The 118925-nt window shown below is 39.1% G+C and overlaps 7 protein-coding genes and 1 long non-coding RNA gene across 9 annotated transcripts; 2 read left to right on the top strand and 6 right to left on the bottom strand.

The window, feature by feature from the left end:
* The first annotated feature begins 5215 nt into the window (after positions 1 to 5215).
* elmo3 (engulfment and cell motility 3) lies at positions 5216 to 33424 on the top strand. The gene is made up of 21 exons (XM_086163591.1): positions 5216 to 5408; positions 11722 to 11828; positions 16105 to 16145; positions 16287 to 16359; positions 16578 to 16628; positions 17129 to 17298; positions 20927 to 21026; positions 21151 to 21302; positions 22471 to 22549; positions 23127 to 23177; positions 23266 to 23388; positions 24000 to 24122; positions 24243 to 24347; positions 24616 to 24724; positions 24826 to 24962; positions 27876 to 28039; positions 30838 to 30950; positions 31034 to 31138; positions 31305 to 31384; positions 31470 to 31550; positions 31707 to 33424. Exons 2-21 carry the CDS (start codon positions 11751 to 11753, stop codon positions 31917 to 31919), a joined length of 2148 nt encoding a protein of 715 aa, XP_086019717.1. The 5' UTR covers positions 5216 to 5408; positions 11722 to 11750; the 3' UTR covers positions 31920 to 33424.
* Positions 33425 to 38571: 5147 nt separating this feature from the next.
* Positions 38572 to 74159, bottom strand: LOC147224775 (uncharacterized). Its single transcript, XM_086163668.1, is given in 39 exon segments — positions 38572 to 39406; positions 42035 to 42230; positions 42786 to 42932; positions 43025 to 43143; positions 43280 to 43363; positions 45547 to 45644; positions 46605 to 46764; positions 48151 to 48292; positions 48407 to 48529; positions 49144 to 49208; positions 49448 to 49534; positions 49645 to 49695; positions 51038 to 51246; positions 51420 to 51629; positions 52570 to 52724; positions 55094 to 55195; positions 56660 to 56816; positions 57859 to 58150; positions 58152 to 58567; positions 58814 to 58844; positions 59374 to 59591; positions 59781 to 59848; positions 62778 to 62828; positions 62913 to 63062; positions 63786 to 64131; positions 66378 to 66402; positions 66780 to 66849; positions 67053 to 67116; positions 67205 to 67311; positions 67483 to 67576; positions 67772 to 67796; positions 71119 to 71224; positions 71303 to 71322; positions 71926 to 72031; positions 72118 to 72172; positions 72248 to 72269; positions 72411 to 72489; positions 73574 to 73669; positions 74050 to 74159. Coding segments are annotated over 37 exon segments (4584 nt in total). The 5' UTR covers position 72489; positions 73574 to 73669; positions 74050 to 74159; the 3' UTR covers positions 38572 to 39271.
* Positions 74160 to 77122: 2963 nt separating this feature from the next.
* On the bottom strand, positions 77123 to 84651 carry zpd (zona pellucida glycoprotein d). Its single transcript, XM_086163664.1, has 10 exons — positions 84539 to 84651; positions 84254 to 84456; positions 81033 to 81140; positions 79172 to 79380; positions 78907 to 79064; positions 78344 to 78458; positions 78127 to 78254; positions 77867 to 78050; positions 77566 to 77677; positions 77123 to 77481 (listed from the first exon to the last, which is right to left on the bottom strand). The coding sequence occupies exons 1-10, from the start codon at positions 84649 to 84651 to the stop codon at positions 77366 to 77368; spliced, it is 1446 nt and encodes a 481-aa protein (XP_086019790.1). The 3' UTR covers positions 77123 to 77365.
* Positions 84652 to 85696: 1045 nt separating this feature from the next.
* On the bottom strand, positions 85697 to 103029 carry nup93 (nucleoporin 93). Its single transcript, XM_086163456.1, has 22 exons — positions 102901 to 103029; positions 100735 to 100917; positions 99685 to 99802; positions 97550 to 97612; positions 96861 to 96989; positions 95554 to 95628; positions 94446 to 94538; positions 94155 to 94294; positions 93915 to 94047; positions 92683 to 92840; positions 92435 to 92600; positions 92189 to 92282; positions 90964 to 91155; positions 90753 to 90879; positions 90598 to 90670; positions 89760 to 89804; positions 87601 to 87717; positions 87391 to 87509; positions 87200 to 87317; positions 87022 to 87105; positions 86806 to 86934; positions 85697 to 86034 (listed from the first exon to the last, which is right to left on the bottom strand). The coding sequence occupies exons 2-22, from the start codon at positions 100911 to 100913 to the stop codon at positions 85924 to 85926; spliced, it is 2463 nt and encodes an 820-aa protein (XP_086019582.1). The 5' UTR covers positions 100914 to 100917; positions 102901 to 103029; the 3' UTR covers positions 85697 to 85923.
* A 3543-nt stretch (positions 103030 to 106572) lies between these two features.
* On the bottom strand, positions 106573 to 107594 carry steep1 (STING1 ER exit protein 1). Its single transcript, XM_086163289.1, has one exon. The coding sequence runs from the start codon at positions 107559 to 107561 to the stop codon at positions 106884 to 106886; it is 678 nt and encodes a 225-aa protein (XP_086019415.1). The 5' UTR covers positions 107562 to 107594; the 3' UTR covers positions 106573 to 106883.
* A 928-nt stretch (positions 107595 to 108522) lies between these two features.
* On the bottom strand, positions 108523 to 109386 carry mt2 (metallothionein 2). The gene is made up of 3 exons (XM_086163547.1): positions 109238 to 109386; positions 109064 to 109129; positions 108523 to 108726 (listed from the first exon to the last, which is right to left on the bottom strand). Exons 1-3 carry the CDS (start codon positions 109260 to 109262, stop codon positions 108635 to 108637), a joined length of 183 nt encoding a protein of 60 aa, XP_086019673.1. The 5' UTR covers positions 109263 to 109386; the 3' UTR covers positions 108523 to 108634.
* Positions 109387 to 109411: 25 nt separating this feature from the next.
* On the top strand, positions 109412 to 112510 carry LOC147224770 (uncharacterized). Of its 2 annotated transcripts, none has more exons than XR_015107394.1 (2): positions 109412 to 109473; positions 111387 to 112510. It is a non-coding gene; the product is annotated as an uncharacterized LOC147224770 (long non-coding RNA). The 2 variants fall into 2 exon arrangements; XR_015107393.1 differs by having other exon boundaries at positions 109421 to 109470.
* On the bottom strand, positions 111802 to 115622 carry anapc13 (anaphase promoting complex subunit 13). Its single transcript, XM_086163546.1, has 3 exons — positions 115460 to 115622; positions 115016 to 115196; positions 111802 to 113919 (listed from the first exon to the last, which is right to left on the bottom strand). The coding sequence occupies exons 2-3, from the start codon at positions 115112 to 115114 to the stop codon at positions 113794 to 113796; spliced, it is 225 nt and encodes a 74-aa protein (XP_086019672.1). The 5' UTR covers positions 115115 to 115196; positions 115460 to 115622; the 3' UTR covers positions 111802 to 113793.
* Positions 115623 to 118925: the final 3303 nt, after the last annotated feature.

The following is a 118925-nucleotide window of genomic DNA, read 5'->3' as shown; positions in this document are numbered from 1 at the left end:
TGATTATTATGGTTGCCAATATCTCTAAATTTGGCCTGGTCAGAACAGTTCCTCATCACCCCTCTGCCTAATTTAAATTTTGCAGCAATTGTCTTAGATATCTTTGTATTGTGTATCATTGTACCAAGTACAGATTTATGTCAAAGGACTGTATTTTTCTATGAAGTGTCATGAAATCTGTTTTCCCCCCCTTTCTGCCATGTACATTTAGCACAGTTCCCAATTAATAGTTTTTCCATTTTTGCCCTTAAGTTAAAAATGAAATGCTGGCTTGGACAAAATTTCCATGTTTATCTTTATCCACCTGTGATCCCAGTGAGTAATACCACGATGAGCTCATGGACTGTTAATATGCCAATGTGGACACCATATTTCTATTGTTTAAATACATGTTTTTCCTTTGAAACCATGAGTCCTGTATATGTATGCTTGCTAGAATAGTATTTGTTAAACCTTCTGGATTTACATGATTGTCAACAATTCAAAGGAACCTATCCACAAACTGTCGAGGCATCCTGTGTCTTTGTTGCACTTGAATCGCTGAGGACTGGTCACCACTTGCCTAGGTTGTGATCAGCAGCAGTCGTGTTATTTGATCAGTGCTGTAAATTTGCCTTGTCCCTTGATCCAAAAGTGATTTTTTTTTTTTTTTCTTTTTTTTATAAACAATTTTAAATCATGTTTTGGTGGCTGAAGCTCAATCCTGCAGATATTTCAGAAGGCCAACGTTGATCTGTAGTTGTGTAAATCCAATAAACATGTTGGTATTCTTGATATATTTGGTTTCCTTAGGTTCATAGTCCAGCTCAGGCCAGTGTCTCCCTGATCCAGCCTCAGGGGGGCACAAGCCAGTGTCATCCTGAGCTGGTTTCAAGCCCAGATGAATGCAGAAGGTTGCGTCAGGAAGGGAATCCGGCGTAAAACTTTTGCCAAAACCAAACATGCAAATCAAACCAAATCACCTACCTGATGGGTTGAGGCCCAGGTTAACAAGGAGCGCATTGGTACCTACAAGGTACCAACTGAAACTGGGCCACTGTAGATCCAAAAAGGAGAGGAGGAAGGTGTGTTGAGAAGCAGAGAGAGAAGAGGAAAAGCAAGAGTCTGAGACTGAGAGTAGGGACTTTGTATTTTGGGACCATGACAGGGAAAGGTAAGAGAGTTGGTCGACATAATGTAGAGAAGGAAAGTGGATATACTGTGCGTCCAGGAGACCAGGTGGAAAGGTAGTAAGGCTAGAAGCTTTGGAGGAGGCTTTAAGTTGTACTATCATGTTACTGACAAGAAGAGAAATGGAGGAGTTATCTTGAAGGAGGAGTTTGTTAGGAATGTTCTGGAGGTGAAAATGTCAGACAGCTTTTTAGTCTGAAACTTGATGGTGTGATGCTCATTGTTGTTAGTGGCTATGCCCTACGGGTGAGTTTAAGGAGAAAGAACTTCTGGAATGAGCTAGATGAAGTGATGCAGATGAGAGTAGTACTTGGTGCAGACTTCAATAGGCATGTTGGTGCAGGCAATAGAGGGATGAAGAAGTGATGGCCAGATTTGATATACGGGATAGGAACGCAGAGGGAAAGATGGTCGTAGACTTTGCAAAAAGGATGGAAATGGCTGTAGTGAACACTTTTTTCCAAAAAAGACAGAAACATAGGGCAATTTATGAGAGCGGAGGTAGGAGCATGCAGGTAGACTACATCTTGTGTAGATGAGGTAACCTGAAAGAGGTCAGTGACTGCAAAGTAGTTGTAGGTGAGAGTGTAGCCAGACAGCATAAAAATGGTAGATTGTAGGATGACTGCTGACAAGGAAGATCAAGAGGACAAAGTGGTGGAAACTGAAAAGGGAGGGGTTGAGAAAGGCTTTGGGTGGTTGGGGGAGAACTTCCAGATGATTGAATAACAGCTAATGTTAGGGAGACAGGTAGGAGAGAGCTTGGTGTATCATCTGGATGGAAAGTAGATAAGAAGACTTGGTGGTGGAATGAGGAAGTGCAGGAGTGTATACAGAGAAATCGGTTAGCAAAAGAAGTGGGACACTGAGAGGACTGAAGAGAACAGACAGGAGTACAGGGAGATACAACGTAAAGTAAAGGTAGAGGTAGCAAAGGCAAAACAAAGGGCGTACGATGACTTCTATGCGCAGCTTGACAGTAAGGAGGGAGAGAATAATCTCTTCAGGTTGGCGAGAGGAGCGATAAAGATGAGATAAAAACAGAGAGATAAAGATGGAAAGGATGTACAACAGTTCCGGGTGACTAAGGATAGAGAGGGAAATATATTGACAGATGCTAGAGGAGTGATGGGAAGATGGAAAGAGTACTTTGAAAAGCTGATGAATGAAGAAAATGAAAGAGGGGCAAGGGTAAAAGATGTGACTATTGTAGACCATAAAGTAGCAGAGATTAGTAAAAGTGAAGTGATGATATACCTGTGCAAGTGTCTAGGAGAGGCTGCGGTTGTCAGGGTTCACAGCTGATCCCCGTTGTAATCTGCGCCAGCTGCAGCAGATGCCGCTAATCGAGATCCCTATAAAGGGCAGCGGCACTCTCTGCCTGGCGCCGGGGGATTGTGGTCTTCATGGATTACTGTGGGACCCTGCAACGACCCGGACCTCACCCCTGCTATGACCGGACCCCAGGTAGGACCTCCTTTCCTTTCCTTGCCTTTCCTTTCCTGTCCTTTCCTTTCCGTTCCTTTCCTTTCCTTTCCTTTCCTTTCCTTTCCTTTCCTTTCCTTTCCTTTCCTTTCCTTTCCTTTCCTTTCCTTTCCTTTCCTTTCCTTTCCTTTTCCTTTCCTTTCCTTTCCTTTCCTTTCCTTTCCTTTCCTTTCCTTTCCTTTCCTTTCCTTTCCTTTCCTTTCCTTTCCTTTCCTTTCCTTTCCTTTCCCTTTCCTTTTCCTTTCCTTTCCTTTCCTTTCCTTTCCTTTCCTTTCCTTTCCTTTCCTTTCCTTTCCTTTCCTTTCCTTTCCTTTCCTTTCCTTTCCTTTCCTTTCCTTTCCTTTCCACCGAATAAAAGCGCTTTCCACCCATCTCTGTCCCGAAGTGTGGTTCCCTGCTCGAGTCCGCCCCAGCACATCGTGACAGCGGTAGAGTTTCTGACTAGATATTCAACAGGATCTTAGAGAGTGAGAAGATGCCTGAAGAATGTTTGACAAAGTGTGATGGTGCCCATTTTTAAGAATAAGGGGGGTGTACAGAATTGCAGCAACTATAGAGGGATAAAGTTGGTGAGCCATACAATGAAGTTATGGGAAAGAGTAGTGGAAATGAGACTGAGAGCAGAAGTCAGCATTTGTGAAAAGCAGTATGGCTTCATGCCTAGAAAGGGTACTACAGATGCACTGTTTGCTCTGAGAATGATAATAGTACAGAGAAGGCCAGAGGGAGCTGTATTGTGTTTTTGTAGACCTAGAAAAAACACATGACAGGGTGCCTAGAGAGGAGCTCTGGCATTGTATGAGGAAATCTAGAGTGGCAGATAGTATGTTAGACTGGTGCAGGACATGCATGCTAGCTGTGAGACAGTGGTGCGGTGTGCTGGGGGTAACAGAGAAGTTCAAAGTGGAGGTGGGACTCCATCAGGGACCAGCTGAGCCCCTTCTTCTTTGCAGTGGTGATGGATAGGCTGACAGATGAGGTTAGACAGGAATCCCCATGGACCATGATGTTTGCAGATGGCATTGTGATCTGTAGTGAGAGCAGAGAACAGGCTGAGGAAAATGTGGAGATGAAGGTATGTGCTTGAAAGGAGAGGAATGAAAGTTAGTCGCATCAAGACAAGAGTACATGTGTGTGAATGAGAGGAACCCGGGTGGAACGGTGAGGCTACAGGGAGTGGAGATCAAGAAGTTGGAGGACTTCAGGTACTTTGGGTCAACAGTCCAGAGCAACGGAGAGTGTGGAAAAGAGGTGAAGAGACGGGTTCAAGCTGGTTTGAATGGGTGGAGAAAAATGTCAGGGGTTCTATGTGATAGAAGACTATCAGCCAGAATGAAAGGAAAGGTGTACAAGACAGTGGTGAGACCAGCGATGATGTATGGACTAGAAACTGTTACAATCACAAAAAGACAGCAGGCAGAACTAGAGGTTGCAGAGAGGAAGATACTAAGGTTCTCTTTGGGAGTCACCAGGATGGATAGGATCAGGAATGAGTCAGAGGACTGGCTCATGTTCGATGTTTTGGAGAGAAGGTCAGAGAAGCCAGGCTGAGATGGTTCGGTCATGCACAGAGGAGGGATAGTGAATATATTAGTAGATGGATGCTGGAATTGGAGCTTCCAGGCAGGAGGTCCAGAGGAAGACCAATGAGAGGATTCATGAATGCACTGAGAGAGGATACAGGAACCAGGGTTAGACGGAGAAGTGTGATTCGCTGTGGCGACTCTTAAAGGGAAAAGCCAAAAGGAGAAGAAGATTCATAGTTCTTATAGTCAAAAAAGTTTATAGTTTTTGTTCACTTTTTAGTTGGGGAAAAAAATCTGATTTATAATAACTGGTTTTCAATTTTCACAGACATTCAATTCAAAAAGTAATTTTATTTATGCCATTGAAAGGATGTCTCGCAACGGTTTTGTCACAGGAAGTACCCAGAATAAATTAAATGATTAAAATGTTTTATAAACAACCGCCCCCCCCTACACACACACACACACACACACACACACACATACACATACATACACACATACACACACACAAATACCCGCAACGTTCAGAACATATCGGTGACGCAGTTTTTTTTTTTATGGTTGATGTTAACGTCCCAGCTGAACTCGATTGTACAATTTTGTACGTTCAATAAACGTTCTTCTTTAAACTAAAATGTTTAATCAGGTTGTTATTTTATATATATATTATTATATCAAGTAATAGAACGTAATTAATGCAATAGTGGAGGTTCGGTTTGTTCGGCCTTTCTCACAACCATTTCAGAAAAGTTTCTAAATAGAGGCCGGCGTTAACCTACATAAATCAACCATTCACTTAACACTTGGGGGAATTCTGTGTTAAATATCGTAACAGTAACAGTTTTTCCACTTGCATTTCTCCTTTGTTTCAAAATAATAGCCGAAAATACACGCCTTCAAAACAAGTGTGAGTAAGAACTAGATCGTTTGTTTTATTTTTAAAGTCACAATTTCCGGAATATGCCGTTTAACTCTTGATAACTTGATGCCCGCCCCCGTCAGAAGTACAGCTACTTCCACCCACCCGGAACACTACGGGAAACCAGCCATTACCGAAAACTTTTGGCTGTTTATGTTCCTTTTTTTAAAAAACACGTGTGAATTTCAGTGAAATCAACCACTGAATTAAAACCCGAGCTCTCGCCGTGGGGAAGTCGGATAGTTGAAAATATCCCCCACTCCGTGTGCAACGGTTCTTGCCTTCAACTTGTCTTTTCAAGTCAGGTAGGTACGACGAGTAAATCACTAACCATTTTTCTCTCTCGCAGCTGCTATTTACAAAATACTAAGTTTAAATAGCTGAAAAGCTTTTTTTTTTGCATATGCCTAGCGTCTAGTTAGGGTTAAGACTTGTGTTTTATTTATATACTTTTGACAGCCTTTAGCTTCTTTACCAGCTAAACACTGGTGTTATTAGTGAATTATGTAATGCTTGAGCCTTCCGGCAACAGAATTTCCTTTTGGGATTAATAAAGTTCTGTTTTATTCTCATACATTTTGGGCAAAATGAACCGTGTCAGTTCAAACTATACACAGTAATAAATAGTTATAGCGTTTTCATCTTACAATTTCAGCATATTGAAGAGTCCACTAAGTTCGTAAATCAAATGTCAACCTTGCCATTTTAGTCTTATTCTTTGTATGGGGTTTATGAGACACAAGAATGTGTTAGTGGCTTTCGAGCAGGTTTCAATATTTTTCAAATATAATATTTAATAACTTTCTCTGCACTCACTGATTCGCGCATTTTAATACACACACACATATATCATAGAAAAATCTCAAGCAAGGTATTCATAACAAAATTTCTATTTGACTAATTCACTAATATGTTATATTTACAGTCATTTTTTTTTAATAATCCAAAAACGGACTAAATTTCCAAACACCTTTAAACACCTGTTTAAAGATCAATTGGTGATCACCTGTACACTGTCCCTCTGTAAATTGTTTTTTTTTTTTTTTTTTTTTTGAAAATTGCTTATTTATCACATGTCATTACTGCAGTGTTCCATGTCCTTGAGTGTTCCCCAAAGGTGCTTTAAATAAAATGTATTACAATTTTATTGAGATTCAGTGAAGAAAAGGAACAAAATACATAGACCATCTATTTTTGATGCTTGAAAATGATGACGTTGGAGTTTCAACTACTTTCAGGATGATATATTGTCAAAAATGAAAGGGAGTATTTGATGCACCAATGTCCAAAGTATTGTTGCTGAAACAGGTACTAAGTGCATTTGGTATTTCTTCACATATCTCTGGGAATGTTGTTATTTTCACCAATAATTACAATAATGAAGGAATTGTCTTAGACATACAAGGTTCCTACCTAGTGGCAAATACTCTCTGACCTAAAGATTATGCATTACACACAGATAAAGTAGTATCAGTGGAATAAATGGTCATTGAAAAGCCAAACTAAAAAAACTTACTTTGGCAATTGTTGCTTATTTCTGAGAATTTGCCAAAGTGCAATGAATATAGGCATCTTCAAAATGTGAGTGATGGATCAAGAACACACACGCTCAGCTTGACCTTGTCTGCCAACGCATTAAAATGCATATTATTTTTGAATCAGACGTCATACAACCCCAGCAATTCTGACTTCTATTTGGATCCTGCAATGAAGGCTACCATTCTTTGGACCACCAGGTATCTCTTCAGGAGTCCTGGTGCCTGTTTTTTCATGGTTGAAGGAAAAAAAACAAAGGGATACAATTACCCTATATTCAACATACATCTCCTGTAAAGGTTTACAGGTAAATACAAAACAATCAAATGGAAATATATCATAAAAATACTCAAAGTAGTATAAAAATACTAAAAATACTACCATGTTAAGAAATAAAATAGCCTTAACTATCAAACGTCAGAAAAAAAATACATGCAATACAATACAATAAATCCTGTGCTCAAGACTTCTGATCTTTCCTTCTGTGTGTTGGCAAAATTATCATGTATCTGTACTTTGAGTTCGTGTGTGGTCTTCACTCAGACACATGGGGAACAGCAACTGGTCTGAAATGCTACTTTTCCTTGTATGTTTCAGTCACTCACTCAAACATGGGTCCGTAATACAACTCTTGCCAAACATACCTGCATGTTCCACAATACATGCATGAGCTAATGAATTGACATCAGTGAAACAAAACTAACTTTAACCTGAAGTTAGTAGCCAATTTTTACCAAGAGCATGTGGAAAACTTACTGTAAACTTACTGTGAAATTTATGACAAGCTGACTTTCAAGTAACTTTATATGCATATGATATGCTAACGGGACTTGTAACCCACATTCAAAAAAATATCAATGGGATGAGCCTCCAGGTGCCACTTGATGGTATTCTTTCTACCTACTCTGTGGCCACTTCTTCCTTTACAGTGCATTCAAACCCAGAATATCAACTGTCACTTGATGAATCTTAATGCCACGTTCTTTGAAAAAAGAATAGATTGGTCTTTATTTTCACTGAATATTTAATTGGTAGAATATTCTTGGAAAAATGCTTGGACATTTTTACCATGTGGATTCAAATCAGCTCTTTAATACAAAGAGTTTGAAATAGTATGAGATGTTAAATAAGTCAGAAAAAAAGGTTTCAGCAGCTACTTTTGCCATCTAGTTAAAAAACGGACAATCAAACGCTGGCTTTTGCTTATCTTGTTGTACTCAAGGGAGAATGTTCGGCAGCGTCAGTAGTAAAAAGGTGTTACAGTAGGCTTCCAGCATGTATAGACCTGTCATGTTGAATGTAGACCCACAGAACTTTGTCTTCAGCTGTGGAAATTCCAGGCTACAGGATTTTGAAATTATAGCCCATTTCATGGTTTAAGTCTGCTTTGACTAGTGTTACATTGTAAGTCATCCTTATCAACAGACACAACTTAACTTGTATTACATATTGGAGTAATGTTTTTAGCTGTTTCAATTTCACGGCCTGTGTGTATAGGTGTGTATAGAGAGAAAGAACATCTGTTCAGCAAACCAAAAAGTACATATTGAAATTTAACAAAGCTCTTAATTTAGACCAAATAACAGTAATCCAGTAATCCAATGGATTATGTTCCTATTTGTACGGTACTGAGTAGCTATTGAAATATGATTTCTCAGCAAGTCCCTGTCTCTCTTAACAAGTAAGAAGACCACACAGTAGCATAATTGGCTGATTTGATTGTGTTAGTTAGTTGTATTGTCAAGCAGACACGTTTGTGTTACACAGTATGAAACATATATAAAGTTTAAATTATTACAGTGGACAGTGCATGTATACATGAATTATGACAGACTAAAGACCATCCATAGCTACAGCTGTTTCTAGCATTCTTATAGTCTCTCAACTGAACTGACACATGGGCTTAGCTGTACTGGCCAAGTATGTTCACACATACAAGGAATTTGGCTGATTTCGTACGATTTGTCCTGACATGAAAGTAAACAACTGGACAACAGGACATTATAGAGAATACAAAGAGCAATGTAGTAAAAGTGAGTGTACTGGTCAGTATGAACATGAAAAGAGATGAATAAAATCTGAATAAGCATGTCTGTATGGTAAACGGTCTCCACTTTTATCCTATTTTGGTTTGAAAGCAATATACACTGGATTACATTCATCCATCCACAAAAATTTACACACGGATGTCAGCAGAGCCACTATGCATGGCGCTAACCAAACCACCGACAGGAGGAGTCAGGAATTGTAACCACTAACCTTCGGATTGGAGGGACGCCCGCAGTAGCAGTGTGGTGACATGAGATGATGAACAGTGTGCATTTTGATTAAGATGTATCTGTATTAAGGTAGTGATGATCAGGCACAGATATTATTGTTAATGTATGACACAATTTGTGAGGTGGTGTGGCTATTTATTTATGTGTTTACTAGAGTGCTTCTCGTGAATAGGCTGTTCTGGGGAGTGTGGTAGTGCTGGCATACAGTGATCTGTACCTCCTACCTCAGGGATAAATGGTTGTGTGCATGTTTTTTTAGGGGTCTGCAGTGTCGTTTATAGCCTGTATTTCCTGACTGTGGGAGAGTACAGGACCTGAGTAGAGGGCAGTTTGCAACCTAAGAGTCTCCCTGCAGTCCTGATTGTTGTTTCCAATCTGTTTCTGTCCTGTTGAGAGACAGAGGTGCAGAGACTGGATGACAGCAGTATAGAACTGGATCAGCAGCTCCTGAGTAAGTTAGAACTTCCGTAGCTTGTGCTGAAAGTGTATCCTCTGTCGGGCCTTTTTGATCACACCATCTATGTTGACAAACGACTTTCAGTTCCTGGAACATGATGGATCCTAGAAACTTGAAGATTTCTGCATTAGCCACAGTGCTGCTTAGTATGGTGATGGGCTGGAATGTATGGGGGCTCCTCCTGAGGGCCACTGTCAGCTCTACTGTATTAAGTGGGTTCAATTTCAGGTTGTTCTGACTGAATGAGGATAGAATATAAATAGGGATGATACAATTTAACGTAGTTTCATTACAAAGAATGCAGCTGATGTCCTTTACAGAGAGTTTATAACTATTGCTAATTTTTCTACTCTTGTCCTGAGTTGGGGATCCAACAATATAAAATAACATGAGAAGAGTTAAATGATAAGTTAAAAGTTAAATAACTCTGTTAATAGAGCAAAATGAATTCCCTTGGCAGATGATACAGACAAAGGCTCACCGCTAGCAGCTCAATGTCCAGGCTACTGAAGTGTTACTTTACCGTGATGTGTTCGCATTACACCATTTGTTGTCAGCAAACAATGCAACCCCTCCTCCTTTCTTTTTTCAGCTCTTTCCACAATCTCTGTCAGCTCGAACAGTCTGAAATCCAGTAATGGTAGCGTTTTGAGTCTGGAACCCCTTCATGCAACCATGACTCTGGAAAGCAATTATGCTCCACTCACACTATTCTGCTGTCCATCCATCCATCCATCCATCCATCCATCCATCCATCCATCCATCCATCCATCCATCCATCCATCCATCCATCCATCCATCCATCCATCCATCCATCCATCCATCCATCCATCCATCCATCCATCCATCCATCCATCCATCCATCCATCTTCTGCCGCTTATCCTGCACTCACTGTCATAGGGTATGCTGGAGCCTATCCCAACTGTCATCGGGCGAGAGGCTGGGTACACCCTGGGCCACATAGAAAGGCAGACAACCATTCACTTACTCACTCTTTTGGGGCAATTTTCCCAATATTTTCCCAATTAACCTGCTACATGTTTCTGGACTGTGGGAGAAAACCGTAGAACCCAGAGGAAACCCAAGCAGACACAGGGAGAACATGCAAAAACTCTACGCAGAAAGGTCACCTTGTCGGAATCGAACCAGGGTCCTTGGTGCTGTGAGGCAGAAGTGCTTCTTTAAGTAACATTAATCGACACTCAAGGACCACATACAGTTATATACACATACACATACACATACACAGAAGACAGTCTTAAAAGAAACCATTAAAAACAGCAATAAAAGTGACAAAGTGGTTGAAGTAAAAAAATGAAAAATAAAATAAAGGATGTTGCGTAGCACCAAACCCAGCCGCAACAGGCACACCACACCTCAGTGTTCTCCGATGAGGTATTTTAGCCCAACACCGCAAAACCAAGAGAGCGCCAAGAAAGTAATGGCAACAAAACCAGGACACACACCTACACTCCTCATCCAGGCAAACCTTCTTATCTAAAACCTGTCCCTCCAGGCTAAATCTTGACTTCTGAGCAAAAAGAAACTATGTTCTGGAGAGCATAACTTCCAGTTTATATTATTTTAGAGACTTGGTAACAAAAACACAATGAAAGAGGAAAATTCAGTTTTTTAACTTCATATTTAGACTTTTTTTTTTTTTCATGAGCCTCAAGAAGACCATGACACATCTTGCTCTGTTGTTAAGCCACAATAGACACTGATTTCTTTTTGATGCAGTCCTGTCGTGTTTCTGTTGTAAAAATATTGGCAATTTTTCTTTACTCACATAGTTTGCATATTGATCATAACAAACTTTTGCTTCTGTTCTGCCCTCTGGCTCATTATCCCAACCACATGGTTTCATATATAGCTCATGGGATTTGTGAACCTACTAGGTTTAGACTTAAATTTGTCATAATTAAAAGTCTGCGGTTTAATAAAATCATCATATAAAAAGTCAAATCTTAGATGAGAAAGGACATTAAGGAAGTCCAGTTGCCATGCGAAGATTTATCAGAAAAAAACATGAATCACATGACTGACAATTTCTAATCATTAAATAAGGGCCCAAGGACATTAAACTCCCCCTTATTTCTTTTGTATGCTGGTTGAACATTTTTAATGGTCTTTAACCAAATTGCAGTAAAAAGGTCACATTTAACCTTTAAGGTTTTCACTTAAAATGCAAATATAGAACAGTGAACCCTAAGGTCAACAGTAATTCAGTTAAGCATAGCAGAAAGGGTTCATTTGTGTTCAGGGTATGTGTTCCAAGAATCAGATTTCAATGATGTCACTCAAGTTCATGACCAAACATATTTAAATGCCTTATCTTTTAACAGGCATATTGGTGACATCGAGAAGTTCCAAGATGCCACAGCAGAAAGACATTGTGAAGATAGCCATCCAGATGCCAGGGGCTTACCCCCAGCTCATACAACTGGACCAAGTAATATACACGTGCATACACACACACACACACACACACACACACACACACACACACACACACACACACACTCTTATAATGTTGTTACTATGCTACTATTGTATAGTTCCAGTTTGGCTTGACTTAACTCATTTTGGTTTGGTTGGTTTTCATAGCCATCATAGCACAGAAATGCGAAATTGCCATGTAATTATTTTATATGCGACACTGTCCATTGATGTCATGTTTTACTATCCACTTTGCTTGGCTTGGTACTGTCTATTAGGACTTCGCTTAGGGTGCAGTTCTGCAGGGTCAATCTCCAACAGACCTCCAAACTTCATGTGGCCTTCAGATTAGCTCAAGAACAGTGCACAGACAGTTTCATAGAATGGGTTTCCATGGCCGAGCAGCTGCATCCAAACCACACACCACGAACATGAGATGTAGTGGTATAAAGCAGGCCACCAATGGATCCTAGAGCAGTGGAGATGCGGTATCTGGAGTGACAAATCATGCTTCTCCATCTGGCAATCTGATGGATGAGTCTGGGTTTGGCAGTTGCCAGGAGAACGGCACTTGTCTGATTGCATTGCGCCAAGTATGAAATTTGGTAGAGGGAGGATTATGGTGTGGGGTTGTTTTTTTAGGAGCTGGCTTGGCCCCTCAGTTAACTCTGAAAGCTTCAGTATAGAAAGACATTTTGGACAATTCCATACTACCATCTTTGTTGGAATAGTTTGGAGCTGTCCCCTTCCTTTTCCAACATGACTGTGCACCAGTGCACAAAGCAAGGTCCATAAAGACATGTATGACAGTCTGGTGCAGATGAACTTGACTGGCCTGCACAGAGTCCTGACCTCCACCCAATAGAACACCTTTCTCCCCAAAACAAAAATGATTATAACTTATGAGGTACAGCCAGATTTGTATCATTCTTAAATTCAACCAAGAGGCTGAATGTCAGCAAGACCAGGGAGATAGTGGTTGACTTCAGGAGGAAGATGGACACGCCAGCACAGCCTCTACAGATCAGGGTTGAGGTGGTTGAGAACTATAGATTCCTGGGTGTTGTGATTGACAGCAGACTTTTCAACATAGAGTCTGTATACAGGAAAGGAATAAGCAGAGTGTGCTTCCTTAGGAAGCTCAGATCATTTGATGTATGCAGCAAGATGTTAGAGATCATTTATCAGTCTGTCTACAATGTAATATTTTTCGCAGCTGTGTGTTGGGAGCAGCATCAGAGCCAGAGACTCCCGCAGACTAGACGGTGTCATCAGGAGAGCTGGCTCTGTGATTGGTATCAGGATGGAGAACTTTGAGATTGTGGTGGAAAGGAGGACGTTTAAGAAACTGTCGTCCATCATGGACAACCCTGACCTCCATCTCACAATGGATAGACAGCAGAGCAGTTTTTCCAGCCGACTGTTACAGCTCTGTTGTTAAATGGAAAGATACAGGAAATCTTTCCTACCTCATGCAATAACCCTATACATAATTAGTTACTGCGCTACTTCACATTGCCACTTTGCCACATTGCTTATTATTTATTCCTGTATATTGGTAGTATGGAGAAACTCTTTTTAGATTATACTTTTAAACTCCAGAGTTTATTTATTATTTATTTTTCACATGTATTTTTAGCTTTTCTTGTCCTTGTATGTCTTTTTTCTGCTGCGAAGCAATTTCCCAAGCATGGGATCATAAAAGTACATCTCATCTCAAACCTTGCAAAGGTTGCTTGAAGTTTCTAAATGACCTTAGTGCTGGTAGTGGATGGTAGGGGCAACACCTCCAGGAACCGAGAGTAGTACCGGTAGGTGCGACAAGGTAGTTGTTTTTTGTTGTGTTCATGGAGGTCAAGAGCTATTCTTTTCCACAGACGATGGGGCAGTTATACAGTTGAGGGGCTCCTGTTGTTGGTTCTGTTGTTGTTTTTGGCAAGTGTGGTATGATATCACTGTGTGCTTCAGTTCTGTGGAAACTCCTGGTCACCAAACTGATGTGTTTGCCATGTCTCTACACTTCATAAGCCCCTGATGCCCATAAAAGAATTTTGTGTAGGATGTCGGCTCTCAGGGACTGTGAATTGATGAGCCTCCTCCCTCTATGAACAATCAGGCTCTCATTTTTCACCTTCTTATATGCTCTGACCAGCAGTGAGACATTTTCAATGTACTCTGGCCATCCTCTTCTCACAAGTGGGATGAAAGACTGCAGTTCCCAGTCGGCTGCAGTGGCAATTTTTATGCTTTTATGTGGCTACATAGCACTCTAACTCTCTAGGTGTATCAATCACTTCTTTTGTGTAGATTTGTGGGCTTCAGGACAAAGCATCATCGATGAAGAGAGTTTTTCCAGGCATGTATTCAGCCACTGGTTTGTACCTCATGAGCCTCATTAATAGGTGCTGACATCTCTGAGGAACGTTGTAGAAACTCTGGTTGTTAAATGACAGTAGTGGTTTGTGATCCGTCTCAAGTCTGAACGTATCCAAGCCACATAGATACTCATCAAACTTGTTACAGGCCCACACACCTGCTAGACACTCCTCTGTCTGGGCATTACATGTTTCAGCCTCAGATAGACACACCTGGGGCAGTGAGCTATACCTAAGATCCTTTCTTCTGTGTGGAGCTGGAGCAGTACAGCTCCCAGTCCATAACAGCTGGCATTGGCAGACACAGCTATGGGCCTCATGGTGCGATGAAAGGCAAGAACCGGTGCCATCGTAAGCATCCTTTTAATGTTGATTGCTGTGAATGGCCCCAGGTCCAGATATTCTTGGTCTTTAGCAGCTTGATCAGTGGTTGGCCCTTGGTTTCAAGGGCTGGGATGAACCCTCTAAGGTAATTCACCATATCAAGGACTCTCAAGTTTCTGCATGTTTTTAGACGACAGTAGCTGGAGAATAGCCTCAACTTTGTGTGTGTGTGTGTGTGTGTGTGTGTGTGTGTGTGTGTGTGTGTGTGTGTGTGTGTGTGTGTGTGTGTGTGTGTGTGTGTGTGTGTGTGTGTGTGTGTGTGTGTGTGTGTGTGTGTGTGTGTGTGTGTGTGTACTGTATTTATAGCAGAGTATTGTCTGAGGATTTCCTCCTCATTTCAGATCAAACTTCAATCAAATAGGTTTGTTCAGTGTGAAATCAACCAAGTTTAGTTACCATGATGAGGTTTTTCACCAAGTATGTATCAACATTTTAACAACTAACAAAATTTTACTTGAAATTTAATATTTACATTCACACATGAAAGTATTGATTCTTATTGATAAAAATAGTTTTTTTATGTTGTACACTCTTTGATACTTTATAAATCAGAAAGATTAACTCAAAATTCTTGAGATGTTGCTGCTTAAGTGAAAGAGGCTTTTGACAAAATAAATAAGAAATACTGATATCTAGAGTTTTGATAGACAAGAGTTCAGTGTGAAATGAGGGGCATTCACATTCCAGATTTTAATTAAAACATGCCATTTACAGTGTATATGTTGCCAAGACAAAGTTAATGACACAAATCTGCAGTATGTTACGGGGAAGATAGTTTTGGTAAACCACTTTAGGTAATCAAATCTATGACAGTACATAATAAAATATTTAACTGATGTGGAAACACAACACTCATATCAGACTGTCAGGTAACACATTTTGGTAGAAATTCCCATAAGAAATGGCCATCATCATAAAATGTGGCCCCCAAAATTCTGATTTTAAGATTTAGTGAGACATGGATGAGGGGGTTTGTGGTACAAACATATGATCTTTGCACCAACTTGTTAAGTTAGCCTAGAGCAGGGGTCGGCAACCTTTGACTCTCAAAGAGCCATTTGGACCCGGTTTCCACGGAAAAGAAAACACTGGGAGTGTTTTGACATCTAAAATCAAGGTACCACTGAACTGTATATATTGTTTTTTCTCACCTTTACACTTTGTATAAACAACTATATTTTGCCTACCTGGGGTTGAAAGTCTCGACAAATTTAGAACTAAAATTTAAAAAAGGAACTAATAAGATAGATTTCAATTAAATTCTTATAATTTATTTTCCCAAGCCACTTGGAGCCGCAGTGTAAGGATGAAAGAGCGGCAGGATGCCGACCCCTGGCCCAGAGGGAACTCGAGGGTTTTCCTTTTTTCCGCAGAATTACTGTTATACATTCAGATTAGCTGTCAAAATATAACCTATAAAATGTAAGAAATGTGTTTTCAAATCCTTTTGTCAAAATATACGTTATTGTAATGTCACTGTTGTCACTGCCTGTATTAATTAAACCATGTTTTATGCTCTCTATTGAGTAGAAAAAGCCTTTGTCTGCTGTTTTAAAAGAGGTCTGTGATCGGTAAGTAAATGTTTCACAGAAGTGTCTCCTTTGAATTAGTTCATTACTTCATTACCATATTAAGTGTAGTATTTATCTTGGTTGGTCACGTCTGTGTGCATTTCTGTGTATGTGTGTGGACATGTATGTGTATGTTCTCAGCTGGAATCTCCCGGGTCCTGAAAATTATGCCCTGCAGTATGCTGATGGTGTGCAAACGTATATCACTGAATCGGTGAGTAATAAAAATGTATCGATAGTGATCAACTTGATTCTATTTATTGTTTAAATGCATCTTGAAAACTTTAAAAAGCAGTCTGTCCCGAAATGCTGTCAACTTCTGTCAAAATTGTTTGACTATTTGTTAATGATAGCAAGATTTTAACACCTTTTACCTTTGTAGACTGTATAAATATATGTATAAATGTATGTGGCTTTATTAATGTGTTGTAGAATCGCCTGGACATTAAGAATGGCTGCATCCTGCGTTTGACAAAGGCACCGGTGAGTAGAATTAGTAACAATCTTAGTAACGTTTTTCTTTCTTAATTTTCCTTCTGTTATGCTCCTTGAGTTGTTTATATCTCATTATATTATTGTTTTGCCTCCAGCTGTCTTCCTCAACCAAAGTTCAACTTTTTAAATGAGGCAAAACTTTTGCACTCCTGGAAACCAGATGAATCTGGCCACTGTTTCATTCATTCTACTTAACTGTCCATCCCTCATTCTGCCAAGCCAAGTTAACTAAACATGATCAAGAGCATATTCACTCAGAAAAAAAGACGATATGAATTGGTCTGAATGAGCAATTCACCTTGGTCATTTATGTTGCAAAAATTAAAGCTAAGTTTGCACAAATATGGAGCCTATTGCTGAATATGAAAATTTTATGTTGAATGATGGAATTTCCCCACTGTGGGATGACAAAACAAATATTCTATTCTATATGATGTGTGCAATCATTATTCTAATTGCTTGTTTTTTAATGATGCTGGGAAATTCAGGGGCGCTATGCAGAGGACTTGTACAAGGGCATCCAGAGCTTGGACACTGGTGTCCGTTGTGATTCGCTGAAGCAGCTGGCTGGTATTTCCACAGACGTGACTTTTGCTCAGGAGTTCATCAGTCGGAATGGACATCTCTTATTGGTCAAGATTGTACAGGACTGTAAAGAGTGAGTACTTATCTATAAAGAGTATGTATGTATGGACTGAGATGGTTTTGGGGGGAATTGCATGCCAAACAGCAGATCCCACAGTCCAAATATTGCTATTTTCATTTGTTATCGGATAAGTCGGTGGTATTCATGCCTTTGGCTCGTGCATTTACTCTATGCAGGAAAAAATGTTAGGGATCAAACTTTTTGTGAAAAGTGATTATTTTTGCTGCTTTTAAGTTTTTTAGATGATCTTACTTTTGCCTAACATCTACGTTTCCATACTATCACTGATTTTTTTTTGTTTCAGTTTCCTGTCTTCTGTATCCATCCTATTAACATTGCAATTTTCAGCGCTCCTTTTACTCTAGCCCTACTAATGTTAAAAATTCCAGTTCACCAGACCATGCTCACCCCGATCATCCACAGGTGATTACCTTTTGGCTACGCTCTTCTTTTGCTTTTGCCTTCTTCCTGCTCTGAGAATTTTTCTTACTTTGTTAGAATGTCCAGAATGCACTATTTCACTTGCAGTCCTCTAATTACCAAAAGTGAATGCAGATTCAACATTTTGATTAGTTGGTGATTTTTGGGAAAAATGTATCAGTATGTAAGCCTAATTTGATTATTAGTGAACACACGTTACAGTTTGTTCTTTTTTGATAGCACTATACTGTTCTGCTTGTTCTTCAATTTTGAGTACTTGTATTAGTTTTCTTCTTCTCTTTTTGTCATTTCCCTTCAGGGGTTGCCAGAACGAATCAACCTTCTCCATCAAATGCTATTCTCTGTATCCTCCTCTCTCACACAAACTACCTTTATATCCTTTCTCACTACATCCATAAATCTTCTCTTTGGTCTTCTTTTAGACATCCTGCCTGGCAGCTCTCAATTCTAGCATCCGTCTGGCAATATATTCACTAACCATCTCAGCCTGGCTTCTCTGACCTTCTCTTCAAAACATCTAACCTGTGCTGTTCCTCTGTTAGACTCATTCCTGATCCTATCCATCCTGGTCACTCCCAAAGAGAATCTCAACATCTTCATTTCTGCAACCTCTAGCTCTGCCTCCTGTCTTATCGTCATTGTAACTGTTTCTAGGCAACACAGCATTGCTGGTACACTGTCCTGTACACCTTTCCTTTCATTCTGGCTGATAGTCTTCTACCACATAGTGCCCCCGACACTTTTCTCTAAGCATTCCAACCTGCTTGAACCCGTCTCTTCGTCTCTTTTCCACACTCTCCGTTGCTCTGGACTGTTGACCCCAAGTACCTGAAATCCTCCAACTTCTTGATCTCCACTCCCTGTAGCCTCACCGTTCCACCCGGAAGTCATCCTATAAACCACCATCCTATGCTGTCTGGCTACACTCTCACCTACAACTACTTTGCAGTCCCTGATCTCTTTCAGGTTACCTCATCTACTTCTCTCACTCATATCCCACCTGCGGAGCATAGCCACTAACAACCCTGAGCATCACACCTTCAATTTCCAGTTTCAGACTCACAAGTCTATCTGACATTCTTTTCACCTCCAGAACATTCCTAACAAACTCCTCCTTGAAGATAACTCCTCCATTTCTCTTCTTGTCAGTACCATGCTAGTACAACTTAAAGCCTGTTCCTAAGCTTTTAGCCTTAGTACCTTTCCACGTGGTCTCCTGGACAAACAGTATATCCACCTTCCTTCTGTTCATCATGTTGACCAGCTCTCTACCTTTTCCTGTCATATTCAAAGTCGCTACTCTCAGTCCCAGACTCTTGCCTTTCCTCTTCTCTCTCTGCTTCCAAACACACCTTCCTCCTCTCCTTCTTTGACCCACAGTTGCCCAGTTTTCATTGGTAACATGTAGGTCCTCGTTACCAATGGCGGTCATTGGTAATGATGGTAACGACCAATGGCCTTGACCGATCCGGTCTGAGATCATTAGAAATCATTCCCATGTTTGGTTTTGGCAAAAGTTTTACGCCGTATGCCCTTCCTGACGCAACCCTCTGCATTTATCCACGCTTGGGACTGGCTCAGGGAGACATTGGCCCATGCCCCCCCCCCGAGGCTGGCTTAGGAAGACACTGGCCTGTGCTGCCCTGAGGCTGTATTTCTTGTATTAGTCTCCTGTGAGAAATTGTTAAACCTCTGCATTTAACCCATCATGGATGAACCATGAACAGTGCTAAGCCATGGAATAGCACCCCTGGCACCGTTATAGGTTCAGTGTCCTGCTCAACAATACTTTGGCAGGCTAGGTGGCGGTCAAGAGCCAGGAACTTTCTTGTTCCAAGACAAATGCTCTTGGAACACCTGAGCCAGGCTGTTTAGATTTTACAGCTGACTTACATGTTACTTAAATGTTCAACACCTTTTGCTCAGAGCATGTGTATTTCAGCTAACTTCCCTTGGACATGATTGTTTTACCAATCACTCTTGATCAGTGAAGTATTCAAAGCCATAGAGGAATTGATGTTGAATGCTGTTTAAATGCCAAATGTAGATTACTCACATCCTACTCAGCCAAGTGAGAGCTGAGATAACGAAATGACAGATTGTGAGAAAGAAAGGGAATGTGAAAAAGAAATCTTGTACAACCTAAGCAGACAGGGGACCGAACGGTTAATAGAGGATTAGGGTGACGCTGCAAGTAATTAGCTGTTTCCCAGTTGTGTAGCTGTGAGGTGGAAGTACAAAGCTGACAATATGTGGGATTAGAAAATTTTCTAGTAACAGACAATGTGCCAGCAATTTCGAATTTGAAGTTATTTCAATTTGCATTCAAAACCCAAACAGTTTTCATCATGGGAGGTTATTTCAGTGGATGGCCTTCCACAACCCCTTGCAGCAAGCTGATTTAACTGTTTATTGTGTAGAGAAAAGCATATTAGTCCTTTTAGAGCATAAACAGTGTACTTCATTTAAGTCTCAGCCAGATACAGTGTTTTGTCAAACATTATTTTACATTTTGTGAAAATGTTGTATTAATGTATTGTATTTATTATCTATTCATTTTAGGGTCTGCCACTGACTTTCTATAGCTTGTGATGAACAGTAGAAGTTCAGAAGGTCTATCAATCTATCTTATGGCAATTTTTTGACTTGGAAGTTTCCTAGATTTTTCTTTGATTGTATTTTATGTGTAAATTTGGTTGATCACAGTATTGATAAATTCATTTGATGGTACGTTGCAATGTCAAATAACAGATTTTTATGTGTGAGCACAACTTCAAATATCAGCCATTTTATTTAAAATACTAGCAACAGCAGATACTTATAGTAGTGGTCCATGTTTGGCTTCTAATTAAAGATGTTTTTTCTGTAAATTGAAATGATAAGTTATGTTTTTAAATTTACATGAACAAACCATGATCACATGTAAATAAAATTGTGAATACATAGGAAATATTATCACTGAATCAATATCATTATCCAAGTGTAATTTTACCACATATTTCTGATACTGCCTTTGTACTTCAGCTTTAAATATATCACCTCTTAAATATTACAACTTTTTATCAGTCACTTCAGGGTCAGAATCAGCAGTGGTCATGATTCCAGTCACAGATTAAGCCAGAATGTCTGAATAAATGTGTATGAGAGGATTTATCTGCTTGTTACTCACATTTTATGTATGCCTGTCTTGATTGTATAGGATTGCACAGATCATGGCCCACACACTTACTAGCTTTATGGAGCTCATGGATCATGGGATAGTTTCTTGGGAAAACCTCTCATCAATATTCATTGAAAAGGTGGAGTTATATTTTACCTATTGCATGTGAACTGCTTATGTGATTATTAATTTTTAACTATCAAATTTTAACTATCAAAATACTGCTGTTTTTCCAACTTCCTTTCTTTCTTCCTCTTATTTAGATCGCCAGTTTTGTAAACAGTAAGGCAACAGATGTGTCAATCCAGCAGGTGTCCTTAGACATCCTTGAGAGCATGGTTCTGAGCAGCCACAGTCTCTTCCTACAGGTCAAACAAGAGGTCACCATGGAGAGGCTCGTTGCTCATCTTCAGATGTAAGAAATCAGTGGGCTTTTGAGGCCAATAATTATTCTGTTGAATATTGAAGAGGTTCACAGTTAAATTGGCCAATGAGAAGCACTACGCATTCCAGAGCAACCCAAGGCATGATCTTTTGAAAAATTTAACCAAAGGTGTTTTTTTAAACCTTTACTTAACTGAAAAACACGTAATACATCTGGCACGCACCGCATACAGGAAAACCCAGATTCCAAAAAATGTTATTTATACTATTGAAATTTTTTTTTTTTTTTAAAGACCATAGAATCATTTTTGCAGTTCGATTCAAGAAAATAAATCTAATTTCTTCCCGTATTACCGTTATTTTTTTCATTAAATTTATGTCGATATTCATCCCATGTTGTTCATGTCCAAAGAATTAGGTATGAACAACAAAATACTTGGAGCCTACTGAAATGCTCAGAATACTCATTTAAGGAAGTTCACTACTTCTATATAAGATTGTTCATTATGTTATTGTGAGAAATTCACAAATTCAAAGAGATTTCAATATCTAAAGGTTCATGCTAGTCGCTAAAGTGTCATAGCATTAGAACAAACTGTATGTAAGGGACAAGTGTGAAATCCACCACAAAAAGCAATATCCCTTTTAACCTTCCGGCAACATCGCATTATAAACTAGTATGATTCAATAAGGATAAACTTACTTGCCTTAATACTTGATCTTAACTCATTACTACCTAGGCTTAAGGGTATTGTTGACACTTTGTGTTTATTGTTTAGTGCCCATGTCGTGGGCAATTTGCACTTTTGTGAAAGCATTATTATGATTAAAGTTCGGTTCTGGTTTCAGAAACAGTTTTTATACCGTCAGATGTCTTTTTTGGGACTGTTATTTCTTATTCCAGAAAGACAATGAGAGGTCACATTTTGCTTAACTTCAACAGTGTGATATTGTAAGAGAAGTTTGTTGGTAGTAGTCTGAGCAACATGCAGTCAATTTTTAACTGTCATTCATCGTAGCACATAATAAGACACAAAACAGGAATGTTGAGACGTGTTTGGTAACCCAGTTCGTATGCAATGTCTCTGCAACAGAGTTTATAACATTCTTATGTATAATGTTAAGATAATTTCAGACATGAATGATTTTTTTGACAAAAAATTGTCACATAAGTTGTGTGTGTTAACTCTGCCCATCAGGACAAATCAGCAGCTCCAGACCAAAGCCATGGCATTACTTTTGGCATTGCTACAGACAGCTGGGGACTCAGACAGACAGGTTCTTCCCTGTTTTGCTTTTACAAATCCAAATGCCTTACTTTGGTTTCTAGTAACAACATGTGGACAATAAGTAGTAGTATTCTGGTTTTTTTTCATAAGTGGTATTCTTATAGTGAATTTTTTATTCCATTCAATTCCATTTTTTTTTTTACGTTTTAATTCCTGACTATAGAATAAGTGACCACCAAGGGAAGCAAACAATACCTTATGTGACTGGTATGCATGAAGTTTTGGTCAGAGGGGGATTATTTGTAACATGTAGATAGCAGTTTAAATGCTGCAGACATGGCTTCTTAGAGGCAGTTAACAATGTCTGCTCATTTTCACTGGCCATACAGTGGAGCCTATCTCTAAGGGTGTTCTCCTCCTTTCCCTTCATTTCTTCATAAATGATTTTATGTCTCTTTTTTCTTACGTACAGACTACACACTTTAGTGATTGAATTTTCATAAAGAAGACTTTTTATTAATGCAATTTCCAGTAAAAGTCAAGGCAAAAAATATCTGTTCTCACGTAATTTTTTATGGCCCACAATCGCCAGCCATGTAACATTTTCATTCTCTTTTTGTTCCCAGGAAATGTTTGCTTTCCTGAATAAGAAGAATGTCCGTCAGTACATTTATAAAGTAAATTCATCACTACATTAAAATGTAACATTACATAAAAAAAGCCCTTCGTGGTATGAATGTTAATCCACATGTTGGCCAATTACAGAACATCATTCATAGTTCTGGTTCAGTCCAAGATGAGATGGCCCACTACCTCTACGTCCTACAGTCAATTACCTTGAATGATCTTGAGGCTCGGATGAGGACACCACTGGACTGCTTTAGCCAGGTAAGGTATTAATCAGAATCAGAATAGCCTCCAAATTTTCTCTTTCGTATCAAGGTGCACAGAGTACTGCCAAACTTACTTCGTATTTTCATAATGGATTGGTCTTACTGGTGGTTAATGTCAAGATGGCTGAAAGGAAATGTATTATTGTGGTCTTATTGTTATTTGCAAATGGAGTAGGGGTTAGATGTTAAAACTGAATTAAATTTGTTGGTTGAACTTGGTGTGGATATTCATTCATTAATTCATTTATTCATCATATTTAAACAGATAGATAACAGGCTGACTTCTGTAAAGACACACACGCTCAAAATAATTTTGACCTTTCAAAAAAGGTGGGCTTCTGGGAATGAACACGGAGCACTTCATATTGTTTCAAGTATCAAAACCAACCTAAGCAATCCTGCCAGTCCTGTATTAACATAGAATACTTCATTTCTGGAACACTTTATGTGATTTCTGATTTCAGTGAGGACCAATTTTAAATTTTGGGCAACATTGTCATGGGCAATTGCACCACAAATAATAAAGGTTTTTATTCTAGGTGGTTATATTTAAATATAGCATTCATAAAACACTCAGATTTGTCATATTCCCCCCCACCATTCCAGGACCATAGAGACATTCTTCATAGTTTGCGACAAGCAGCATTTGAGACAGAAAGTGACCACAATCTGAGCCACGAAAGACGACGTTCGCTCTGTGCCAAGGAATTCAAGAAATTGGGCTTCTCTGTATGTGTTATCTCCAAGAGCTTTCATGCAATACTTTATTTTCAATTCACCATATTGTCTGATTATAATACATTTTAGTCAGTTGTTTTTTTTCTTTTACTTTTTCTTTTTTTTCCCCAGAACAACAGCAATCCTGGTCAAGACCTGTTGCGAACACCACCAGGACTTGTAGCAATGGACACAATGTCTTATTTTGCCACACGTTATCCTGATGCCTACAGCAGGGTAGGTATATGTTTGATTTCATGATATATAGTCTTTGCGGAATGAAAGTTGTTCCGTTTCTGTACTTGAAAGTATGTGCCTTGGGTTGAAGGTACATAAGAAGGTTGGGGAAGATTGAGGATGACATAAAATAATATAATTGTTTGACTTTAACTACATTTTCAGAAATATCTTAAAGCTGCTTGAATATAAGTATTTCTCTGCTATTTGTACCAGGAAAAGATTAACTATGTAGTTGCATCCCACCCCCCCACCCCCCTTTGCTTAGTTTGTCTTGGAGAACAGCAGTAGAGAAGACAAACATGAATGTCCATTTGCCAGGAGCAGCATCCAGCTGACGCTCATCTTGTGTGAAATCCTTCGTATTGGAGAGACCCGTGAGTTTTTCACAAATACAGCACTCCAACTTTTTGTACAAACTGTGCAAATAAGAGCTACACAGCAACTTAAGTGATTTACTCTTCTGTTGTGTAAACAGCCTCAGAGACCGGATCTGACTACCATCCAATCTTCTTCAGCCAGGATCGGCTAATGGAAGAGCTGTTTTGTGTTTGTATTCAGCTGCTCAACAAGACCTGGAAAGAGATGAGAGCCACACAGGAGGACTTCGACAAGGTACAGCAGCCAAATCAGCAAACGCAAAAAAAAGGTCGTCTGGTAGTGAATTACAAGCCCTACAGCATGCCTTGCCGAAACGGACCTTCTGCAAGCCCAAATGCCTTGGATCTTTTTCATTCATTTATTCACTCATTCATTCTCTATACCGCTTTTCCTGCACTCAGGGTCTTGGGGGGCTGGAGGCTATTCCAGCAGGTGAGAGGCAGGGCACACCCTGACCTGTTGCCAGTCGATAAGAGGGAGGGCCACATACATAAAAATACAACGGTTCACTCCCTCATGGACATGTCAGATGAATTCTCCAGTTCACCTCCTGCATGTTTTTGGTTTGTGGGAGGAACCCAAGCAGATGATAAAAGCCACAGTTCTCAAATACCTTTTTTAAATTTGAAAAGCCAAACTGTGACTGTTATTTGCATACCCGATTCAATGACAGTTGCTGCATTGTGGGTTGGTCAAGCATAGTGCATGCACGTCCTCAGCAGACAACTGTTTTTTGTCAAGCAGATATATTTACAGTAGATGCCTTGAATAATCACTTCTATATCTTGCACCAAACTTAAAAAAATTTAATTCACCACAAGGCACCACACATGTTGTTCTTTTTATTTGTGATTATTTTTTGAACATGTCACACAGAAAATACTTGCGGCTTCAATATCTGCACAGTTTTATATTGCAGGGCTTTGAATCTTCCTCTTTTGCCTTTTGGCTGTTCCCTTCAGGGGTTGCCACAGCGAATCATGTGCCTAACACTCAACTCTGGATCCTCTTCTCTCACACTAACTAACTTCATGTCCTCTCTCACTACATCCATAAATCTCCTCTTTGTTTTTTCCTGTAGGGCTCTTGCCTGGCAGTTCAAGCCTCAGCATCCTCTTACCAATAGATTCACTATCCATCCTCTGTACATGTACAAACTATCTCAGCCTGGCGTGTCTGACTACATTTCAAAAACCTGTAACATATACTGTCACTCTGATGGACTCATTCCAAATCCTTGGGACTTTCAATGAGAACCTCAACATTTTCATCTCTGCTACCTCAACCTCTGCCTCCCCCCTTTTCCTTTGTGGCACTGTCTCTAAACCACACAATATCACTGGTCTCACCACTATGTTGTACACTTGTCCTTTCAATCCGGCTGATTCTCTTTTGTCACACTTCACACATGATGCTTTTCTCCACAGTTTCCAACCTGCTTGCACACATCTCCTTACTTCTTTTCTTTTGTATTTTGCTCTGGACTACTGACACCAAGTACTTAAAATCTTCCACCTTCTTTATCTCTACTTTCTGTAACCTAACCATTCTACTTGGTTCCCATTTTATTTACACACATGTATTCTGTCTTGCCACAGCCAGTCATTCCTCTTGTTTCCAGCGCAGGCCTCCACCTGCACCACCTCTCATGCACCTCTACTGCTACTTGCCTCTCTCTATGGACAGATCTTCCTTCCCTCCTTCTCTGACCCAAACTACACCACTACTCACAAGTACTCTCTAAGTTATCTGTTCCGCTTGCAGTTGATGTTAACCCGGGCCACGACCCATCTGGTATGCAAGCCGTATGTTTGATTTGCATGTTTAGTTTGATAGGGTTGTTATATCAGACGCCTTCCCTGACACAACCCTCTGCATTTATCTGGGCTTGGAACTGCCACCAGGGCTTGTGCACTCTTATGGCTACATTATTGCTGGGCTTTTAATAACTTTTTATTATTATTTATTTTTAATTTTATTTTGAAGTTTAAATGTGACCTGCAATCCAAGCCTTACCGCAAGACTGAGTATTCATCAGTAGTTTTTGTGTGTTTTAGAATCTAAACCATTGGTTATTTGAATTCCGTTGTTAAGACTCAAGCAGTTTTTGCTCCTGAAATCTGTTTTGTAGAGCTAATTGATGTTTGCATTTTAAATTCAATTATTTTTTTCGATTTTTCATTAAGCCATGAAGTATTTTAAGTTTGTTTGTACATAAGGAATATTTTACCCCAAAATTTTCTTATTCACTTACTCACATTCCTTGAGAATTGGCGAAATTTGGTTTGCAAACATAAGTTTGAATCATATACTTGGCCATTCAGTCGGGAGATGGCACTAAGATCTTTTTGTTTTATTGTGAGTTTTTTAAGTTTTTGACAATCTCAAGATTTTTTAGTGTGACAGATTATGACTCAAATGAGGACACAAATGTTGTAATTGCCGATGACAAAAAAGTAAAATAAGTGAATACCACCCAAAAGGCACCATTCAGCTTGTAAACATTTAAATAATGTTCTAACAGGCACACAATTTCAATAACTTCTCTCTTGCCTTTTTGTATTAATCTGCAAAATCTTTTAACTTGTGATGTGGGAATAGATCCAGTAAAATAGGTATCATTACTGATTGAGGTAATTTTCTGTGACCAACTGGTAATTATTCAATCACTTCATATTTGGAGGTAACTTATGCCAAAGTTGGTTTATGACAGCTTTGTTCTTGCTGACTGGTTTGAAATAGGAGCCTAGCAGTTTATTCCTGTCCTAAAGAAAAGTTAAAAATATTAAGTTAGAAGCATTTGCTGACCCAAATGGAACAAATTTCAATTTTATAATATTGTTGCTTTGTCCCTGTTTGTTAATAGGACATGCTGTCCTCAGAGTGTGAATTATTCAATCACTTTTATTTTAAAATACCCTAATCCATGAACACATCTCAATGCAAAGCCACATGAGTGGAATACACAAACAAAAAGTTATTAATAATAAACCTAAATCAATTTGCCAGACTCGTTTACTTAATTTTTTCGTTACCTTGTTGATGCAATGCAATGTTACTGCACTGCGGGACAAAAGCTCTCATAAGTGGACCTATTTCTTATATGACAGTGGATGGATTCTATGTTTTAATTTCTTCATGTCCTAGGTAATGCAGGTGGTGAAGGAGCAGATAACCAGGACGTTGTCCAGTAAGCCAACTTCTCTGGAACTCTTCAAAAACAAAATAAATGCTCTCAACTACAGTGAAATCCTCAAACTGCGGCAGACAGAACGGCTACATCAGGAAGAGACTCTTGCTCCTCCAGTACTGTGAGTTGAAGGGTCAGGAGAGGCTTGATGAAAATCAATCATACATTTGGTACATTTTGTGCCCTTAATATTTTTGAATTATAGATTTTAGCTACATGGCACCTGTCCCTTAATTCAGAGTCTTATACTGAAAATCTACAGAAATATCAAAATTGTATTTTATGGAAACAAATCGAGTATACAGCCACATTACTGCAGGGGATGGGAATGGGCAGTGATCGAAATTGAATGGGATATGTAAATAAGTGTGCTGTTGTGCAGGAATAAGGTTAAATGGGGTAATGTTAATGTATGCATTTGAAGTAAGTCACCTGGGTTATAATCTCAATAGGTAATTGTAAGGCCAATGTGTGAATAGGTCGGGAAATAAAAGAAGTCTGTTAGTTCACTTGAGCTAGAACTTGGATGGGTGTGGCCAGGGCCTGGTGTGGCTTGTAGGGTGCAGATGGATTTGCATGTATGCTTGTTGATCTGTCTTGGTACTGATCTCAGCACAGTTGTTTATAAGTGAAAGATTGTTTTCAAAGGCCCCCTCCTCTGCTCAGTGAAGGTCTACCCATCTTGACAGACGTGGCTTCTTTGACTCCTCAGGAGAACAAAGAAGCCATCTTTACTGAAGAGAGGATGGGGCCCTCGACTCAACCTTTTGAGAAATTCTGAATCAGAAAAAACTTCCAACATAGGTGGGGGCGCCAAATTCCTTTTTTTCCCCAAACAACACACACATAACAATAAACACATTAAGATGACAAACCCCATTCATTAAATTTATATTTAATGAAAATTCTCAAAAATTGTTTCTGAACTGAAGGAGCACATTTTCTAGGAAAGAAATTACAGGTCAATAAGAATCTGATTCCCTTGTGATTTTGCAAGTTCTCCCACTCAGAAATCATGGAGGGATCTAAAATTTTCATCGCTGGTGCATTTCCGTTGTGAGAGACAGAAGCAAACAAACCAAAAAAATTACACAATCAAATAAGTATTTGCTCCCTTTAATCAAACAAATTTAATATTTGATACAGAAGCCTTTGATAACAATTACGGAGGTAAAAATTTTCCTGTAGGTTTTCAGTAGGTTTGCACACACTGCAGCAAGGATTTTGGCCCACTCCTTCACACAGATCTTCTCTAGATCTCTCAGGTTTCGGGGTTGTCGCCGAGCAACATGGAGTTCCAGCTCCCTCCAAAGATATCCTATCGGATTTAGGTCTGGAGACTGGCTGGGCCTCTCCAAAACCTAGATATGCTTCTTACAAAGCCACACCCGGGTTTTCCTGGCTGTGTGCTTCGGGTCATTGTCATATTGGGAGACCCAAACACGATCCACCTTCAATGCTCTGGCTGAGAGAAGGAGGCTTTTGCCCATTATCACACGATACATGGCCCCGTTCATCCTCTCCTTCATACAGTGCAGTCGTCCTGCCCCCTGTGCTGAAAGACACCCCCGGAGCAAGATGCTTACACCCCCATTTGTCACTGTAGGTATGGTATTATTGGGATGATTCTCATCCTTCTTCTTCCTCCAAACACGGCAAATGGATTTAAGACCAAAAAGTTCTATTTTGGTCTCATCTGACACCAAAACTTTCTTCCACGAGTCCTCTGGATCATCCAGATAGTCCCGAGCAAACTTCAGACAGGCCTTGACACGGGCTGACTAAAGCAGGGGAACCTTCTGAACGATGCATGATTTTAAACCATTACATCTCAGTGTAACACTGATAGTAGTCTTGGAAACGGTGGTCCCCGCTGTCTTCAGGTCATTGACCAGCCCCTCCCGTGTAGTTCTGGGCTGATTCTTCACCTTTCTTAGCATCACTGATACCCCATGAGAAGAGATGTTCTGTGGGGCCCCAGTCTGAGGGACACTGACAATCATCATTAGCCTCTTCCATTTTCTGACAATGGCTCCAACAGTTGTTCTTTCTTTACCAAGCTGCTTGGCAATTGCTCTGTAGCCCTTTCCGGCTTTGTGAAGATCAACAATTTTGACTCCTGTGTCTTTGACAGCTCTTTAGTTTACTCAATGTTGGCTGCTACCCTTTTGACAGATTGTGGGGTGCACAGGTGTCTTTAAGAAAGCTAACAACCTCAAATAGGTGCTTGTCAATTAGAATGATGAGCAGAGTGTAGTTGGACTCTTTAAAAGTAGAGGAACAGGTCTTTTGTGGGTCAGACATTTGTCTGATAAGCAAGGGATCAAATACTTTTTAGAACCTGTAATTTACAAATAGATTGTTAAAAAAAATGATCATATAATGTGATTCCCAATTTATTTTTTTTGGCTTGTCTCTCACAGTGGAAATGCACCAATGATGAAAATTTTAGACTCCTCCATGATTTATATTTGGGAGAACTTGTAAAATCACAGGGGGATCAAATACTTCTTGACCCGACTATAAGTTGCTGCAAAACTTATACTATACTGAAAAATGACACATTTGATGCTTTGAAATTTCTCTCCATTATTTATAACAAACAACATCAAGTCAAAAACAGTTTAGCACATTTACCCTCTACTAAGCAATGTCTGCTAAACAACATGCTCAGACGCTGTATTGACTACTCATCTCCCACATTCGTATCTACCCTGATGGCGAGTCAGCAGCCTTTTGCACATCTCACCAAACTATTTTGTGATTGGAATTTTGTAAAATGTAAGGGGCAGCCAGGCATTCATTTGTATTCTTGGCCAAGTGACAGTGTAGCCATCCTTATTTAATCTTACAGTTGAAACAATGATGATGTTAAAACAATGTGATTAAGCATTCCCCTGTGTATTTTCTTCTCTTCAGTGAGCTCAAAGAACGCTTGAAGCCAGAGCTCCTTAAGTTGATCCGCCAGCAAAGACTCAACAGGCTGTGTCAGGGGACAAAGTTCAGAAAGATTAGCAGCCGACGTAGGCAGGGTGAGACAACACCGTATATATACACACTATAATGTCACAGGTCTGCTTTTGGAAGCTACCATAAGTAACTTTCTTATTGACAGATAAATTATGGTACTGCCGGTTGTCACCAAATTACAAGATGCTTCACTATGGAGATGTGGAGGAAGATGTAGACAGTCCCCCGATTGAAACACTACCAGAAAAAAGTAAGTTGAGTGCTAGCGTCAATGCAGCATTGGAACAACCTTTCTGTTAATTAAGATAAGCAGAATTTAGTGAACATTTCTACAGTCAGATACGTTGATTTAATTAAGCAATGCATCTGTCTTGGCTAATTTGCTCGCTATTTTTATTTTCTTTTTTTCCTTTCAGTCCCAGTAGCAGATATCAAGAGCTTGCTGACAGGGAAAGATTGCCCTCACATGAAGGAGAATAAAGGCAAACAGAACAAGGTTGACAACTCTCCTTTCATTGTGTTTATTAGGAAATAATGATATTTATATCTACATAATATTTTGCCTTTTTGTGTCTCCATAGGAGGTTTTGGACCTGGCATTTAGCATCTCATATGATGTAGAAGAGTACACCCTCAACTTTATTGCCCCTTCCAGAAGTGAAGTGAGTGCATAGGTTTTATATTAAGTTCTGTTTTGCAGTATACTCATTATATATCCATTGCAATAGGCTAAGCACGTTTTTCCTTGCACAAATGTTTTCTTTTGATTTTTCTGAGCATTTTAATATACATGAACAATGTATCATATTGTGTTACAGTTCTGCCTCTGGACGGATGGATTGAGTGTCCTGTTGGGCCGGGAGATGAGTAGTGAGTGCATGCGCAGTGAACTGGAGATCCTCCTCTCAATGGAGATAAAACTTCGACTTCTTGACCTTGAGAACGTCACAATTCCTGACAGTGCACCAGTCATTCCCAAATTACCCAGTAACTACAACTTCTGCTATGACTTAAGTCAGACCGAGCAGTAGCAAAGCTGTATATCAGTACGCTTGAGTATTTGTATCTGATAAATCCAACTTTGTGCCTGCTTTCACTTATTTCTCACATGCAACTTGCACAGAATTCATTGTGGCCTCATCACAAATATTCACAAAACATAAAAAAATGTGACATCTGCAATGAACTAGATGGGGTGATATGTAGACGGCATCCAAAAAATTAGTTGACTAGTAAGCAAGCTTGATGAAAAAGACATTTGTAGTTCTCAATCAATGGCTCAGTGCTCAGGTAACAATTGTTTTATTGATCATTTCTCCTCACCTTTTGATTATAGTTGCACAGCTTCACAAGCAATAGACACCATAGTTGAACATGAGTGAGGAAATTAAGCATCAAGAAACAGCTTTATGAGCTATGAGACAGGAATACCAAAGTAAACTGCCAGCCTTGCCTTTAACTACACATCCACATGAGCAGGCAGAACAGATCATTCAGCCATTCAGCCAGTACAACCCCAAAGAAGGTTGCAGTCGATGCAAGAACAGTGAGGATGCAGAGGAGCATACTAAAAGAGACTGACAGTCAAATATGTGTTCTCGCTAAGCTGCATGTATTCTATCCAGTGTATCTTGACATCTCGGCCTCATCATCATTCTGTAAAACATATGGACACATAGCAAACACTTAGATCCTGAGAGCAAGATAAGTGGTATTGATAATGACTGAATAATTCTCTATCATGCACAGTGGGCTCCAGACCCAGTTTCAAAGTTGTTTTAATTTGCTTTGTAATCATATATTTAATGAATTGTATGTCTAAAGCTTGTAACTGAGGCTGTTAATGCTCAATCTCAGAAAGCTGGTTCCCACTCATTTCAGTTGTCTGATGGTTGATTTGTATCATCTATATTTCTCATCAACAGTTTTAGATGCCATCAATGAAGACTATATTTTGACAAATATACAAGTAAATCTTTTGATGACTCTTGATGACTGTAATGATAACTCAGTACAGGCTATGATATTTTGAATACTGACTTTGATTGTGTGAATGCAGTTTGGTTACTGTTTTTTGGGGTTTGTTTTTAACAAAGCATTGCTACATTTTTAATCATTGTGCGAAGGTACAGCTTGTATATTTCAACACAGTCACTGTTAATCTGCATGTTGTGCAACTGATTAACTTTAGCTTTGTTATGTTTTTTGTGTTTTTCTAATTTTATTCAGTCATCTTTCAGGGAGAATATACATGTATATAGATGCATTATTGTCAATTAGCCATTAGGTTGGTTTTCATTCCACCATAGTAATATTGTCTTTACTTTGTTCCTGCAGTATGATATGGTGAGATGTCAGTGTGTTATTGAGTCATTAAGCATTCTTTGATCACAGAACCTACTAAGAAATATTACTACAGCTAAGTATGTTTCAGTGTCAATGGAATTTAGATCATGACTGACTTTTGCAGCGGCATCCATATTTAATATGAAACCGTACGCTGAGTGACTTCACATGAATAAACATATTGATTGTGTGTTTGATTGCTTTGATAAACCAATGAAACAGTGCTCCCTGGTTACTAAAACAATATGTATCATTATTGGCTCTTTAAATTGTTCAATCTGTGATCCATGTCTGCTGTCATGTTGCTTTGTACAAAGTGCAATAGAACAATGCTTGACTTTCAGGAAACCAAAAGATAAGCTTAACCCCCAAGTGAACAGGGAGTTATTAGTGGCAGTATTGCTAGAAGAGAAGAAGGCTTTTTTCATGGTACTGATAAGAAGAGAACTGGAGTAGTAGTTATACTGAAGGAGGAGTTTATTTGGAATATTCTGGAGGTGAAAAGAATGTCAGATAGACTTATGAGTCTGAAATTGGAAATTGAAGGTGTGATACTCAATTTTGTTCATGGCTATGCCCTGCAAGTGGGTTATGAGTTTGAGGAGAAGTTCTGGAATGAGCTAGATGAAGTGATGCAGACAGAGATGAGAGTGATAATTGGTGCAGACTTCAATGGGCATGTTGGTGCAGGCAATAGATTGGATGAAGAAGTGATGGGCAGATTTGGTATACAGGATAGGAGCGCAAAGCATTGGCGGTGGTAGATTTTGCAAAAGGATGGAAATTGCTGTAGTGAACACTTTTTTCCAGAAAAGACAGGAACATAGGGTAACTTATAAGAGTGGAGGTAGGAGTACCCAGGTAGACTACATTTTGTATAGACAAGGTAACCTGAAACAGATCAGTGACTGCAAAGTAGTTGTAGGTTAGAGTGTAGCCAGACAGCATAGGATAGTGTTTTGTAGGATGACTCTGGTGACAAGGAAGATCAAGAGGACAAAGGCAAAGCAGAGGGCAAAGTGGTGGAAGCTGAAAAGGGAGGAATGTTGTATTGTACAGCTGCATTGTGTTTTTGTAGACCTAGAAAAAGCATACGACAGAGTGCCAAGAGAGGAGCTCTGGTATTGTATGAGGAAATCTGAAGTGGCAAAGAAGTGTGTTAGACTGGTGCAGCACATGTATGCCAGCTGTGAGACAGTGGTGAGGTGTGCTGTAGGGGTAACAGAGAAGTTAGAGGTGGAGGCCAGACTCCATCAGGGTTCAGCTCTGAGCCTCTTCTTGTTTGCAGTAGTGATGGACAGGACTATCAGCCAGAATGAAAGGAAAGGTGTACAAGACAGTGGTGAGACCAGCGATGCTGTATGGGCTAGAAACAGTTCCAATGATGAAAAGACAGAAGGCAGTGCTGGAGGTCGCAGAGATGAAGATGCTGAGGTTCTCTTTGGGAGTGACCAGGATGGATAGGATCAGGAATTAATCTATCAGAGGGACAGCTCATGTTAGATGTTTTGGAAAGAAGGTCAGAGAAGCCAGACTGAGATGGTTCGGTCATGTACAGAGGAGGGATAGTGAATATATTGGTGGACGGATGCTGGTTTTGGAGCTGCCAGGCAGGAGGTCTCGAGGAAGACCAAAGAGAAGATTTATGGACGTAGTGAGAGAGGATATGAAGGTAGTCTGGAAAAATTGTAGGAATTCAACAACGTGAGCTTACCCAGAAATACAATGGTGCAGAGAATCGAGGACTTGTCAGCTAATTTGAAACTTCAACAGAGTGACAAAGCTTGTGCTTTTGATTTTTACTTGATAGCATGCGATGAGAGCATAGAAGCCACAGACACCATCAGCTGTTAATTTTTTTGCAGGGAACAGACAATTTTTGGTATGTGGAGGAAATGCTTTTTACGATGAGCCTAAAAGGCACAATGACAGGTAGAGACGTTTTTGAAGCTGTGTCAGAGGCAGTTGAAAAGTTGGGGCTAAAATGGGACAAGATCTGTGGAGTAACAACAGATGGCGCTACTGGCGATCGCAAAGGAATGGCATCCTTGGTGTACGCCACGGTAAAAGAGAGCAGTGGCTGTTATGATGAACTGTATAATCCACTAAGAAGCACTGGGTGCCAAGACTGTCCAACTGGGCGATGTGATGAACACTGTTGTAAAATCTCAACACATAATTCAAGATAGAGGAGTGTACCACAGAGAATTTCAAGCTTTGTTATCTGACATGGATGCTGAATACGGGGGTGTATTCTACCACTCTCATGTGCGCTGGCTCAGCAGTGGCTCTGTGCAGCAGCAATTCACTCGCTGAGATCAGAAATAGACGAGTTTTTGAAAGAGAAGGGCTGACCTTTTCGTGAACTGAGTGAACCTCTGCGGCTGGCGGACCTGGCGTTTTTAGTCGATCATACTCATCATCTGAATACACTGAACAAGCAGTTACACTGCAAACAGTTGATGTCACACCTGTATGTGCACGTGAAAGCCTTCTGTGTAAAGCTCCGCCTGTTTGAGAAACAACAACGGAGCTTAATTGCTGTACACTTCCCTAAGCTGTCAAAAATCAAGTCTGCTTTTCCAAAAGGCCGACCTCTATGCTCAAGAGGAGAAATATGTGTCTGTGATTGCATCTCTCGCGACAGAATTCAACTAACGTTTCCAAGATTTTTCTGTCATTGAAAAACAAATCAAGCTGTTCTCGACTCCCCTCCTGGTGGATGCAGAAGAAGTGGAAGAGAGTCTGCAGTTAGAACTGACTGAAATGCAACATCATGATTCTCTGAAGAGTCAACATCAGCTTCTCCCCCTCCCTGACTTGTATCAGAGTTTGGATAATGCCAAGTTTCCTCTGATGAGACGCCACGTATGTTCGGCCCAACAAGGTGAACAAACATTTTCTGTTAAATCATGAAAAAAGCAGACTGAGAACCAGAATGACTGATAGCCATCTTTGTGAAGTCCTTCGCGCCTCAACCACCAAACTTTCTCCTGACATATCAGCCATCCTTCAATCCAAAGGACAGTATCGCTGCTCCCACTGAGTCCAATGTTCTTCACATTATAGGTGAGTTACAAATACACACAGAATTCATGTGTCAATATGTCACCTCTAGTGTGTGTTTGTTTATTTTTCTATACTTGGCCCTCACTAAAAAAGCTTTGGACACCCCTGCCTTTGTTGGACAGTAAATGTGGCCTGCACCGTTCTAATGAACATTCTATCTGGGAATCACAGCTGGTAGGCCTTGTGGCTTATGTCTGAAACTTTTTGTTTGTCTTTTTCTTTTTCACGTCTCCCTATGCTGGTCACGATACTTGTGGAGTGGTTGTGAGTGGTCTTATCCCCGTCCCCATTAACAGTTGCAGTGGACTCACCTTGTGTTCTAGTGGTGTAGCTCTGTAAACTAAAACTGCTTTCTGAGGGTCTTGGCTTTTTGGAGCAGCTCTCCCTGTTTCCCTTTTTCAGCTTCAGTCCTTTCTGAGGGTTTTCATTCTGGAGTAGCTGTGAAATTGATTATGATGCAAATCATAATCAATCGTAATCATAGAATAACCATTCATTGTAAATTTCTCGAAATAGCACTTTATGTTAACCACAATTTGGTGAGCATACCACTCGTATCTCCCCTTCTCAGTCATAGTTAGGGGTAAGTGCAACCCACTGACAGTACTGTATACTGTTTGGTGGCAGATGTGGCATATGTCTTTTTCTAGCAAAGTTATTCAAAGCACCCCACTCCCCCACAGGTTTCAGAGATGAGGGAAAGAGCCTCTATCACATCTGCATTGGTCCATTGTTTTAGGTTCTGAGGGATCCAAAAAATGAAACACCGGAACAATAAAGGTTTGGCCTTGTGCTTGATTTAGTGGAAAGTCAGTAGTCTTGATCCAAATGTTAAAATTTTGCATGTTACATCTTTCCCCTCTCTTTTTCTTTCATGGGCTCCATGTGTAGACTCAGTCTGGTTTTGCTTCCTTTTGTGGCGAATTGTTGGTCGACTCTCAGTCGTGCCATTGGGCGGGACGGCAAGAATCAAGGAGGAGCGCCACATCTTGTCAAACACAGATACCAAGTAATCTGTGACTTTCTCTTTTTCATTTCCTCTTTACCCTCACTTTCAATCCTGGTGATTTGTTTAGCCACCTTTCATGTCCCAAACATACTGCTTCTTTTTTCTACACTTCTTTTCTTCATTTAACCCTCATATTATGTCAAGGGTCAATTTGACCCATCGGGTCAATGGGTGAAATGGGTCAAATTGACCCTTAACATGAGGGTTAAGCATTGGGTTTTTTTCTTTGGTTTTGATTAAATTTTTTGTGTTTTGCTAATGAACCATTCTTTACATGCCCTGCATATTGTTTTAAGTTGGGGAAACCAAAATCTCAGATTTGAAAATGTTTGATTATTTAAATGCCTTCGATTCTGTTGCATACAGTGTTTAAACATACAGGGTGCCCACTGGGGCAGTTGCAACAACTTCTTAGCTCATTGTCAACAATTTATTTTGCATTAATAGAGCCTGCTTGCCTGCCTGTCTGTCTATCCATCCATCCATCCATCTTTTCAAAGGTTTTGACTGTTTTTGATTAATCATCAATTGTATAAATTGTTGTTTACACCTCCAAGCCAGTATAAAAACAAGTAAAAACCAATTATTTCATTTGGAGGTGTAACTGAACAGTCATTATAATATGAAAAGAGAGTCTGTCATTATAATCCCAACTCGCCACAATCTATGAATAAGACCTTGCTTTCATGAGCCAGAACAACTCTGCTGAGAGCAATATCTAATTGAAAAAAAATCCACATGCACTTCTTTTGAATTGTATAATTCTTACCACAACTATTTAACAGTTTAGTTTATCTCAATTAAAATCAATGCAGAATATTAGTGATATTATGAATATGGTTGGTGTAGGAGAAGGAAATTGAAACAGAAATGTTCGGTTCCAAGGATGATCGCTCTACTCCTGTACCATTCTGCCTTTAAGAACATACATGAGAAGATAGATATGAGAAACAGATACATAACAATACTATATTTTTGACTTGATTTAATGTAGTGATAATTTAGCTATAGTTAAAACACGTTTTTTGGAATTCCCACCCATCGAAAATGGGAGTGTTATCATATTTATCATAAACTCCATGATGGTGGATGCATGTATTGTTTATACTTGCATTATATAATATGACTGAATTGAAGAAGTCTCTTGGATGAGGGGAGAAACGTCTTCAAGTGAAGAAATTCAAGTCCAGTTGCCACAACAAAAAAAGATTTGGACAAGTATATAATATTAAATAAAACTTTAATGACATGTAGTGGTTTTCATTTTTGTCAAAGCATCAGTTGTGCAGGAAACACATCAATACAACACAAATACATGTAAGACAAAGTTTATATAGAGTAATAGATCTTACTGGTGGGATGTTTAGGAAGGATGAGAGGTTCTGTTAAGTATATATTACCCTGAAAATTGTGCATACGTTCAAAAGATGTAAGGAGTGTTTTATTGGACATTTAATTGAGCAAATAAAGCTTTATATATGCAATCTAAAAAGGACAGCATTCAAAGAATTCAACATTGCAACCTGAGTTCAGCACTGGAATCATGCTGAAAAAGCACATATTACACTATATTACAGCAGGTACTATTAAAATGATTAACTAATATAGATGCAATAGATTCAAGTTTACAAAAAGCCAGCATACAAAACAGTTGAGTAAATCATTGCTCGGAATAGATTTCTACCAACTTGATCTTTTGTAATGAAGCTTTCACACTCAGCATTCACAGATAATTAGATTTTTTACCTGAATAATTTACTTCTCATTCTATTCTTTTATACTTGGAATGGTGTGATTTACAGATTACTCATGTTTTTGTCAAATTTCCTAAAACGAGACTTTACACTGGCTTCTTAGCTTGCCCTCTAAAGAATAAACACAGCTTATTTTTTTTTCCGCTATCCAACTAGATTCCTGTCATCATTGCTGATAAAGCATTTTGGCCTGACGCCTGGTACATTATGAAGAGGGGGGCAGTACTGAGATGTTAAGGACATGAGAAGGAGAGTGAAATGAAGTGGCAGAGTTCGATGATGGTGTGGCTAAGTCAGGAGTAGAGATTGGAGATTGAGGCGCCAGCGAGGAGTTGGAGGCCTGGAAGAGTGAGAGGCGATACATAGATCATTACTAGTCTTTCTAGAACATTGCTAGTCTTATTATTGTCTGGTACACCCGACCTTCCACTCTGGCTTATACTCCATTATCACATCTGATACTTTTATCCATATTTTACCTATTTGGACACGTTTCGTCACTTGTTTTACACGCTGTCCGTTGCTCGAGACTATTGACCTTAGGACCTTCTATTTGGGTCCCTCTTATTCATGCACATAGCCTGTCTTGCTGCATCTAACCTTCATTCCCCTACTTTTCAGGGCCACCTTCATAGATTCTCCTCCATGTTGCCTATTTTCATTAAGAACCACAAGGCAATCTGTGAACGTCATTGTTGAAAGCGATTCCTATCTAACACACCTTTCAAACAGTCCATTCCCACAGAAAACAAGAACTGCATCAGAGCTGATCCTTGATACACTTCCAACCCCCACTTTGAACTCCCTGTCATACCTAAGACACTCCTATCTCACACTTCTCATACATGTCCAGGACCACATCATGCTTCTCTGCTAATTCAGATTTCCTGATACAATACTGTAGGTCCTCTCAAATGCTTTTTCTAGACCCACAAAGCCTAAGTTCAGCTCCCTCTGACCTTCTCTGTACTTCCCTATCAGCATTCTCAAAGCAAGCACTATAAGTGTAGTACTCTGTTTTTGGATGAACCCATTCTGCTGCTCACAGATGCTTACTTCTGCTCCTAGTCTAGTCTTATTCCCTGATAGTTCCCTCAAATCTTCATGTCTCACACTTTCTGAGATCCCGTTGAAGGACCAAGTCCAAAACTCTAAAGCCACCTTTCCAAAACACCAAAGACCAATTGCCTTTGTGCTCTTCATCCTTTTCAATGCCATCCTCACACTTCCGGCACCTGTCGATACAATTCTCTCTCAATCCTGGATCACCCTAACCTGCTGCACATAATTCCCACTTCAACCTCTCCTTTGGCTACAGTAATAAATCAGTCTCTCCGTCCTCCAAGATTCAGGATTCAAAGTGTTTATTGTCACATGTACAGTGTAGAAACAAGTTCCCTGTATAGTTAAAGTCCTAATTTGCTGTCCGCAGTGCATTGTGCTGGTAGAAGAGTTGCTCTACAACCTATCATACATGTCATCCTTTGTTTGGCCTTTGTCACCTGTACCTTCATCTTACACTGCATTTCCCTTTACTCCTGTCCACTCTCTTCAGTCCCATCATTTACCCACTTCTTTGCTAACCTCTTTCTCTGTATACACAGATGAACTTCCTCATTCAACCACCAAATCCACTTATCTACTTTCCTTCCAGATGACACACAAAATACTCTCCTTCATGTCTCACGGATCACATTACCTGCAGTTGTCCAGCCATTTGGAAGTTCCTCCTGATCACGCAGATCCTTTTTCAACCCCTCCTTGAAAACACAACACTCTTCCCCTTTGTTGCTTTATAACCACTTTCCTCCTCAACATCGAGTAAACTAACACACTAGCTTTTACGATCAACATTTAAAGTCCCTATTCCCACCCCTTGTCTCTGGTCTGTCCTCTTCCTCCTCTGCTTCTTCAACCAAAGAAAGTCCAATATCCAACATTAACCTGCAGGTCATCAGCACTGCTGACAGTCATTGTTAACCCTGGTCTTGAAAAATCTGGTATGAAAGTCAAATTAATTTGATTTGCATCTTTAGTTTTGGAAAACCGCTCTGTTTTTATCTATGTTTGGAACTGCACAAGGAGAAAACTGGCTTATGCTGCCTTGGGATTGAATATAAATTGTCTACCAGCAACTTCAATTGCTAGAATAATTGCATGATATTTGTCACAATAATGCACTAAAAAAACACATTAAAAAAGCACCAAGTGACATGATTGAAGAAATCAAAACATATCCAGAAAAAAGGAAATAAAGAGGGCATCTCTAGTTTGAGTGTATTATTCATCACTTTCAGTTGAACATACAGGACTGTCTCAGAAAATTAGAATATTGTGATAAAGTTCTTTATGTTCTGTAATTCAATTAAAAAACAAAAATTACTTTTTCATGATATTCTAATATTTTGAGATAGGATTTTTGAGTCTTCTTAAGATGGAAGCAATACTAAAATAATAAAAGGCTTGCAATATTTCAGTTGATTTGTAATGAATCCAGAATGTATGACATTTTTGTTTTTGTATTTGCATGACAGAAGATAAAGCACATTATCACAATATTCTAATTTTCTGAGACAGTCCTGTACAGCAGAACATCAGTGAAAGTTGGATGGATGAACCATGAGCAGAAGGCAGCTTTTTACCACTTCCAAGGAAGCAGTTAGGTCTTGCTCAACAACACTTTGAAAGGTTAGGTCTAACCGTTAATCCTAACGGTTAACGGTTAATCCTAACCGTTAGGATGAGCGCAGGAATCAAACCAGGAATGATCCTGGTCTGACCGCTCTGAGCCTCTGCGCCATGCCGCCCCCAGTCATTCATAGGTAAATAGCCAGAAACCATATTCTTTGCCTCTGGAGTTATTTGAATAGTGTAAAATTGCACTTGTGTGTTCATCGGGTGTATGTTTCACTGCTGCAATTGATTTACAACAATACAGTTGATAAGATGTGCATTTTTACTATTTTACCTGCAATGAGATATTAGACTTGGTCTTCTCTTTAAGCTTAGCCATAGCTACTTTAAGTCCAGATGACCTCTCAGTCACTTCCAGAGCGGCTTTCAGGAGTTTGGGGGTCTCTGACCTGAAAGAAGCAATCTGTCTCTGGGAGTGTTCCTTCGCCTCATCCTTGGGCTCGGCTTTTTTTCCTTTGGTAAGCATTTTCCTGTGGTTTAGGACTCAGTATTAGAAAACACAAGAGTCACATGTCTTCATTAAGTACCGTTGCAGTCTCTCTATAGAGCTAAAATTACTGTATATAACCATCGATTGACAAAACCTTGTCAAATTTTATCGTGGCAAGTCCAGTTGCCACGATAAAATGTTTCACCTCTCAGTTCTAATGGACATTAGTGGTTATTGGTATACTGTATAACTACAAGCAATTATAACATGAAAATTCCCCATCTTTTGGTAGATAACTCCTAGAAGTATCAGTAAAAAGTGCTAAGTGGTGGAATGTCTTCAAGGGAAGGAATCAAGTCCAGTTGCCATGCTAAAATTTGCCAAGAATCAATCATGACCTTGATACCGACAACTTCGATAGACATCGATTGACAAAGAAAATAGCCAAGAAAAAGTTGAGACCAGCCTCCTCTTTCTGACTAGCTACGTTTCTAGAGTTCAACAAATGTAATTTACGTTGAAAAAAATAACAATCAGCCAGAACGACATTTTTTTGAGGAAATTCTGGCTGTGGTTAATGTTACTCATACCTAACCTGGCATTCTTACGCAGCAGTTTCTTGGACTCAGGATAGTGGACCAGGATCTCATTCAGGTCTTTCTTGTCAAGGATGAAGAGATTTGCAAAGCCATGAGCAATTACATTTGCTGTGCGTCTATTACCTCCACCCACTGCAAGCAAACTGAAAATCAGAGAGACAATAACGATCGTTTAGGTAAAAATAACCACTGTAGTTGAAAAGAATATTCCCGGAAGAAAGTTAAAAGCGTCTACCTGATCTCTCCAAAGACCGAACCTGCTTTTAGTGTAACGAAAACTGTCTTCCCATCTGGTCCTCCTACCACCTGAGCTTCCCCAGCCTTTATTATATACATCTCTCGACCAACCTCACCCTGAGGAAGATAATGAAGCAATAAATTGATATAAAAGTCAACAACAGTTGTTGATACAAAACACGCCCGCTCACACAGTAAACATATGCAACGTGTATACACACACACACACACACACATGTGCATGTAAGCTCACCTTTTTGCACACGTAGTCCCCTGGTAAGTAAACGACAGATCGAAGGCTTTTTAACATGTCAAAGATCATCTGTCTGTCACAGCCCTGTCGACAGACGGATGTTAATGATCACAAAATGGAAACTGATTTCAGAGAAAAGGATTTTTTTCCTGTAAGCAGAATGGAACACTTGGGTGTCACTGTGAGATGTGCAAAAAGCAATTTTTGCAAAATAAACTCTGTCGTTTTCATAACACCAGTCACTTTTATGGAGACTCAATTCATGCATCCGGGAAGACTATTGAAATTTCTGGAGTGGTGCTCTTTACTGTATATATTTCAAAAACAAGCCACTAATTTTTTTCTACATGCTACTTCCATAGGCTGTTCAAAAAGGGAACTCATCACATCTGGGAAGTATGACAGAGATTATGTCATGTGGATGTGGTATACTACTGCATAAAAGGTAACGTCAAAACATCAGACACCATCACCATGCTACACCATGCTACATGATAACTTTGTTTTTTTTCTTATTATAAAGATGAATCCCTTGCAGGAAATTCCTCTTTGCATTTAACCCATTATGGATGAACATTGAGCAGTTGGCAGTCATCAATTTATGTCAAGCTCAGTGTCTTGCTCAACAACACTTGGACACAGTAGGAATGTTAGATTCCAAGGACGATCGCTCGAACCCCCCGCGCTGCCCCGCACTGCCGTCCCTTTTTTCCAGTTTTGATCAACAACTAAACAGACATTCCCTTTACTGCGTGCCAACCAACTTCACTGAGGACTGCTGAAGACCTGGGGAGGAATTAATTTTCCATAGAAGCTGGACATAAGAAGCCAAAACAAACACAAATCAAAATGTCAACATTTTTGTTGGGTTTAGCATATGACACCAAGAGATCTCTTTGAAGGCATGTTTAGTTCAACCAGCTTACTCTTTTTGAACGGGTAGGTGAAATAAGGTCATGACTGGGATGTTTAACAAATTTTAGATCACTTTGTCAGGTCAGTGTTGCTGTAACAGCTTCACATTGTGTAAGCAAAATGCATGGTGTTCACAAAATAATGCAATTTTTTAATGTTTGCCTATATCAGACCCTCAAAATCTGGGATAGAGAATAACCTGACTTCACCCATATGCTATGGTAAATAATCGCAAATGCTTCATCAACTTTTTCAGAAAATACAATTCATTCACCTTAACTTGCTAGAATATTACATCACATTTCTTTGAACTGAAGAAGCATGTTGGATGAGAGATGAAAAGTTGTCATGGAAATAAATTCAAGTCCAGTTGCCACAATTGTTTTGGCAAGAATTAACCATAACCTTGATGACTGAGAACCTCTATGGACATGTTGAGTTACAGCCATTTAAAATTTTTGGCCAAAAAATTATAATACTAAAATACTAAAAAAGAATAAGAACATCTTTATTTATCCCGAAGGAAATTGTTGTGCCAGAGTTTCAAGTAAAAAGATAACAATAATAAATAATAGTAGGAAATTGTTAAAACAGTATAAAAAGAAGGGGGGGAGAATAAGAAATAAAATAAAACTATAAAGTGTCAAAGTCAAGGCTATAAAGTGTTTTAAGGTCTTCAGTACAAAGATTTGAAGATTCCCTGCAGCTGAAGGAAGATGAATTAAAAAGTTATTACATTACACTGTAATGTATTTGTATTTTAATGAAAAGCAGAAGTATAAACATACAATCCATAAAAACAAAACAGTAAGTGAGAATGGATTTAGTAAAACCATTAATATGTAGAAGAAATTTGACAAACCTATATAAAGAATTGGAATCATTAAATAAATGAAAGTCTACAATAATTCACATTTTTTACTCAAAGTACTTAAAAGAGGTAAATGAGTTGACAAACTTGATTTCCTCAACAAGACTATTTCAGAGCCATAGCACACTGACAACTAATGGTTTTAAGCCAGGACTCTCGTACAGTCCATATACAACACCCTGAGAATCTCCAGGACGCCTGGCAAATAAGGAAAAGTTTGGCGATACAGCAGAAACAAGTACCATAAAGGCTCAAAAGGTGTGTGAGAGCAGGGAGTTAATGGAAAAATACAAGCCTTTATGCACATGTGTCATGAAACTGCTGATGTAGTGCAGAACAATCTGACCTTGATATGTATTTGCAAGGTTGGACCATCATGACAGGAGTATAAAACAGGATTTTTGTATTGTTATTGCTGTTTAAATGCCTGGCAACAAGTACTTTCTCCTTTCAAATAATTTCATATGATAAGCATTCTTACCTGAAACAGAGGAACTTTGCTGACTATTGAATAGTTGACATCGATTGCAATATCCAAACGCATCTTATCTGGCAGCTGAGCCAGCAGTTCCTGCTCATCTGGTGACAGGCGGTACAACAAATTTTATATTATGTATACATACATAAACAAACAATGAAATCCTCCAACTTCTTGATCTCCACTCCCTGTAACCTTACCGTTCCACACGAGTTTTTCTAATTTCCACACATATACTCTGTCTTGCTGCGACCAACTGTCATTCCTCTTCTTTCCAGAGCATACCTCCAACTCTCTCATTTTTCCTTCACCTGTTTTCTGCTCTAACTACCAATTACAATGTCATCTGCAAACATCATGGGCCATGGAGGGACCTGTTTAACCTCATCTGTCAGTCTGTGAATCACCACTGCAAACAAGAAAGGGGCTCAAAGCTGATTCTGATGTAGTCCCAACTCCACCTTAAATTTCTCTGTCATACCAACAGGACACCTCACTACTGCCTCACATCTCACATACATGTCCTGCACCCGTTTAACAAACTTCTCTGCCACTCAAGACTTCCTCATACAATACCATAGTTTATCTTTTGGCACCCAGTCATATGCCTTTTCTAGGTCTACAAGAGCACAATGCGCCTCCATCTGACCTTCTCAGTACTTCTCTATCAGCATTCTTAAAGCAAATACTGCATCTATAGTACTCTTTCTAGGCACGAAGCCATACTTCAACTCAAAAAGGCTGACTTCTGCTCTCAGTCTAGTTTCAGGTGAATGAGTTTACGAGAGAAGTAGCACTACCAAAGTGCTAAGGACATACATTTTATGTTTGTAAGGAGGGACTACTTTCCTGGCTTATATACTGTATTGGTTGCCATTGTTTATTAAATGCTGTTATATGCACTTTGTGTTATTAGAAATACAATGAAAATATTTTTTTTAGTTTTGGTGACCTGTTTTTGTGGCAGTTTATTGCTCTTCTTTGTATCAAAAGGATAAACTATGTTCTCAAATAGTCAGATAGTGAGAGACAACATTGTACTAATATAATCCTCCTCTTACCAAGCATTCCTTGTGATTGCCAGGTGTAGTTATACCAGGTTTTGACACGCTTCTGGACATCTTTGGGAATATGATATGAAGACATATATTTAATCGTGTTGTCCATACAGGTCCGATAATAGGTTTGACCTGCTGTAGCTGCACCAACCACATCACGCATCTGAAGGGAAATCAAATGACAAAAGTCAAAGTGCAACACTACATTTAAAGTGATCCAAAGAACAATGAACTACATCCAAAGCATGAATTATTTGCACAATAATTGTTGTATATAATGCAAACAAATGGCACTCTTGCTTAAAGGAACTGGATGACCATGACAATGTATTTTTCTTTTCCTTTTGCCTGCTCCCTTCAGGTTTTGCCATCTGCCTCCATCTAACCCTATCCTCTACATCCTCATCTCACACACCAATTGACTTCATGTCTGCTTTTACAACATCTGTATTCTCATCTCTGGCTTTCCCCAAGGTTTCCCACCTGGCAGTTCCCAGCTCAGCATCCTTCAACAAATATATTCCCTATTGCTCCTCTGTACATGTCCAAGCGATTTCATTCTTCTTCTTCTTCCTCTCCTTTCAGCTTTTCCCTTCAGGGGTCGCCACAGCCAATCAACCTTCTCCATCTAACCCTCAGTCCCAGACTCTTGCATTTCCTCCCCTCTCTCTGCTTCCTAACACGCCCTCATCCTGTCCTTCTTTGACCTACAGTAGCCCAGTTTCCATTGGTTCCCAATAGGTCATCGGTACCAATGGCAGTTGTTTTTAACCTGGGCCTCTGATCGGTATGATCTGGTTATTATGGTTTGATTCACATGTTTGGTTTTGCTAAGGGTTTATGCCGGATGCCCTTCCTGACGCAACCCTCTGCATTTATCCAGGCTTGGGACCGGCTCAGGGAGACACCGGTCTGTGTCGCCCTGAGGCTGCATTTCCAAATAATTTCATTCTCTCCTTGTCAAATCTTATCATGGTAACTGGACTTGCTTTCTTTTCTTGAGGCTGCCCAATCTCTTATCTAAGAGGTGTTTTGAGTTTAGAACAGTTTTTGGTATATGACAATTCTCCAGTCTAGAGGAACTGAAGAAGTGTTTCAGATGAGCTCCATCTCACACAGATAAGATTTAACAAGTAGGAACCATAACCTTCACGACTGATGCATCTGCTTCCGGCCTTCAAAACAGACCACAATGTCATCTGCAAACATCATGGTCTATGATGATTCCTGTCTACCCTCACCTGCCTTACTGTCCATCACCAAAGCGAACAAGAAGGTGCTAACAGCTGATTCCTGATGCAGTTGCACCTTCCCTTTGAAATCCTTTGTCATGCCGACAACACACTGAACCACTGTTTTACAGCTTTCATAGATGTGCTGCACCACATTAGCAAGCTTTCTGCCACTCCAGAGTTCCTCATACAGTACCTTAGTCCTGCTCTTGGCACCCTGTCATATGATTTTTTTCTGGTACTCCAAAGGCAAAATGCAGCTCCCTTTCACCTTTTCTGCACTTTGCTATCGACACGCTCAACACAAATGCACTCACCTGTCCAATCATGATAGAAAAGGCAAAGACTCCGACAAAGTAGTTGATAAGTTGGAAGATAATCTCAAACAGTGTGGTTGGATCTGGTAGTCCCCCAATGGTGATCAGGCTTTTCACAGCAAAGTAATAACAACGTATGTAGCTGGACAAAAAGACCACAGAAGAATATAAATTTTAATATAAATTGTATTCGCCATTGTATTTGCTTTGCAAAAAAAATATATGAGCAGTTTCACTTAGTAATTTGTCCACCAACCTGTTGCCCTGGCCATTGTACACCCACTTGGTGGAACCCAGTCCTTTGTAAGCAGAGCCCCAGTAGTAGAGGCATGCATTACAATGTAGACAATAAAGAAGATAGGTGGTAGTTCTTATAACCCTAAGAAAATAAAGGGAGAGAGAAAAATTAGCAATGTAAGATCAACAGTGTTTCTGTTTATTGACATATTTTAAGAAGACAGACACAAAATATTCATGGTATATCACCCCCATGTTTATTTGAATTTCCACCAGGGTCTCTGGTTTCCTGCCACCATAAAAATATGTACATTTTTTTCCTCCTCTAGCTATCCCTGACGAAGGATAGAGGCATAGAATTCTAGTTTCCCCCTTCAGGGGAATCAGAATGGCATCCAGTCAATACTCAATACAATCCCCAAATCCCCCCTGGACTTTTGGACATCACATCTCTGAGATGATGAGATGTACTTTAAGGATCCCATGATTGGGAAATTGTGCAATTGTTTAATTTCTGGCCAGAAATCAGATTTTTACCAACATTCAGCGCATTGCAGCCCTATACAAGATGTTTGTGTGGAATTGTGTCTGACATTGATTGTTAATCTTCCAAATTGAATCAGCTCTTCTTTGGGATAAGGTTATTCTTGACACAAAATGAGCACAGATACCCTCAATGCAATGATCTTGTTAAGGTCTCAGCATTCCCAGACAAAGGTAAGTATCACAGACAGATATTATAATTTTACAGCTGACCTGTAGATGTAAGCTTTAGTCAAAATAGCTTCTAAACGCTCGTTGAACTCAAAGAAAGAGTTGATCTGTGGAGAAAAACACAAAAATATTTAGTTATAATGTAGCTTATGAAAATTCTTTGTTGCACTTCCAGATATGATGATTGTTGGATTCATATACCAAAAAACCTTTTTACATGTGCTATATTCAGACTTACCATTCAACACAAAAATGGGTCAAAATGATCTACTGCATTGTCAGGGATAATGTCAGTACTCAAAAATATTCTAAAGAAATGGCTGAAATTAAAGTTACAGTTGTTTACCTTCAGCAACCTGGGTAAGCGTAGCAAGGGATTGATGCCAGTCTTAAAGTAGAAGAGCTCGAGAGGAAGAAGGCTGGCAACATCAAACTGAAACACAGGATGGAAAACTCTTCTCTGACTCTTAATTGACTGAAACTTTTCACTGATTAGTTGATAATATAGGAAACATAGAAATTAGAACCTCTCTGATTACTCACCTTGAAGCGTTTTGTTTTCATGTAATTCTTCCTCATGGCTCGTTTGTCACACTATAATAAGTAAAACAACAACAGCAAAAATCCATCAATATTTTCAAAGGAAAAAACAAAACATAATGAAGGAAGACTAAATATCTGATTGTCAATTGAAAAACGACAATTTCCATTTTAGTCTCAAGCGATACAGCAGAAATGAAAAAGCCAAGAGGGCTCTGGACGCAGCTAACATTTACTGGCAGATCAAGAAGCATGCAGCTTCGTTGGTCGCCAAGGAAAAAACTTGGGTGTGGGAGGAGTTCAGGAAGGCCATAGAAGGCCAACTTCTGTTGAATTTTGAGGTGATTGAGGTCCACCATCCAGTGGCTCGGGAGGGGGAAGCAGTACAGTGTCAACACTGTGTATAGTGGGGATGGTGCACCTGGACTCAAAGCATTGCGGATCAGTCGAAGGAATATTTCCAAGACCTCCCCAATCCCAACAACTTGCCTTCCAATGAGGAAGCAGAGTCGAGGGACTTTGGGCTGTGCCTCCCTATTTCCGGGGCTGAAGTTGCTGAGAAAGCTCCTCCGTGGCAGGGCCCTGGGTTCCTTAAAGCTCTGGATGTTGTTGAGGGAGTAGCAACGCTGGATTGCCAATCTGGGATGGGGGTGTCCGGAAGTATGAGGTACTGAATCCCGTAATACAGACAATTCGTTCACTATATGACTGTTGTAAGAACCTGGTTCGCATTATCGGCCATAAGATGGATTTGTTTCTGGTGACAGTTGGGGCTAGGGCTACCATTTGTCATTGATTCTGTTCATAACCTTTATGGACAGAATCTATGTGCAGGCAGAGTTGCGAAGGGATCCGGTTTGGTGGTCACAGAATTGGGCCGCTGCTTTTTGCAGATGGTGTTGTTCTGTTGTACTCAGTACAAAATCTCCAGCCGAATGCAAAGTGGCCAGAATGAGGATCAACACCTCCAAATCCTAGACCAAGGTTCTCAGCTGGAAACAGATAGAGTGCCCCCTCCAGGGGTGGATAAGGTCCTGCCCCAATTGGGATCACCCTGTAAGAGCTGGACACAGTGGCCAGGGAGAGAGACGTCTGGGCCTCTCTGTTTCAGCTGCTGCCCCTACAAAACTAACCCTGGCAGTAGAAGGTGGTTGGATGGATGGGTGGGTTTTTTAGACAAAGAGGTTTTATAAGAAGTCATCTTACAGCAATACCTGTATTATGCTCCAGAGACTGCATCATTAATAAGTGGAATAGTTTCCGGTAAAAAAAGTAGAACATGTAGAATCCAGTAGAAACTGACCTCCTCATCTTATCAGCAGTAGGCTTTTGTACCGTAATTCTTAGCTTTCATCATGACACTTCAGTTCAGTACAATTACAACATTTAAACTCACAACTATGTCCCCTCCATGAACAAACTGCAAACGCAGCTGGAAGATGGTGATGTCCAGGATGTATATAAGGTCACAGATGTAGTCAGTCAGCAGCCAGTAGTATATATTCTCTGAGGTCTGGTAGGGAAATGCCCAGCGCACTGGGATGAACCATGCATTCCAGTTCCATGCCAGAGAGACCAAGCACATCCACAGCACATACATTTGATCTGTGGGAAGACAGATATGGAGCTTAGATCACAAGATGTGGCAAAATGTACCTTTGAGTCACTATATTATACATACATATGTTGTCTAATAAAGTAGCAATGGAAAACTTCAAGAAGTTTTCTTCCAAAGTTTATTAGATTACATTATAAAATAGAAATAGGTGCGATCTCACTTGTGAAAGGGTCTATGCTTGCAGGGAAGCGGTAATTTACACAGCCTCTTATCCAACGAGTAATTTTCAGATTCCAGCAGGACCCAGGGGTATCCACCTCTACTTCACTCTTTCTCCTCCCTCCCATTGGTCCTGCTCGTTCCTTCTCATCTTGGATGTCTATTCGCGGAGTACCAAAAGGGGGCTGTAAAGCTACAGCCTGAGGAGGAGCTGACGAAATCACAGGAGCAAGGAAACATTAGCCTTTGAAGAGAAAAAGGTTTAAATGATGTAGTCCAAATTTTTAGACAATCGGGAATTTCAAAACTGTATCTTTGGGATAGCAAAGCGGGTCTTTGCAAAGAAGTAGATGGTAAATTAGTGTGGAATACTTGTTCAATGACTCATGGAACAATACCCTGTTGTTTTAGGCTGCGACCGTTAGTGCAGGATAAGCGGCAGAAGATGGATGGATGATATTACACATCCCATACACAAGTCACAAGTGAGCCAAAGTCACTCAATTCCAGTTGTCACTAACTGAGGGGCAGTGTAAACCTTGATCAGAGAGCCACATATACAGACATAGTGCCATTCACATGTTCAACCTTCTTCTTTTCCTTTTGGCTTTTCCCTTCAGGGGTCGCCACAGAGAATCAACCTTCTCCATCTAACCCTGTTCTCTGTATCCTCCTCTTTCACCCCAACTAACTTTATATCCTCTCTCACTATGTTAATAAACCTTCTCTTTGGTCTTCCTCTAGACCTTCAGCCTGGCAGCTCCAGTTCCAGCATCCATCTACCAATATATTCACTATTCCTCCTCTGTACATGACCAAACCATCTCAGTCTGGCTTCTCGGACCGACCGACAGTAATGCTTGCAAAATCCAGATCACTTATAATACTTTACTTCATCTGCAGATATTGAACGCTTCATCAAAGTCAGATGTGACAGTATTTGAATTTGATGTAATATTAAGACACTGGAAATGCGGTGATCCAACTCATAAAGGGAAGTGGAAACCTAAAGGAATACTATTACTGCTCTCACTCACCTGTTTGACTGACTGTCAGTGGGCAGTTTCAGGTATACTGCACTGCAAGGACTGAATTCATTCATTCAATTTACCCATTTAAAATATATTGTAAATAGAAGAACTATCACTCACTGGTGGGGATGCTGTCTTCATCTGAGCTTTGAGAATCAATGAGTTTTTCTTTGGCCTTTTCTGTTCGTTCTTTAAACATCCTGACCAGCTCTTGAAGTTGCTCGTTGACCACCATGCTCGTCTGACTGGCTGAAGATGACGGACGGTCTTTTAAACTTAGAAAAATGTACAAATACAATATTACAATGGGTGTGTTTGTTAATTCAATGTGTAAACAAAATAAAGTCAAATCAAAAAGTATGTTAATTTACTTAAGCACCCAAACTATGACTTACAAAGCATAACTTAAATACGGTTAAGCATTTTTTTTTAAACTCAACATGAATGACGATGGCTATGCATGGGAGAACATCTTTGATTTTAGTGGAAAAAGAACAAAAAAATACAATACTCATTTCTAGAGATTCAGCCAACCAATATGTACTGTGTAAATAAGTCCATTAGACTTGAATTTAAAGTTTCATATACGTTACAAATGATTAGATTAGACAACCAAAATTTTATGAATCAGTGAATAAAAAAATGTAAGTAATCATTATACATTTAATGAAGGGGAAAAGAATATTTCTGATCATGGTGTTATTAAAGTAGCTTACTATAAAGTCCCAGTTCCTCAAAGGTCTTGTGATTTGTCTAGAGTGGGGGTGAAGTGCTTTTTTTTTACCTATTACTTTCTTCTAGCAGTGCTGTCCTTTGCGATGTCACTGTGAAACAAAATGTTAGCGTTTCACCCCCCCTGCCAGTACACTGCTACTTACACAACAGCAAGCCCTGTGCAACATGGTGAACTAGCCAAAGTACAAAACTGCAGGGACCTGAATGAGGTTAGCAATCAGACATGTGGCATACAAGCCCACCAGGGAGTGTAAGGACACATCCTGGTGCCCATGAATGAACCGCCAGCTATGGGCAAAGGGAGCTCTTCAATCTTGATTGGCAGCCCTCAAAGGAAGTAAACTCTGAGAGAAAGTACAGCTGGTGAACTCCCACCATCTTCCCAGCAACACCTGGAGCCAATGTGGAAACAAACATGGTGCTACACACCACATCAGCAAGGCTGAGAGGATGATCCTGATGCATGGCCAACCCAGGACCTCCATACATGATGCCCAGGCTTGTGCCTTTGAGCGGTTGATTCGGGGTCACAGCAAAATATGTAGTTAGGGGTTTTAAATCAAGACAAAATTGGTGTAAACTCATGGATTGCATTGTGGTTGGAGGAACTATTGAGGTTCCAGGGGTTCATTTATGACAACTTAAGGCTGGGCACTCCCAGCCAGTAAGGTGTTGACCCACCACAGTCTGCCTGCTCCAATAGATGCATGAAATTCAAGACTCAAGATGATCAAAAAGCAGAGTAAAACTACTGCACTGATGAAAAACAAAAGACAAGGGCACACAATCAAAAGAAATCTATCACCCCTGCAAATAGCCAGCTGAATGTCAGTACGATGTACTTGAAAAATTACACCAGGCCTTGGACTGGCCTTTCCAAAGATCTCAAGCAGGTCAATGGCAGTAGACAGACAGACATCTTCTAGAGTGGACAAAATAGGGTGAGGACAGATCTTGTAGCACTTCAGGAGACCAGACTCCTGTCGAGTGGTAGCCTCCGGGAGCAGAATTATATTTTCCTCTGGCAAGGGCGAAGCTCAGGGACTCCACACCTGCACTGGTGGACAACAAAACCTGGTCTGCAGTGCTGAGTGCAGCGTCCACTGCTTTGGTGTCGGCAAGCAGAATGAAAATGGGCAGAGCCTCCCAAAGCTTTCGGCTTACGACAACCCGTGTTTGATCAACCCCTTCCTCTCCAACAACTCCACCCATAGGATTTCCTAGTACCATCCCACCTCTCATCAACTGGTCTTGGCCATTACTCACAAATCTTTGTTCAACTGTGATTTCCCAGAGACAAAGCACGATATTTTGAAGAATATTTTCTAATCTGCGACACAGACCATTCCCTTGTCATTGTTAAGGCCTTCAGCTAAGATGGAGGCACCTTTCTAGTCAAGCAAATATTAGCACTCCCAAGACCGCATTACCTATTGCTTTGCAATTGTGCCACCACATCAGCAGACATAAGATGCAACTTCTTCAGTCATGCCATCCACCCAACACTAATTGAGATATTTGGCAAGAATGAGAAGATAATCCAAGACTGGTTCAAAGCTGAGCTGCTTGAGCTCGAGCCAAGAGAGCAGCTTTGTTGAGTCACAAACAACATACGTCACAGAACACCCAGTAGAAACGCAGACACCAACACAGCTGAACTCACGCCATTCTTGTCTTCAGACAAAATTTGTTTTTTCAAGTCTAGTTCAGATAGTCATTGCAAAAATATCAAGCAATCTCTGTTATAAAAAGGACTTTATTGAAATTTAACTTTTAGGATTAACCTTTCTTTCAAAGTTCTTCGAAAATTAGACCAATTTTTGCCTCACTGACGTGCTATTCTTTTTTCAATCTGACATTGACATTATTTTTTTCTGCAAATGTCTGTGTCTGAGTGTATTGCTCTTACAAATCATCTTTGCTGCGAAGGCTGGACCCACTAGACCAGGCTCTGACAGATATGCTGCTTCCATCATCTTCATCATCTTCACTTTGAGAATGCAGACTCCTACTGTTGATGTAGGAGAAACAGTAAAAGAACAGCTGAAATAACTCCATTTTCACCAAGATGTTAAGACGATTCGGTCGGGGTCTAATGAATATAGTCGTTCATGAGCGTGAGTGTGAGGCAGGTGATATGGTAAGAATGATAGAGATGGTTCAGACATTCAGAGATGAAAATTAGAGGAAATTGTGTTTGAGTTGGACATCTTACATATTTGTCTTTACAGTCCGATGTTTCCTTTCAAAACTGTAATTGATAACCACACCAGAATTTCAAAAGCGTAACCGACAAGAAAGAAAAAATAAGCAACCCTTTTGACTGTTAGTTGGTAGAGGAAAAAAAAACATATCAAGATTCAAGCGAAAGATTGTGATGCACTTATTTATTAACTTTTTCAAGATAATGCCATACAGTGACCAAAAGCACAACTCAATCATGCATTGGCTGAACAGCACATTCACATTTCAGTGCAAACTTAGAATCAAAAACACAAACACAAAACATATAACAAGAAATACACAATATCAAATCATACAATTTGAGCCTGCAATTAGCTTGCTCTGCAAGAACCTCATGTGCTTTTAATCCCAGTCATAAACGCAGTTCAATATGAATTTGATGTAAAGCAACAATTTGGAAATCCTTGGTCGTTGAAAGAATATCACATTGCAAAATGATTATTGCTGAACTGCATTTACACGTCGGCTCTTGCAGGACATTGCAATTGATCTTGCTGCAACAAAAAGGCGAGGCCATGGATAGACAAACAATGAAAATTAAGGGAGAAAAACACATGAAATATTTGATCCAACAATGCTTATCGTAAATCATGACTCGTTATATCAGTGACAGCTGACCAGAATGAATTTGTCACAGAATATTACGTGGAACTGTTTTGCAGTTAGAATTCCAAATTCATCTATAAATTTCAAGTTAATTCTTTGAGCATACAATAAAGAAGAATTCCGTATTTGTGAAATTTTAACATTACGTAATATTTTGCCCCGATTAACATATGTTATAGTGAAGAAAATGACAATCACTGTGAGGAAGAAAAGCAAAGAGAAGAGAAGTAGTTAAATATACGTCACAAATCTACGAACTAAGGTTACACTTCATCTCCTTTACTGTAGATGCAAAGAAGAAAGGGAAAGGGAAATATTCAAAATATTTTTGTACGTTTGTAAATAGTGTTGCCACTAATATACATAGATATAGTAACATATAAATATGATATATACCTTATATTACTGAATTCAACAGTGTACAAAGTTATATATAGGTTTCACGTTAGAATACCTATTGGGTATTTTCGGATAAAAAAAATGACAACCTCAAGGTTCAGAGATCGTTTTTTGCATAGGAATCAACTTGGAGTGTACATTAGATTGTAAATAGATATCGTCCGGTATTACAAAACTTATCTTTGACTTTAATTAGGGTAAAACTACTCAAACAGTTCTTGCTCACCTTGGTCTACTTCCAGCAGTTGTCACAGGAACGGTCAATGTTGTTAATTTGGGGTCCATGGGGTTTAGGAGTTCCTCCTTTCCTCCCTCTACTCTATCATGATCTGAGTCAACATTCTCTACATTGACAAAAGGATGGAGGCCGAGTCTTGAGATCTCTGTAAAAGATAGCACATATAAAGAATTTGCGGGATTATCAAAAAATGTTGCTAAATGACTGCAAATCTTGAAAGACTGCATTACAAATCATCCATTCTTCATTAAAAGCACTGCGCTCAACAGAGCCACAAATTTCATTAGTCAGGGCACATTTACCAGAACCCGAACTCAATTAATGCATGAGAATCCACCTCTGAATTAGGTCTAAGTAACTTTATTATATTGCGATTAACCTGACAGGTTACTTCAGTTCCTCGTCTCACATGATAGTCATACTAGTTTGGCTAATTGGGCTCATGCTTGAACTGAAACACCAAAGTCTTCTCTATGAAAGCAATTATTGTTCTTATAAAGATCGTTGATGGTTTCTCATCAAAAACCTCCAAATTAGTTTTGTTGTTCTGGACAATATACTGTACAGTCATAATATAAGTAAATATCTTGTATCCATGTAAAATGACACAATAGCTATCAGGACCAATAGTGTTCCAGAATTACCGAATCATTTACTAAAAATCATTTTTTTGCATGGGAATCTTGAAAGGTTTTGTAATTGCCCTATAACAAAACAGTCTACAAGACAACATGGAGACCGCCAGGCATGTCCATAATCCTTAACAAATGGTAAAGAAAGTTAACTAAAGTAAAGAAGTACATTTATTCAATTACATTAGAACTGAATGAAATGTATTTGTAGTTTACTTTTTATCTCCCTTTTCAGTTATTTTATTCCTTTACTTCATTATAGCTTGGAAGATGATGGTGTACCTTCTGCACCACTATATTTAGCTGTTATTTGTAGTCATTCGATACCCTTAAGACCAACAATTTTATATCAATCCACTCCAAACCAAGTGACTCTAAATGGGTTTCTTACTAATATTTGAGAAATGCTTTAAAATGCTGACTGTAAATTCATTTAACGGATCATTTAAGTTTAAAGTTAGTTCATTGTATTTCCAATCTTGCATTCTGAGTGGACTTGCATACTGTAAAAGATAATGTCACATCTGATATAAAATTCAGCCGGAACAGATTCACCTGCATGTCTCATGGATGACATGTCTGGGTCATCATCAATGAAGAATGCTGGGTTGGACAGACCCGAAAGCTGAGACATTGGGTACAGTTGCTTGGAAGGAGGGCTGACAATTGGTGGCAGGCGGGGATATGATGGGACATTTGGCAACTCTAGGCAGCTGTCAATGGGTGAAGATGGAGATGGAGAGCGGGAGCAGAGCTGAGGATGATGATGAGGATGAAGAGGGGAATGTTGGAAGAACCAGAGTTCCAAATCTGGCTCTTTCTTGTCCGCTTTTTGTTGTTGTTTCTTAGGCATCTTGTGGCATAAGGCTGTTGAGGCGATTTCGGATGTTGAGGAAATAGTTTTGTGTTCGGGTGGGAAACTCGGATAGCTTCTGTGGGATGTTTGAAAAGCTCTGGGTGAGGCCTGACAAACTGGGGCTGACCGAACCCTCAGAGCTTACAGGCAAAATAGCAGTCAGAGTCTGGGCAATATTTCGAGGAACCTGCGTAAGTCTGATTTGGGATAGCTCTTTGCGCAATTCAGGTGGAAGTGAGGGACAGACCTTGGTAACCTCAGAGATTTGGGAGGGGAATTTACATATGGAAGGTATTTTGGGATGGGAGATGCCGTTTTCTTTGAAGAAGGCGTTGATGTTGCCAAGGCACTCTGAGGTGTGAGGAATGCGCATCAGGCAATTCTTAAATGTATCACAGCTTACTGGAGCTACAGAGGAGATAAGCAATGCAGATATAAGGTCAAGCAAAAAAGCATGTTGGAAGAAAACAACCAATTATTAAAATGGAAATTTTGTTTTATATATAAGATAATCCAGAAATATTTTTTACAGATGTGTTGGATAAAAAATGGCAGTAAAAAACAATATGTGAATACCAAAACTTAAGTCAAGGTCATATGTAGACTATGAAGGAATTTGCTAAAAAAAAATACAGGATGAGTCAAAGTACATACCACCACATTCATCTCCAGGAGAATCCTCCTCCTACAAAACACATGGACACTACTGAACAAAAAGGAAATGATGTGCACTGGATTGAAAATGTGTTGAATATAGCTTGAGTCATTAAAATTTCTCTTGGTTAGTCGCTGGTCTCTTTACTAAGTTAAGGACACTGTTGCTGAATGATGGAGCGCTGGAGTTTGTATTAGTTTCAAACTGGTCATGAAAGTAGAGGAACAGCTAAGTGCATAGAAAAGAAAAGAATTTGAAAATTAACGTAAAGTGATGGCACAAAAATTATTGTTCTGAATCAGAAAGAGAATTTATGAATGATACTGATTTGAACAAATTGATCTATGTGCCGACTTGTCAAAATCTTCTCATAGCAACTGGACTTCTGAGCAACTGAAGGACTATAGAAGCCTCTCAGATGAGAGGTGAAACATCTTCAAGGGGAGAAAATCAAGCTCAGTTGCAAAGAGAAGAAAATTTTGAAAAGAATAGACCATGACCTGGATGACTGAGAACCTCCACACACATCTGTACGCATTTTAATTCCAGTATACTTTACTTTTTCTGCCGTGTGATCAGTTTTGGCCCCTCCACTCTCTTCCTCTGGTTTCTGTGCTGCTTTCTGAGGTTGCTGGGTTACAGCTTCTGATTTGGTTTCATGGATCTTGGACTCAGGTTGTTGTATCGGCTTTGGATCCAACTCAGATGACTTCCGAGGTTCAGGACTTGCGTGTCGAGATGGGGATTTCCTTTGCAAGTCTATTTCATTTTCTGTCTCTTTTTTTAACATCACATGGAAGTTACATGTTACGATTCAACAACATACAAAAACGTAGTAAGTAAACATAATTTTAAAAAAATCATCGATGTCACAGATGATACACAGATGACATAGACATAAACATGTTAAACTAAGTGCACTTCTTTCAAAATAGTAGGATCTTGGATTCTGTGTAGTTTCTGTACCTTGTTTAGCGATGATAAATTCCTTTGCTGCTTCCTCCTGCGCCTCTTTATCAAGGCTTTCCTCCTCACTACACAGTAGGACATTAAAGAAAACAAATGTTTCAGCCAGTATCATCGCTAGTATTAGCAATAATATTTGTAATATTATTGCAAATATAGTAATATTTGTTTTCTATGAGCAAAACATTGTTTAAAATCTTTCAATTACAAGTTTAAGAAATAGGGGTACTACTACCTGGTGCACTAGTGACATAAGTGGTCTCTTCTTTAGGATATTAATAAATACTTCTATGTCTTTTGTATTGAAATAGGTCTGTGACATTTTGAATTGTTCTTATTATATCAAGACGTTGACACGTTTTGATGAACAACAGGAAATGTGTGAACTTATACTTCTATTTTACCAGGTGATCTCTCACTCTTTGTTAGCCTAATACAAGGTAGTTAGTGTCCACGGCAAATAGCAAATAAGTCACAAATTTTGCATGAAATTGTCGTTTAAACTTGTTTCCATTTTATGAATAAGGTCTAACTTTTATCTTTAAATCACAACAGCTTACCACAACACTACCATTTCTCACCTTCTGTCAACGAACGTTTTGCAGTCGAAAGGTGACCTAAAAGTCGGCTAGCGAGTCGTCTAAAGGTATATTTACTTAAATAAGAAATAAAACGAACGTATTTCGTCCCTTAACATATCCGCCCATGTCACCGGGTGAGATAAAACAAAAACATCGCGTCGTTACCATGGGAACCGCCAAAATGGACGAATGGAGAAGTGTTTCTCAACATTGGCGAGTTGATTGTTGCTAACGTTGGTTGCTGTTGCCGTGGTAAGATGGTTGCTATGGCAACTGGTGAACAGGACAAGGCCGGATGGGATTTGGGCGAGATCTATAGTCGTTTGTTTGAGATGTAACATGAATTTTTGTATGCAGAAATAAAGTATTTGCTGTTTAAATGTACAGCTAGTTAAATAGCTAGGCCAAGCACATTCATATGTATTTTTTTTTTAATTACACAGGACTGTCTCAGAAAATTAGCTTATCGTGATAAAGTTCTTTATCTTCTGTAATGCAATTAAAAAACAAAAAACTTTTTCATGATATTCTAATATTTTGAGATAGGATTTTTGAGTTTTCTTAAGATGTAAGCCATAATCAGCAATATTAAAATAATAAAAGGCTTGCAATATTCCAGTTGATTTGTAATAAATCCAGAATGTATGACATTTTGGTTTTTGTAATCGCATTACAGAAGATAAAGAACTTTATTGCAATATTCTGATTTTCTGAAACAGTTCTGTATGGTAAGGGTATACAATGAATCTCATTAATCATGGTAAGGTGAGCGGTATGCATAAAAATAGGGTCATGGCATATTTCTAGGATAAATATAAATGTAATTTATTTCATTTGCTTACATCCTGCCGTGGAGAAAAGGATTTGAATAAAATAATAGATTGTTCCGAACACTAAAGAGTCAAAGCAATTTAAACAAAGTTGTCTTTTTCTGAATTTTGCCAGAATCTGATCCTATGGATAGTAAGCCATTCTCTCCAATCCCTTGTAAATATCCCCCCGTTTCATAATGGTTTTTGTTGGAAGTAGTCATACTGTTTCAATCATCCCTTATCTACCACTTATCCTGCACTTCGTGACCTCATCTGAAACCCCTCCCTCAAAAAAAAAAAAAATCTTAAACACAGATTCAGAATGCAGGGTATTTTACCTGCAGTGGACAAACAATTATTTTTTTGCTCAATTCAAAGAAAAGGCTGTTTGTCTCATCTGTCAAGAAATGAGACAAAGGCATTATCAATCAATAATGTTATTGTTTAATTTCTGATTTTTTTTTCCTGTCAAGATCCCAGAAGGGGTTAATTTTTGGTTATGCGTTGCTTTCTGAAAAACAATAGATATTTGTGTTTAGCTGGCCTGGCCCCCCATCAGAGAAGGGAAAAGTTATTTGGCCCTCGCAGGAAAAAAGTTTGGGGACCCCAGCTCTAGACAATCAGCCATTCAATCTCTAAACAAACAACCATTCAATCTCTCATTCACACATCTATATAATTTTCCAAATTTTCCAAATAACCCTTTGCATGTTATGGATGATGATGACAGACTTAGATCTCAGTTTTAATTCAAACTGTAATGTGCAGATGCTTTGAAAGTAGTCCACATTACACACGACAGTTGTAATCAAAATGTTAAGGAAATGGGTTTGATTCTTTGATGATTCTGTAAATATTTTTAGTTCAGCAGTAAGTTTTAACCTTCTTGTCATTCTCAGATCATCAATATTGAGGTAATTACCATCTTGATATCTAATGTGGCTTAATAATAAACTGGTGCAAAATATACCAACAGGATTGTCTAGATTCCAGATGTAGCAACCTGACCGGACGAACTCTATTGGTGTCATTTCTTTAAAATAAATTGGAAATAAGTGATGACTTATAACATCTCCATTGGTAAGTAATCCGGTGATCAGCAACATTATTACTCCTGATATCTATTATTACTTATTACTCCTGACTCTTGTGCAACCATAACAACCTATCTTTAACTTAAAAACAAACAAAAATGTGCAATATCTCATTTCTGTGCAATATTCAGAAACTGTGCAATATTTCATCTCATAACTGCTACACTATAATGTTCCCTTCTATCATACTATTGTGCACTCCTTACCTCACTTGTTACTAAGACACTTATAGTTTTATCACTGCTTACTAAGACACTTTATAGTTTCACTGAAACACTTTATAGTTTATAGTTTATTTTTATTTCTAATTCTGCCTTTCTTTTATTATTTATTACTGTTATATTTTCTGTAACTCTGGCACTGCAATTTCCTTCGGGATTAATAAAGTTGTTCTTATTCTTATTCTTATTCTTATTCTTATTCTTATTCTTATTCTTATAAACAAAAGGCTATCCAAGGGTCCTAAAAGTATGTGTATTAAAAGACACTAGCAAGTTTCCAAGCGCTTACTCTGTGACTCTACATGTTTCTGCCTCGCTTCCTTCTTGTGGCACCAGCAGCCTGTACACAGAGAACACATATTGTTACATTTAATTTGTATGTCTGGATCCACTCTTAACCATATAGATCTGCAAAATGTCATACTCTGGGTCAAGCTCATCCAGCATTTCTTGACTCTCCAAAGAAAGTTTGATTGACTGTCCCTCAGTAGCTATCTGTCTTATGGCCATCTCAGCTGTCTGTCTGGCCACCTCTTCAGCCAGTCGGGCCATTTCCATGCGCTCCTGTAGCAGTCTATAGAAATATACAAGTTTGAATTTGAAATTAATCTAAAACAGGGTTTTGTCATAGCAGAAAACATTTGGGTCAGCAAATCGTATGAATGAATGATCTATGTGATTACATTATCATATAAGAAAAAAGGAACACATGGGTAATGTGACTTTTTTTTCAACAATTCAACTTTGAAAGATTTTTCATTATTCCAAGTTCAACATGGAACAGTATCTGAAAAAATACTTAAAAAATATTTTAACTGACAAAGAAAATTAAGTTACCTTTTTTTTTTTTCCATCTAAACCGATTTTTTTTCCCCCCACGCAGACTTTGTGCATTTTTAATTGTGTAAACATTAACTGATTCAAACTTTTCCAACCAGTCATACAGTCTGACTAACCACAAGGAACACATCCAAGCAATTTCAAAATTAGTTAAAGTCTTCAGTCTATTACAGTGGATTTTATAATGTTACTCATCAGGTTTGCTCTCATCTAAACTTCTGACCTCCAGATTCCATATAACTCTGGATGCAGCCTGCTTACTATGAAAGAGCCTAATTCCAATCTGAAAACAATAAAAAATCGATTTTTTTTTCAGCTTGAGGGCAGTGGTGATCATCTGCCAGATGAGTAGTCGCAAACATGTTAAGTTTATTATTCTGTTGTTCTCAAGGACATAATTGAAAGGGGACTTTATTATGACTTCAGTGACTGCGCGATGATGTAAGGTCTCCCTTACCGTTCCTCCATGGTCGCAAACGCCACATCCTCAGCCTCTTTTTTGATGCTTTCAATGAAAGGCGTCCATCGGCCCGTCTGGGTCTCAGCATCTTCTTGAAATATTCCAGTGGTGTCATGTGGCTGGAGGGAATTTGGGTTTGTATGGCCACAGCTGGGGGTTACCTCTGTCGGTGAGTTGGGCTGCATCTGCTGTGTTACTTCCAACTTTTCACGTTCAGCAGTGGATGGTTGGGTCATTGATGTGGTTGGCACTGCAGCTCTTGACCAACTCCCAGGATTATGCTGCCCCTCGCCATCCGACTCAATGTCCTCCAATACCATATCTGGATTAAGTTTGCACGAAGCTACAAAAGGATGACATGGATTGTTTTGGAATGAAGAAACTGACAAAATTTTGGGGAAGAGTTCAATATTTGAGAGTGGTATTATGTGTGTATGTCACAGGGTTGGAATAAACATTTAGTTAAGTCCTTCATTCCAAAAAACTTACAAAAGAAACCCTGATACAACATCCATAATTTGACCCTCTATTGTATGGAGTGAAATAATAATATAACTGATGTATGGCGTATCATTATTATTATTATCATTATTATTACTATTATTATTATTATTATTATTATTATTATTATTACTATTATTATTATTATTATTATTATTATTATTATTATTATCATTATTATTATCATTATATCATTATTGTTGTTGTTGTTATTATTATTATTATTATCATTATTATAGCCAATAAGTGCATTTCAAATATACAACAATATTGCTGCATCAAAGTTGCTAAGGGGCTGCTTATGGATCATCTATGATGGGTTTAATGCATGGGATAACATTTACTCATGTACTGTGTATATAACACAAGATGTCTTTCTTTCTCTTTACATAAAGTGATCTCAAATTATACTCCTATCTGGTGTTTTAAAAGTACAGTTAGAGGCCTCAGTGCCATGGTGACAGAACTAATATTAAAAAGAGAAAATAAAACATCTGGTTTCTTTTTTGTTCTGCATTTGAATTATCTAAAAGATAAGATCTGTGTTAGAATAATCTGGTTTTATGCTCCACACCACCATAAATATTTGAGTGGGAAAGAATTTTAATTTGGAAACACAAAATCTTTATTATTCCCATACACATGTTACCATACTTACATATTTATATACCCTCTTTGCAAGACATATAACAAACAGAGAAGTATGGCTCTCTAAAGTGGGTTAGAACACAGTAATACAAATTCAGGCCACGTTTTACAATTCAATGCCAGTGACACTGTTCAAATGGATCCATAAGCCTTTTAGAGCATTCATGACATTTTTATTTTTCAACATAAACAATTAATCTGCAAAATATTCACATGAATAAAACACAAACTTTCAATTTTTTTTAAAGTTGTTATACTGTTAAGGTATTAAATGACAGGAATGCTATAATTTGTTATTTTATTTATCTATTCTATGAAAACTCAAATGGGGCAAGATGCAACTGTTGCATTGACACTCTTTGATGTGTATGAATTATGACCTCTGGATCATTTAAAAAATATTTAAAACTTGTGACACACACATTAAATAAATGGGTGCATACTTGAAAAATGAAGTAGTATTGTAATTTTGATATGATATAAAAAACAGATGCCTTACATTTAGTCCATGAAATGATCCAGTAATAGAATTTCATAGCTGCCATTCAATTAGCTTTTTCCAAGAAAAAAAAAACTAGCTCCACAATTGAAGAGGACTATTACATTTGTAACACCAAATGCGTACTTTAAAAGTTTTCTTTTACTATTTAACCAGTACTATTGTGCCACAGTTTCTTAAAGATTATATACTTTTACTGCAAGCATTTGTACATAAAATTTGCATAATCTGAAACACCATAACAATCGCAAAATGGTTCTCTTTGAAACATCAATGGTGCAAAGTCACATTAATCAATTTTATAGAACATAAACACATCCATTGATGCAAATTTTCATATTGTACTCATTTGTGGCGTGCATATTATAGTCTACTTTGCACATATATTTAATTGATGTACATTCACGTGCAACTTTATGACTCAAGTTCGGTGAGTTAAAATGTTCATATTCAGTTGGAAATAGTAAATCAAATCAAATTCTCTTAATTTCCACATAATGATTATATTTCTTCCAGTAAAAATTAGGGCTTTCCCCAGTCGTCTTCTCCTGCTGTTCAAGGGGCTCGCAGCGCCTTCCCCCCTGAAACAGAAGGAGAAGAGGTACTGAGTTAGGCTCCAAATGTCCCACCAAGAAACCTCTTCAAAAACTACAAAACGGAAAAACAAAAGGCTGCTTCAGTGGAACATATATATATATATATATATATATATGAGTTTTCATTTGTTGAGGAAAAGTACAGTCCAGTCTACCCGGTATATTTTTTTAAATAATCACTTTATACATTTTTTAAGCATTTTACCAGGACAATTATGTGATACATGGCAGATCCACTTGATTGAAATGTAAAATGTGGCACTTATTCTTAAAAGAGGATAGATAAAGGAGAGGGTTTTAATGACTGAATGAAAATACTGGTCAGTGAATAAAATATAAACTTGCCTTTCTGTAGAATGTCATCAACCCCCTGAGGATAGAAAAGGAGAAAAATTGTGATTAGATGTTTCATCACTATGAATTTAGAAAATATGAGTAATACATTAAACAGAAAAGAGAATATTACAGTACAAGAGTAAATTGATTGCGCTTTTGTAACATCAAGTATATTTGTCATCAAACATATTTGCTACAAATATATTTAAAATTGATCAAGTACAGTTGATATTTATCAATATGTTTTTCTTTTCAATTCCACTAAACATTTCAAGTTTGATTCAGCACAAGGCTGTAAGACTTATATTTCAATTGGAATTAGTCAAGATGTAATACTCGACAGGTTGAATAACAAAACAAACTAAAACCAAAAAAAAAAACAATGTAGTTGCAGTAAGTCTGGTAGATTACCTCATTTTTGGATGGAATGGCAGGCTGAGGTATCTTCAGGCCGAGTCCCGACACAAACCAGCCGACCATCCTAAAGATAGTCAAAATAGTTACCTGAGGGTTCTTGTTATGCTACTCAGAAATAAGTCTATCTTTAGTATTAACATGCACCATGGATTGATTTGTATGATAGCTATGATAACAAAGCGTGAACATTTAAGAGCTGTATGTATTGTGAGCCCAGCAATCTTTATGACCGAGATTTCCCAATTTTAATCATTATGATTTACAAACCCTGAAGCCTTGCTGTCAGTATCCAGAGAGATGCCACTGAGTGATTCCGGAGGTGGAGATAAAACTGCAATACCAAGAAAGACATTAGGATCATTGCACAAAAGAAAGCATTTCCAGCTCAGCTATGGTAGAAGTGACCGAGGCGGATATACTTTTGTCCAGAGAGGAACGGGAGGTCTTTTTAGCTGGTTCCAGGGGAACTGCACCAGGAGGCAGTATAACAGGCTGAGGGATCATGTGCTTAATCCATGTCACCACACTGCACCATTTAAGACAAGAAGACGTCATTTTTTAAAATATCGTTTCCACTCAGATCACCCAGCAATGTGCAAACATCATCAACAGTTAAGTCGGCAAAAGGTAACCATTATTTATCCGTCATGGTCATATTGATGTAAGTAAGTGAAATAAAAGCGGGTGATGTGCTCACTTTGGAGGGAAATTAGAAGACAAATCTTCTGTTTCAGATGCCTCATCATCTGAGACCATTTCCACCACTGGAATATGTGGGAGCGGATCAAAATCTGTAGAGACAGGCAAGTTGGCCACAGTCATTATGAATAACTACTTCTAAAATTCTGATATCAAATGCTGTCCTCTTTTCTCAAATCAATATAATTCTCACATGTGCTGTATTTTTAAAAACAATTGGTAATCATCATAAATTTAGTGCTTGCCTTTTACAAAATAGCTGCTACAAATATGAAAAAGAAACATACCTGGCATTGTTGCTACATCATACACCTATAATGGTAAAAAAAAAAAAAAATGTGTTCAATGTCATCGTAGCATAGGAGCAAACTTTTCAGCTCAAAAAAACTTTTAGCCGGTGAAGGTATTTTTTGCTTATTACTTTGTGCCATACGCTCAAAGAGCCTACATTTCTTTCAAATAGAGGATAAATAAAGGATGTATATATTGTATTGTATTGTATTGTACATATTGCTACATATTGTAGCAACAACGGTATAAAAACTATAGCTGTCAACCAGTCACTTGATGGCCCTTCACTGATGACTGGACATCAGGCTTGTCATATGGGATGTGGTCCAGTGATCGGGAGGGATCAATGCGGGAAGTTTGGGGGAAGGTGAGCAACATTTGTAAGGAAAGCCTTATTCTGGATGTCTTCTTTGAAGCCTTACACTGGTGTCAGAAATTACATTGGACAAGTGACGGCGTCCTGGTGGAGGTTGTCGCAGCTTGCTGGAGTTAGCTGGTTAGCTTGCGCTAGCATGAACAGCAGCCAAGGACCCTCGGTGAAGATGGAGGAGAGGTCCGACGGGAAGGGGAGTTTGGGCTTTCGGCTGGTCGGAGGAAGTGACTGGTCAGTTTGTCGGAGCTAAGCACGCAGCCAGAGACCGGTTGAGAAACCTGACGTCATCGTCGGGCATTCGCGCCACTCCTTGCCGCGCCGGAAGTGAAGACAGGTGGGTAATGACTGCGGAGGCGATGGCGTGCCACACCTGCCCACTGTCTCAGCCTGGAAGGTCCCCAAGTTCTCCTGTAGGTCAGATTGGGAAGCTTTCCGGGCCCAGTTTGAACTTTTAGCCAATGCGGTAGGCTGGTCAATGGAGAAGAAGAAAGCACTGCAGCTAACGCTATTTATCACTGTCCTGCCTCCTGCTGTTGGACCCTAGTGAGAGGAGGGAGTACTGGAAGTCGGTGGGAGCCGGGCAATGAGTGCAACTAGGGCTCTTGCGAACGGAGCAATACAATCGGGTCAGGAAGTCTGGCGAGCTGCTGCCGGTGTTGGCTGGCAACATTGAGAGCATGACGGATGGGCAGGATGTTCAGGGGGAGCTGGCCTGCGACCAGTTTGTTAGAGCTCTACGGGCTGTGGAGCTGCAGGTCCAAGTGCAGCTACGGCACCTCCAGACACTGGAGGCAACCTTAGAGATTGCTATGGAGCGGGAGATGGTGAAGGGTGGGGGTGATACATGCAGTCAAGAGGAGAATTCTCCTGCCTTTAGGGCTGAATTGGCATGCTCCGCGGCAGGAGAGAGGCTGGCATGGCTTAAGAAAGGTTCATGAGAAGAAGCTGTTCTCAAATACTGACGGATTTGTTGCGTTTGGGCAGTTAAGGAGGTAACGGAGCTGTTGAAGGCGGTGGCACTACAGCCGACATAAAGGACATGTCCAGAGCCCAGGGTCTGCTGGGGGTATGGCTATCCTGGACATTTGGCCAAAGAGTGCCCCAGCGATACAGGCTCCAGGAAACAGCTTAAGGCTTGCATAGAAGGGGATGTGCGGACCCGAACAGCTGGCCCACCAGCTCGCCCCTGCAGGGAGGGAACTGACAGGACAGCCGAGGGAGTCGGACACTGCCCAACCCAGAATCAAGTGTTGTTAGTAGCCCGGGCCAGGAAGCACTCGTCACGGTGGGGCAGGCCTCCGCAGGCAACTCTGGTTATGTTCCAACCAATATGGAGGAGGTACCTTGTTCGGCATTGGTGGATTGGTGACTGTGGTGAGGCTGGACATTGCACCAGAGGGGACACTGCTCAAGGCCACCAGAGTGCGTCTACACACAGTCACAAGCAAGCTGGCTTCTATGAAGGACACGGGCATACTCTCGGTGAAGGTGCAGGGGAGAATGATACATCACCCAGCTTGGGTAGCGGCAGTACAGGATCCAAGTATGCTGGGTCTGGACTTTTTTAAGGTGGCAGGCTGCCGGCTGGATCTATGTAAAGGGACAGTAAGCTTTCAGGAAGGTCCAGCGGTTGCGATGCTCCCCAGGGTTCTTCCAGACACCACCCCTGTCTGTCCGATGACTAATGCCATGTTGTCTGTCGCTAGTCAACCCATCCCCAGACCCCAGTTTCGGGTGCCTTTTCGCTAGAGCGGCAATCGATCCTGCTTTCCGCAGCTGCCCCACCCTGGCTGCTACCGAGTGAGAAGGATGATGGGCTCTATGGGTGGCAGGGTGAGGTGTCCATTTGCCAGGGGTTGAAGGCCTTTGACATGACACAGTGGATCCGGCAATGGAGTCAGGATCTGAAGCTGAGGCCTGTTCTGCAGTAGGTGGAGGCGCAGCAGCAGCCACCGTGGGAAGAGGTGGCAGTGTTCTCCACAACGACCAAAAGACTGTGGGCAATGTTTGACGCATTGCGTTTGCACCATGGTGTGCTGCAGCGGGCATAGTTAGAGCCTGCAGCAGGGGAGGAAAAATGGTAGGTAGTGGGTCCCCCAAGGGTCTGCAGGAGGGGCGCACAAGGCTATGTATGGAGCTGCAGGACCTGGACACTTTAGGGTTTCGAAAACTCTCTCTGCTGTCTCTGCCAGGGGTTCTACTGGGGTCGGAACAGGAGGGATGTGGAGGATTCTGTCGCCGTTTTGACCCCTGCAAAGCCCGCAAGGGCTCTCATGCACCGCTCCAGTATGCCAGGGTATACAGCACACAGTTTTGCTTGGAAGCAGCAGCAGAGGGCTGGCTTGAGGCAAAAAGGGATCAATGATGTGAGGGCGCAGGGGGAGACACTTTCAGGCAGAAGAGTTTGTCTGGATGTACAGTACGTGGTGCAAGAAGGGCTGGTGCCTGAAGTTGGGCAGCCATTGGGTGGGCCCTTGTAGCCCCGCTCCCTGTCTGGAGACAGAACCAACAGTTCCCCAGCCCCTGTCGTCTCAGGTGGTTCGTCCTCAGAGGCGCAAGAGAGCTCTGGCTCGGCTCAGAGACTTTGTGGGTCCCCTCACCAGGGGAAATAGTTAGTCGTGAGACCTCGGTTCCAGAGAGGGCTGCTGGGGTTGGCCAGCAACATAGAGAGCCTGGCACAAAGAGCCTTTGGCCACATGCCGTTGGATGTCCAGGAGTATCTGGCAACCGGTTTGTTCAAGCCCTGCAGAGCTGCAGGTCCAGGTGCAGCTACAGCAATTTTTCAAATTTTTTCCAATTAACCTGCTGCATGTTTTTGGACTGTGGGAGGACAACATGCAAACTCCACACAGAAAGGTCTCCCTAACAGAATTGAACCACGGTCCTTCGTGCTGTGAGGCTGAATCTCTAACCACTGCCACCGTAAAATGGAGATAATGATAATAAATGTTCCCAAAAATCATGTGTCACCTCAGTGTGCTCCTCAGCGCATATGTTGTCCCTCTCTTTGTACTTCTCTTCAGGCTGAGGCAGTACCTTTGTCAAACCCTGAGTGACCCAGTCCATCATGCCAGACCTTGGAAAAACAACAGCTTCAATTAACAGAGATATATACTTTTTTTTTTTTTTAATGTTCACTTGTCTGTTAAACTACCTTTCTCTGTCCTCACCACTCTATACAATGGAAAATGGGGAGAAAAGAAACAGAGGGAAAAAAGTTATTATAACAGCTGATGTTATAAGTTCGTAAAATTTTACATCAGTCTCTAAAATCATATTTTGAACTATGGTTATCTAAAAAAAAGTAGACAAATAGCTTTGAGACTAATGCCTGATAGTAACTGTGTAAAACATCAGCATGATGCTGCATACATACATACAAAAAGGCATGAGAGAGGGAGAGCAAGAATCTGTTTTCTCAAACTTTGACATTTATCATCATAGGAATTTCGGTTAATCGGACAATTAGCCGTCGGCTCTTCACATCAGAAACAACTCATTAAAACTTTTCTTCCATTTTATTCTTATGAGCAATTCTATACTGTAGCTTAGTCTTTCACAGGGCACTGTTATGAATTAAAATGAAACCACCTCAAATAAGTGATAAAGAGTTAAAAAGTTACTTATGATATTACATGTTGAATTTTAAGGGCCAATCATAACTCAGTGTCAGACTTATGTTTATCAAGGAAAGAAAAAAAAAGAAAGCAGCATGAAGCAATCGCTGAATCTGCCACAATGGCATGTTAAAACCATCAGAAAACAACTCTCACTAACCGTGGTGTCAGATGTGACTCTGGTTGGACATGGGGAGCCAGCAGGCTGTGGAAGTGCACTCACAAAACCATTAGAAAGCCAGCCCAAAATACTTGGGTTGGATTGGCTACGGAGGAAGCAAAGAGAAGGAGCGCTATAAACAAATATTCTCATGTGTTGACCACACAAACATAAACAGTTTGAACGCTTTACCTGTCCTCTGAAACGTCATCTGTGTTTTTTGGGAGCAGGCTCCTGTCTGTTGAAGCTGATCAATTAAAAATAAATACAGTTAGTCAGTCTTGAGCAGGTATCAATAAACAATACAATCATGATTCCTCACCTTTTTTGATCCTGGTACATTCCTGATCAGAGAAAGGATATTTAACATATTAATGACAATATAACTCATCTATTTTGCAAAAAAAATCTTACTATCCCAGATAATTAAAGATGTTAAAGTACTCTATTAAAAAAATATTGTATGTGTTTGAATGTTGTCATACAGCCACACGATCCTTTGCTGGTTCATCTGTCCTGGATTCAGGAGGTTGAGGAACCACTTTCACTACCCAGTTAAACATGCTGTAGAATACACAAAAAACATGTTATGGATGTTAGCAATAATAATTCATGTTGAGGATTCTTTCTTTGATCTTTTTAAAATTGGAATTTTCTTTTTGTTATTTTTGCAAATTAAGTTCCTCGATAAAATGAATGAAGTCTGATTAATTGTGCCCTTTTCGCTGGAAGAGATCCCTCGGCCTATTCTCTTTTCAAAACAAAGACAGGCTACTGGGTCTAATTGTACACTGTCTAACAAGTAGAGTCAAAATAAGTGATATATAAAATTACGAAATTAAAATTAAAATACGAAAGGGAAAGGACCAAAGGCCAAACATTGGGTATCATTGCAGCAAGCTGCCTCCTTTGTACAACAAACAGATAGTTAAGGCAATCATTCTTTAACAAACTGAGAAATTACACTACCTGGCACAGACTGATATTCAGACATTAAGCAAGAGAGTCGCTTGTGTGTCTATTTTTTTTTTTTTGACGTGTGAAAGTTTATCAAATCTAAACAAACATCACAGAAAATGTCAGTAGGCCAGCCTCTTCGTCCCTTTATTTTCATTATATTTCTTTCAAAAATAATTTCTCTCTAACATCTTTGCCATCCATCAACAGAAATTTTTTAGGCCCTTGCAACCAGTCTTACTATCAAATTACGTTTTTATCTTAATAAAATTGTTTTGACAGCACAGTCGAGAATAAACATATACCACAGGTTTGTTAACATACTTCAAATGTTTCTTATCTTATGATTTCAGATTGTTTTAAGTTTAAAGCTTATAACTAAAGTCTAGATCGTAACGCCCAAAACAATGATTTGGGTAAGCGTTGAGGACCACACATATTGAATCTTTAATTTTTAAATTACTTGTAGAACATGTGTTAATAGTAAAAGAAAAAAACACACAATGAAATATTTCATTTACTGTCAGAAAAGACAGAACACACAAAAAATTTAGTAATCAAGTGCCAATTTTCAGTTTGGCCAAATTTGCTAGCTTTGGAATTTGCCTCCATTTGTGATTAATGTGTGATTTTATTTTCTATTGTGATACATTAAACTTATACAATATTATGAGGGGAGTTTGTTCCTTACCTTTTTGAAATGATTATTCTTTATTGATCCCTTGCTGGAAATTGGTCTTTGGATTTAATTATCCATTGATGAAATGTGAGCAGTGGGCTGCCGCACCTGGGGAGCAGTTGAGGATTCTGAGTTTAGCTCAACAACACTTGAAAAGTCCAGGAAGAGCTCAGGAACTGGACCAGGAATTTTCAGTTGCAAGACAACTGCTTCGCGACCCCTTAAATTCAGCCTACAAATTTTTGTCAATCTTTTACTGTGTATAACTCTGTGTCAAAATTAGGGATATCTTTCTTTTTCTATAACACAGTATATCCAAATAAAACATCAATAAAAGATATAGACTTTTTGATTGCCTCATTCTGCACTCAAAAAACGAAAAAAAAAAATTACCAAAAAAACACTGAATCAATCACATACCATCCAGTAATCGGTTGGTCTCGGATGAAATGTTTTAACGACGACAACAAAACAGATAAGAGCCTTACCTGTGTCCCTATGTCTGGCTCTGCATGTCGGAGGGGTTGAGATCAAGAGCGTGTCTTAGCAAGCATCGGTCTGCTTCGATTCTGAGGGAGCTACCTACGTCTAACGGGATTAGACAGCACCGACAGAAGGTCACAGCACACTCTTGGACTAGGAGCAATACGAGCTTAAAGGATAAGAACGGTTTCATTGGGGCATCAAGAGTATACTTTGTATGTGATCAAGAGGGGGAAAAAAGGAAAAAGCAACAGATGATACTCCTCTCACTTTGGTGTTGAAAGAAAATAAGAGTTAAATAAATGAAATGGTTTCGTCCGACCAATCCTCTTGTGGATCATCGAAATGCACTCTAGCAAATTTAAGACGGGCCTTGACATGTACTGGCTTAAGCAGGGGGACACATTTGGCTCTGCAGGATTGGAGTACATGGCGGCGTAGTGTGTTACTGATGGTAGTCTTGTTACTTTGGTTCCAGCTCTCTGGAGGTCATTAACCGTGCCCGCCGTGAGGTTTTTGCTCACTGTTCTTGTGACCATTTTGACCCCACAGGGTGAGATCTTGTGTGTAACCCCAGAATGAGCGAGATTTTCAGTTGTCTTGTATGTCTTAGATTTTCTAATTGCTCCCACAGTTGATTTCTTTAGTCTTCCCAGCCTGGTGCAGGTCTACAATTTTGTTTCTGGTGTCCTTTGACAGCTCTTTGCTCTTGGCCATAGTGACGTTTGGAGTATGACTGATATTGTGGACAGGTGGCTTTTATAACTGAAGTTAATTGTATATATATCAAGAAAATTGAGACCTGTAAACAAATCAGATTGAAACATTCTGAGTGAGGACTCCCTTGGTCTTTAAGATTGGTAAAATGCATGGTACCTCAGAAGCAGGAGGCGCTAGAAAGATCCCATTATGAGCTCAACAGAGGATAAGCTGAAAGAACAGGTTGATGAAACAGAGCTTTGGCTACAAAACGATAATTAGACACTGGCCTCAATCGTCATTTAACATCTGACTGAGAAGGAAGTTGACCATAGTTGAGAATAAGATTTGCAAATCTCTCACCTGTCCAAAATTTTGGCAATGCACATCTCAAGGGAGATCATAGTGAATAAATACTGTTAAATATAATTAAAAATAAATATCCAGCAAGAAAAAGTGAAAGGGAAAATAGAGAGATAGAGGTAAAGCCAATGTGGATGATCTGTGACGGAAGCTGATCCTGATTACATCCGACATAAAGGCATTTGGAGAGGTACTTTCACTCCCTCTAACACCTGTACACATTAGCTGAAATAGTACGTTATAGCTTAGGAAGCAATTAAATTTACCTGTGCTTTATTTTAATCACGTCTCAAGTATTAAACAAAACTACTGTAAGATCTTTAATAAATGTCACTGAGTCAAAATAAAAGCAACAACAGAAGCACTTGCGCTGGCCTCCATATGCTGCTTAGCAACAAGGGGAAGGAGAGCGGGAGGGAGCCAAGAAGGTGTTGCGCTGAGTGTGTGTGTGTGTGTGTTACAGTTAGGCCCAGAAATATTTGGACGGTGGCTCTGCATGCAACCACATTGGATTTGAATTGGAACAATCACAACCTAATTGAAGTGCAGACTTTAAGGTTTAATTCAAGGGGTTGAACAAAAAGTATATGAGTAAACATATGGGAGTTGCAGCTATTTTTATACTAACGTTGCTCATTTTAGGGGCTCAAAAGTAATTGGGCAAATAAGTAAAATGTCATTTTTCAATATTTTGTTGAAAGTCCTTTTCAGGCAATGACTGCCTGAAGTCTGGAACCCATGGGTATCACAAAACACCCATGGGTATTGTGATGCTTTGCCAGGCCTTTACTGCAGCTGTCTTCAGTTGTTGCTTGTTTATGGGTTTTTCTGCCTTAAGATTTGTCATAAGTGAAATGCATGCTCAATTGGGTTGAGAGCTGGTGATTGACTCTGCTATTGCAGAATATTCCACTTCTTTGCTTTAAAAAAAACTCCCGGGTTGCTTTTGCCGTAGGTTTCGTCCAGTCAACTTTGCTGCATTTGGCTAAATCTGAGCAGAAAGTGTTTCCCTATACACCTCCGAATCTATCCGGCTGCTTCTGTCTTTTCTCACATCTTCACTAAACACAAGCGACCCAGTGCCCAGTGGAAGCCGTGCACGCCCAAGTCATCACACTGCCTCCACCATGTTTTACAGAGGATGCGGTGCTTTGCATCATGAGCTGTTCCAATTCTTCTCCAAACTTTCTTCTTGACATCATCCTGGTACAGTTTGATCTTGGTCTCATCTGTCCAAGGAATGCTGTTCCAGAACTGGGCTGGTGTTTTTTGGGAACATCAATTCTGGCTTCTCTATTTTGAGGCTGAGTAATGGTTTGCACCTTGGGCTGAAACCTTTGTATTTACTCTCATCTTTATGGTAGACTTAGATACTGATACACCTCCTTCCTGCATTTCAGCAATCCCATTTAATTCAAATAAAAAATGTCGGAACTGTAAAAAAACATTTGATTGTAGTGCAGGCAGGAATCAAATTGTTGGGTTTTGATTCGGTGGGTAAGTCCCTTACTTTTGCCCCCCAAAAGTGTTTTTCTAAACAATTTTCAAATTAAACTACTACATAATCTGATCCTGTTACAAGCCTACTGAAAACAAAAAAAAAATCAAAAGTGGAAATTATATTTTTAGGCTCAAAGCAGGGTGGGCAAATTGAGCTTTATTGATAGCAATGCAGCTCTCAATGTTTGTGTATACAGTCCATACAAAGTTACTCAACATTTACTCTGACAGTCAAAAATGCATTTGGTTTCTGACCATTTGCAGATTATTTTACGACACTTGGGCAAAAAAATGCACAGCGGTTTTGTTCACACAAAATATAAAAGAGGCGTATGTATTTCAGAACTTAAGTCACATAACATGAAGCCTATATTTGTTTTTCAGGTTTGTTGTTTTGTAGTGCATCCCTCAAAACAGAAGTAGTGACAAGATGTTAAAACAGTCGATTCCAACCAGCTCTCATAAAACCAGTCGAACGGATGTTTTTGCTCTTGATTTCTTCTGTGAAATATATTTTCCAGACCCCACTCTCCATTAATCACTCATTGGCAGGTGACAACCAAATGCAGCTAAGGAATACAATATACAGGTTTTCATCTAAAATTATAGATTAGGATTATGCGCAACAGTAATAATTGTCAATCTGCACTTTTGATACAATTGTCCAGTTTGACTCTTTCAATCACTACTTGTATCGGTAGCAATAATGCATGAATAAAAACATTTATTTTTATTGAAACAGAAACCGGTGTTCCAGTGCTATTCGGTTTGCGTGAGCCTCCTGTTGTCAGCCTTGACCACAGTGATGAGGATAATAAGGAAGAAGCCCAAAGCCCAGACGCCTGCTACAGGTAGCACCACAGTTGTCAGTATACCTGAAACATTACACACACACGAAAAATTGCTATGGAAATTTGATGCAATTGAATTGTAAGCAACAAGGTTCTCTCAGAACTCACTGGATTGATTGATTTGCCTGTCAGTCAATTCAATTTTGATTGGTCCATACGACAGAAGGCCCTGGACCGGGTCTGCCCTCACTGCTTCTCTCTTACTAAGAGACTTACAGTTCTGTGAACAGAAGAGTTCTTATAAATTGAGGTAAACACTGACGGTCATGAAACATAATCCAGTACAATGCATTAGTTCAAACTGATGAGGAATGCTGATTTTCACAAATGTAGACTTTTCAAAGGCAATATTGGCACCATCGCCTAAATCAAGTGGCCAATTTCAAAGCATTTTAGAAGATGAGCTCACCGGTGTGCAGGACAAATGGTCATCTGGTGCACAAAGCTGCACAGTGCAATGCAGATACAATTCAAGAGGTTCTTCTGTGAAGCGAAACATGTCAAAGCTGTAGCGTATGGTGGAACTTTGACCATTATAGAAGGACTGCCCCTCACTCAGATTATGGAAAGAAACTGTGTGGTCATTTTCGCACCTGGATAAATAGAGGAGAATTTTTTTTTTTAGCGGTTTTCCTTACTTCAACCATCCGAATACGAAGAAGTTCTCACCCATTAAGGAGCAATTTGTGAACAGATCCATTTGAAGGGTTTGACTGGGACGTCTGCGTGGCCCAGCACTCATTAAGTCGAAGCAGGAAAAAATCCGGTGGCTCCATCACGGTCACTTCCACGAACACCTGTCATAATATTTGAGACGCATCTAAAGAGAATAAACTAATACATTAGCAAAAATGACATAGGAGCTGACGAGTGGGTGCTCCGCTACCTTGTCTCGGAGTTTAATGATGGGTGCGCTGCTGAAGGCCTTGGTGTAGGTGTGATCCGTGTACAGCAGCATCTGAATGGTAGCGTCGCGTTCATCTGCACGCATGATGGTCTCACTGTTGTGACAAAGGCGTTTGGTTACGGCAATTCAACAAAACTGAACGTGTGGTCTTCCTTGATAGGAGGCCTACAACCACATCAAGACCTTGACATATAACCACCTGTCACAGGATATGACAATTCTTCCACCTGTCAAGAAAACCAGCAATTTCTATGGAGGCAACAAAGGAAAATGGCTAAAAGGCTTTGAAGACAAGTGACTGAATCGTTTTCTTTAAATATTTTGTCAAGTTGCAAATTACACCACAAAGCTCTTAATTATTGGCTTTCTGAGCATACGTTCTAAATTAAAGAGAACACCAATACCTGTGTTTGATAAGAATGTATTTCAAGACACTTACTGACATTCTACATAAAACACTCCCCTTTAGATGATGGTGACTGACAATTAAAAACAGGTGGAAAATTTCAGGGATGAGGGAAGCCTGCCAAAGGCTCCTTTACCTGGAATATGGGATGACTGGGTAAGGCAGACTGACCCTTCTGATGTATGGGTAGACGCAAGTGTAGTCAATCCTGATGACTGGATCTCTGATTATGTTTCCACTAACCTTGGGATCTGTTGTCAAACTCAGGGAATATGAAATATGAGTCTGGTTTTTCTACAAAGGGGAAAAAAAAAAAAAAAGAGAAAATTGTTATTGACCGCAATTATTGTTGCTACGTTTGACTTGCTACGTGACTGCGGTAAAACACCAGTGTGAACTACCTCAATTGGGTTGCCGCCACAGGTAAAATAATCATCTCTGGATATTTTGGATGTATAGTACGATACATTGTCAATGACCTCCCTCTGAGCACGACAAGAAGTATTGGATAAGTGCAAAGACTCCAGTGGCACATTATTATAGATGAAGTAGTCTTCAATCCCGCTGACTGAGATATAGTGGCTGCTGCAGATGACTTTTATGTTGGCATCTGGGAAATTAAGACCAGATTGAGAGAAGGGTTAGAGCATGTTATCATGGTTCCATTATTTCAGAATTATCTGGTAGGGATAATTGCTACAAAAATGGCATCCATCTATTAAAAGTCTTTTAAGAAAAAAAAACAAAAAAAACACAAATTTGTGATGGCTTGATGACATATTGCAAGTGTGACAATGATCTGCCTTTATTTAATGCAGGATTCTCTAGCGCACATTTCATTATGAGGGGATGACAAATGAATACTTGATCATAGTGCTAGTTAACTGATGTGAAATGGAAGTGCTTCTTCCAAAAGATTAAATCAATGCTGATGGGAAAAACAGCAACAGTCAAAAAAAAAAAAAAAAGACCACTTGCCATTAAAGCACTTCACTTAAAAGTAGCACTAACTGAAAACATTTAAGGTGAAATTAGGTTACCATGCAGTACTCACAAACCTACCACTGAATAATTTGGAGCTTAAACTGTGAACAGGGGCCAAAAAGTGCCTGGTGATCTATACATTTTTTTTAATTTTAGGCACTACAAAATATGTTCCATTCGGTTTAAAGAAAAAAAATTATTCACAAGAAAGCAGGGGTTTCAATTCTTCAAACAATGTTTCCAAAGTTCGAGTTGTATTTTAAGGAAAGCATGAGGACAAACAGGCTGGGAGAACAAAAAATGAATAAAAATCTGAGCTGGCCATCTGGATTTCTGGCATCAAGGGAAGAATGCATCACTTCTTCCTCCTCAAACAGTTTGTTATTCCATAACACTACAATCTGAGCTGGTCTTTTTGAAACACACTTGACAACATTGCAGGACAACTTAGCACTGAACAGATACGTTAATTTTTTGAGGTAGATCAATATGACATTCGTCTCAGAACTACAGCTGATAAGAGTTTCTCTCTTCACAAGGGATATCTAAGCTGTGGTTTGTTATGGAAGGAGTTTTCAGACAATGGTTTTATGACTGACATTCCTTTAGAACCACCAAGTTAAATACATATTGTATTCCCCTTCCGATTCATTTATTTGTTATTATATTTTTTATTTTATTATACACATGGATATTTTCTTCAAGAATTAAACGTTTCTCACAAGCATTTTAATCCTGAAAACCATTGTCCTTAAGTCCTTGTTTGCTTATGCCGGTTTGTATCATTGATTAGATTTGATTTAGCCATGTTTGTACATATGTATTATCTGGTTTTACTATTTGTGTTGGAAAAAAAAAAAAAAAAAGTTTCAGACAATGGGGAAAAAAAGAACTGCAAAATATCAATTTTTGAAAAAACAATTGTAAAAATGTAGGACAAAATTTGAGATCTAACAGTGGCGTAACCGGCGTGCGTTTCCCCGATTCGAAGCGCAAAGTCACCTTCGGTGAAAATCGGTAAGTGACAACCTTATTTCACAAGTTTTTAAAACAGTAAACACACTTAAATTTGTTAATAACAGGTAGAAAATGTGCAAAACTGCGGCCATTAAAATAAAGAAAAGGCCAAAAAAAAAAAAAAAAACGAAATTGATATTCTACGAACCTGTGCAGTTCTTGTAAGTTTTCTTAAATAGTGTCAAGATCATAAAATCATCAGAAAACATCTCAAGAGACACAAAACACGACATAAAGAAAGTAAAATATATAATGACCTACTTCTGTCACAGCGGTCATGATAATATCCGGCGGTGCATTTGCAGCTTCTTAAATCCTTAGACAGGACGCATCTTGTTGGGTCAGTGCAATACTTCACATCACAAGTTCCTACAAATAACCAAAAGTTACTTTAACAAAAGTTACTTTTTAATGTGTCTCAAAAAAGTTATTTTCGCTTCATTACCTGTAACAAGGCGGTGGAAGCAGAAAAAAAGGAGGATCGCATTCAGCTAGAGTGAGGAATAATAGTATTGTCACTTTGGCTGCAAGACTTAGTGTTGACAAATAGGAATGCAAGAACTTTAAAACTTTTTCACTCACCTTCAAGTAGTTTAAGTTCATTGTTGTTATTTTCTTTTTCTCAAATATAATTTGTCTTAAACGTTTGCAGTCAAACCCCTGTTATGCTGTTGTTGCAGCACACATCACTTTCTAATTAGTTTCACCTGTTGTCTGTGGCGATGGACAGTTTATCCTCTGCTAATTAGACTCAAATGTTACCATTTATAGTTTGGATTGTTATAATGCCATTATTTTATTTAAATGATTCACAATAACTAAATTGAAAGTTTTGAATTGTGAAAGGTATTATGTTAACACACACCTGATATTTGCCACTCAGAATATTGAATGATGTTTTATTGTTTCAGGAGGAATCAAGAAAATACCCTTTCTTAAGTTATATTGTGACAAGGAAGTAAATATTTATTTTTCCAACATCTCTGAGTCTAATGAAAGAAATAATTGATTAACCAAGAAAAGTTATAAATAGGAAATTATTTTGAGTTACTGCAAGAGTGCACAAAGTAATTGTCCTCCCAGTGACAGGACGGATAATACTGAATTATGCCAAAGACAGTCAATATATATAATATATATAAAAGCTGTAATTCATGTGTTGGAAATATTTGATGTATATCAGTAATTTTTAGATCTAGTAAAGCTGAGAAGCCTGGTTACAACTACTACTTCAATACACTATCTCTTGAACCAAATAAAGTAAGTTTATGCCTGATATCCTTTGTCAATGTATATTTTTGTTTGGTTTTTGTATCAGTTCAGTCACAGTTTAAACAGTTTAAATTATATGGTTAAATCCCTGATGGATACATTCTTTTCTACATTCACATATTTCATCCTCATTGTTCCTGGATGTTGTTGTTGTTTGTTGTCTTGCTGTATCCCGTCATCTGCCTTTCTATTTATATTTATACTCACATTTATATTCATATGTATTTCCTTTTTTTCAAAGGAATTTCCCCTATGGGGATCAATAAAGTTTATCTCATCTTAGATAGGAACAGTGACATCGCTGTCGAATGATGTAACTTCATTTTTGAGATGAAATCATTTTGCAGCAACACCCAGGTTGAATATTATCTGTGTAATGTATTTTAACATAACCTTAATGTGCAGCCTCAATGACAAATGCAGTGGGTCGCATCAGGAAGGCCATCTGGTGTAACACTTATGCCAAAATAAGATGTGAAAATCGAACAGAATATGACTTTCACATCTTATTTTGCCATGACAAACTACAGGGCGCTAGTGGGAAATGGGATATTGTGATTCAAAGAACGGGAGGAGGAAGGTGTGTTTGTGAGCAGAGAGAGAACAGTCTGTGACCGAGAGTGTATTCTTTGAAAAATACGACAATGACAGGAATAGATAGAGTTAGATGATGTGCAGAAAAGGAAGGTGGAAAGCGGCGATTGTGTGCCCAGAGAAGAGAAAAGAGAAAAAAAACAAGAAGCTTAAGAGCAGGATTAAAGTTGTTCTTGTTGATAGGATATGAAACTGAGTATGAGTTATCTGGAGGGAGAAGTTTGTTAGGAATGTTCTGAAAAAGAGTGTTTGAGTGATGAGCCTGATGCAAGAAATTAAAAGTGTGTGTGAGTTAAGACAAGGAGAAATTCTGGAGTGACCCAGAATAAGTGATGCAGAAAATCCCCAAAGATTAGTTACTGCAAATTCGTGGTAGGCAGAGTGTAGCCAAACAGCATAAGATGATGGAGTGAAAGTAGTTTTAAATCCTTACTGGTGTTATTACCAAAGCCTTCATCCCTCTTTCTACCATCATGCATTTTAAAATAGAAAAGTCAAAACTCAAACAAATAAAACATTTCAATATTTTACTGTAGGCTACCTGTAGGCCTATTGGATAGGTAAGAATTAAAAAGACGTAACAATATGGTGAACTATTTCAAGAATCACAAGAACGTGTGGAATTTCGTCAGTGTAATTCGTCCTGTCCCCGAGCAAGCGGTGTGTCTTTGCTGATCTGTGGACCTGTTGTGGAAAACGTCTTAGTGTATTAAATAAAACAAGTGCTTGTCAATTATTTTGTGTTATGCCCCCCCATTGAAGAAGAAAACATTTTGCCCCCCACTCTCTGCCACAACCATAGCATAATTTGTCTATAAAATTGTTACATGTACACTTCTGTCTTAATTGACGCCTTCATTTATTTGGCTTCATGCTGTCCGCTGCCATCATTTTAAGACCCCGTAAATACACTGGTCTTTCTCGTCTCCTACTGTAGTCACAGCGAAGTCAAACCGCATATTTTTTGTCATATTTTCTCGTCTTGGCTTTCAGGTGACTTTCATTTGTCTAATTTCCCGTCTCTCACCGCCTTTCTTATCATCCCTGTAAAATATTTTCCATGGTGTTTCTTGAAGGTTTGTTCACTGTGTTTCATAATTCCTACTCTGTCCTGTCTATGTGCATGTTCAGTACTAAAAAAAAAAGCAAAAAACCTAAAAAACATCACAGAGCGAAGACTACACCATAAGCATGTTCCCAGGCTAAGGCTCTGTCCAGCATAGACTAAAACACAGGACGGACAGAATGAGTTAAAAGCATTATAAAACTAAGTAATTTTCAAGACTGAAAAGATGAAAAGAAGAACATGAATAATAAAAATACATTGTAAACAAATATAAAATCTACAACAATAAGCATGGTAAGGCACAATGTAAGTCCAAAATTATCCATGCTGTAAAATAGTATACAAAGTTTGGTGTTGGAAAATAGAAGCTGTTCAGTCTGGTGGTCCTGTCCCAGTTGGCCGGCAGCCTTCTTCTTTAAAGGGAAGGCACAAAAAGTGCAAATGCAGGGTGGATGGAGTCCTGGCTTTTGCAGTTGGCCCTCTTTCTGCATTTGCTGATGATGACTTAGGTGTGGAAGCTGCAGCCAACAATCCTCTGTGCAATCTTAACCACTCAATGGAAAATCCTCCTCTCTGCTATAGAGCAGCAACACAGAGGAGCAGAAACAGAGGACACTGTCACATATTAGTTTTGTGAGGAGGTAGAGGTGCTGGTGACCCTTCCGGACCAAGGAGGAAGTGGTGTTAGTCCAAAAGAGGTCCTCCCTGAGGTGAACATCCAGGTACCTGTAGACCACTTTCACAACTGCTCCTCTGATTTTCAGGAGTGGTGCTGTTTACTCCAAGTCCACTATCATCTTTGTTTTCCTCACATAGATGGAAAGGTTGTTTTCACTGCAGCGGCGCTCCAGGTGTTCTAACAGCTTGCAGTGTGATGGTCAGGAAGTCCAGCATCCAGTTGCAGAGGGAAGGTTTCAGTCCAAGTGTGTGGAGTTTCTGCACCAGCATGTTTGGGGTGACAACGTTAAATGTGCATCCATTGGAGTTGTTCTCATTTGACAGTATTTTGAAAAAATCTGATAATTGATTGAAAACGGCAAGGATTAATTTTAGAAATGCTAAAATATTAATATACATGTTAAATATTGAGATAGACTTAATTTTTAACTTTAATTTAACTTTTTAAGATAAACTTTATATTAGGGTAAATGTATAAGACTGTCTCTGAAAATTAGAATATTGTGATAAAGTTCTTTATCTTCTGTAATGCAATTACTAAAACAAAAATGTCATACATTCTAGATTCATTACAAATCAACTGAAATATTGCAAGCCTTTTATTATTTTAATATTGCTCATTATGGCTTACATCTTAAGAAAACTCAAAAATCCTATCTCAAAATATTAGAGAAATATTAAAGAACTTTATCATAATATTGTAATTTTCTGAGACAGTCCTGTATATCACATGAAATTGATGAGACACCAGATGATTGAATTTTCTAAGGTCGATAATGGAAAATAATCAAAATTTTGAAATAATGCAAGATAAAACTGCAACAATCCTTTCCATACACTTCTTTATAAAAAAATTACAAAAAAAATATTTTCATTCCAAACTATTTAAAATATTCCCTCCAAGCTTTACCGCACTGCCGTCTCAATAGGGCCTGTAGTAAAGTCCAGCCCTGAAGTTAAATATAAGCCAACTATATACCCCAGTTCATATACTATAGGCAATTAAAATTAAAAGAAAATGATGTGGACCGCAACAGGTTACTTACCTGCTTTTAAGGTCAGAATCTACTCTAAATAATACATAATTGTGAGCACAGATTTGACTTTGTCTTGGAGTCATAAATCAAGTTTGTTTCAAAACTTTGAGAATTATGCAATTGTATAAAAGGACAACTAATTTCACACTGTCAGCTGTATAATCAACTGCAATTTTAGGTTATTGACACATGCAACATTTAAAATAAAATAAAATAAGAAAAAACTATGTATTTAGACCAAGTGTTGACATTAGTTTAAAGAAAGGAAAATATCACTATTGAATGATAATATTTTATTCTAAATCATTGGTAATACAAATATGAAACATGAAATCCAGAAAAAGCAACAAAATAAAAAGAACTGATGAAAGGCTCAAATTACAAAAAACAAAAAAAGCATTTCATTGCACACTAATGAATATATTTGCTGGCACAAGAAAATAGCAAACAAGAGTGACCATGTTAGTATAGCTCCTTTGGCCGTGTTTATGTACAAGTTGACAATTCAGTTCATCAACAATTCCATCTGCACCAGTCTTGCGTTTGTATCTCCAGCCATGTTGTAGGGAATCATACCGGCGAAGGTAATTAGGGCTCTGGCCTGGCTGCGCAGTTGCTGTTAGTGGAGGACACCAAGTTGAGGAATTAAGTGCAAGGAAAAAAATATTTTGTCCATCACAATATGCCTAAAATCCTCATAAAAGAAGCCTGTGTCTATGGGTCTGTAAATCAGACTCAAATGAAAAGACCTAAAAAAAATTGATCAACCAGATGGGGTAACATCTACTTTGAAATTTTGCTATGTGAGGTTGAAATCCACAATCAAAATTTAAAATTTAATTAATGTGGTATAGTTTTCAAAGTCCTGAAGCTGTATGATTTGGTTTATGAACATATATTCATCTTTAGTTTTTTTTTTTCAAAAAACAGTTAGGGTTTTTAATATGTTCAATTAAGATTCAAATAATTACTATTTCAGTTGTCTCATTTTTAAGCTCTTGCATCATTTCTGCTGTTAAGAAAATTGCTCAAAGATCTATCTACTGAATATGTATTTTAATGTAGAAAAATATAAAATGTGTATACTTTTAATATTATAACTATTTTAATATATCTGGAGGCAATTAAAATAGTTTCTAAATATATTAACTTATGTTCGTCTTCGTTTACGTAGTTTTGATGAAGCCAATACAAATGCGGTAATATTAAAATTCCTCAAAAATACAGGACAGACTCACTTGTTCTTTGGGGAGCACAACTGACATATTGTCTTTGCACTTTTTCCATCTCTTCTAAAAATGCTTTAATTTGAAACTACCTAGTGTGCAGTAATAACAACTGACTTCTAATGTTTCTTGCCGTTTTACAAAGAAATTACCCTCCTCACCGTGTCTCTGTCATCCAGTGACCTCTGTGGTCGCGCTGGTGTGCTGGGTGGCACCCCCTTTAGACGCTTGTACTGGGTGAACAAGATGTTCATGGTAGCCAAAAGAATTTCTGACAGATTGTGACGCACCTGTAAACACAGGGGATACCACATTTTTAGGAGACATGAACAATGCTGCTGTGATGATTGAAATGAGTGTTACGAAGTTTGCCCAACCTCATCACTGAAGTTCCTGAAGGCTGCCACTCGCTCCTCCACACTGTCCTGACTGAGAGGAAGAAGTTTCAAACGCTCCATCACCTGACAAAGAAAAACAGACAACTTTAGTAAGGTATCAATATATTTTTAACTATTCAGTTATCCTTCATATTATATACAAGGGATATGCACTCACATCATAAGCTCTGTCAATATGACCTGCATGGTACTCATCAAAGAATGTCATTAGGTCTAGGAGCAGGTAGAAAGTGCTGTCAACTGTCTTGTCTCCGGTGACACCCTGAGAACGATACCTGTATGGCAAAATTAGTTTTTGGTATACATATAATCTCGCCTGTATTTAAACTCTCTTCCAATATCACTCACCTCTCGGCTATGGCTAATGCTGTATTTTTAAGTCTCTCTTTGTTTGACTGTGGAGCTCCAACCTGCGCAATGGCAGGACTCAGCAACCTGTTCATCAGCTCCAACACCTTGTCTGGGTTCTACACAAAGCCAAATGAAAGGACAAGGAAATTATTTAAATCTAACTGCTATAGCTACAGTAGATCTGGATGTGTATGGTCATTTACTAACCTTGGCAAGCTCGTAGAGCCTGACCGCCTCTTCAAACAAACCTTTGTTCTCAGCCTCAACGGCTACTTTATTGATGATCGATCTGGTGTCCCCGGCAAACTTATCAATAACTCCAGGCTAGAGAGAGGAAGATGAAAGATCAGATGGTAAGAATCTGAATATATACCAGTCAATTATTCAAAGCCAGTCACGAGGTCCCTCAGGCTTTCCAACAGAGGAACATTGCTGCTTCCCCTGGGCTCACCAGCCACAGCAGGTATCAAGGGGTTTGAATGTAGTTTTAGTTGGGTGGATGCTGAAGTATGAAACCTTGGTGGTCCGATCCTCAGATGCAGAGGAATGGAATTGGAATGTCACCTCTCTGTTGAGGACAAAACCTGAGCTTGTGTGCAAGGCTGAAAGGCTCCAGCTAGATATAGTGGTACTTGACTGGACCCAAAGCATGGGCTCCAAAACATAAGGGATCATTCGAAAGGAGTTTCTGTTGCTTCCGGCATTGTTCTTGAATTTGACCCAGTACATTGTGTTGATGCGCCCCCTGTTGGATCTGAAGCCTAACTAGCCTGACAGTAACATTCTACAGCCAGGTTTGTGAGGTGGTTGAGGAGGATCTGGGCTATCTTCACTGTGATACGGTAGTTCCATATATCTATAATGGACGTTTTTGCAGATGGTGACAACAATAGGGTCCTTCAAATAAACAGGCAACTCCTCTTTCTCCCAGATGTGCAAAAGGAGTGTGCCGATGGAGTGCAAACGTGTCCCGAAGTTTAATGAGATAAAAAGGAATATCAGGTCCAGTTGCTTGTCACAGTGAAATTTATTTCAACGCAACTTTGAAGACGGTACTGGACTGACCTTCCCTGCTCAGAGATTCCAGTTTGAGGTATTAATTTTAATGCAGAAACAGTGGACACCCACTGGGTATGGTTCCCCGAACAGAGAGGACTATGACAGTCAATGTTTAGCCATTCATTTAATTGGGCCTTCAACATGCAGGGTGGGCAGTAAGATTCCTCAATAGGCCAGCCAAGTCAAAGTAGCAGGACCCCTTTCCAGCATCGCCGGGGGTCACCAGGAGGATGGCAAGCACATTATGGCCACCGTAACCACAAAATATAAGGCTTCCAACCTGCTAAGTCTACCATTTACCATCAAATGAGTTTAGGTTGTTTTTTTTTCCTCCATGCAGTGCTTCACAGTGTGGAAAAACCCCACCGTTAGCTAACTAACACCATACCTTTTTAAAGAAAATATATTTATATTGCACAGCGGGCTTTTGAAATCCCTCTGAGGTATAGCAGGCCAGAAAAGCTTAACCTCCATTTCATGCTTATGCCCATAGTTGCAAGAAAACAGCTGACCAGTGACCACAAAAAAGTTTTTAAAAATGGCGCTTGCAGTCCGAAAAAAGTAACTCTAAATGGCCATGACTTATGAGTTCAATCACCAAGCACCTACGTAATATGAGTTCCTATGAACCGTGAAAAGACCCTCCCATGGATTAGGAGATGGTTCTAACAGGAACTGAGGTCCCTGGTCCCAAGTTCATATCGTGATAATATGCAGGAAAAAAATGACTGTTCCTAAAAAGGTTATAGGAACTGCAAAAGGTTACTACAGTGCAAAAGCACATATGAAGAGGAAAGTTTGAAGAGTGTGTGGGAGGTTTGGATAATGACACTATTTGTACATCAAATTACACTACCTAAAATATATTAATTTCAGTGTGAAATTTAATTCATAAACAATCAACAATATCTGCTGATGTACCCGTCAAGGGTAATTTACCCTACACACAAGTTATTTCATAGCTAACACTGAGGTTGCTATACAAGTTTACTGGTGCAAATACAAAACTAGAATTAACTTGGGGTGCCATCAAGGCATTGAGTATGGTAGTCTCCATCTTTGTCACTTTTAACTTTAACTTTTTTGTATTTTTTACTGACTCAGTATCACCGGTTTACATTTTACGCTTAATGTGGCACTAAATAAACTCTCGAAAATTGGCTCACACCACAGTAGGCATGGATGTAGCAGTGCAAGATAGGCCAGGAGACGTGCTCAGATTTTTAGATTAATCGATATAAGAAGATCTTCGCTTATTTTTGGAGGACAAGAGTGTGTGGAAAGTCTGATGAGAAAACCTTCCTTACCTTCCTGCTGCCATCTTTCTCCAATCTCCCCAACAGCATGTCAAACTGTAAGAGACAAAATCAGAAACCCCTAAAATAAACAATGAAGTATGCAATTATGATGCAATTCAAATCAAAAACGCTGGAGCACATGTTTTAAGTGCTTTGGGAAATTCTTCACATTGATTTATTCTTGAATTAATGATCAATGACAAATTGCAATTTTGGTTAAAATACTTTGTGTTCAACCATGCTTAAAGAGAAGTTTATTATTTATTATTTAACATCATTCAACTCACTTTTTACACACAAAGGGCAATGTTCATTATGTTTGTGCTTCAACTGTGGGCAACTTTTTTTAAATTGTTTTACACTCTTAACAGTCCATGTACCAAATGAAAAGCTCAAATTGTTCTAGACCTATGTTAATTTTATTCAAGTCTCATAATTAAAGACAAAACTTCCTCCCGTATAACAGTCTCAGCAACATATGTCAACATATGTCATTCAAAATGTCAGATGTTGTCTCCTCAGTCTGCTTTACATCACTTAGTGCTCGACAAGCCTATATTTCTGTGCACATGGTTTGGGATGATTCCTACTGAATTATGGTAATACTTCATTTTCTCTTGCCAAGGTTTCATCTCTCCATCAATTTCAAATACAAAATTATATTTCACAATTTTTTCCCCACACTCCCCCCTAGTTTTATGGATTCACCTAGAAATGGCATGTTCTGTACTTTGGAAAACATTGGACTGGAGAATTATATTAGATGCAGTTTTCTTAGAAATGGAATTTATTAAAAGGCTATACAACCACTTAAATCACCAAGGCTTTGACTATAAAAATTATTCACCTCTCGACTCTCGATGACAAGTTCACTGACGCAACGCATGAACATATTTTCTCCTTGGCTGTCCTTCTCATTGCTGCAAAAAACACATACTTTATGAATTAAAAACTTACGTATTATTCACAAACCATTCGAGAAAAGGATGTAAATTTGTTTACCGTAAGAAATAGAAGTACTGCAGAGCTTCCCGTGGATCAGTGGACTCGAACTTGCGAGTGTACAGCATAAGAAGACGAATTATATTGAGGCGACGTATCATGGGAAGATCACCGGGCTCCTGACTCACTTCACATTGAAATGACAGAGTCAAATAAAAATAAAAAAAATCTTGCTCCTTAAATGATTCCCCCCCCTGGAAAATGTACTTACAAAGCTGAGCACTCTGCCCGGAAGACTTTAGCAGGAGCCGCAGCTCATACAGGACCAAAGCAATGTGGACAGCATGACTCCGAAGTCTCTCGACACGAAACAAGAAAGCAACAGCTGCCTCAAACTGAGCTGTCAGGAATAACACCTGGAAGTACAAGAAGGGCTGCTGACTTGCAGAGAAATGGGACTCTCCTGTTGGGGAGAAAAGGAAGAAAGAAATGATGAGGTGCAGGAAATAAAAATGTTGTAGCTGGTGGCTAGAACCTTGTTTACACATTCATCGATGGATGCCATTTTTTCCTTTGGCATCAGAAAAAGGCTGATATAATTTGCTGTTATGAATACAGGCAGATGTGACGTGGCATCACATCCCCATCAAAAATGCTCACAAATTTAATATTAGGATTTAAGTGAAGGTTGTTTAAGATGCAGATTTCCTGAGTTTCACCAATGGGGGACAATGGTATTATCTTATTCTCTCACCTAGTTACCTTTTTATTTTCATAAACCTTGACAAAACCAGTGTGTTGATCCTGTCATAAATTGGGTCTACAGACAGACCTTTCTTAACCTTATGAAAGTGTAAGGAACACACTGACCTTTAAACAAGCTAAAACAAAACTTTCTTGCCAAAACAATGGCACGCGCACGCACGCACGCACGCACGCACGCACGCACGCACACACACACACACACACACACAGTTGACATTCTCTATGGGAGTGACAGAATCACAGAATTTTAGAGAAAGTCAGTGAGGCTAGACTGACCAGAGGGAACCCCTCCCGAAAAAATTATATTATACAGATGCACAGATGTTGATCGCATTTAGAAGTACAATCATTATAAATTAATACAGATAATTAATCACATAGCATTCATTTTATTCAATTAAGGCACATCCATCCTAGAAATATATTTGTGATTTGTTTGCCAATAATGATCTTATAATAACTTACTTATTTTAACTATACTCTACAAGATAGTCAGTACAACAGCTCAAGGCAAATTGTGACTTGATTGAGTTGCTTTGTTTCTTAGAGACACTCAACAATTTTTTGAAGTATGAGAGGTACTTTTAACTAACTTTCACTCAATGTAAAAAAAAATGACTAATAAATGTCAACATTTTCTAGCTCCTTCAAAGGAGAGGATTTTGAAATTACGGGCATGTGCGAGAGAAATAGGGCAAGGTTTAGGGGTAGGAAACAGTTAAGCTCTATACCATAGTCTTCCAGCAGTTGTTTCTGCAGCTGTGGCAAAGTCAGTCTGTCTTGAGGAGAGTTACTGCCATCATCATCGAAACAAAGCTGGTTTAACTGCAGGGTTAAAAAAAAAAATGGGGCAGATGATGAACAACAAAACTGCTGACAGGGTAAAAACTACCAAGTTAAAATTCAACATAAGACATCAGGTTAAGTTTTCATGGATTACCAGCAGCAAAAAGAAAAGGAAAAGCAGCGCACAATACCTTAAGCCACAGATAGTCTTCAGTCTTGTCAGCTACTTCTCCGTGATTATCACTAATGTCACATTTCCCGATCAAGCAGTACACAGCTCTCTTATAGGGGTCCGCACAATTCCTTAACACCCGACGGTAGTGAAGACGAAGCTTGTTCTCTGATGATGGGGAAAGGCTGTAAAAAGAAAAGTCCCATTACAACAAATTTTAATTTTATAGATCTGTGACCTTGGACCTGTAATCCCAGTTGTTCTCACCGTCTGTCAGGGCTGTTTGCATACTCCTGAAACCAGCTTTTGAAGTCTCCAAGCTGATGTTGCACTTTGTTCACAACATGCATAGCTGCATTTAGGTCTCCACAGCGCATACAGTAGTAAATCACAGCCCACACTGGGTGGCCCTCAATATCTCCATCCTGAGGCATAGATCATTAAAACTGATATTAGATTAAATGCGAAACAAAAAATATGCATGTCAATAAGCCTTGCAGATTATCAAATTAAGACCAACCTAATTCTTTCATGGCTCTTCTTAGTATTAAACATTCTGGTCTTGAATTAGTGCAAAATTAAATAACATCAAAATGTGTTGAAAGACAGGGGGAGGGAGAGACAGAGAGATAGAAGCGCTGATGCAATTTTTCGGTTGAGAAATTTCATGTTGCTGTTGTTTCACTGTAAATACTTATATATAATGTAAGTTTATGAATATACATACAATCAAGACATACGACTGTGAGTTGAAGGTTCTTCTATGAGACTCTTGAGTGATTCGGTTTTTGTAAAGAATTTATTAAAGGAATTAGTAAGAATCAGAATCAATACATATATACACACACACACACACACACACACACACACACACACACACACACACACACACACACACACACACACACACATATTGCCTACATCCTCAGTTAAACAGATTGTGCCATTCTACCCCTTTAGTAGAAATTGCCTATGTCAAGAGTGTGTCAAATGGTTCAGTTTTTCGTGTTTCCTGAAAAATCTGAAAAAATGACTTAGGCAATTATTTTAAGAGGGTGACAATATATGAAATCAAAAAAGTGCAATTTTTGCAAACCCTTTCTCAGTCAGCTGGGAAAAATCTGACTGAGAAAAATCTGCTGTGAAAACCCCTGAAGAGAACAGATGATAGGAAAACAAGAAATTACGATAAAACCTTTGTTCCGACCTCCATGAAAGTCCTCTTACTGCTAACTAATATTGCCCTTTTATATGTTTCACAAGTCCAACTTTTTCTAGATACTTGCTGCTTCAATCAATATGGTGAGAGTGGTAGTACTAGTTTAATATTACAAATTTTGAATTAAGTGGCCCCAACAGCGTTATACTGATGAAACATTTCTTTCATGAATCTCAAGAAAATATTACGCATAGATAGAATGACATATCAAGTTTGATTATTGGACTTTTTGATGCAAGCACTGATTGATAGAAAATACAGTTTAAAATGTGTTTGTTACCTGCATGCCAGGCAAAGGAACTGGTAGTTTAATGTTGAGGAAACTGCGTACTAGCTGGTAGGTTCCTGGTACACCTCCAAGTTGTGCTTGATGAAGGTTCCCAAACAAGGTCACCAAGATGTAATTTTTATAACTAGAACAAAGGGACCAAGATACACGTCTGTTATTTTGTACAGGGCCCGATTATATCCGGGTAAGTCTGAAGCCTTAAAATATATTCTGCTACTTCTGCAATGTTACCTGTTCTCCAGAAAGCTGAGCGCTTGCAACACAAAAGACATTTGCATTTCAAAAGAGGTGCGACTCTTGAGGGTATCTTTAGCTGGAACCAGCATCACATCTGTCATCCGCCTCACCATCATCCACATATCCAATACATTCTAGAGAGCAGAAATAGAGTAGCATGAATGCAAAATCACAGAGAGAAACCACAACTCTTATTTGCAATAATGATATATTTAGGATAAAATTATTCAAATTGTGAACTTTGTTATATTCTATAATCCAATCACATTTGACTAATATCATTACCTTGTCATCCAGGTGGTTAGCTACTGAAACACATAAATCTCCCAGGTTCGGCTGGATATGACCATTCACTATATTCTCATTGAAAATGTAAATCTGTGGAAAAAATGTTAAAAAGTCATACAGAGACACAAACTGAAACCCCATCCTCGGTTCAACTAAAGAGTAATCCCAAAAACTTTATGACCACTGTGTGAAATAAGTCAAAATGAAAAACAAAAACAAGAAATTTAGGATATTTACAAGGTCATCAAAAAAAGGTTAAAAAAATAAACATACTGCATGCAATGTTTCGACACATAGCTAGAGAGGCCACATTAAAACCGATGAAAATCTGCTTCAGTGATGGTAAACATGGAGGTCAGACAGTACAATGACAGTACCGAGAGGGTAGAGAGACAAAGGAAGACTGTGACAATTATCCAGAATTCACTTCTACCGTCAAACCAATAATGTTGCGGTGACCCAATTTTCAATTTAATGATCAAAATGACTCAAGCTGAAGTTAATATCCATAGTAGATCAATATACATTTTGCAAATATATTTGATCTAGTATGGTCCAAACTGAAGGAAATTGACAATATATGTAAATGATGAATGGAATTGATTTTCAAAACTTGTCAAGATGATTAGCAGACTAAAGACACACAAATTTGTAAGAGCGTTAGCCATACGGTTGATGATGGATAAAAATAAATTTTAGTGCAGAAATGACAATTACATGAAAAGCAAATATAGAAATGGTAGCCCATATTACAAAACTGCTACACAGCACAGAGGACCCTGGTTCAAATCCCATTTGGCGCCTTTCTTTGTGGTTGGCATGTTTTCCCTATGTCTACATGGGTTTCCTGCCACACTACAAAAACATGCAAGAAGTTAATTGGAATAAATGGATAAAATTGCCCAGATGTGTGAATGAGATTGAATGGTTGTTTGTGTGGCCCTGCGATCGACTGACAGCTAGTCCAGGGTGTACCCTTTCTCTTGCCAAATGATAGCAGGGATAGGCTCCAGCTCCCACACAACCCTAAGTGCAAGATCAGCGGTAGATAATGGATGGTTTAACTGTTTAAAGCAAAAGTGAATGTGCTGTTGTGTTGACTCACCTGACGTCCATAAGCTACCTCCACACTGTCTAAGGCACTCCGACCTGGAGCGGTCAAATCACTCACAAAGCTGGGCTGGAAAACAAGTGGCAGATGAATTGAATTGTAGATGAATTATTTCCAAATCCAGAGTTGATGAAGCCAAGAATAGCCCGAGCAAAACCTACTGTCTTCGGTAGTGTTGACATTTGAAAACTTGCAATAAATAGATGTACTGCAATAAGACATCAGCCATTAATAATAATTTGCAAAATGAAAATCGAAATTTAAAAGGTATTCAAAATGCTAGGTTAACCCTTTCCGGATTTAATAAATGAAAAAAATGCTGCAAATTATGTAAAGTTGCACACTGATAAAAGGTGTAATACCTGGAAGAATTGCCTTTAGTTTGCACATAGGTTAGCTTATCATAAAGTCACCTACTTCTGTGATTGCAATGAGTATAATGACTTACTGCAGATTTGAAGCTTTGGACTGAAAAATAGAGGAGCCCATAGTGTGTCCTAAGTGGACAACCCACAGCTGCAAATATCGTAGAATTAAATAAACTCCTGTTGCTTCTTAATTAATTTTGATAATCTTACTTGTAAAATACCCATCACATTCACAAAAATAACAAAGAATGTTGGTTCCATTTGACCTTTCATGTTTTTCACAGTAGATAAGATGGAATCAGCAAGCATAAGCCTTTGTGTTATGCTCAATAGTGGCACGGAAAGGAAAATCTTGCCTTCATACATGTTCTGTTAATTGAAAAGTAGTTGTACTCCACTTAATTTACCGTACCATTTGTGAGGACTTCCGCAGAAAAGGTATATTTTGACGTTATTTTTATCATTCAAAAATGTTTTTAGAAAAGAAAAAAAAAACATTGATCATTCATTAAATGTAGGATTGAAGGGCATCCATTTTAAACATAATTAAAAATGTATTTAATATAATCTGAATTGTTTATTATTTTTTTCTTTTTTTTCCCAGACATTGAAATATTGTTTGAAAAGACTAAGGAATATCGTAAAACATTCATTGTCAAGTAAAGGCTTTATCAATATAGAAATTAATAACATTGAACTTTGTCAACTAATTCTAGACACTGAGAGCCCAAAATGTATTTTTACATTCAGATTTGCAATTATTTCTATTTAGAATGATAAAAGTCAAGCAATATCATAAAATTCCAAATATGACTTTCAAATAATTAAGCTGCAAATGTTTGTAAAGCGTATTTACACTTTATTTAGGAAAATATTAGCAACCAGTATATTTAGATACGGGTTTTACTTAGGTTTTTATCACCTATCTTGTACCTCAACTTCCTGACTGAAGTCCAGCGCATCCTCTCCGGCTCCGAGAAGCGTGTGCAGCACTCTTTGCTTCACCTGCTCCCAGTGGACTAGCATAGACTCTCGATGATACTCTTCAGCCAAAAGGAATGTCTAATAGAAAGGTGTGAAAACCCGTGAGGTTGGCATTTTCAACTAAACAACATTTGCTCTCCTTAAATATTCAGTAATATTTGGTTGTTTGAAACCTCCACCAAGTACATTTGCTCTTCGTTTTGATGAGAGAGCTAAATGTTAGCCAAATGAATGCAGGCCTTACAACATATGCACATCTGGGAAACAATTCTGAGGTTTATTCCAGGGGAATGTGCTCAAAAACAAGAGATATTGGGCGAATGAATACTGATTACATTTATAAAACTAAACTCAAAGTGAAGAATGCAAAAATGTTATCTTACTAAGTCTTTTAAAACTTAATTTATGCCATCTTATTGGTAATTAAAATTAAAAAAAACAGGTAAAATATGAAATATATTAATACTCTGCAATTAACAAATAATATAGATTAATTGTATTTACAGACATCTGAGATATAATTTGCAAGCATGACTGTAAAGGCATTTTAATAGGTTTCCCTACACAGCAGAGTTTGAAATTCCATCACTCTTTTTAATGACATGAGAAGTAATCAACATTTCTTGGCTTATACTGACCCTGCGGCGAGACTCTTCTATGGCAGACAGAAGCGCGTTATCCCTCTCATTCTTCAAGAAGCCCTGTGACAGTAATAGAAAAGAGGCCAGGAGAATGAGGCAAATGGATGTTAAGAGATGAGTGATATATCGTGGCTCAGCTTGTAAGGAAAAAACCTAAGTCACTCAAGGCATATAGACTTCTAACACATTTTTTGCAGGTACATTATCATTCACTCAACAGGACACAGACACTGCTTCTCAAGCTTCCATGGTCTTTTCTCGATTTGGGACTAACAAACTTCATGCCGCCAAAACATTGAACATTAATGTTTTTCATCAGCCGTGTAACAAGTTTAAAAAACGTTTCTGTGTAACATCTTTCTGTGTTAATGTCTCATGTTACAACGTGGAAACCTGTGGCTTATAGTGCGGCCTATCTATGTACACACATATTTATTTAGTTATTTTTAACTGATGCAGCTTATATTCAGGTGCGCTCAATAGTCCAGAAATTACAGTACATTGACAGCTAAATGTGCTTCCATCCAGCAGCTGATTAGGTCAGTAGCTGCTTTGGAGCAACAAAAACATCAGCTAACATACTGCTGTACTTTCTGGAGAATAAATCATTATATATGTGGCGCAGCTGTGCACAAAGTTGAACTAAATATTTATCTTACACTTTTCTCTTCATTTACTTATCCCCTTTTAGAACTCTAACTCATTTGAAAGAAACTAAAAACTGAAGGCATGAGTGGTATGCTGGTGCAATGGTTAGCACTCTATGGCCAATCCACATTCAATCAGGAAAGTTAAGAAAATAATAATAATAATAAATTATCCTTCATTAACCCCTGTTGGGGAAATTCGTTCTCTCCAACCCATCATGGATGAACCATGCATTCCACCAGCACCAGGGGAGCAGTTAGGGGTTCAGTATCTTGTTCAAAAACACAATAAGGACCCGGGAATCAAACCAGAAATGTTTGGTTTCCACTGCTCTGCCTCGTGCACCACACCACCCCCAAGATATAAACTAAATGATCTTTATATAGAATTGAAGCTGGAATACAAATACATGAGACAACATGTAACAGTGTCTTATTCCATAAGCATTTGCACTATTTTTAGCCATGAGCAGCCATGCTACTTTTTCCTTTTAACCACAAAAGATCATTACCAGTAAAAACTCATAGGAAGCAAAATCTTTCTTTTCTCCAACCATCAAACCACAGTAAAATCAATTGATTTGCAACCTATAACAATTAAAAATTAATTGTAAAATTATTAACAGCTCTGGAAAAAATTAAATTGCAATAGACAACAATAATAAATCTAAATGAAATGAGCTGTGAATAATTCCAGGATATATTCTGCTGCTTACAACCTCGCTTGTGAGATGAAAATAATGTGTAACTTAAAAGAAACAACAAACATACAAAAAAGGAAGTCAGAGCCTGAGAGTTCATTCCAGGAAATGGAGGGAAGGAATTGGATATGTGAAATGAAAATAAGTTGTTGCTGTTTTAGTAGGTTGCACTTTCTTTTTTACACCATTTAATTAATAATTTGAGAGCATGGAATGTCACTTGTCTGTCGGGAAATGAGGCACAGGTTGAGTGACAGGTAGGATAGAAATAGGTGGACTCTCATCCATGTATAGCATTGGGTCTTGAACCAAAGCCCCTTGAAGGGGGGGTAATCAGAGGGTGTGTTCCAACCAGAGGGACCACCCTGGAAAGATCTACATATGGTTTCTGGAAAAGAGCCTTGGATTTCTTAAGCTTTGATATAAAAGGAACAATGTGCGTTTTGTATTCTGTTATATCAAGACTGTATTTACAGCTTGGCAATTTTAGCAGGTGTGTGTTTCAAATAGATAATTTTTGCTGAAGTTTCAGTATCTTGCAAAGAAGCCTTTAACTTGTGCTTCTATTCTTGCAAGTTTTGGCCGTTCACACATATGCTCAGCAAATTATGCTTTTAGAGAGAAAAACAAAAGATTCCTGCTTATCATCTCATTTCCAATATCAATGCCATTAATTCTCCTCATAGGGACTAAATCTTTACCATCATGCTATAAGGGGAAAAAATACCTATCACTGTGGGATACAGGAAAATGCAGAATACATTGTCACTTGTATTATTCATACCTGTATGTCAGTATCTTTGACTGGTTCCAGTGGCTCAAAAGTGGTGGCAGCACTCAAACTTTCTAGCCTTTGAGAAATGTGGAAGATATCCAAACCTCTGGATCCAAGGAGAATTGACCTAAAAGTGAGAAAAAGATATGGCACAAGAACAAATTTAAAGGCCATAGACTGAGATTAACAACAGTAGTAGTGTGAGACATCCATGAGAGGGTAAAAGACACTTTCCTTTTACATACACCAAGAAATCAAGAGATGATGAGGAAATACGTGTTTTAAGCAGCAATGAAGTTATCTTTTCCAATACATTACCATTGCACTTTGCAGTAGCACTTCACATAGGATAGTTTTAGAAGTACTACAATTTATAGTTATACAAAAAAATCATTAATACATTGTACAATCTGCTACACCTGATGAAAAAAAAACTACCCACTATAATTGTCATCACAGAGACACTTTAAAGATTGGTCTTGACCAAACTAAAGGTATTACGGCATACAATACATGGATATGATGTTTGATTTCTGACAGCACTCACGAGTCTCCAAATCTACCAGCCCTTGTGGCCTCGAAATGGCAAAAATTAACTCATCTAGTTGACCATAAAGGGGAAAATTGATCAGGCAGTGTCAAAGAGCAGCAATAGGAAGGGTGTTTTGAAAACCACTGTTTAGGTCATTGTGAACATTATGGGACATGACTTGGATCACGTTGGTTTGCTTTCAATAAAACTTTTATTACTATCATAGGTTCAGACACTGCTGCATCCTATAAAACTACACTGACTGAAATCAGGGGTTCTTTGTTATTATTGCTTCCCCAGTGTGACAAAGCATCACTACTTTTTTCTCAAAAGTAAAAAGTTTATACTACTTATTTGATGAAATGTTTTGTTAATGTTTAACAGAAGAATATATATAATGTCTGACTTTCTTTTATTTATGTTTGGGCTTGAAACAGTTATTCTAAGAAAAATTAACCTGCAGACCATGATTGTGAGCAAAGAGACAATTTTTAATTACTTATAAAAGCACAAGATAAAGGCCTTACGCTTTTACATCTGCAGCTTCTTGTGAGTTGCGAGTCAGTGTGCGTGATCGAAGCCTCTCCCCTGCTTGCTGGATCTCCTGAAGGTTCCTCTCAACATGAGGCAGTTCTGACACTGCTTCTGTCTCTGCAGCTAACTGTTCAGCCTGCTGCAGCAGCTCCACAAAGCCCTCTGCATCCATATTTCTAGACAGAAGGGGATGAGTGAAAACAAAGAGTGTGTCTGTCAGTACTGCATTTATATAATTTTTTGCGTTGACCCCCAGTCATCCATTGTCTGCTTTTAAAGATTTGTCCAAAACAGACCTTCTTCACAGTATGAAAACAAGAAAATGATCTAATTTCACTACCTAATATTTTGAATTCAGCAATAAATAATTAAATCACACTTACTGTACTTAAAATTTTTACTCTACAACATGCAAAGCCAAATATCCGCATTTCTAGTGATTGAACAAGTCATAATAAATTAGCTTTTTGTTTTACGGCTACCCCTTGTTTTACATTTTTGTCAGAACCTTCTTATCATTGCAACTTGACTCGATTACCCCCTTTGAACATGTTTTACCTCTTATCTGAGAGGCTTCTTTAGTTCTTATTGACTAAGGGGAGTTTCCAAATATAACCACCAGGGGTTGGGGTTGTTCTAAGTAACGATGGCTTGTTACACAAATGGAATATGGTGTTATTATGTAGGAACAAAGGTAAAACTTCTTGGGAAGGTGTATCTTTTGGAAGGTCAGCTTCAGAAACTCCCCACTGTGAATTAATCAGAATCTTAACAACTTCATTTGTCTCCGGGGGACAACTGGGGGACACATGGGGTAGCAGCATCAAATTGTAAACATTCAATAAATAAATGGATGAAATGTAGACAAGAATTTATAAATATAGTCAAGAATACATAAAAATTGAAAAGAGTACATTAAAAATAGAGGTAAATTAAAAATAGAGATATATTAAAAAAAAAGAGTAGAAGTAAAAAGTGGCTGTACTTGTTCAAGGTTGTATGATAAAAAACTGTCCAGATTGTGCCAATAGCAGAAGAGACTAAACTGCGCTCTGCATTTATATAATAAATATACCATGAGCAGCATTACACTCGACGGGGGGAATTATAATTGAAAAAGCCTCTTGGATAAGAGCTGAAACGTCTTCATGGGAGGGAAGCCCAGCTACTATGATAAAATGATTTTGACATGACTTGACCATGACCTGGATGGCTGAGAACCTCCACAGAAATACTCCTGGTTTCAAATTTTTTCTTCAATTGTACAGAAAGATGCATTTAATGCTACACACCAAAATAAAGTAAGAGTCTCTATATCTGTCACATTGAAAATAAGATTGTTTTACTGCAATGTTATGATCATTCTTTTCGGTATATTCCTTTAAGGTATCTTAAACTATCCATTCTTCAACTGTAGCGGTATCGTATCTGTTGTGTTACTAGCATTAATATCGCCCATGTACTGTGGAAAAGTCCTGTTGAGTTTAAGGCTATCCTCAAGAAATGTTTTACTAATTACTTCTTAGTGACAGCCTTACTTAACGAGCTCAGCTCAGGTTTTTTCCATTACATATCGACATTTGTGATTTATACACTTGGAACTCGTTCATTTTCACATTCAGCGCGCATTACTTTAGAATTTCTCTTACGTCAACAACTTTGTCTATGAAACAGTTACAAACGATAACTTAGAATTTAAACAACATTACCAGCTTAATGCTGAATGTTGCAAAATACGAGGAATCATTTCCTTTTCGCAATACAGTGTTGTAAGGTAATCCACTGGACAAAGTCCGTTGAGAATATACATCTGTGGTTGAGAATCTTCGTCATACTTTGAATTGCGCGCACATGTAAGTCAAGTTAGTGTGGCGTTAGCGCAATGCTAGATCATAGCCTGCTAGTTTATGACCTCAACCAAGGTTTGACGAACTATTTGGAGGATAAGTTACCCGTTCGATCGATTTAGACAGCTTAGACAATGACAGCTTAAATTTGTATTCCTACTTTCGGCTAAGCCATGATGGTATGCTATAGCTATTCTAAAATAAATCGCAAGTTACCATGAGATAGCAAGATTATATTCAATAGCATGGTCACTAATGACACAACTATGTTGCAACCATGAACATTCTGATACAGATAGAAAGGCAACGTACTTTATGAATATGGTCGTTGGTTTTGTATCGTCTGTTTTCTTCGTTTTTTTCTGTTATGACAAAACACTAACTAGCAAGGAAACCCATCCGTTCAGGATACTACACAATTTAGCCCGGCAAGGCTAAAATCGAAGCTGATTGGTCGGTAAGGAAAGTTACGTCACTAGTACGTTGCGCCGACCGGATATCGGCCGAGCCGTGATGCTACAGGAGGTAAACGTCTGCTCTGCCAGCTGGTCTGGAGGACCTGTCTGTGGACGTTTTTTGTGTAATTTTCATAAACATTGAATAGTTTGTAACATTATGTCGTTTTTCAAATATAATATTAGCTAGTACATGGTGAAACAGCTTATGCCACAGCATATGTCGATGTAATGTAATGTTTAGTTAAGACAATTTATATTTCATTGTATTTCTTATAGTTAAGACAATTTATATTTCATTGTATTTCTTATTCCTCCTCCCTCCTTCTATTATCTATTACTGTTATGTTTTTACTTGAATCTCTGGCACAACAATTTCCTTCGGGATAAATAAAGTTGGTCTCATCTCATCTCATGTAATGCAGCCTCAGGGGGGCACAAGCCAGGGTCTCCCAGTGAGTCCCAAGTCTCCTAAGCCCAGAGAAATGCAGAGGATTGTGTCAGGAAGGGCATTCGGCATAAAAGTTGAGCCAAAACAGAATATTCTAATCAAACCTAAGAATCTCATCAGGTGAGGCCCCGGTTAATAACAACTGCCATTGGTGCCTATGGGGCATAACCTACAGGGTACCAGAAAAATTTGGGCAACTGTGGATCAAAGAAGGAAAGGAGGGCGGCATGTTCGGAAGTCGAGTGAGGAGAGGAAAGGCAAGAGCCTGGTACTGAGAGTAGGGACTTTGAATATTGGGATGATGACAGGGGAAGTTAGTTGGTTGACATGATGCAGAGAAGGAAAGTGGATATACTGTGTGTCCAGGAGACCAAGTGGAAAGGTAGTATGGCTAGGAGCTTAGGAGCAGGCTTTAAGTTGTATTATCATGGTACAGACAGGATGAGAACTTTTTGGGTAGGAGTTAACTTGAAGGAGGAGTTTGTTAGGAGTGTTCTGGAAGTGAAAAGAATGTCAGATAGACTTATGAGTCTGAAACTGGAAATTGAAGGTGTGATGCTCAATATTTTAAGTGGCTATGCCCCACAGGTTGGATGTGAGTTAGAGAAGGAGAAGTTCTGGAATGAGTTAGATGAAGTGATGCAGAATATCCACAGAGATGAGAGAGTGGTAACGGGTGCAGACTTCAATGGACATGTTGGTGAAGGCAATAGAGGGGATGGGGAAGTGATGGGTAGGTTTAGTATCCAAGATAGGAACACAGAGGGACAGATAGTGGTAGACTTTGCAAAGAGGATGCAAATGGCCGTTGTAAATATTTTTGTCCATAAAAGACAGGAACATAGGGTAACTTATAAGAGCGGAGGTAAGACCATGCAAGTAGACTACATCTTGTATAGACAAGGTAATCTGTAGGAGATCCGTAACTGCAAAGTAGTTGTAGGTGTGAGTGTGGCCAAACAGCATAGGATGGTGGTTTGTAGGATGATTCTGGTGACAAGGAAGATCAAGAGGAAAAAGCCAGAGGAGATGATAAAAGTGGTGGAAGCTGAAAAGGGAGGAGTGTTGTGTGGTTTTCAGGAAGGAGCTGAAGGAGCAGGAAGGAGCATTTGCTGTTGTCCAGTCATCTGGACAACAGCAAATGTGATCAGGGAGACAGATAGGAGAGTACTTGGTGCGTTGTCTGGAAGGAAAGTAGATAAGGAGACTTGGTGGTGGAATGAGGAAGTGCAGGAATACATACAGAGAAAGCGGTTCGCAAGGAAGAAATGGTACACTGAGGGGACTGAAGAGAACAGACAGGAGTACAGGGAGATAGAGCTTAAGATAGAGGTAGCAAAGGCAAAACAAGGGGCGTACGATGACTTGTATGCTAGATTGGACAGTAGGGAGGGAGAGTGATTTATACAGGTTGGCAAAACAGAGATAGAGATTGACAGGATGTACAGCAGGTCCACGTGATTAAGGATTACATGACATTTACGTTGCAGTCATTTTGTTTTTATCAAAAGCGACTTACAAAAAGTGCAATTCAGTCACTGAAGATCCGAGGTACCAGTAGTCAGAGGTCAGAAGTGACCATTCAGCCAAATAGCCATCTCAAAACCATATACATACATACATTCATTTCATCTTTTTTTTTTCCGGGGGGGTTGGGGGCTTAGTGCGAATAGTAGGGTAGTGCTTAGTGAGGAGGTACGTTTTCAGCTCACAGCAAAAGATGGGCAGCGACCCCGCTGTTCTGACGTTTTTCGGGAAATGGATAGAGAGGGAAATGTATTGATGGATGCTAGAAGAGTGATGGGAAGATGGAAAGAGTACTTTGAAAAGCTGATGAATGAGGAAAATGAAAGAGGGGCAAGGGTAGACGATGTGACTATTGTAGACCACAAAGTAGCAGAGATTAGTAAAAGTGACGTGAGGAAGGCATTGAAGAGGATGAAGAGTGGAAAAGGCAGTTGGTCCTGATGATATGCCTGTGGAGGTATGGAAGTGCCGAGGAGTGGCAGCAGTAGAGTTTCTGGCGAGATTATTCAACAGGATCTTAGAGTGTGAGAATATGGCTATGAAATGGAGACGAAATGTGATGGTGCCCATTTTTAAGAATAAGGGGGATGTGCACAATTGTGGCAACTATAGAGGTATAAATTGATGAGCTCTGAAACCCTTCTTGTTTGCAGTCGTAATAGACAGGCGAGGTTAGACAGGAATCTCCAATGACCATGATATTTGTAGATGAAATTGTGATCTGTAGTGAGAGCAGGGAACAGGTTGAGGAAAATCTAGAGGTGGAGGAATGCTCTGGACAAGAGAGGAAGTGTTAGTCATAGCAAGACAGAAAGACAGAATATATGTGTGAATGAGAGGAACCCGGGTGGAACGATGAGGCGACAGGGAGTAGAGATCAAGAAGTTGGAGGATTTCAAGTACTAAGGGTCAACAGTCCAGAGCAATGGAGAGTGTGGAAAAGAGGTAAAGAAACGGGTTCAAGCAGGTTGGAATGTGTGGAGAAAAGTGTCAGGGGTTCTATGTGATAGAAGACTATCAGCCACAATGAAAGGAAAGGTGTACAAGACAGTGGTGAGACCAGCGATGCTGTATGGTCTAGAAACAGTAGCAATGTCAAAAGACACGACACAGAACTAGAGGTCGCAGAGATGAAGACGCTGGGGTTCTCTATAGGAGTGACCTGGATGGATAGGACCAGGAATGAGTCTCAGAGGAACAGCACATGTTAGATGTTTTGGAAAGGTCAGAGAAGCCGGACTGAGATGGTTCAGTCATGTACAGAGGAAGGATAGTGAATATATTGATAGACGGATGCTGGAATTGGAGCTGTCAGGCAGGAGGTTGAGAGGAAGACCAAAGCGGACGTATAGTTGTAGTGAGAGGATACAAAGTTAGTTGGTGTGAGAGGAGGATTCAGAGAATAGGGTTAAAGTTGAGTCACTGTGGCGACCCCTGAAAGGAAAAGCTGAAAGGGGAAGAACGCTACAGTAAAAATTCAAGTTGAGTAGTAACTGGGAACAGCAACACCCATCTTCAAAACAATCCTTAGAAGAAAAAAAAATCTAGGACTCATTCTGCCAATTTATTGGTAATGTTGAAAAAAAAAAACATGCAACATCATACATGTGATGCCATTTCACTTAAAACGCTTAATATTTAAGATGCAAGATTAAAACACACAGGGTGTTTAAAAACAACCAAACATTTATTTGTCATTTTAAATCAACAAGTGATAATGCATCCCAAACACAAAGTCGCCATCCACATATATTCCATATGTATTCGAAACTCTTCGTATTTATTGTGGTATTCTCAGACCTGAAGACAGTATTCCAAATCATAGAGGTGAGGAGTTCACGATTTTGTGTTGTGTAATCCATCTACTTGAACTGATTGTCAATAAGTGTTCCCTTCATTTTTGCCTTCTTGGCCTCCAGTTCAGCCAGCTCTTGTAGCCTCTTCTTGCTCATGCCCTTCCTCTCCAATTGCTTCTCGATAACTTTAGCATTTTGGGCGTATGAGTCGGCCACTTCTCTGGCTTCGATTTCCTCCTCCTCCTCGTCGATGGTGGAAACAGTGACAGAGCTGAACTTGCCCATATCTTTTGTTCTCTTGGTCATCATAACACGCACTTTCCTGGGAGCCTCAGGCTGTTTCTGACTGTAGACGGTCGTATTTCCGAAGCCCTGTCCAAACTTGACCACAGCTCCATCAACGATAAACGTGGCCGGGGTATTTTTCTCCTGGTGCTGATAGAAGAGAAGTAAGCCGCATTTTCCGCACTTTTTGCGATGCGTTCTCTCGATGCCCTCTTCTCTTTTGATATACACGGTCTCGTCTTGCTCCACATTGCAGAACTTATGCGCATGTTTGAGCCCATCGATCACCCTAGCTCGGTCTCTACGTCTCATAGGTAGCTTTTCCAGCTGGCAGTCCAGCACCAACACCATCTGACCGCAAAGACAATAATAGACATGAAGAGGCTTTTCTCCATCGTCGTACTCCTCTCGATCCCTGGTGTCGGAACACACGACACTCCTAGACACAACCTTCGGCATAGTTGACGACGACCGTTTGCTAACCCGGAAACAATACACACCGGAAGTTTTGAATCGGAGAGTACGTTCGTCATCATGACGTATTTCCGGTGTTTAGCATTAATGTCCTCAGGGAAACACCTTCGGCTGTCACAGAGTTCCGCATCCCCGTACATTATAGATCCAATATTTTACTATGTATGGATTTAAGGTGTATATTTGTTAGAAATACAGACCCAGGTTTTGGCTTCGTTGTTTAGTCTCCAGTTAAATTGGAGGGTCTGTTTGAGGTTTTAAATTTTGACAATTTGAGTGTAAGCTGTACAATCATTAAGGGTTTTAAATTAAGTGCTGTGTAAGCACCTTATCCAATGGATTAGGGAATCTTTGGCTCATAAGCCATTCCATAAAGGTGTTCTGGCAGGTTTTCCCTACAAGCTGTGTGGTATACCCATGGAACATGCAATCACAGTATCTCTTATTTGCATTTTATTGTAAATGACTGCAATGTCAAAAATATCTGCCAAGGAGGCATCTGTGTAGCAGGGTATTTCATGAACATTAAAGTCCTGTTAGGAGTTTTTTCCCCTTTTTCTGTGTCGCCAAACTGCTTCAGCATTATTTTATTAAAATGGACACACATGTTGCAGCCAGAGGGACATTAGACACACACGCGGCCCACACTTTTCTGGTAGAGTCTGACAGTGAGTGAAGCTGGTGGGGAGGTTGAATTGTGCACTAGTCCTACTCCTTGTGCTCCTGACAGAGAGTAATTTTTTTTTTTTTTGGGAGGGGGGGCAGAACTTAATAAACTTTGATTCCATTCCTACTTGGCGTTCATCTTGGGCCTGCTACATCAGCACAATTGTCCTGATGTGCAGGCTGAGACAATGCTTATCCTTTTCCAGGAAACCGCTAAAGCTCTGAACCACTTTACTCTCAAGTCCCTGAATAGTTACAATGTTTAACACAGACAAACAAAAAACTTCAAGAACAATTTATTTCCATATTGCAAATCCATAAAAGGCAAGATGTGCCGGCAATCAGTAAATCAAGGGTAGGGAGTCATATGGGGAAGAGTAGTGATGCACATGTCACTGACAGCAATTGGTGTCACAAGTCTTCCCTTTGCAGACACAGCCAGAGGCGCACTTCGTACAGCCAGTTGGACAACATGAGCAGCAGCCTGCAGGTTAAAAACAGAGTGATAGGGACAGGTAAAAGGATTAAACATGCCATTTAATACAGCATAAACACCTTGTTGCGCTTCATTATACTTTAAGTTATAGGCCTAACCATTTAAATGCATTTAGTGTCATTTGAGCAGTATTGTAAAGGTTAGCTATCAAGCATAAACACTGACCAGAAAGACACAATTCACTACAAGGATGTTTTAAGTGGGCCTCAGTTACATAAGAGGATAACAATGGGGTTCGATCAATTAAGAGTCATGCAACAATAATCTTTAACCACATCCTTGCATTTGCCAACGTAGACGGGCATAGAAAAGACAGTCGACTCACTCTTTTTACAAGAGACGCAGCTGCAGTTTGTGCATGAGCAAGGGGCTTTGCAGTTGCAGGTTCCAGCTGTAAACACACCACGTAAAACAACGTTACGCATTGCATTTATTTGGTTACTTTTAGTGCCAGTGCAAATGACAACGTTAACTATTAAATGAAATTAAAAATACTTACTTTTGGAGCACTCACAAGGGTCCATTTTAGTGGTCAGTGTAGACTTGTCAAAGAGCTCTGATCCTGATCTTTACAATGTTTGGAAAAAGGATGTCGGCGCATCCCTTATATAGTGAGCTGGGACAGTAGCGCCGGGTGCACATTGCACTTGTCACACTCCACGAAAAAGGTAGTTGATGATTACAAAGAGTTTTATGCACACGACTTTGGAGCATCCGGGCCCGGGAGCAGAGGTAGTTGTAAATATCGCTAAATGTTTTGGTTGTATACATTGATCAATCTGAAAAAATATCGCTTATCCGCACCTGTCTCCAGAGCGTTGGCATTTAATTTGATAAATATATATCATTTCCTGGACTATAAATGTTGATGTGTTGCCCTGCAAATAATATCAAGGTATCATTTAACATGATCGTCATAATCTGTTTAGTGAGAAATATCAACGTCCTCGAAACTTTTGCTGAGGAGAAAAGAAAACTGTGTAACCAAATCGAAGCCCGGGGACATTTTCACGGATCGATAAAGTAACTTATCGAATCAAACGATATCAAAAACATCCGTAGTCTTTTTGTGCACACGCTACTAAACAACACTTGAGACTGACAGCATCTTTTTTTTTCCGCCGCTCTGCACCCGGCCGCTTCGTGAGCAAATCCTCCAAAAAAAAAAAGATCTGCTTTTCGTAATCACTATCTCCTGATTATTTAACTGCAAAAATGCAAACTCCGCATCATAGTGATGCAGCAGAAAACCTATAGGGAGTTATTATTGCACTGTGGATCCTTAAGTCCCCTAGCGACATTGGAATGACTGCCATAAACAGGAGCAACTAGCATTGACGCATCTGTTAGAAACGTGAACGCAGTCGTTGTTTTCCTTTTCAGCCCATCAGTCTCTTTGTTTCGTAAAATCCCTAACAACCAAAATTGTGTAATTAATGTGATCTTTCAGTATGATACGGAATACCTACAACGTCGTATTTGTTAATTCTGTTATTGCTAGCTTACTTGTACTCATCTAGCGCAATTCATTCGTGGCAACGCTTTTAACTCAGGAAGAAAAACGTCATTTAATAAAGAATTCAAGGTCTCTAAATTATGAATGACATCTACCCATCGAAGGTATTATTAAAGTTACGCTGTATTGAATAATAATAATATTTGTACATTTTGTGAAGACAATATTGAAACCACAGACCATGTATTTTTTCTCTTGCGAAGACTTCTGGGCTAAAACTCGAAAATGGATTAAAGAAAAATTTCCATCAACACCGATTTCTTTCTCAAGAGATTATGTAACGTTTGATTTAATTTTAGGAAACAAAAGAGATTACTCTGTCAATGTTATTTTAGGTGTGGCCAAGTTCTTCGTGCATAAAAACAGAATGCAAAAGTGTTCATCCAATTTTACGTTCTTTATAAATGAGTTTGAATTATATAAAAAAAAAATCCTGAAAACTTAAGGAAAAATCTAAAAACCAAAAAATATACAGCTTTATGACTGATATTCCTTTAGATCCACTGAGTTAAATACATATTGTATTCCCCTTACCATTTTTGTGTTGTTATTAATTTTATTATTTTCATTTATTAATCGTTTTTCCCCCTTATTTCTAGAATTAAACATTTCTCACAGGCCTTTAGTCTTGTTTACTCTTACAGTTAATCAATTGCTTACAAAATGAATGTCCTTATGTTTCCTCATGCCTGTACATATCATTGACATTTGATTCTATTTAGCCATGTTTGTTTGTTCATGTGTTTGTCTGTTTATACAATATACGCTCAATAGAAATTGTAGAAAAAATAAAATAAAATAAAAAAACAGGTCCTGTGTTGCCATCCATTGGACATTGTAAAAGACGGAAACACTTCAACAATCACCACCAGATAACATATCTACCGTACCATAAATCTGAATTTCGCTTATCAGTTACAGTATGTCGTCAAATTATGCAATCTACATCGTACATCATACATATTACCTTTTTTAACCCTTGTGTTGTCTTGCAGGTCAAAAGCAATCCACTACCATGTTTAGCTGTAGAAAAAAACTATCATTTTCCAACTTGAAATTTTATGACTTTTCCTAAAGAGACCCCATAATTAGAAAAAGTGACACTTCTTTTTTGTTTATGTTTGACCCGTAGGACAAGGGGAGTAAACACAATGTTAAGATCGCACGAGGGTTAAAGAGCTGATGCACATTGAATCCTAGACTAGGAATATGCATTCGCTATAAGTGAACTGGAATTTCTGGATCACTTGCCTGAACCAGAAGCTCAGGCAAAAATGATTCCTGTTTCATATCCAACTCTGTGCATAAAGGGTCCTCTGGATCACCGTTTGTCTCCGAGTCCTCAGTTGCGCCCATACCAGAACCCACATATCACTTCACTATTTGTCATTTTCCAATAATTAAAGTTTATGAAAATGGCCCATAAACACAGCATGTTTACAACGCATGTTGTCCCTATGTCTGCGAGGGTTTCCTCCAGGTTTTCTGGTTTTATCCCATCGTCCAAAAAGGGGTGAAGTGGCTCAGGCTGGGAAGAGTTGTCTTGGAACTGAAAAATCCCCGCCTGAAAGCTGTTCAGTCGATGCCCACAGCTAACAGTTCATCCATGATGAATTAAATGCAGCGGACAAATTACATTGATGTCGGGCTGTTTGTATTACTGAATTTTACAAAATGAAAGATTACTTTCATATTTCAAAGGACAAGCCCAGTCACCCTGGAGGATACTCATTTCGGCCATTTGTATCTGAGACCTTTCTTGGGAATCATGACTCAAAGATCATGACTATTAGTAAGAAAGAGGAACTTAATAAATTAATCAGTGGAAAACTTTGCCCCCCAAGATAATTAAGCTCATATACTTATGGCAAGACTTCCCTTCCAGCCTGTACAGGTCTATCCACCAATTTCAAGGACTGAACCATTGGCTCTGACTTAAGGTGCCCACTCCGCCCACCGCTTTGCACTTGGCTGCAAACTGCCCCAGTGCTGGATGGAGGTCATGTGCTGAAGAGGCCAACAGGACCATATTGTCTGCAAAAACAAGATAAGCAGTCATGAGGTGTCCTTGCTGAACAGTCCCCTACTTTTAACTGTGTTGGAAATCTGTCCATTAAGATCATAAATACAGTGAGTGATAAAGGTCAGCTTTGGCTGAGCCCAGAATCCACTGGAACCATGTTTAATGTTGGTATAAGAATGTAATGTAAAGCAAATGTTAATTGGCAGCTGTATTAAAGTCAATTATCTTAATGATCTCCGATTCTATTATCTGACAGTATTCTGCTTTATTTCACGTTGCTCAGTAGTAGTTTATTGCACATCATCTGTTCCCAGTGTCATCACTGAGTCACTTGTCTTCTCATCCTTTCATCTGTATCCTCTTCATCATTGCAAACTACCTTTTAGTCATTCTTCATTATATCTCCTCCCCTTACTGCACAGCAGCTCCAACTTCCCACTAAATACAGTATATATTCCCAGCACTGCACATGTCAAAGCATTTTCAGCATACCTCCACTTCAGTCGACTCCTCTCTGTTCCATGCTTTCAATACGTAGCAGTGTGATTAGCAAAAACAGTCCATGTGGATTCATGAATAAATCATCACCAAAGCTAACAATGGGTTGAGATGATCCCTGATGCAAACCCACATCCACCGATAACTCCTGTCACAACTAGGACACACTTCACCATTTTACATCTCTCATACATGTATTGCACCATTAAAAGGTACTTCTCTGACACTCCAGACTTCACACCATATCAGTTCCTCTTTCAGTACCCTAATGCATTTTTTAGATCTACAAAGGCGCAGTGCCTCTGTACTTTGTGATAAACTGAATAAATACTGCATTATTCCCTTCTAACTCATATCCTGAACAAATAAATGAGTGGACATTCATCCTCATGCACCTATAAATGTTCCCAGTCTTTTCAGTGAGTTGGCTTGCTCAGTATTTAGAATGTTCATTATATTCCATAAGTCAAGCAAAAAAATGGAAAAAAATCAAAACAAAACAGAAAATTCCCCAGTTTGACTGATCAAGAGGCAAGACCTCCATTTAGATAACTCCAAAGCTTCTCATCTCCTTCATTACCCATGTGTTAAAATGTCTACCAAGACTCAGGCAACACCCAGTTCTTAAGAGTCCCTAATAATGCATTTTTCAGTGAAAATTGTATCATAAGGGGATGTCCAAAAAATATCATTATAAAACATCTTGGAATTCATTCAAAATATCAACTAAAGACAGTTGTATGCAATTTTAGAAGTCTAGGGAGATCTCAGTCATAAAGTTCATGGTTAACCCCTGTCAAATCTTATTGTGGCAACTGAGCTTGAATTCTTGTCTTGAAGATGTTTAACCTCTCTTTTGAAAGGACATCTTCAAGAAATCAAGTCTAGTTGCCATGGGAATACTCAACAAATTAAATCTAATTAATTTTTCAAAATACAGAAAGTGACAGTAGATAATGAGTTAACACATGTCTGTTTTGTGTGCTTCAGTTTTATTGTCAAATTCCATGTGACTTTCTCAGCTCCCAGTGATCGGCATGTTTTCGTGCAGACTCTGCAGGGCAAGGTCAGTCCATTTCATCTCTTGCTCCTTCACAGACTCCGATGATCCTCCATTGTCCTGTTCCGCTTCAGGCAGTTCACTCTAACAGAGGAAGGGAGAAGACGAGCTAAGCCGTATTTCATCACATTATACTGCTTCCCTCATTATAATATTGGAGATACAGTGAGACCTAAAGGTTCATTATTTGTTGACAAAAGGGAGGAATCTTTGTATCAAAGTAAAAGTCCAACAGTACACCCTATTTTACTCATTTGAAGGTTGAAGGCACTCTGCCATAGAAAGCCCCCGCCACCCACCCAAAAAAAATATAAAAAAAAGATTTGCATACAATCTGCTCAATCAGTTTGACTTTCACCTTATCTGGATATATAATTTCAATTTGGTGACATTTTTTGTACAGTTTCTCAATCTATGGAAGGGAAAATGTAGACTCCTCATATTTAAAAAGGTCCTTTTTTCCAGTTTCAAGCCAACATAAAGGATGATCGCGCATTTTCTTTAGTAAATAGTGTACACACACTAGTTGTCAGTGTATACACATGCATTTACTCAACATATCTATTAACACACACACCTCAAAAAGTGAGGAAAGTCAATTTGTTAACATTTAAAAAATCCAATATCTCAAAATTTCAGGATAATTCACTAGCACGGTAAGAACTCCTTAAGGAAAGAAACTAAGTCCCTTTGCAGGTAAATTTAAAAAAGTGACTTATCATGACCAGGATAACTGGACCTTCAAAACCTCCTGTCTCCTCCCTGAAGACCACAGGTCATGTAATTCACATTTAATGGAACTAAGTCCGAAGTTACATCTTCGTTTTATAATGTACTCAAAGTGAAACTATGCACAAGGCATATGCAGGAGGGAGAGAAGAGTGTGGGGGAAAAGGCTGGAAAATGTTGTATGTCCTATTTGCAGAATTTCATACTACAGACGTACAAGAGACGTGCTTAAACCCTGTAAACAAAGGCATGTAACGTATACATCTATTTACCTTTGCACGAACTATTTGGCCAAAGACAGGGACTTTACTTTGAAAATGAAGGAACAGTAGATACACATGATGGTCTTCACTGGATTCCCCGACAAGTGTTAAAAAGTCAAGAACTTGTAGCGGTCCCAGCTGTGACATAACTCAAACTTAATAATGCAAACTTTGGGCTCCAAACTTACCAGAGGGATTGTGACGTCTTCATACGGCATTTTATCCTCTCGCCAGGCATCGTCGGTGAGATCCAAAACTCTCCCGTCTCGCTGAATTTCACTGTCCATCCTCTGGCCAAGAACGGGAGCACGGGCATTGGGCGTCCAATCTTGAGGCCTGTTAGCTTCACGCTAGCTGCTACACTGTTTACTTGAGACCACGTAAGCCAATTATACAGCGGAGCAAGAAGGAAAAAACGGTAACGGTATGAGCATAACTTTGAAAACAATTAATAGTGATAATAATAAAGTTTAAACAACGTTATGGCTTCAGACGCGGTGGAATATTGTTTTTTTTTTGCCGCGTCTGAAGTCCTTGGATTAATACGCAATCGAGAGACTCTCTGTGATGATGTATATCCGGTTGATACCTTAACGTGCCGAAGTGTTAATTGCAGTTTATTGGAAACTTACCATTTGCTGCTCCTATTACTACTTTTTAAACTAATAACAACAATGTGGCACGGTATCGTCGTCATCTCCGTAAATGACAAACTGCACTAACGGCCAACATTCAACAGTTTAAGCTATTGTAAATCACCGCACCGCCATGTTACGTAAGAGCTACAGCTACGGAAACCGAGAAGGACAATTCTTTTTTTTCCCCAAATTGTCGCAGTGGCAATTATAACCGAGAGAACTAGCAAGCAAGAATCAAAATAGGAAAACCAACATTGTGTGCCATAAAATAGGGCAAATGTATAATGTTTACAATAGGGTAAACATCACTTAATCATTCTTTAGTTAGCACGAAGATAAGATAAGATAAGATAAGATAAGATAAGATAAGATAAGATAAGATAAACTTTATTGACCATTAGGGAAAATCATTTTGTCATAGCAGCGTAACAGTTATGTCAAAAATAGATGTGAATATAAATATAAATGGAGAGACAGAAGACAGAAAATAGCAAAGACATCCATGGATTAATAGACAGCAGGGAGAACAACAGCAACATCAGGGATAAGACTGGAACAGTAAAATAGACAACCAAAACGAAACAATATAAATAGAGTGATAATAGAAATAACAAGAATAAAATAAATAAACAAAAATAGGCAAGATGTGTGGGGGCTGGGAACAACAAGGATTTAAAAAAAAAAAGAGAATCAGGGCATGGCGTGAATGGGTTTGGTAGTGAATGGGATGAGGTAGTGAGGTTGTGGTAGCAAAGATGCACCTCAGGCCGGTCAGAGTTCTGTGCCGTCCAGACTGCTGTTAAATAGTCTGATGGCCGTGGGCACGAGGGAGCGTCTGAAGCGTTCTATCTATCTATCTATCTATCTATCTATCTATCTATCTATCTATCTATCTATCTATCTATCTATCTATCTATCTATCCATCCATCCATCCATCCATCATCCATCCATCCATCCATCCATCCATCCATCCATCCATCCATCCTTCCATCCATCCATCCATCCATCCATCCATCCATCTAGAAGATAAATAAATTTGGCACCATTATGACACAAATAATGTGTGTAATGGACAGGCAGACAGATGTTAAACGGGAATCTCCGCTGACCACTATGTTTGCAGATAACATTGTGATCTGTAGTGAGAGCAGGGAGAAGATGGAGGAAAATCGCAATAGAGGGAGGTATGCTCTGGAAAGGAGAGGAATGAGGATTCACCTATCATCTAAGTGGCTTATTCAGTTCTAATGGATTTCGAGAGTAGTCTGGTCTAAGTAACGATAGTGGGTTATGCAAATGGAGAGTTGTTATGTGGAAACTATGTCATCAACACAAAAAACTTGTGCTGATGGAGGTGTCATTAGGTGTGAACAAACGTACACCTTCTGAGGACATATCTGGATTAAAATGTGTAAAATTGTAGTCAAAATTCTCAGAATGTGAACAATGGAGAGAAACCTGTTGAAGGGTGCGGATAGGCTGTTCTCTGTAAGGTAATCCGTCTTCAGATGGTTCCCAATATGGCATTGTACGTAGATGAAATGTGCCTAAGGCCACGTCTGTTCAGAAATTGCTTTTCTGTTTTGACAAAGATGGCTTATTTGACTCCGCTCTCAAACTATCTGTCTTCTCTGAGCAGGACGCAGACATTGCTGTGTTCAAAGAAGCGTCCCTTGCCCTTCAGGTGTGGGTGGACTGTGGAGTCCTGTCCTGAAGTGGTAGCTCTCCAGTGTTGAGCTGGTGCAGAGGTTGTTATGTCTCTGCAATGTAGATGTAATCACAATCCTCAGTGCAGACAACAGCATACACCACATTGTTGATCTTGTGCCTGGGTGTTTTGTCCTTGGGGTGCACCAGCCTTTGCCTCAAGGTTTTGTGAGGTTTGAAGGTCACTGGTGTTCGGTGTTTGCAGCATAAACTCTTTCACATAAAACATCGCAAAGCATGCGGCAAGGATTTTGATACCTCTGGTTGGCAACACCACACACCATATCCAAAATTCACAGGACTTTGCAAGCAAGGTCAGGCAGATCAAACTTGACTCAGATAAATAACAAGCCATTGTTACTTAGACCGGCCCCAACCCTGGTGGTTATATTCAGAAACTCGTCACAGTCCAATAGAACTGAGAAATCCTCCTGGGTAACAGGTGAAATGTCTTCCTGGGAAGAAAATCAAGTCCAGTTGTTACGATTAGAAGATTTCGACAAGAATTTACCATGACCTGGATGACTGAGAACCTCCATGGAGAGGAATTAAGGTTAGTCACAGCAAGACAGAATATGTGTGTGAATGAGAGGAACCCAAGTGGAGCAGTAAAGCTACAGGGAGTAGAGATAAAGAGGTGGAAAATTTTAAGGACTCTGGGTCAACGCTCAAGAGCAATGGAGAGAATGGGAAAGAGGTGAACAGGTTCAAGCAGGTTGGAACAGGTGGAGAAAAGTGTCAGGGGTAATGTGTGATAAAAGAGTATCAGCCATTATGAAAGGAAAGGTATACAAGACTGGTGAGAGTGCCATGTTGTATGGGCTACAGACAGGGGCACTGGGGAAAAGAGAGGAAGCAGAGCTGGAAGTAGCACAGATGAAGATGTTGAGGTGGGAATGAAGAGGATGGATAGGAGCAGTAATGAGTCTTTCAGAGGGACAGTGCATGTTAGATGTTTTGGAGATAAGGTTGGAGAGACCAGGCTGAGATGGTCTGGTCATGTACAAAGAAGGGATAGTGAATGTATTTGATGCTGGGATTGGAACCACCAGGCAGGAGGCATGGATGAAGACCAAAGAGAAGATTCATGGATGCAGTGAAAGAGGATATGAAGTTAGTTGGTGTCAGACAAGAGGATATAAAGCAGGGGTGGGCAAACTATGGCCCGCGGGCCACATCCAGCACGTTGGTCTTTTTAATGCAGCCCGCCAAAGATTGGTACAGAATAAATACCGACGTGAATGATTGGATCAATGAATGTGGGAGCTCAAACAGGAGATTATTTCATTTTCGGAACTACTCGAGAATTTTCCTGGGCTGAATGACACGGATTGGCTTTGTGATTTAGCCGTTACTGTGGACATACTGACACACATGAACCAGCTGGACGTGAAACGACAAGGGAAAAAACGGTTTGTGCATGAAATGCAAGCAACCATCAGAGCCTTCAAAACCAAGCTGCTTTTATTTTCAAAGCAAATGTCAGACGAGTCTGATATGTACGGTTAACAAATGCTTTTTTTTTATATGTATCGTATCTTGTGGTGACCCAAATTTTAAAAGTGAACATGAAGCTCAGTGGTAACAAGCATACTTTGCATGGATGAGGTCCTGGATTCAATCCCCGGCATCTCCAATGTAAGACGCTTTGGATAAAAGCGTCTGCCAAATGACTGTATTCTGTAATAGATGGAGGAGGAGCAGCCATAAAAACGTATTGTAATGACAGAAATAGATCAAGGGAAAAAACAG

The sequence above is a fragment of the Fistularia commersonii genome, chromosome 17 (assembly GCF_037954325.1).
Source record: "Fistularia commersonii isolate RoL2024-O1a breed Wild chromosome 17, RoL_Fcom_v1.0, whole genome shotgun sequence".
In the NCBI taxonomy this organism is placed as follows: Eukaryota; Metazoa; Chordata; class Actinopteri; order Syngnathiformes; family Fistulariidae; genus Fistularia; species Fistularia commersonii.
The sequence above is the reverse complement of the archived record's forward strand: the minus strand, read 5'-3'. Positions and strand labels throughout refer to the sequence as shown.

What these genes read in the sequence shown, in the direction of transcription:
- steep1 (XM_086163289.1), bottom strand. Translation starts at nt 107,561, where the DNA reads ATGCCGAAGGTTGTGTCTAGGAGTGTCGTGTGTTCCGACACCAGGGAT.
- anapc13 (XM_086163546.1), bottom strand. Translation starts at nt 115,114, where the DNA reads ATGGACAGTGAAATTCAGCGAGACGGGAGAGTTTTGGATCTCACCGAC. An exon ending in AAGACGTCACAATCCCTCTG is followed by an intron (nt 113,920 to 115,015) that starts GTAAGTTTGGAG and finishes TTCCTCTGTTAG; the next exon opens with AGTGAACTGCCTGAAGCGGA.
- elmo3 (XM_086163591.1), top strand. Translation starts at nt 11,751, where the DNA reads ATGCCACAGCAGAAAGACATTGTGAAGATAGCCATCCAGATGCCAGGG. An exon ending in AAACGTATATCACTGAATCG is followed by an intron (nt 16,360 to 16,577) that starts GTGAGTAATAAA and finishes AATGTGTTGTAG; the next exon opens with AATCGCCTGGACATTAAGAA. An exon ending in CACAGGAGGACTTCGACAAG is followed by an intron (nt 24,963 to 27,875) that starts GTACAGCAGCCA and finishes TTCATGTCCTAG; the next exon opens with GTAATGCAGGTGGTGAAGGA.
- nup93 (XM_086163456.1), bottom strand. Translation starts at nt 100,913, where the DNA reads ATGGATGCAGAGGGCTTTGTGGAGCTGCTGCAGCAGGCTGAACAGTTA. An exon ending in CAGTACTTCTATTTCTTACG is followed by an intron (nt 90,671 to 90,752) that starts GTAAACAAATTT and finishes TGTTTTTTGCAG; the next exon opens with CAATGAGAAGGACAGCCAAG. An exon ending in ATATTGACAGAGCTTATGAT is followed by an intron (nt 87,106 to 87,199) that starts GTGAGTGCATAT and finishes TTTCTTTGTCAG; the next exon opens with GTGATGGAGCGTTTGAAACT.
- zpd (XM_086163664.1), bottom strand. Translation starts at nt 84,651, where the DNA reads ATGCTGGTGCAGAAACTCCACACACTTGGACTGAAACCTTCCCTCTGC. An exon ending in ACACCTGGAGCGCCGCTGCA is followed by an intron (nt 84,457 to 84,538) that starts GTGAAAACAACC and finishes CCTGAAAATCAG; the next exon opens with AGGAGCAGTTGTGAAAGTGG. An exon ending in TCATGACCGCTGTGACAGAA is followed by an intron (nt 79,381 to 81,032) that starts GTAGGTCATTAT and finishes TTAATTTCCCAG; the next exon opens with ATGCCAACATAAAAGTCATC.
- mt2 (XM_086163547.1), bottom strand. Translation starts at nt 109,262, where the DNA reads ATGGACCCTTGTGAGTGCTCCAAAA. An exon ending in CCCTTGTGAGTGCTCCAAAA is followed by an intron (nt 109,130 to 109,237) that starts GTAAGTATTTTT and finishes GTGTGTTTACAG; the next exon opens with CTGGAACCTGCAACTGCAAA. An exon ending in CTGCGTCTCTTGTAAAAAGA is followed by an intron (nt 108,727 to 109,063) that starts GTGAGTCGACTG and finishes TTTAACCTGCAG; the next exon opens with GCTGCTGCTCATGTTGTCCA.